Source organism: Carettochelys insculpta, chromosome 28, assembly GCF_033958435.1.
Source record: "Carettochelys insculpta isolate YL-2023 chromosome 28, ASM3395843v1, whole genome shotgun sequence".
Taxonomy (NCBI): Eukaryota; Metazoa; Chordata; order Testudines; family Carettochelyidae; genus Carettochelys; species Carettochelys insculpta.
In genome coordinates, this window is record NC_134164.1 from 14,823,977 (window position 1) to 14,962,475 (window position 138,499).

At 61.4% G+C, this 138,499-nt stretch overlaps 2 protein-coding genes across 7 annotated transcripts in view; one reads left to right on the forward strand and one right to left on the reverse strand.

Moving 5' to 3' along the window:
• ACBD4 (acyl-CoA binding domain containing 4) overlaps positions 1–2,307 on the reverse strand; it is a 14,686-nt gene extending 12,379 nt beyond the window's left edge. For both annotated transcript variants that reach the window (XM_074978948.1, XM_074978949.1), the window contains exons 1-4: positions 2,055–2,307; positions 1,418–1,538; positions 1,250–1,334; positions 754–871 (exon numbers count right to left, since the gene is read on the reverse strand). In XM_074978948.1, coding sequence (XP_074835049.1) covers positions 754–871; positions 1,250–1,334; positions 1,418–1,538; positions 2,055–2,121 — 391 coding nt within the window. In that variant the 5' untranslated portion in view covers positions 2,122–2,307. The remainder of the gene's footprint in view (positions 1–753; positions 872–1,249; positions 1,335–1,417; positions 1,539–2,054) is intronic.
• A 41,702-nt stretch (positions 2,308–44,009) lies between these two features.
• PLCD3 (phospholipase C delta 3) lies at positions 44,010–121,683 on the forward strand. 5 transcript variants are annotated; one of them, XM_074978984.1, is made up of 16 exons: positions 44,010–44,246; positions 80,062–80,223; positions 84,067–84,295; positions 84,928–85,057; positions 86,294–86,519; positions 88,619–88,820; positions 89,442–89,586; positions 89,786–89,938; positions 92,095–92,250; positions 109,259–109,294; positions 109,647–109,806; positions 113,369–113,485; positions 116,202–116,371; positions 118,975–119,107; positions 119,928–120,077; positions 120,939–121,683. In XM_074978984.1, exons 1-16 carry the CDS (start codon positions 44,165–44,167, stop codon positions 121,025–121,027), a joined length of 2,340 nt encoding a protein of 779 aa, XP_074835085.1. In that variant the 5' UTR covers positions 44,010–44,164; the 3' UTR covers positions 121,028–121,683. The 5 variants fall into 5 exon arrangements, with proteins under 5 accessions (XP_074835085.1, XP_074835083.1, XP_074835086.1 ...); XM_074978982.1 differs by having other exon boundaries at positions 44,011–44,246; positions 116,202–116,377; XM_074978985.1 differs by having other exon boundaries at positions 44,011–44,246; positions 109,259–109,279; positions 116,202–116,377.
• The last annotated feature ends 16,816 nt before the right edge of the window (positions 121,684–138,499 follow it).

Sequence of the window (138,499 nt, forward strand, 5' to 3'; positions counted from 1 at the left end):
CACCAAGGTGTATGCAAATGTGAACCACCCACAGAAACAAAAAATGCAACTGGGGACACTGGAATCTCTCCTGGGGGGCTGCCCAAGCGCCCAGTGTGCAGAGAACATGGCTGCCAGGCTCCCCCACACAACCAGCATGAAGGAAATAAACCAGGGTCACGTTCGAGTTCGGAGCAAGCCCAGGGCCAGCCCTCCAGGTGCCTGTAATCTCCTCCCCCATCTCCCGACCCCCTTCGCAGCACTTGGAGGGTGGGAAAGTGCTCAGCCGCTGCTGCACAAACCCGTGCCAGGCAATGCCAGCTTAGCAGGTGCTGCTGGGCCAACACTGCGCTGCCAATGAGGGCACATGACCCGGGAGCCGTGTAACTGGAAGAGGAAGGATGGGCCAGTGGTAAGAGCTGTAGCCTGCATCTGAGAACTGCTCTGTCACAGCCTCCCTATATAACCCTGTGTGGTGACGGAGCCAGTCAGTACCTGCACAGAGGGAACTGAGAGATGCTCCGATACTACACTGACGAGGCTGGATCAGTACCTGTTAAGGACAGCCAGGGAGCCGGAAGGGATGGCCCATTTCCATCATGGGCGGGGGCATGCAGGAACCAGCCCAAGGAAGAACTGCTTCTGGAGGGGGAAACTGAGGCACAGAGCAGCCAAACAGCTTGGTCAAGTCCTCACAATGAGATCATGGCAGAGCTTAGGCTCGAACCCAAGAATCCTGCATCCCTGACGGCAGCTCAGCCCAGCCCTACTTACCAGCCTTCTTGAAGAAGGACTCGGGAGGCCTGGGCATGTCGTGTATCACCTCGTAGAGAGGTTGGAAGAATGCAAACACATCCTCCGACGTCTCCCCTGCTGGTGTTGTGTCTATGACCTGCAAAGAACCCAGAGCTCCTATGTCCCCAGGCTGGAGGCTGAGGGCCCCGCGCTAAGGCAATGGTTTTAACCCCTGGGGTGGAGCCTGGAAGCAGGTGCGACCGAGAGAGCCACTTTGGGCAGGCGCACACATGCCCTGCAAGCTCTGCCAGGACACCTCTGCTCTTGAGCTGCCCTGGTTCTCCCAGCCTGGCACCTTCCCCAGCTCTGCCAGTCCCCTGCCCTCCCCACCCCCAATGACTCTGAATCCAGGCCCTCCTCGGTGAGCTGCCTGGGGCCATAGCGAGGGCACCAGGGCCGGGGCATACCCAGGTGTGGGGAGCGAGTGGCCCAGCCCCACAAGCCGTACGCAGCAGGGAAGCGAGGAGCTCTGTACCTCCTGGGCTATCTTCTTCAGCTCCGAGACATATGCAGCCATGGCCTCCTCCCTGGACATCTTCCCCAGCCTGTTCCACGCGTCCCTGCCAACCAGAAGGTCTCATCACTGAAGCCCCAGGAACCAGGCTACAGCTCTCTTGCCCAGTGGTCTCTTTCCCAGCCTTACCACTTATACCGGCCGATGGGGTCCCAGAACCCAGGCCGGGGGATCTCACAGCTGCCCACTGTCGCCTGCTTGTAGTAGCTGTAGAACCGGAGCATCACCTCGTAGGGGGGGCGGTAGGAGCCTAGAACACACACAAACCCATCAGAGCAGGAGCCACTTCCCCACCACCCCCACTCGGGGCCTGGCCCAGGCTCTGCCCACGGGGGCAGGACCACGCGCTGCTGGAGTTCTGCCCTTCGGCGGGGGCACGGCGCCCACGCGCCCACCTGGTCACGGAAGGACCCAGGAGCCAGGGAGCTCAGCACCGTCCGGCCTCAGCTCCCGCTCGGGTCCAGGCTGCCTCCCGAGCACACCGGCTGCGGCGCGTTGCTGTGCGCGGCGGCGGCGGCCCGCCCCAGAGCCAGCTGCACGTCGGCAGCCAGCGGAGCCGCCCGTGGCGGGGTAAGGACGTGGGAGCGGGAATCGGCGGCTGCATAAAGAGGGTCACGGCCACGGCCACGGCCACGGCGCTCCCCGCCTCTCTCCGCCCGGGCAGCACCGCCCGAGATCGGGCCCGCGGAGCCCCGGCTGCAGCGCACGTCCCCGCCTCTGCCCGCTCGCGCCCCGGGAGATCCCCGCGCGCCCGCCCGGCGCTCACCGCCCCGGGGCAGCGCCTGGATCACCCCGGCGGCCGCCCGGAACTGCCGCTGGCAGCCCGGCTCCATCCCCCGCCGGATCGGGCCCTTCCCGGGGCTGCGGAGCCGGGCTCGGGGCGCGCCTGGGACGGACGGGCAGCCGGGGGGGGCTGCAGCGCTGGCCCGGCCCGGCCCGGGACGGGACCCCCGTAACCCACGGCCCCCGCTCGAGCCACCGGCCCGGCCCCCAGCCCCGAACCGCTGATCCAGCGCCACCTCCCGGGGCGGGGCGCGGAGACCGATCTCACCAATAGCCACATGTCTTCCATTCACTCGCCACACTTCGACCAATCAGCACCGGACTTTCAAAACGATGCGAATAAGCGCCTCCACGCAGAGCCCAATCAGCGCTCGCGGTGAGATCAGGCGGGGCTGGAGCGGGGTCAAGCCGCCACCGCACCAGAACAGCGCCCCCTGCCGGGCCGGCGACTGGCTGCAGACAGCTCACCTGGGGCGGCAGCGCCCCCTGCCGGGCCATGGATGGGCAGCTCACAGCTCAGCTGGGGCAGCAGTGACCTCTGCAGGGCTGAGAATGGGCTGCTGTGATGGGGTTCAGGGGTCCCCAAGCTCTGCACCCCGTCCGCAGGCAGGAGCGACTCTCACGCAGCAGGAGAACAGCAGGTGTATTAGCCAACAGGGCACAGCATCGTACAGAGGAGTCAGTGCAGCGGGCAGACAGCCAGTCCAATCCATGTTAGGGGGAGGAGGCCCCAAGGGGCCCCCAGAGCCGGGGCCTGGCCCCCTCCTTTGTCTGTCTCTCTCGCAGCCCAGACTCACTGCTTCCAACTCCCAGTTCCAATTCAAACCCCTCAGGGTCCACCTCCCCCTTTGTCTGCAGCCCAGAGGTGTCACCTGCTCCCCTATGTTACCCTCAGCAGGAGTCCCCCACCCTCTCTGAGCTTCCCCCCCCCCCACACTCGTATCCCCCACTACATCACATCTCTCCCCCCTTCCAGAAGGAAATGAGCGGGGTCACTCAGCCGGTGACCTGGGGACAGTCGGGGCCTTCCCCACGTGACAGGGCATCGGCTGCACCCTCGGTGCTCCCCTCGATGTTACCACCTCCATGTCGTAATCCTGCAGGGGGAGGCGCCGTATCAAGAGCTTGACATTGGCCCCTTTTGTGTAACGCAGCCAAGCAAGTCCTGTTGGTTCCCTCAGCTTGGTTGGTCTCCCTGCTACAGCCTCTCATGCATCAGCCACGTTCTCAAGTCGGGCAGGCAGAGCTCATACAGCTGCTCTAACACCAGCAGATCAAACAGTTCCTCTCTGGTCTGGGCCCTGCCCCATCTACCCATCAGTCCATACAGCTGCTCCAGCAAATGTTTGGAATTCAGTCACTGTCCGGTAAATGAAGGTACAAATGCTTTCCACCCTTGGCCTTTAGCCAGACCACTAAAAGGGTTAGTAACAGAGAGGAAGCCGTGCTAGTCCATACACTATCAAAAGAAAAAGCAGTCAAGTAGCACTTTAAAGACTAGCAAAATAGTTTATTAGGTGAGCTTTCGTGGGACAGACCCACTTCTTCAGACCATAGCCAGACCAGAACAGACTCAATATTTAAGGCACAGAGAACCAAAAACAGGAAGCAAGGAGGACAAATCAGAAAAAGATAATCCAGGAGAGCAAATCAGAGAGTGGAGGGGTCCGGGGGGAAGGTCAAGAATTAGGTTGAGCCAAGTATGCAGACAAGCCCCTATAGTGACTCAGAAAGTTCCCATCACGATTTAAACCATGTGTTAATGTGCCGAATTTGAATATAAAAGTCAGCTCGTCCACTTCTCTCTCCAAATAGGAGCGATAATGTCTCTTCAGTAACACACATACCTTGAGGTCATTGACAGAATGCCCCATTCCATTAAAATGTTGACTAACTGGTTTGTGGATCTGGAGTGTTTTGATGTCTGTTTTGTGCCCATTGACCCTTTGTCTAAGGGAGTTAGAAGTCTGTCCAATATACAAAGCATCCGGGCATTGTTGGCACATGATGGCATATATGATGTTAGTAGAGGAGCATGAGAAAGTGCACTAAAAGGGTTGTGTGCCTCAGTTTCCCGTTCCATTTCCCACGATAGGTTTGGAATGTTCACATATCCATTCTGGAGATGCCATCACTGGACCTAACCCGGTTATTCACAGAATCACGGGCACTTTCTCATGTTCCTCTATTAACATCATATATGCCATCATGTGCCAACAATGCCCACATGCTTTGTATATCGGACAAACGGTAAACACACTTTGACAAAGAATGAATGGACACAAAACAGACATAAAAAGCTCTTAACGCACAAGCCTGTCAGCCAGCACTTGAATGGAGCGGGCCGTTCTGTTAGTGACCTGAAAGTCTGTGTTTTACTGAAAAGGAACTTTAAGAATCACCTGCAAAGAGAGAGTGCCAAGCTCTGTTTTATATTCAAATTCAACACATTAACACGTGGTTGGAACCAGGACGGCGGTTACCTCCCCCATCATAAGGACTCTTTTACACATTTTGTTTTATCTGACTCTTGACTTCCCTCCTCCTATCGCCCCTCTGCTCTTCTGATTTGCCCACCTTAATTACAATTTTTCTGATTTGTCAACCTTGGTAACTATTTTTGGTTCTCTGTGCCTTAAACATTGAGTCTGTTCTGGTGTGCCTATGGTTTGAAGAAGTGGGTCTGTCCCACAAAAACTCATCACCTAATAAATTATTTTGTTAGTCTTTAAAGTGCTACTGGACTGCTTTTTTGTTTTTATAGTATGTAGACTAACGTGGCTATCTCTCTGTTACTATTCTCATGTGAGAGGTTGCAAGACTAGTTACAGGGAACAACGGTGACATTTCAGAATTACAAACTCCTTCAACATACAGTTCATGTTTCTACATCAATGTCAACACACCACCTGGCTCTTTCCAAACATTCAGTACATGGTGTAAGTCTACAACTTCTGGTAGCACCACCCATTGCTTACAGCAGTCACAGAGAGGAAGCCGTGCTAGTCTATACACTATCAAAAGAAAAAGCAGTCAAGTAGTGCTTTAAAGACTAGCAAAATAGTTTATTAGGTGAGCTTTCGTGGGACAGACCCACTTCCTCAGACCATAGCCAGACCAGAACAGACTCAATATTTAAGACACAGAGAACCAAAAACAGTAAACAAGGAGGACAAATCAGAAAAAGATAATCAAGGTGAGCAAATCAGAGAGTGGAGGGGTGTGATGGGGTTCAGGGGTCCCCCTGCACTGCACCCCGTCCGCTGGCAGGAGAGACTCTCACTCAGCAGGCACAACAGCAGGTTTATTAGGCAACAGATGTCCAGTTTCTCACAGAAGCAACAGCATAGCCGCCAGAGACAGTCCTTCCAACCTGTCCTGGGGGGAAGACCCCGAGGGGTGTCCCTCTGGGGTGTAGCTTTCCCCCTCCTCAGGCTGGCTGCCTTCCAGCTCTCCCTTTTCCTCGCCTCTAACTGCCGCCCCCGATTCAAAACCCAGCTCAGCTCCTCCCTGCTCTTTGTTTAGGCAGAGGTGTTATCTGCCAGTTGTAGCCCTAGGGTCATCCTTAGCCACTGGGAGCTGCTGCTTGCCTTGGACATCCAGCCTGACTCACACATGCACCCCCCCACACTCCATCACAAGGGGTAGGGGGGAAGATCAAGAATTAGATTGAGCCAAGTATGCAGACGAGCCCCTATAGTGACTCAGAAAGTTCCCATCGGCACATTAACACATGGTTTAAATCGTGATGGGAACTTTCTGAGTCACTGTAGGGGCTCGTCTGCATACTTGGCTCAATCTAATTCTTGATCTTCCCCCCCACCCCTCCACTCTCTGATTTGCTCACCTGGATTATCTTTTTCTGATTTGTCCTCCTTGCTTCCTGTTTTTGGTTCTCTGTGCCTTAAATATTGAGTCTGTTCTGGTCTGGCTATGGTCTGAAGAAGTGGGTCTGTCCCACGAAAGCTCACCTAATAAATTATTTTGTTAGTCTTTAAAGTGCTACTTGACTGCTTTTTTTTTACAGCAGTCAGTGTGAGTAACAGAACAAACCTGCTGCCATCGTACATTTATGTTGCTCTTAGGTAGACCACAACCTTTGTGTAACATCTTTGAGAATCTGGCCTTTTGGGGCTAAATGGCTGAGGCCTTTCTTTGCACCACAAAGTTCTAATCTTCTCCCTTGCCCCGTGTGGTGGAAATCTGATCTCTCTGGCTGTGCCCTCCTAGCAATAGCTGGGCCATTGCTGGTCCTCAGGGAGACCTCCTCCTCCCAGCCAGTCTGGAAATTTGCAAACCAAACTGCTTTCTGAAAGTTGCTTTGTGAATCCCAGATGCAGAATCCACACGAAGGAGTCCCTGTTTATCGCTGGGACGGGATTCAGGGGTCCCCCTGCACTGCACCCCGTCCTCAGGCAGGAGTGACTCTCACTCAGCAGGTAGAACAGGAAGTTTATTAGGCAACAGATGCCCAGTTTCTCACAGAAGAGTCAGTGCAGCAGTCAGAGACAGTCCTTCCAACCCATCCTGGGGAGAGGAGCCCGAGGGGTGCCCCTCTGGGGTGTAGCTTCCCCCCTCGCCAGGCTGGCTGCCTTCCAACTCCCTCTCCCCCCAGCTTCTAACTGCCGCCTCTGATTCACACCCAGCTCGGCTCCTCCCTGCTCTGCATTCAGGGCAGAGGTGTTACCTGCCAGCCTAGGGTACAGCCCCAGGGCCCCAGGGGTCATCCTTAGCTGCTGGGACCTTCTCAGCCTGTCACACACATCCAGCCTGAGTCTCACACATGTACTCCCCCCACCTCCATCACATCTCTCCCCCCTTCCAGACAGAACCGAGCAGGGTCACTTAGCCAGTGACCTGGGGAAGTTCGGGGCCCTCCCTGCGTGACAGGGCATCGGCTATGGTGTTGTTGTTCCGCTTCACATGGACCACCTCCATGTCATAGTCCTGCGGGAGCAGACTCCACCGCAGGAGCTTGGCGTTGGCCCCTTTCATGTGATGCAGCCAGGTCAGGGGTGAGTGATCGGTGTACACGGTGAAACGCCGTCCAAACAGGTACGGCTGCAGCTTCCCCAGCGCCCACACCATGGCCAGACATTCCTTCTAAATGGCCGCGTAGTTCTGCTCCTGGGGCAGCAGCTTCTTGCTCAGGTACACGATGGGGTGTTTCTCCCCCTTGTCATTCACCTGCATTAGCACCGCCCCCAGCCCCACGTCGGAGGCATCGGTGAACACCATAAAGGGCTCGTCGAAGTCTGGATTTGCCAGCACTGAGGCCCTGACCAGAGCCTCCTTCGGCGCGCAGAGGGCCTCCTGGCACTGCTCTGTCCAGACCACCTTGTCAGGCTTTACCTTTTTACACAGCTCCGTGAGGGGGGCTGTGATGGAGCTAAAGTGGGGCACAAACCTCCGGTAGTACTCTGCCATCCCAATGAAGGCCTGGACCTGTTTCTTAGTCTGGGGTGTTGGCCAGTCTCCGACAGCCTCCACTTTAACTGGCTCTGGCTTTAAGCAGCCGCTGCCCACCTTGTGGCCCACGTAGGTCACCTCAGCCATTCCCACCTTGCACTTCCCTGCCTTGATAGTCAGACCAGCCTTCTGGAGTCGGTCCAGCACCTGCTTGACCTGGGACACATGGTCCTCCCACGTCTGGCTGAAGATGCAAATGTCGTCCACGTAAGCCAGGGCAAAGCTCTCCATCCCTTTCAGTAGCTGGTCCACCAGACGCTGGAAGGTAGCGGGTGCCCTCTTGAGGCCGAAGGGCAGGACCAGGAACTCGTAGAGCCCCACAGGGGTGATGAAAGACGACTTGAGCCGGGCATCTTGGTCTAATGGCACTTGCCAGTACCCCTTGGTGAGGTCTATGGCAGTGAGGTAACGGGCTCCCCCCAGCTTGTCTAAAAGGTCATCAGGCCTGGGCATGGGGTAGGCGTCCGATATGGTGATGGCGTTAAGCTTGCGATAGTCCACACAAAACCGAACAGACCCATCTTTTTTAGGGACTAACACCACGGGACAGGCCCAGGGGCTGGACGAGGGTTGGATCACCCCCAGAGCCAGCATGTCTTCAACTTCCCGCTCTATGTCCTGAGCCGTCTTCCCTGTGGCTCTGAATGGCACACACTTGATAGGGGCGTGGGTGCCTGTCTCTGTTCGCTAGACAGCCAAATCAGTGCGTCCGGGTCTGTCCGAGAACAGCTGTTGATGTGAATGCAGCACCTCCTTGATCTCCGTCTGCTGGGCAGGGGTCAGCTGGTCTGAGAGGGGAATAAACTCCAGCAAGGAGCTGGCTCCAGTCCCTTTGAGCAAATCCACCAAGGGATCATCCCCCTGCCCCTCCCAGTGTCTGCACACGGCCAGCACCAAGTTCTCTCTGTCCCAGTATGGTTTCATCATGTTCACATGATAGACCCGGTGGCTGTGGGCCCGGTTCGACAGTTCCACCACATAGTTCACCTCATTTAGCTGTTTCACGGCTTTGAAGGGCCCATCCCAGGCCGCTTGCAGCTTGTTCCGCCGCACAGGTACAAGGACCATCACTTGGTCCCCAGTGGCATAGGCTCGGGCCCTGGCGTTACGGTCATGCCAGACCTTTTGCTTCCTTTGGGCCATGGAGAGATTCTCCCTGGCCAGGCCCATGAGCTCGGTGAGTTTTTCCCGGAAGGTCAGTACATACTGTACCACTGACGCCCCTTCAGGAGAGGCCGTCCCCTCCCACTCTTCTCTGAGCAAGTCCAGGGGTTCCCGTACCCTCCTTCCGTACAGCAGCTCAAACGGGGAGAACCCCGTGGATTCCTGGGGCACCTCCCTGTATGCAAACAGCAGGTGGGGTAAGTACTTGTCCCAGTCTTGGGGGTGCTGATTCATGAAGGTTCTCAGCATCTGCTTCAGAGTCCCACTGAACCTCTCCACCAGCCCACTGGTCTGCAGGTGGTAGGCTGTGGCCCAGGTGTGCCGGACCCCACACTTGTCCCACAAGCTTTGCAGCAGGGCCAACATGAAGTTGGACCCCTGATCTGTGAACACCTCCTTGGGGAACCCCACTCTGCTGAAAATGGACAGCAGTGCATCTGCCACGGTGTCAGCGTCGATAGAGGTCAGGGCCACTGCTTCTGGGTATCATGTGGCAAAATCTACCACCACCAAGATGTATTTCTTCCCAGAATGCGTTGCCTTGCTGAAGGGTCCCACTATGTCCATAGCTACTTTCTGGAAAGGCTCCTCTGTGATGGGCAGTGGCCTCAGCAGCTTTCCCCTTGTCCTGGGTCTTCCCCACCCTCTGGCAGGGATCGCAGGACAGGCAATATTGATGGACAGCCGCAAAGATCCCTGGCCAGAAAAAGTTCTGTAACAACCTTCTCCTGGTGCAGTGGATCCCCTGGGCTAAGTCTACACGTGAAGCCTACATCGAAGTAGCCTATTTCGATGTGACGACATCGAAATAGGCTATTTCGATGAATAACGTCTACACGTCCTCCAGGGCTGGCAACGTCGATGTTCAACATCGACGTTGTGCAGCACCACATCGAAATAGGCGCTGCGAGGGAACGTCTACACGCCAAAGTAGCACACATCGAAATAAGGGTGCCAGGCACAGCTGCAGACAGGGTCACAGGGCGGACTCAACAGCAAACCGCACCCTTAAAGGGCCCCTCCCAGACACAGTTGCACTAAACAACACAAGATCCACAGAGCCGACAACTAGTTGCAGACCCTGTGCATGCAGCATGGATCCCCAGCTGCAGCAGCAGCAGCCAGAAGCCCTGGGCTAAGGGCTGCTGCACACGGTGACCATAGAGCCCCGCAGGGGCTGGAGAGAGACCATCTCTCAACCCCTCAGCTGATGGCCGCCATGGCGGACCCCACAATTTCGATGTTGTGGGACGCGCAACGACTACACGGTCCCTACTTCGACGTTCAACTTCGAAGTAGGGCACTGTTTCCATCCCCTCATGGGGTTAGCGGCTTCGACGTCTCGCCGCCTAACGTCGATGTTAACATCAAAATAGCGCCCAACACGTGTAGCCATGATGGGAGCTATTTCGAAGTTAGTGCCACTACTTTGAAGTAGCGTGCACGTGTAGACACGGCTCTGGCGTCCTGCAAGCGGGAGATCATGGGCTAGGTACAGCAACCTGCACCGGTACTTTTGGGGAACCACCAGTTGCCTCTGGACCTCCCATGGCTCCGCTTTGCGTCTGGGAGCCCATTCCCGGTACAGGAATCCCTTCTCCCACAGGAATCTCTCCCTGCAGCCCTCCCCCAGCTGTGGAGCTGGGCTGAGATTGGCCAGTTCCTTCAGCTTCTGCAAGGAGGGGTCTCTCTGCTGCTCTGCCTGGAACTCTTCGGCCGGGGCAGGGGCAGAAGCCACTTCCCCATCCCTGCCTGGCTCCAGCACCACCGGCCTGTGAGACCTGTTTTTTTGGGGCTCCCTTTCTCCCAAAGTCGGCCCCTGAGGCTTCTGTGGCTTTGGCTGGGTATCCACCCCCGAACCTGGGGAGTGCACCCCTCGTTTTCTTTGGCTGAGGGTCAAGACCAGGGCACGAGGGCGTTCACCTGGCCAGTTCTCCAGATCACCTCCCATCAGTACATCCGCCGGCAAATGGCTGTGCACACCCACCTCCCTGGGGCCTTCCTTATCCCCCATGTCAGGTGCACCCTCGCCATGGGCAGCTTGAAAGGGGTCCCGTCGATTCCCGTTCCAGTAAGGTGGGAATTGGGCATCATCTGGCTCGGTGCCCCCACCGCAGTGTTGTGTCCAGTTCTGGGCACCGCAGCTCAGGAAGGATGGGGAGAAATTGGAGAGGGTCCAGAGGAGAGCGACGAGAACGATCGAAGCTCTAGAGAACGTGACCTATGGAGAAAGGCTGAAAGAATTGGGCTTGTTTAGTTTGGAAAAGAGAAGATTGAGGGGAGACATGACAGCAGTTTTCAGGTATCTGAAAGGGTGTCATAAGGCAGAGGGAGGGAACTTGTTCTTCTTGGCCTCTGAGGATAGAACAAGAGGCAATGGGCTTAAATTGCAGCAGGGGAGGTTCAGGTTGGACATCAGGAAAAAGTTCCTAACTGTCAGGGTGGTCAAACACTGGAACGAATTGCCAAGGGAGGTGGTGGAATCTCCATCACTGGAGCTATTTAAGAAGAGGTTCGATAGATGGCTTTCAGGGGTGGTCTAGAAAGTGCTTGGTCCTGCCGTGGGGGCAGGGGGCTGGACTCGATGGCCTCTCCAGGTCCCTTCCAGTCCTACTCTTCTATGATTCTATGATCTCCCCGCTGCCTCCTGGGGTATCAACTCGCTGGCAGAAGCTGCAGCACCACAAGGCTCCCAAGAATCGCTTTGTTCCACCTCTGGCTCTTATGAACCTCCTTTATTCTACTGAGCTCAGTTGGTCACTTCTGGGAGCTCACCTGTGGGTGCAGTGCATCCCACTGCCGACACCAGTGTGGTACGGTTCAGGGGTCCCCAAGCTCTGCACCCCGTCTGCAGGCAGGAGTGACTCTCACTCAGCAGGTAGAACAGGAAATTTATTTGGTGACAGAGGCCCAGCTGCTTTCAGAAGAGTCAGTGCAGCAATCAGAGACAGTCATTGCAGCCCACCAGGGTGAGGCGCCCGAGGGGTGCCCTTTGGGCTGTAGCTTCCCCCTCGCCAGGCTGGCTGCCTTCCGGCTCTCTCTCCCCCCAGCTTCTAACTGCCACCGCCCATTCAAACTCTGCTCGGCTCCTCCCTGCTCTTTGTTCAGGGCAGAGGTGTTACCTGCCAGCTTAGGTTACAGCCCCAGGGTCATTCTTAGCCGCTGGGAGCTGCTCTGCTTGTCTCTCGCATCCAGCCTGAGTCTCACATGCACTCCCCACACTTCATCACAATCCCTTACGGGCCCACCAGGCCCACAGCTCCTTTGCCCTTCCACCTTCGACGTCTGCCTCCCCCATGGAATCAGAAGTGGAGTTCATTACCAGAATACAAGTGTTCCCAGCATCTGGAGATGGGGAATTGCTGGTGCTCTCCTGCAAGTGACCTGAAACAGGACCACACTCCCCATACACTGGTCACACCCAGTCACTTGGTTCTCACAAGGCTGCTCACATTCCCTGATAGTTTTCACTTTACTTGGACCAACTTCCTGGAAACCTTTACCCTGCCTGCTCTGGACCCTTGCAGAGCACAGCCAGTGACTTCACACTCAGGCAGGTCCTGGCCAACAGGAGCTGAAACAAACTTCTCCACAGGCAAAGGGCTGCTCTGGCTCTTACAGACAAGCACCTTTCCTGTTCACTCTTCTTCACCTCACTCCTATTTTCCACAGTCCCCACAGACGGGTCAGGAAAAGTTTCAGGGAAATTCTCTTCCTCAAGAGCTCCCTCAAACAGCAGCTCACCCCTGTCTGCCTCCCCAGGGGCACTGCTCCCTTGAGCCACAACCAACTCCTGGGGTTCACCTACAGCCAGGATCATTTCTGGCCCATCAGGCGGATTCCCACATTATCCCCCTCCAGGCAGACGGCTGGTACCACTGGACCAAAGGTTAGGATCATTTTCCTCCCTTCTGCTACCAGCTTCTTTATCTTCGTTAGGCAGCATAACTCCATTGCCAGTCTGCTCTTCCTGTGTGCTGACTAGAGGATGAGTCTGGTCAGACAGAGTCCTCACACCCCTCCCAGTAACACCTCAGCATCAGGCAAAGAACAAGTACCAGAATCGTCTGGTCTCTGGGATTCCCTGATGATACTAACTGGATCAGACCGAGTTAAAGCATCATCCTCCCTAGGAGACACAGAACTTGGACCACTTCCCATGTGGGCTTCAGCTGCACTTGGATCCTGCTGTGGGATCTTGGGCCCATTGTGAGCCCCGCCATGCTCAGACAAAGGATTCACTTCCCTGGAAGCAGAAGCACCTTTCTTGCACCAAGGACCAGCGTCCTTATCAGGGATACCACTGCCCATCCCAGAGCCATTCCCTCTGCTCCAGCCCCCACGGCTGGATTCAGGGTCACACCTGGGATGCTCTTTCATGGTTCCCTCTCCAGCCACCCCAGGCTGGGGAATCTTCCTCAGACAAAGGACTAGTTTCCTCGCTGGCGCCTTTTTCAAACGCAGGCTCTGCTCTCTCCCCAGGCTGCTGCTGCTGGGAGACAGACAATGGGAGACACTCTGTCCTTTGTCCCAGCCCCACTGGCTGGTCTCAGACACACGCCCCGAAGGTGAGGCAGCTTCTCTCACAGACTTGCCATTCCCAGTGGACAAGCTGCTTTCCTGCACAGACACACAGGCACCTTCCTCAGCCCAGGCCTGGAAAACTCTTTGCAGGTCTGTCTTGGCCTCTAGTAGACGCTGGGTTGGAATCGCTCCTTCCCTCCTTGAGCTGCGGCAGGCCGCTCGGTTCAGAGCTCCATGCAGTCCAGGGTTCCCTGCCCCGATCTGGGCTCAGCCCGGCAGGAGTTCCCTTAACCCTCAGCTCTGCCACTGCACATCCATGCTGCCTTGTCCAGCTTCTTTAATCTCAATTCAGTTTCCAGGTGCTGCCACTTCACAGCGGAGTTGCTCAGCGTGGTTGCAGGCTCACAGGCCGATGCCCTCTGCACCCCACGATTCCTGGAAGAATCCTTCAGTGTGCCGGGCTTCTTGCGGGTCACAAGCTCCCTGGGGTTGGGCCATAGGCCCCTCCCCCCTCTGGGACCGATTCCAACAGACTCCCAGCGGAACCCCTTCTTCAGTGTGACACCCGCTCCCAAGGACCACGACCACACTCGCTTGGAAAGAACCCATTCAGTGTCTCAGCTTTCTCGCAGGTCAATTGTTTCCAGAGGTTAGGCCCTCAGCCCCTCTACCTTCAGGGACCAACTCCAACAGACTCCCAGGAGTGAGCATGGGGGAGGGATAGCTCAGTGGTTTGAGCGTTGCCCTGGTAAACCCACGGTTCTGAGCTCAATCCTTGAGGAGGCCTTTTAGGGATTGGGGCAAAGAGATGGTGCTTCATCCTGCCAAGAGGGCAGGGGACTGGACCAGGTGACCTCCCTACATCTCTTCCAGTTCTAGGAGATGCATAGAACTTATTTAACCCCTCCTCAGGTGTGACACCCCCTCTCCAGGACCACAGCTGCACTCTCTTGGGTTCAGCCACAGGCCCCTCCACCTTCAGGAACCGCACCTCACTGTCCTTCAGCACAGCAGGGTCTTGCTGGCCCTCCTTCTGCACTCCAGTCACTTACTGCTGGATGCTCCATCTTTGGGGTGCAGCACATCCCACTCCTGACATCAGTGTGAAAACAATGGAGGGGATCCTCAAGGAATCCGTTTTGGTGCACTTGGAAGAGGGGAAAGTGATCAAAAGTAGCCAACATGGATTCACCAGGGGCAAGTCCTGCCTGACCAATCTGATTAGCTTCTATGATGAGGTAACAAGCTCTGTGGACATGGGGAAGTCAGTGGATGTGATATACCTTGACTTCAGCAAAGCTTTTGATACAGTCTCCCACAACATTCTTGTCCATAAGTTAAGGAAATATGGATTGGATCCTTGGGCTATAAGATGGATAGAAAGCTGGCTTGATGGTCGGGCCCAACGGGTAGTGGTCAATGGCTCAATATCTGGATGGCGGCTGGTTTCAAGCAGAGTGCCGCAAGGCTCGGTTCTGGGGCCAGTGTTATTTAACATCTTTATTAATGATGTGGATGAGGGACTGGATTGCACCCTCAGCAAGTTTGCAGATGACACAAAACTAGGTGGACAGGTAGATACGTTGGAGGGTAGAGAGAGAATCCAGAGTGACTGGATAACTTTGAGGACTGGGCCAAAAGAAATCTGATGCGGTTCAAGAAGGAGAAGTGTAGAGTCCTGCATCTGGGGTGGAAGAATCCCAAACATTATTACAGTCTGGGGACCAACTGGCTCAGCAGCAGTACGATGGAAAGGGACCTAGGGGTTATGGTGGATGAAAGGCTGGATACGAGCAAACAGTGTGCCCTGGTAGCCAAGCAGGCTAAGGGCATACTAGGGTGCATTAGGAGGAGCATTTCAAGCAGATCTAGAGAAGTAATTATTCCCCTCTATTGGGCACTGGTGAGGCCACATCTGGAATATTGTGTCCAGTTTTGGGCACCCAGTATAAAAAGGGATGTGGATTTGCTGGAGCAGGTTCAGCGAAGGGCAACAAAAATGATTAAGTGTCTGGAGCACATGACCTATGAGGAGAGGCTGAGGGATTTGGGCTTGTTTAGTTTACAGAAGAGAAGACTTGGAGGTGATTTAATAGCAGCCTTCAACTTCCTGAAGGGGAGCTCTAAAGAGGAGGGTGAGAAACTGTTCTCAGTGGTGTCAGATGGCAGAACAAGAAGTAAATGGTCTGAAGTTGAAGAGGGAGAGATGTAGGTTAGATATTAGGAAAAACTACTTCACCAGGCGGGTGGTGAAGCATTGGAATGTGTTGCCTAGAGAGGTGGTGGATTCTCCATCTCTCGAGGTTTTTAATTCCCGGCTGGGCAAGGTCCAGGCTGGGATGACTTAGTGGGGGTTGATCCTGCTTTAGGCAGGGGGCTGGACTAGATGACCTCCTGAGGTCCCTTCCACCCCTGTGATTGTGTGAGTTCAGGGATCCCCAAGCTCTGCACCCCATCCACAGGCAGGCATCACTCACTCAACGGGAGAACAGGAGGTTTATTAGCTAACAGAGCACCGTGTTGTACAGAGGAGTCAGTGCAGGCAGCACAGACAGCCAGTCTGATCCATGTTGGGGAGAGGAGGCCCCGAGGGGCCTCCAGAGCCAGGGCCTTGCCCCCTCCCTTGTCTCTCTCTCCCCCAGCCCAGACTAACTGCTTTCCAGCTCCCAGTTCCAATTCAAACCCCTCAGGCTCCACCTCCCCCTTTGTTTGCAGCCCAGAGGTGTCACCTGGTCACCTGGGTTACCCTCAGCAGAAGCCCCCCACCCTCTGTGAGCCCCACACATACAGAGGTATCCCCTGCATATCACAGCTGCTTACAGTTCACCTGGATGAGTAGCGCCCCTGCAGGGCGGGGGATGGGCAGCGGACAGCTCACCTGGGGCGGCAGCGCCCCCTGCAGCAGGGTTATAGGCTGGGTGAGCAGCTGACCTGAAATGCCCCAGCCAGGGAGTGCGCCCTTGGCCTTTGTTAGCTTGGGCGTGTGCTGGTGACACACACAGTCCAGCATTCACAGCCGAGCAGAACTGCCACGACACGTCCTGCTGCCCAGCTGGGTTTGCATGCGTGTACACGTCCTAGCACCGCATCCTAGTGCAGTAGCAGGTCCAAACACCTGCCCCTCGCAGGACGCCATCACCCGCCAGCGCCACCACATCGGCCCTCCAGACGCTCGTTCCCCTCCGAAAGTCGCAGTGGCCTCCAAGTATCAGAGTGGGTGGCAGGAGCCCTGCACTGGTCTCGTGGGCTGCTGCTGTCCAGGTCGCTGACTGCGCTATGCACATGGCATGCAGGTCCCAGGGCCAAGGGAAGAACCTTGGGGCCGGGGGGGGCGGGAGCGACCTGGACATCATGAGCACGTATGAAATGGTCTGGCAGTTAAAGCCCAGGGCGGGCCCCAGGCCAGACTCTCGACTGCTCGTGCACAGTGTGGGGAAAGCACGGCCATGCGTGCCAGGCGGGTTCAACACCCGCTTCGTACTGTCGAGACAAAGCAGAGTCATGGAGCGCTTCGAAGATGAACCAGCCCATTTATTAGGTGACGAGCGCTCGCGGGACAGACCCACTTCCCCGGACTCTGAAGGGTCTGGCCCACGAAAGCTCATCACCTGGCAAATTCTTCTGTTAGTCCTCAAAGTGCCACCTGCCTGCTGCGTTGTTCTGGTGGAATACAGACTGACCCGGCCCGGCCGCCTCTGTCACTGCATAGCGGTGTGAAAGGGACCTGCCTCCAGCCACATCCCTCAAGGCCGATTCCCTGGGGAGAGGTGCCAGGCAGAGGGATGCAGAGTTCGCTGCATCCTAGGAGACCACCGGCCGCCGTGCTGGGAAGGCAGACACAGCACTGGGCGGGAGGCGCTCTGGGAGGTACAGGGTGTGATGGCGGTGGAGAAGACAGCACAGAGAGGGCCCTGGGCGGGTGGCTGCAAGGCCAGGCTGGCTGCTCCCCTCTGAGTGTCCCTGCGCTCTGCTGGCACCGTCTGCACTAGGCTGGCTGGCCCAGCGGGCACAGCTCATGGACATGCCCCACCCAGTGCTGCTGTGCCCATCCAGCGAGCCCTTCCACTAGCTCCCCGGTGCTGGGGCTGGAGCTGGGCAGCACTGGGGCAGGCAGTGGTCTGAGTAATGCGGGGTGGGGGACCTACGGCCCACTGGCCAGATCCGGCCCATGGCTTGCCAGGCTCAGGGCTCCATCCCCCTTCTCCCGCCCCCGCCCCGAGGGACATGAGCCAGAGCCGCTGCTTCCGTCAAGCTCGGGGGCCTTGGCTGGAGTGCCCGTGCCGGCGGCAGCAGGAGCCCCAGGTCTCCAGGCCCGATCCAGGCAAGCTGGGGCGGCTCCTGCCTCCTGAGCTCTGCCTGGCAGACAGGAAGGGGCCGTGTGTGCTCCAGGGGCAGGCACCACCCCATTGGCCAACTCGCGGCCCCTCCCCAGGCTGCACCAGGTGGAGCCCCGACTCCCATCCCGTGCCCCCTGCTCTGCACTAGCCTGGCGGGAGCTTGTTCAGCATGGGGAAGCCTTGTGGGTTCTTGCACAACGGGGGCGACCAGGCCTGAGGCTCCTTGCTGTGCCCTGCGTTGGGCATTAACGCGTGTGGAGCTCAGACGAGCCACCAGGAAGAGGCTTTATTCTGTAAAACCCTTGGAACAGGATCCCAGCTCAGCAGCCTCTGCCTGCAGCCTGCACCCTGCGTCAGCTCAGTCCCTGCTGGGGCAGCCCAGGCATCCCAGCAGCAGCTAGGACGTTCTCCCCGCATGCTGCAGTTCGCAGTCCACAACTCGTAGTTCCCAGGTTCTAGCCCCTTGCCACACACCCCTTCCAGACCCACACTGCCGCCACGCTCCCGCACCCCCTGCCCGTCTCCACCCCCACCTCCAGGTCATTCCTGCAATGACCAGCTAGACCCCCCACCCTACTCCCTGGCAGCCCACTGCTGGGCACTGAACCCCTCATTACGGCCTCACTCCAAAGCCCAGGGGAGCCCCACAAAATCTGCTAGCCTGGGCCGTGGTGGAACCGGAGGAGAGTGACATGAAAGTAGCTGTAAGTGGCCCAGATTTGAGCAATTTTACCCAAGACTGATTTCCTCAGCTGTGCCTAGAAATCCCACCCTATTACAAAACCAGTCAAGCCAGGCTCATGGTGCAGGGAACAAGGCCTCCCAGCTGGCTCCCCCAAACGAGCCCACCCACACCTTCCCTCCCCGCTCCACTGGGTGCTGCTGAGGGGAGGTCCGCGTGAGCCACACCCTACACAGTGCTGGTGACTGTCCTGTAGCCCCAGGAGAACTTCAAGGATTGGAGAGATCCCACAATGCCTCCATTGGGTGACAACTTGTGACTCTGCAACACCAAGTTGTCTGCAGTAGGCAAACCCCCTGCTCCACGTGCTGCCCAGCAGGTCTCGCAAAGAGAACGATTTACGTGCATAGACGCAGCCTGAAGCTCTCTCCCCTTCCCTCCGGCTCCGGCTTCCACATCCCTTCCCTCCTCCCCCCGGCCAAGAACTGGTCGGCCCAGCAAATCACACTGCTGATTTCACCACCCGCATGAATTCCCCTTTATGGCCTGAGCAAACCCACTATGGCTCCACAAGCCTGTGTGCCAGGCATATCCCATCCTCCCCAGCCGCAGCAGCTGCTTCATAAATTAGCCTGTTTACTGGCCTTCTAACTCTATCCCGCCTATTGAGCGTGGGCATAGCAGGGGCGGCGGGAGCCTCTCCTGAGGACAGGAGCAAGGGGGGCTCTTCAAGATTCCCCTTCTGAGAGTACAGGCCCTTGTATCTCTTGCTCATGTAAGCTACGTCTACACGTGGACCCAACATCGAAATAGCTTATTTCGATGTTGCGACATCGAAATAGTCTATTTCGATGAATAACGTCTACACGTCCTCCAGGGCCGGCAACGTCGATGTTCAACTTCGACGTTGCTCAGCCCAACATCGAAATAGGCGCAGCGAGGGAATGTCTACACGTCAAAGTAGCACACATCGAAATAGGGATGCCAAGCACAGCTGCACACAGGGTCAATGGGCGGACTAGCGCTTCCGGGGCAACAGCTAGCCGCACTCTTAAAGGGCCCCTCCCAGACACACACAGCCTGCACAGCACGCGGTCTGACGAGCCATATAGGCACACAGACCCCGAGCGCCGCAGTCATGGACCCCCAGCAGCAGCAGCAGCAGCAGCAGCAGCTAGAGGTCCACCCAGCCCTCCCGGCAGGAGCAGGGCTTGCCCTGGCTCATGCCATGTTGGGGGCAGCTGAGCACCTTCTTGCCCCAGGGGAGGAGATGCCCCCAGGGCAGCGGGGCTCAGCCCCTACCCCTGCAGCACCCCGCCCCACCCCCGCCTCACACGCCGGCGGCTGTGGAGCTACCCCACCAGCACCGACTGGTGGGAGCGGCTGGTGCTTGGGGAGTGGGACGACGACCACTGGCTCCGGAACTTCAGGATGACCCGCCAGACATTCCTGGAGCTGTGCCAGTGGCTCAGCCCTGCACTCAGGCACCAGGACACTGCCATGCGGTGTGCCCTCCCTGTGGAGAAACGGGTCAGCATCGCTGTCTGGAAGCTGGCCACTCCGGACAGCTACCGATCCGTGGGGCAGCAGTTTGGTGTCGGAAAGGCCACCGTCGGGGCTGTCTTCATGGAGGTAAGAGAACCCACAGGGGGAGGCCAGGCCAGGGCAGGGGGGCCAGAGCAGGCCAGGGTAGGGCAGGGCAGGGCAGGGGGGGCAGGGCAGGGCAGGGGGGCCAGGGCAGGGCAGGGCAGGGCAGGGCAGGGCAGGGGGGCCAGGGCAGGGTAGGGCAGGGGGGGCAGGGCAGGGCAGGGGGGCCAGGGCAGGGCAGGGCCACGCACACCCTGCTCACCCCTCATTGGGGCTGTCCCATGTGCTTTCTCTGCAGGTCGTGCGTGCCATCAACTCCATGCTCCTGCACAGGCTCGTGAGGCTGGGGGACCCACATGCCACTGTCGCCGCCTTTGCCACCCTGGGCTTCCCCAACTGCTTCGGGGCTCTGGATGGGACTCACATCCCCATTCGCGCTTCGGACCACAGTGGAGGCCGATACATCAATCGGAAGGGCTACCATTCAGTCGTCCTGCAGGCCTTGGTGGACAGCCGGGGACGGTTCCAGGACATTTACGTGGGCTGGCCTGGCAGCACCCACGACGCCCGGGTTTTCCGGAACTCGGGCCTGTGCCGCCGGCTGGAGGCGAGGACCTACATCCCCCAGCGGGAGATCCCTCTGAGGGACACCACCATGCCCTTCTGCATCATCGAGGATGCGGCCTACCCCCTCCGGCCGTGGCTCATGCACCCCTACACGGGCCACCTCTCCGCCAGCCAGGAGCGCTTCAACGAGCGCCTGAACCGTGCGTGCCAGGTGGTGGAGCGCTCATTTGGCCGCCTCAAGGGATGCTGGCGATGTCTCCTGACCCGCCTGGATGCCAGCCCCAACAACAACCCCCAGATTGTGGGTGCCTGCTGCGCCCTGCACAACCTCGTGGAGAGCAAGGGGGAGAGCTTTCTTCAGGGCTGGGCCGCCGAGGCCGGCAGGGCACACGTGCAGCCACCTGCTGCCCCCAGTCGGCAGGTGGACCCCGAGGGGACCCGGGTCCGGGAGGCCCTGCGGGCCCACTTCGACGAACAGGCCGTGGGGTGAACTCTGCCCAGGCCCCCTACTGCCTGCCCCTTCCTCCCCCACACTCCTGCCCCAACGCCCACACCATGGAGCACCCCACCGCCCCCCCCCACTTGTCCAGGAGAAATGACAGCACGAACTTGTGGGTGAACGTAAATGGTTTTTTTTGTCTTAACGAATTTTTTTTTTTTTAAATAAATATATATGTGAAACAGAAACCAAAAAGGAGGGACAAACGTTCAACAAAAGCAAGATGTGCACAAATAAAACAATATACAACAACAAATCAAAGAACTGTGCGCCATCAACAAAAAAGAAAAGCAGGGAGGAGAATGGGGAGAACTATTTACAGGGGGGGGACGGGGCAAACAGGGGCAACACCAACATAAAGCAGTCCCCCAAAAACTATGTCCAACAAGGGGGGGGCCACGTCCCGGGCCCCTCGCCCCTACAGCCCAGCAGTGGGCGTGCCCGGCCGGGAGCTCCGCCGGGCCTGCAGTCTGGTCCGCGGCTGGGTGGGAGCGGGCTCCACCGGAAGGTAGAGGCGCCGGCGAGTCTCGGGTGGCTCCAGGGGTCCCTCGGCGCGGTGGCCCTCGCGGGGAGGTGATGGGGCGACGGCGGACGGCCCGGCGACGGCTGGAGCAGCTGGTGGTGGGGCTGCAGGAGCGGGCATGGCGGGCGGTGGCTCGGCCGGCGCGGCACGGGGGGCCAGGGAGTCAACCAGCCGGTTCATGGTCTCCATATAGGCCCCCCATGCCTCCCTGCGCCAGGCCAGCGCCTGCTCCTGCAGCCGGAGGTGCTGCTCCGACACCTCCAGCTGCCGGCGGAGGATGGCCAGCAGCTGGGGGTCCGTGGCCGTCGCCGGTAGCAGGCGCGGGGTCCGCCGTCTGGCCCTCCGCGGGGCCGGTTGTTCCTTGGCCGAGGGGCTGCCCTGGAGCGAGGGTCCCGGAGGGCTCTCCGGGACAACCGAGGCCTTGCCGGCGCTCTCTTCCGGTCCTTCGGATGGTGCAGGTGCATGTGCAGGACACAGGAGAGGAGGGGGGAAAGAAGAATGGAGACAGGCGTTAGTGTGGGCCCCGAGCCGTGGCCTTTGTCCCCCCCACCCTGTGCTGCAGGTTCCCCATCCCCGTCCCCGGGAGATGCTGCTGTGATGGATGGGGTTCAGGGGTCCCCCTGCCCTGCACCCCATCCCCTGGTGGGAGCGACTCTCACTTCACCCAGCAGGGTCTGACAGCAGGAGGGCTTTCTTAGGCCACAGATGGCCAGTTTCTGGCAGGAGTGACAGCACCAGCTGTCGGAAGAGACAGTCCTTCCAACCCGTCGTGGGGAGAAGACCCCAAGGGGGTCCCCTCTGGGATGCAGCTTTCCCCCTCCTCTGGCTGGCTGCCTAGCAGCTCTCCCTTCCCCTAGCCTCTACCTGTGGCCCCCGCCCTCGCCCCCCAATTCCAAGCCAGCTCGGCTTCTCCCTCCTGTTTGCTTGGGGCAGAGGTGTCACCTGCCAGCTGTAGCGCCAGGATCCTCCTTTGGCCCTGGGAGCTCCTCGGCTCTGGTGGCTCATATGTAGCCTGAGTCTCCCTTTGGCACTCCCCCCACTCCATCGCATGCTGCTGCTGCGGGGTGTCCCACCCCCTCCGCCCGGGGGCCCCTCGAGGTTCCGCTCCCCCCTGGCCCGGGGATGGGGCATGGCACTGTCATGCAGGGTGGCGGGGGGCAGGGGCTGATGGCTGCAGTGCTGTGAGGGCCATGGCCCTGGTGTCCTTGGGGCCATGGCCATGTGAGCGTGTGGGGGGCCCTGGACACATCTCTGTTCCCCCCGCCCCTCAAGCCCCGGGGTGTCCACCAGAGAGGGGTACCTACCTGTGGGTCCGCTCCCATGATCCAGAGATCCCCGGGGGTCGGAGGCCCTGCTGCTGCTCCGGGATGGCAGGAGGAGGATCTGCAGGCTGGATTCTGTGGAGGAGGAGCCCCCCTCCTCCTCCTCCTCCTCCTCCTGCTGCGATGGCCCGGGGGTGGCCTCCGGGGGGGGCCCCCGGGGTGCGGGGCTTGCCTCCGGGGCGGAGTCCGGCTGCAGGGCCTGCTCGGGCTCGTCAGCCGAGGTGTCAAGGGTGGCTGGAGGGGAGGAGGTGTGCCGGGAGCCCAGGATGTCCCTGAGCTCCCTGTAAAAGGGGCAAGTGACGGGGGCGGCCCCAGATCGGCTGGCCGCATCCCGGGCCCGGGCGTAACCCTGCCGCAGCTCCTTGACCTTACTCCGGACGTGGTCTGGAGTGCGGGCAGGGTGACCCCGGGCAGCCAGGCCGTCGGCCAGCCGAGCGAACGCATCTGCGTTCCGCCTCTTGCTCCCCATTACCTGGAGCACCTCCTCCTCGCTCCAGAGCCCCAGCAGGTCCCGCATCTCGGCCTCCGTCCAAGAGGGGCCCCGCTGCCGCTTCCCAGACTGCGTGGCCCTCTGGCTGGGCTGGCTGCCCTGGCTCCCCTTGGGGGGGGGTCCCCTGGGGGCGCTGGGGGGGCTGCCGGGCAGCCATGGCTGGTGTCAGGGGCTGAGGGCTGTGCAGGCTGGCTGCGTGTGCAGGCAGGAGCCTGCACGTTGCCTCAGCCTCCTGCAGTCAGGGTGGGGGAGAGGACCTTTAAGGGGCCGCTCCACGCGGCCACCAGTGAGCTGAGGGGCTGGAGAGAGCGTCTCTCAACCCCCCAGCTGATGGCCGCCATGGAGGACCCGGCAATTTCGACGTTGCGGGACGCGGATCGTCTACACTGTCCCTACTTCGACGTTGAACGTCGAAGTAGGGCGCTATTCCCATCCCCTCATGGGGTTAGCGACTTCGAAGTCTCGCCGCCTAACGTCGAAGTTAACTTCGAAATAGCGCCCGACGCGTGTAGACGTGACGGGCGCTATTTCGAAGTTGGCGCCGCTACTTCGAAGTAGCGTGCACGTGTAGACGCAGCTGTACAGCGATGTCTTGGGCAGCCGGGGCACCTTCCGCTTGTATCTCACGTCCACCTGCCTGGTTCCCCTCCAGACTGTCCAGTGAAGGGAGAAGGACAAATTCATCAACCCAGGCTAGTCTCGTTGCAGACGAAGGTTTCCAGCCTAAACAGCTCTGCCCTGGGATTTGGCGGCGAAGTTGTCGAACTTCCCCCATGTTCACGTGATAGGATCCGGATCTGGTTCCCGTTCTGCAGAGCTCTGCGGGAGCCTCATCCTCTTCAGAGTCACCCTCGAAGGTGCCGGGCACGGGCAGGTTAGCCCCACAGTGCCCACTGCCCGTGTTGGGTAGGTATGTGGCCTCGCACCCTTTTGTGCCCCAGTCCCATGTCATAGTCCATCTCGGAAGACACACCCACCAGTAGATTTCCATGCACTGACCCCCTCTCAGGTTTAATCTTGTAGACAGGCAGATCCCCAAGTCTTCCCACCACCAGGTAGGGGGCTGCCTTCCATTCGTCAGCACTCTTGTGCTCGCCAGCAACACCCACATTTCGCAGCAGAGCTCTGTCCCCAGGCTGGAGCTCCTGCAGGCGCACTTTGCATCGTACCGGTGTTTGTTAACAATCTGCGTTCCTGTGGGCAGCTGCTGCAGCCGAATGGTAGGCACCCTGCCGCTTGTCCCTTAGCCGGGAAACATGCTGCAGATGTCTCACAGCTTTCCCCGTCCTCTGACGCCCCAAAGCACAGGTCTGTGGGTAACCTGGGCTCTCGAGCAAACGTCAGAAAATACGGTGCTCAGTTAGCTGGAGACAGCACAACCTCCAGCCTAATGCCCCAAGGTTTGCACGTGTCTGCCCGGCCCCCTGCGAAATGAGTCACACACACACTTGCCATGATCTAAACCACATGGTGTGGGAGCTGCTCTCCGTGGACATCCTCCAGCCTGCGCTGCTTAATGGGGGAGGTCAGCACAGCTCAGGGATGCGCACCAGCCAGGGCTTTATTGCTGCTCGTATGTGAGGAAGAGCCAGTTTGAGGAAGGGCATGTGATGGAGTGGGGGATACCTGTGTGTGTGTGAGCGGCTCACATAGGGTGTGAGGCTCCTGCTGAGGATAACCTTAATAACCAGGTAACACCTTTGTACTGCAGACAAAGGAGGAGGTGGAGCCTGAGGGGTTTGAATTGGAACTGGGAGTTGAAAGCAGTTAGTCTGGGCTGAGGGAGAGAGAGACAAAGGAGGGGGCCTCCTCTCCCCAACATGGATGGGACTGGCTGTCTCGGCCTGCTGTACTGACTCCTCTGTACGATGCTGTGTCCTGCTGAGTGAGAGACTCTCCTGCCTGCGGACAGGGTGCAGAGCTTTGGGAACCCCAGAACCCCATCACACTGGTGTCAGGAGTGGGATGTTCTGCACCCCGAGGATGGAGCATCCAGCAGTAAGTGACCGGGGCCCTGGAAGAAGTGGGGCCTGCGAGACCCAGGTGTGCTGAAGGGCAGTGAGGTGCAGTTCCCCAAGGCAGAGGGGCCTGCGGCCAAACCCAAGCAACTGCGGTCGTGGTCCTCGAGAGGGGGTGTCACACCTGAGGAGGGGTTACTCCTGGGAATCTGTTGGAGTCGGTCCCAGAAGGTGGAGGGGCCGAGAGCCCAACCCCCAGGAACAAGTGACCCCTGAGGAGGCTGACGCTGAATGAGTCCTTCCCAAGACAGTGTGCTCATGGTCCCTGAGAGCGGGTGTGACACTGAAGAAGGGGTTCCGCTGGGAGTCTGTTGGAGTCGGTCCCAGAGGGCGGAGGGGCCTACGGCCTAACCCTGGGCAGCTTGTGACCCGCAAGAAGCCTGGCACACTGAAGGGATTCTTCCAGGAATTGTGGAGTGCAGAGGGCATCAGCCTGAGAGCCTGCAACCACGCTGAGCAACTCCACTGTGAAGTGGCAGCACCTGGAAACCGAATCAAGATTAAAGAAGCTGGACAAGGCAGCGTGGATGTGCAGTGGCGGAGCTGAGGGCTGGGGAGAATCCTGCAGAGGTGAGCCCGGATCGGGGCAGGGAACCCTGGACTGCATGGAGCTCTGAACCGAGTGGCCTGCCGCAGCTCAAGGAGGGAAGGAGCGATTCCAACCCATCATCTACTAGTGGCCAAGACAGACCTGCGAAGAGTTTTCTAGGCCTGGGCCGAGGAAGGTGCCTGTGTGTCTGTGCAGGAAAGCAGCTGATCCACTGGGAATGGCAAGTTGTCTGTGAGAGAAGCTGCTCCACCTTCTGTGTGTGTGTGGAGACCAGCCGGGAGGCTGGGACAAAGGAGAGAGTGTCTCCCATTGTCTGTCTGTGTTGAACAGCAGCAGCAGCCTGGGGAGAGAGCAGAGCCTGCGTTTGGAAAAGGTGCCAATGAGGAAACTAGCCCATTGTCTGTGGAAGATTCCCCAGCCTGGGGTGGCTGGAGAAGGAACCACCAGAAAAGAGCATTCCAGGTGTGCCTAAACCCAGCCATGGGGGCTGGAACAAAGGGAATGGCTCTGGGATGGGCAGTGGTATCCCTGCTAAGGACACTGGTCCTTGGTGCAAGAAAAGTGCTTCTGCTTCTGGGGAAGTGAATCCTTTGCCTAAGCCTGTGGGGGCTCAAGATGGAGCCAAGATCCCAGAGCTGGATCTGAGGGCAGCTGAAGCCCAGATGGGAAGTGGGCCTGCCTCTGTGTCTCTCAGGGAGGATGATGCTTTAACTTGGTCTAATCCAGTTAGTATCATCAGGGAATCCCAGAGACCAGACGATTCTGGTACTTGTTCTTTGCCTGATGCTGAGGTGTTACTGGGAGGGGGTGAGAGGACTCTGTCCTACCAGAGTCATCCTCTCGCCAGGACACAAGAACAGATGGGCAATGGAGTTACGCTGACTGATGAAGATAAAGGAGCTGGTAGCAGAAGGGAGGAAAGGGACCCTAACCTTCTGTCCGGTGGTACTGGCTGTCTGCCTGAAGGGGGATTACGTGGGAATCTGCCTGATGGGCCAGAAGTGATCCTGGGTGTAGGTGAAACCCAGGAGCTGGTTGTGGCTCAAGGGAGCAGTGCCCCTGTGGAACCAGACAGGGGTGTGTTGTTGTTTGGGGGAGCTCTTGAGGAAAAGAATTTCCCTGAAACTTTTCCTGACCCGTCTGTGGGGACTGCAGAAAATGGGAGTGAGGTGAAGGAGAGTGAACAGGAAAGGTGCTTGTCTGTAAGCACCAGAGCAGCCCTTTGCCTGGGGAGAAGTTTGTTTCAGCTCCTGATGGCCAGGACCTGCCTGAGTGTGAAACCACTGGCTGTGCTCTGGAAGGGTCCAAAGCAGGTAGTGTAAAAGTTTCTCAGGAATTGGAAGCTGGTGCAAGTAAAGTAAAAACTATCAGGGAATGTAAGCAGCCCTGTGAGAACCAAGTAAAACAGCTGCACAGCCAATCTCTGTAGGATGCAGGAGAGCGCCAGCAATTCCCCATCTCCAGATGGTGAAAACACTTATGTTCTCATACTGGATTCAACTTCTGATTCCATGGGGAGGCAGTAGTTGGAGGTGGAAGGACAAAGGAGCTGTGGGCCTGGTGGGCCAGTGTGGGATAAACAGGGATTCCTTCATGTGGATTCTGCGTCTGGGACTCACAAAACAACTCTCAGAAAGCAGTTTGGTTTGCAAATTTCCAGACTGGCAGGAAGGGGGCCGTCTCCCTGAGATCATCAATGGCCCAGCTCTTGTTAGAAGGGAGGGCACAGCCAGAGAGATCAAATTTCCACCCCAGGGAGCAAGGGAGAAGATTAGAACTTGATGGTGCTAAGAAAGGCCTCAGCCATTTATCCCCAAAATACCAGATTCTCAAGGAGGTTACACAAAAGTTGTGGTCTACCAAAGAGCAATGTAAATGTACAGTTGCAATGGGTTTGTTCTGTTACTCACGCTAACTGCTGTAACCAAGGGGTGCTGCTACCAAAAGCTGTAGAATTGTACCATGCACTAAACGTTTAAAAAGAGCCATGTGACATAATGACATTAATGTAGAAGCATAAATTGTATGTTGAAGGAGTCTGTAACTCTGAAATGTCACCATTGTTCCCTGTAACTAGTCTTGCAACCTCTAACATGAGAAGGAACATTCCAAACCTGTTGTGTGGCATGGAAGGGGAAACTGAGGCACGCAGCCATTGTGGTGGTCTGGCTAAATGCCAAGGATGGAAGCATTTGTACCTTCCGTCACTGAACTGTAACTAAATTCCAGACATTTGCTGGAGCAGCTGTGTGGGCTGGTGGTCAAATGGGGCAGGACCCAGACCACAAAAGACCTGTTTAATCTGTTGGTGCTGCAGCATCTGTATGGGCTCTGCCCGCCCAACTTGAGAACGTGGCTAACGGACCGGGGCCAAAGCAGCGAGACCAACCAACCCAAGGGAACTAAAGGGACTTGGCCGGCTGCATCACATGAAAAGGGCCAATACCAAGCTCCTAACTTGGAGCCTCCCCCAGCAGGACTATGACGTGGAGGTGGTGCACATCAAGGGTAGCACTAAGGGTACAGCCGATGCCCTGTCACAAGGGGAGAGCCCCGAACTTCCCCAGGTCACCAGTTGAGTGACCCCGCTCAGTTCGGTCTGGAAGGGGGGAGAGATGTGATGGAGTGGGGGATACCTGTGTGTGTGTGTGTGTGTGGCTCACATAGGGTGTGAGGCTCCTGCTGAGGGTAACCTTAATAACCAGGTAACACCTTTGTACTGCAGACAAAGGAGGAGGTGGAGCCTGAGGGGTTTAAATTGGAACTGGGAGTTGAAAGCAGTTAGTCTGGGCTGAGGAAGAGAGAGACAAAGGAGGGGGCAAGGCCCCAGCTCTGGGGGCCCCTCGGGGCCTCCTCTCCTCAACATGGGTGGGACTGGCTGTCTCTGCCTGCTGTACTGACTCCTCTGTATGATGCTGTGTCCTGTCGGCTTATAAACCTGCTGTTTTCCTGCTGAGTGAGAGACTCTCCTGCCTGCGGACAGGGTGCAGAGCTTTGGGAACCCCAGAACCCCATCACAGGGCATTTGCTCTCTGTCCTGGGGCTTTTCTCCTCAGCACAGACGTCTAGCGAGGAGCTTGTGGTAGTCCCCAGCGTTGTTCCCTTGGGCCACAAGCAAATCGGGGTCAGATTTCAGCCCCCCATCTCAATTCTTGTCAAAGGCTTCGTCTGCTGGGTGCTCGTGAGCATGGCAGAAAGGCTGGGGGTACCGCGCACCAGCGAGGAGCGCCTGGCATTTAAGAAGCTCAGTACCAGAGGTGTGCAAAATTGCAAGAAGAAAGCAAGACCGAGGGTGATGCAGCGCTCGATGGCCGGCTTGGGTAGCTGCGAAGAGTTCAACCCTTGAGTTAAATCTAGTAACGTTGTTTAGCCCACCTCCGCCCTAAGAGCCTCCCCGCATCCTCGGGTCTCCCCCGCCCTGCACTGTGGATCCATTCCCTTAATTCCAGTTCATGGGGAAAACGCATAGTGAAGTGTCACCCAGCTACTGGCAGGGGCTGGCCGGTGCCTGGGGAAGGCAGAGCCTTTGTGCTGGTAGCGCCGGGTCTTGGGATTCCTGGGTATTCCTAGACACAAGCCTCTCACTGGCTGCCTGGAGCTGCTCAGCCTGCGCCATTCCCTGCCCCTCTGGCACGGCTGGGGAAACAGTCAGGCCAGCACAGTCGCCGCCTGCCAGTGATTCGCTCAGCTGCCCAGAGCTGGGGGTCCTGCCCCCTCAGCCCCACACGGCGCTGCAGTGTCACGCAAATGGAGCAGCTGGAGAAGGGTGGGAAGGAGCCCACCAGTGTGTGTGTGTGGTGGGGGTCATAGCACATCCACTGTAGCCAGTCGGGCTCCTGCAGTAAGCCGCAGGGCAGCTCAGTCCTGGGGCTGTTCACCATTACACGGGAGGGGGGGGCCTGGCCTCTGGAGCAGCCCAGATCAGGAGGGTGCAAAGGTGCTTGGGCCCCCCCCCCCCCCCCCCGGCTCAGGAGGCACCAAACAAGGCTCCAGCCCAGAGTCTAGCAGCTTCCCCAAAGACTGTACAGTCTAAGCCGCCTCGCTGGCCCTTCCTGCACACCACTGCAGCCCTGGTCTCCTCCCCAGCAGTTCCTCTCGCTGCTGGGTGCCAACACCCCTCAGGAGTCCTTGGCCTGGCTAGCGCCACTAGGGCTGAACACCTCTGGCTGCCTGCTAGCGTCAGGCCAGTCGGGGCGCAGGCCCGGCGCTGGCAATGACCCTGCTCCTCAGGGTGCTAGTGGATTCCATTGCAAGAAACTGCTGCAGCCTTGTACGGAGAAGCTGCAATGCCTCCGGGGTGGCGATGGGCCCTTGGCGTAGGGCAGGGAGATGCCTGGAGAGCAAAATGCCTCCTGAGGGTTCATGGAAACCCACTCAGCCGGGCTGAGTTTGTGTGTTGAAAACTCCCCATTCCTCCTGCGCTGCTCAGCATGAATCCGCCAGCCCCCAGCGCCTCGCCCGGCATCTCATTGCACCGGACACAGCCCGGGCACAGTGCAGGGCAGGCTGCCCCAAGGGCTCACAGTGGACCTGGCTGAGGATGGCACAGCGTGGGAAGGGTCAGGAGGTGTGGTGACTCACCCAGGGTCGTGCAGGAGGACAGGGCGTCTCCTGCCATGCCCTGCGGTGGGACTTTAGTTCTCCGATACAGTCCTGGCTTGAGCATCTTTTACAGACACTTTCGGTAGCTTGTGAAGAGCAAACCACCTCAAAGCAGCCTCACAGCCCTCTTTGCCAGGCTAACAAGCCTTGGCGGGGGAGCGGTAGCTATGGCAGACTTAGACTTTAGCAAAGCATTTGATACAGTCTCGCAGGACCTTCTCATCAGTAAATTAGGAAAATGTGGCATAGGTGGATTACATTGAGGTGGGTGCATAACTGGCTGGATACCTGAGTGTGGGGTCCGCAGGCCCTGCCCCCCACCCACAGCCAGAGTGACTCTCGCTCAGCGGGGAGAACAGCCGGGTTCTGGGGCGACAGGGACAGAACATAGAACAGATGTGTCAGCACAGAACCAGGAGCCGTCGGCAGAATCCATCTTGGGGAGAGGGGCCCAGAGGGGGTCCCTGAGCCTGGGCCCAGGCCCTCCTTCCTTCCTTCCTTTCCCACCAGATGAGACTGGCCTGCCCAGCTGCCCGGCTCTAATTCAAACCAGCCCCCCTCCCGCCCACCTTCGTCCTGTTTCCTGGGGGAGAAAGGAGTCACCTTGTTGCCTAGGTTACTTATGGCCCGGGGCCATTGCCTGCATGTGAGAAGTCATCACACTGAAACTCCCATCACCAACTGCGCATTGATACTGTGCCTAGGGAAACCGAGGCGCCCACCTGGTGTTACTGCAGGACAGTAAGAAACTCCTGCAACCGAACCAGGAAATCAAATACTCAAACACCCCATTTTGTCACAAACCGTTCTTGGAGAGTAGTTATCAATGGGTCACACTCATGCTGGAAGGGCATAACAAGTGGGGTTCATCGGGGCTCAGGTTTGGGACTGATTTTGTTCAGTATCTCCATCGCAGATTTAAATAATGACATAGGAAATTAACTTGCAAAGTTTGTGGGTGATGCCAAGCTGGGAAGAGTTGCAAATGCTTTGAAGGGCAGGATTAAAATTCAAAACAACCTGGACAAACTGGACAAATAATCTCAGGTAAATAGAGCAGCGTTCAAGAAGGACAAATGCAAAGTACTGCAGCGGGGAAGGAAGGAACGCTCAGTTTCAGCACACAGAAGGGGCAGGGCCGCCTAGGAAGGAGTGCTGCAGAAAGGGCTCCAGGGGCCAGCTAAATACCAGCCAACAAAAGCTGTTGCAAGAGAAGCAAAACTCATCCTGGGGTGTATCAAAAGGAGTGTGAACAAGACACGAGAAGTCATTCTCTTCTCTGCACCAACCAGGCCTCAGGTGGAGCCACATGCCCCATTCTGGGCACCGCCCTTCAGGAAAGAGATGGAGAAATTGGAGAAGGTCCAGAGAAGAGCAGCAAAGCAGATTAAAAGTCAGAGCCCAGGACCTGTGAGGGACAACGGGGAGACCTGGGTGCGTTCAGCCTAGGAAAGGGGACATGAGAGCAGCTTTCGAGTATGTAAAAGGCTGTCTGAGCAGATGAGTTGTTCTCCTCACCCTCATTGGGAGCGTGGGTCAAGAAGTCAGAGGCCGAAATTGCAGCGTAGGAGGTTTCGGCTGGACGTGAGGAAAGGGCCCTTGCTGTCAGCGGGGCTAAGCCCTGCAGTAAATCGCCCAGGGAGCTTGGAGACTTTTAAGAACAGGTTAGACAAACACCCGTCAGGGAGGATCTATGGGGCTTGGTCCTGCTGTGAGGGCAGGGAGTGGGCTGGGTGACTCCTCAGGCGCCCTCCGGTTCCAGTGTTCCGTGAACTTCAGCACACGGGATGGACACGGCTCACGCAAACGTCACTGCCTGCAGGCAGACCCTCACCTGGGGCCTCAGGAGCTCGGTGCAGGAGCCCAGGGTGTGAGCTGGCAGCCAGCCAGCACACAGCTATGGCTGCAAAGGAATCAGTCTCTCTCTGTGCGAGTGGTCTAAGGGCCACACCATGGGCCAGCATTGCACACCTAGGTGTGTGTTACACAAACAACGCACACCATGGGCAAGGTGTGTGGTTACACAAACATCACACGCCATGGGCCAGCACCACACGCCTAGATGTGTGTTACACAAACATTGCACACCATGAGCCAGCACTGCACACCTAGGTGTGTGTTACACAAACATCGCATGTCATGAGCCAGCACCGCACACCTAGGTGTGTGTTACACAAACAATGCACACTATGGGCAAGGTGTATGGTCACACAAACATCGCATGCCATGGGCCAGCACCACACACCTAGGTGTGTGTTACACAAACATTGCACACCATGAGCCAGCACCGCACACCTAGGCGTGTGTTACACAAACATCACATGTTATGAGTCAGCACCGCACACCTAGGTGTGTGTTACACAAACATTGCATGCCATGGGCCAGCACCACACACCTAGGTGTGTGTTACACAAACAATGCACGCCATGGGCCAGGTGCCTGGTTACACAAACATCGCCCAAAGCTGCTGCTGGCCAGCTAGTTCGTAGCTCCGGGCAGAGGTCCCGTGCGATCCCACACAGGTGCGACATACCTGCCTGGGCATGTCTGGGTCACACCCTGCAGCAAGGCACACTGCATGGGCCTGCACTCAGCCCTGCCCTGTTACCTGGGCCTCTCCTTGCTGTGCTAGTGACTTGCTGTGCCAGACGACTGACAGATGCCCAAGCCTGGCCACCCGAGCCCTGCCGCTGCGGGCCCAGCCGGGTGCGGTGTGCAGATGAGCAGGGTCGGAGGCAGAGGGTCTGCACCACAGGCGGTCAGGATAAGGGCTTCTGTAGCAGCCAGCCCAGCACCCGATCCCTGCAGGAGTGAGACTGGCTCCGGATGTGGCTCCAGGGGGCCAGACTGTGCACTGAGCGGAGGTAATACCACAGCGTTAAATCTGTGGGTCGCTCAGCCTGGCAGCACGGTGCTGAGAGCAGGCCTGGGGCTCTCGACTCTCTGGGGAGCCCTGGTGGGAGGTTGTGAGCTGGACCCTGGGAAGGCTGTGGGCACCACGCCCAGGGCCTCGCTGTGCTCTGGTTGGCCTTTAGGAATGGCCAGTTTCTAGCTGTCACAGCTGGGCTGAGGATGCTTTGAAATCAGAGCCCAGTGTAAGAGGTGCAGGTGAGCACCTGGTGAGCTGCAGGCGATGGGTGGGCGAAGGGGCACCAGCTCCTTCCTCTGCCCCAGAGCCTGCTGCCACGTGGCCTTCTCCCGAGTTACCATCCAGTCCCGTGGCCTTGCTGCAGCCAAACGCAGCGTTTCATCTCTCGCCTCTTGTCCTCCTGCTTTCCCCACAAGGGGTGCTAACTGCCAGTGCTGAGCCGGGCTGCAGGCTGGGCTCAGGCCGCTACACTGTCTGCACTGGGGGCTAATGCAGCAGCTGAGGCCCTGGGAGCTAAGAGGTGCCCCAGGGCCAGAAGGGCCCATTGTGACCACTTCTCCTGCCAGCTCACCCAGCCCCTTGGGACACATTTGTGCCCCAGCTGGGAGCTCCCAGACTGTCACCAAGCCTCCCCCTCCTGGAGCTGTACAGACCAACTGGGTTGAGTCTATCACTAAACGGTGGGTTTCTAATCTTGCAGTCATTCCCGGGGACGCCCTGCTGGGTGGTGGGCAGCAGAGCTGGGCACAGGGTTCCAGCAGCCGCCCCCCAGAGGAAATCATTTTTCAGCTCCAAATCGGCATTCCCCTGTCTGCCGCCTGGGATCGCTTTTTGGCCACAGCCTTGCACTGGGAGCTTGTGTTCAGCGGAGTCCAGATCACACTGCAGCTCGCAGGCCCTACAGCCACAGCCACGGGCTTTGTTCCCAGAGGTACACATTTCCCATCAGCTGTGTTACTGTTTGCTTCCCAAGCGCTCCACCCTGCTCTGGACCCCTGAGGGGTCTGTCCTCTCCATTACACACCACTCCCATGCTTTGCCTGCCCTCTGCAGACTTCAGCAGAGTGAGTCTGTGTTTTCTCCTGAGCATTGTACTCACTGAGTACCACAATCTGTGCATCACAAACACATTCTTCCGAACGAAGCCACAGCACACAGTGTCGTGGAGACACCCACGCTCGAAGCACTGGCATCAACTAGACGTGGTCATCACTAGGCGTAATAACCTCAAAAACGTCCTTCTGACGCGCAGCTATCATAGTGCTGACTGTGATACAGATCTCTCGCTAGTTTGCTCCAAGCTCAAGCTGAGACCCAAGAAGCTGTACCGCTCTAAACCTGCTGGAAGGCCCCGCATTGACGCCAGAAAAACAGCAAACTCGGAGAAAGCTGAAAAGTTCAGAGAGACCCTCCAGGAAAATCTGCGCAGCGGCCCTGGGGGCGTCGATGCGACATCCAAATGGCAACATCTGAGGGATACAGTTTACAACACGGCCTTGTCGGTGTTTGGAAGAAGAGCTAGAAACACGAACGACTGGTTCGAAGCTAACTCCGATGAGATGATTCCAGTCATTGAAAAGAAGCGCGCTGCACTCCTGGAGTACAAACGCTCACCGAGCCAGAGTACCCAGCAAGCACTTAGAGAGGCCAGGAGAACAGTACAGCAGACAGCCAGGCGCTGGGCCAACAACCACTGGCTCCGGCTATGCAGCTGCATCCAGACCTGTGCCGACTTTGGTAATCTCAGAGGAATGTACGAGGGTATGAGGAAGGCATTAGGACCCACCCAGAACAAGATGGCACCTCTGAAATCCAAATCTGGTGAAGTCATCGCTGACAAAGCCAAACAGATGGAGCGCTGGGTTGAGCACTACTCTGAGCTGCACTCACGCGAGAACGTTGTGGTTGACGCAGCCCTCGATGCCGTCGAGCTCCTACCAGTAATGGACGAACTGGATCAGGAACCGACTGTGGATGAACTGAAGAGAGCCATCGACAGCATTGCAGCTGGAAAGGCCCCTGGTCAGGATGGTACCACCAGAGGTAATCAAATGTGCCGCGGACACACTCCTGGAACCCCTACATGAGCTGCTGCGCCTGTGCTGGAAAGAGGGTGAGGTTCCACAGGATATGCGCGACGCTAACATTGTAACGTTGTATAAGAACAAAGGAGACAGAAGCGACTGCAACAACTACCGTGGAATCTCCCTCCTAAGTGTCACTGGTAAACTGTTCGCTCGCGTCATCCTTGGCAGACTCCAGAAGATTGCTGAGAGGGTGTACCCCGAATCGCAGTGGGGATTCCGCGCAGAGAGGGCTACCGTTGATATGATCTTCTCTCTCAGGCAGCTGCAGGAGAAGTGCAGGGAGCAGAGAAAGCCACTCTACATAGCCTTCATCGACTTGACCAAGGCTTTTGACTTGGTCAGCAGGGATGGTCTGTTCAAACTGCTCCACAAGATAGGCTGTCCTCCACGGTTACTCAAGATGATCCAGTCGTTCCACAAAACCATGAGAGGAACCATCCAATATGACGGCGCATTATCGGATGCTTTCAGAATCAGGAGCGGTGTCAAACAAGGATGCGTGCTTGCTCCGACATTGTTCGGGATCTTCTTCGCACTCCTCCTGAAGCATGCCTTTGGATCTTCAACAGAGGGCATCTTGCTGCACACAAGGTCTGATGGGAAACTGTTTAACCTTGCAAGGCTGAGAGCTAAGACTAAGGTGCGAGAAGTCCTCATCAGAGACATGCTGTTCGCAGACGATGCTGCTGTAGTGTCTCACACAGAAGACCAGCTTCAAAAACTGTTGGATCAGTTCTCCAAAGCGTGCAAGGACTTTGGGCTTTCCATCAGCCTAAAGAAGACGAACGTACTCGGTCAGGATGTTGCTGAATCCCCATCAATCAGCATTGACAACTATACGTTAGAGGTTGTCCACGAGTTCGTTTACCTCGGGTCCACCATCACCGACACCCTGTCGTTGGACACTGAGCTAAATAGGAGGATCGGAAAAGTGGCCACAACTCTGTCCAGACTCAGCAAGAGAGTGTGGAATAACAACAAGCTGTACACTCACACCAAAATGCAAGTCTACAGAGCCTGCATCCTCAGCACCCTCCTTTATGGCAGCGAGACTTGGACCCTGTATGCCCGCCAGGAAAAGAGGCTGAATGTCTTCCACTTGCGCTGCCTCAGGCGCATCCTTGGAATATCATGGAAGGACAGAGTGACCAACACAGCCGTCCTCGAGCAAGCTGGAATCCCAACCATGCACACCCTCCTCAGGCAGCGTCGGCTCCGCTGGCTTGGCCACGTCCACAGGATAAACGATGGAAGGATTCCAAAAGACATCCTGTATGGTGAGCTAGCCTCTGGCAAAAGACCTCCCGGATGCCCCAGTTGCGTTACAAAGATGTCTGCAAGAGAGACCTCAGAGAGGTAGACATTGAGCTGGACAACTGGGAAGAACTAGCAGGCGACCGTGGCAGGTGGAGGCAGGGGTTACACAAGGGCCTTCAGAAGGGCGAGCTGAAGATCAGACAGCTAGCAGAGGAGAAGCGAGCGCGCAGAAAGCACAATAAGGACTTGCCAGACACCCACCACATCTGCAAGAGATGCAGCAAGGACTGTCACTCTCCTGTGGGTCTTTATAGTCACAATAGACGCTGTAAATGCAGTCCTCAATTGAAACTTTAAAGGGCGCGATCCATAGTCTGTGCAGACTGAAGGGTGCCTGCTACTACTATTGGTACAAAGGTTCAGCAGTGCAGGCCCAAGAACAGATCCCTGCGGGACCCCACCAGAAACAGACCTGTGTAAGGACTGCGGCAGCAGGAACTCAGTGCTGCTGAAGGCTGGGAGGAATGTGTCTCCCAGAGATCATTGCATGAGAATCCAAAGGTGCGCCAACAAAGCCTGATGGGTAGCAAGGAGGCAATGGAAGTTTGTCTCTTGTAAACACATTGTTGTCAAATCACAGTTTATGCTAACATGCAGTATGAGAATTGTGAAATCTCATACGTTGTTGTGGGGGACAGGGCACTCACCATAACCGTGTAAGACATGGATTGCGCAGAGCTCAGCTGGTTTTAACCTTTGTGAAAAAAGCACAGCCGCGTATGGGGTGAGCTGGCTAGCTGGGTGTTTTGGTGTTGTTTAAACTGTAGCCAGACAGCTATAAGCATAGTGTGATGAGTTCTTCTGTCCCTGTCACAAGCTAGAGCTGGATAGTTGCTTCTTTTATAAGACTCTGTGGGGGTAGATGCTGAGAGCTAAAATTGCTGTGGTAGTGAGACTACTAAGAGCTCGACTCACACGGGTTTGTCTCAGGCTGAATCCACAGCAGCCAGCGCCATGGCTGGTAGGAGAGGTGCAGTGGGTGGACAGACGGCAGCTGGCAGGGAGCCAGCAGAACTCCGGAGCACTGCAAAGGGGGCATTGCCTCAGGTTCAGTGAGGGAATGAGTCAGGGAGAGGTGTCAGGGGCTGCACGGACTGGACCGAGCTGTAAGTGGGGCATTTGAAGGAAGGCACGAAGACAATGTGGGTGCGTGGATTGGCTGGTTACAGTATTGGACTGGGAGCCTGAGAGGCAAAGGACACTGCTCAAGCCGTCTGAGCTGGGACAGTTACTTGAGGGTTGGTTTTGAACTCTGGGTGTGGGATTTTCCCAAGCTCGCGCCATGTGACTTTTCTGCCTCTTTCATTAAAAGTTTCTTTTCTACACTCAGCCTGTGTGCTAGCGAGTGGGGAAGCATTGCCGCTCCGAGGCGCCCAGGGGGTGTGTGAATTTCCCAGGCCGCTGGGTGGGGGCTCGAGCCAGTTCTGTGTGAGATGGATGAAAAGGAGCCCCTAGATGTTGAACCCGGCCCTGGTTGCTGCTGACTCCTTCTGGCAGAAGGGTTACACCTGTGTTACATAGGAAGGAGGCAGAACCTCCATCCCTTCAGGTTTTTAAATCCCAGCTTGACAACGTCCTGGCTGGGATGACTTAGTTGGGGTTGATCCTGCTTGGGGCAGGGGTCTGGACTCGATGACCCCCTGAGGTCCCCTCGAGCCCCAGGATTCTAATAGCTTCCTTTGATAGAATAACGAGCCCTGTGGATAAGGGAGAAGCGGTGGATATGGTATATCTAGACTTCAGTAAAGCATTTGACACGGTCTCACATAATATACTTATCAATAAACTACGCAAATACAACTTAGATGGGGCTACTATAAGGTGGGTGAACAACTGGCTGGATAACCGTACCCAGAGAGCAGTTATTAACGGCTTTCAATCCTGCTGGAAAAGTATAACTAGTGGGGTTCAGCAGGGGTCTGTTTTAGGACCGGTTCTGTTCAATATCTTCATTAACGATTTAGATATTGACATAGGAAGTACACTTATTAAGTTTGCAGATGATACCAAGCTGGGAGAGGTTGCAACTTCTTTGGAGGATAGGGTCATAATTCAAAAGGATCTGGATAAATTGGAGAAATGGGCTGAGGTAAACAGGATGAAGTTTAATAAGGACAAATGCAAAGTGCTCCACTTAGGAAGGAACAATCAGTGTCACACATACAGAATGGGAAAGGACTGCCTAGGAATGAGTACAGCAGAAAGGGATCTAGGGGTTATAGTGGACCACAAGCTACATATGAGTCAACAGTGTGATGCTGTTGCAAAAAAAGCAAACATGATTCTGGGATGCATTAACAGGTGTGTTGTGAACAAGACACGAGAAGTCATTCTCCTGCTCTACTCTGCGCTGGTTAGGCCTCAGCTGGAGTATTGTGTCCAGTTCTGGGCACCGCAGTTCAGGAAGGATGTGGAGAAATTGGAGAGGGTCCAGAGGAGAGCAACGAGAATGATCAAAGGTCTAGAGAACATGAGCTATGAAGAAAGGCTGAAAGAATTGGGCTTGTTTAGTTTGGAAAAGAGAAGATTGAGGGGGGACATGATAGCAGTTTTCAGGTATTTAAAAGGGTGTCATAAGGCAGAGGGAGGGAACTTGTTCTTCCTGGCCTCCGAGGATAGAACAAGAGGCAATGGGCTTAAATTGCAGCAGGGGAGGTTCAGGCAGGACATTAGGAAAAAGTTCCTAACTGTCAGGGTGATCAAACACTGGAACGAATTGCCAAGGGAGGTGGTGGAATCTCCATCACTGGAGATATTTAAGAAGAGGTTAGATAGATGGCTTTCAGGGATGGTCTAGAAAGTGCTTGGTCCTGCCGTGGGGGCAGGGGGCTGGACTCGATGGCCTCTCGAGGTCCCTTCCAGTCCTACTCTTCTATGATTCTATGATGAGTGTTAAGTTTATGCCAGCAGGCTGTAGCGTGGCTGAGTACAACGTTAGTATGTCACACCAGCGCTGTGACACGTAACTCAGAGCGAATTCGGCGTGAGTGCACACTCTTTTCCTCATCACACCGTCGAGGGCTCTGTAAAGGGGTGTCACCCCATGCCTCAGGCTGCTCGGGTGGTCTGCAGCAGACACCAACCCGCTCGTGCTAGATCACCGGGGTGGGAACCTTTGATCTGACAGGGCCACTGACCCACGGGAAAATCAGTTGGGGCCACACACAAGCCAAGAAAAAGGAGAGCAAAGAGCCAATGGGAGGTGCGGGGGTGGAGCCTGCAAGTTAGGGCAGTGGCAGGACAGAGCTCTGCCCTGGCTGTCCCTCTCCGTGGTGTTTGCAGTCATGCTGCTCCAGCCAGCCTGGTGTGGGGAATGGCAGGGCATGGAGCTGCCACCTCCTGGCCAGGGCCGGATGACACACAGTGGCTTTGGTGGCTGCAGCCCTGGGCTAACGGACCCTGCAAAAAGATGGGCACTTTTGGCTGACCAGAGGTCTTTCTGCAGGGCCCCGCTTAGCCCAGGGCCCCAGGCTGCAGCCCCTAAGACCCCAGCACTACACCAACCCTGGCTGTTGGGGGAATGGGCTTGGGGTGCATGTTCCAACCCCATGCGGGGATGTCAAGGTGTAATATATGGAGGTTTCCCAGGCACCTGTTCAGAGAGGCAAACCTGGGCAAATCACTTAAAACCGGGCCACTTACAGCCGCGACTGGGGTTTCCTGCACCTTAAGGCACCCGACCAGTCACACAGGCACCTCTGCCAGACCTGCCAGGGGTTACCCAATAAATCCCTAAAGCTCTCCAGCTTCCCTTGTGCTACAGCCAGCACCCTCCTTGCACAGGTGAGTGGTTATGAGAACCAATCTCACCAAATCCACACGGGTCTTTCCAGGCCCCAGAGGGACCAGCCCCTGTCCCAGGTCAGCGTGTGCTTAGATCTCACCCAAACCAGCACGCTGGGCCGATCCTTTAGAATCTAACATGTAAAGGTTTATTAATAAAAGAAAGAGAGACGAGGGGGAGAGAAATAACTGTTAAAGTGGTCGGATTCCACCCGGCAGTCGCAAATCCTCGGAGCGGCTGCAGCAGATGGAACAGGCGGCGGCTATCTTAACAGGCTGGAAATCCATCCTTTGTAGGATGGGCCACTGCCCAGGCAGGGGCAGTTCAGAGCAGAGATGTTCCTGCCAGCTGCAGCCTGGAGACTGGCAACAGGATGGTGACTGCCAGGGTCCCTTTTAGCCCTGTGGAGGGAAATCCATCATTACTCTGCCTGGGGTCACAGTTGCACCAGAGAATCACAGAATCAGGCCACCTGTCTGTGTATTCTGCTATTGGCCATGTGGTCAGACAACACATCCCGGCTAAGTTCCTGAGATGTGGATTGGAGTCTGATGAGGCCCTTTCTCCTTTAAGTCCATCTTCATCTGGCTTGGAGGTGGCCGCGCAGCCTATTGTGAAGTCCCAGGACTTAACATTTCTAATACAAGTACAGAGCCACTCTTGTAACTTGCATGCAGAAATGATATGGACATACAAGCGGCATAAGCAGATCTGGTGAATCACTAAAACAAGAAAGGAGTCATGTAGCACTTGGAAGACTAACACAATGATTTATTAGGTGATGGGCTTCCGTGGGGCAGACCCACTTCTTCAGATCTGGAAATTGTGCTGAAAGTGAACTGGTACAACGACCATCTAACAGAGAGCTAGAAAACAAAACAGAAACATGAAATGAAAGCTCACAAATCAGCAAGGGGTGTGTGTGAGTGAGTGAGTGAGTGAGTGTGTGTGTATGTGTGCGTGTGCGTGTGTGTGTGTGAAGGGTAGGGAGGAAAGTACTTACTGCAACTGTCTATTAAGTGTCTTGCCTGAGATCACTATGAATATCAAAGATGGAGAAGAACAAGAAGTCCTGTGGCACCTTTTACAGACTAGCAGGACTACCTCTCTGATACTTGTCAGAGGTGGGGAAGCTGTCGTCGTAATGCACAAGATCTCTGCCAGGCATTCATAACGCTTAATCACCCACTGGGAGACATCAGAAAATAGACTGACAGGGCCAGACGAATACCCAGAAACCACCTACTCCTGGATAGGCCCAAGAAGGCCAATAACAGAACACCACCTATAGCCCCCAGCTCAAACCCCTGCAGCACATTATCAGCAACCTACAACCTACAGTGGAACATGACACTACACTCTGAGAGGCTCTGGGTGAGAGGCCTGGGCTGTGCTACAGACAACCAGCTAACCCCAGGGCAATTCTCACGAGCGACCACACGCCACACCACAGTTAGAACAATTACACTCTGAGAGGCTCTGGGTGGGAGGCCTGGGCTGTGCTACAGACAACCAGCTAACCCCAGGGCAATTCTCACGAGCGACCACACGCCACACCACAGTTAGAACAATTATACTCTGAGAGGCTCTGGGTGAGAGGCCTGGGCTGTGCTACAGACAACCAGCTAACCCCAGGGCAATTCTCACGAGCGACCACACGCCACACCACAGTTAGAACAATCCCGCAACTTTTCCTTGCAACAAACCCTGTGGGCAGGTTTGCCCACATATTAATTCTGGAGCCACCGTTGTTGGACGGAACCACGGCACTTACACGATCGGGGCTCACGTTCCTGTGCCTCCGCTCATGTGCTACGTGCCAGCAAGTGCCAGCAACACCCTTCATCACGTGTATTGGACACACGACAATCACTTCGCCACAGAATGAATGGGCACAAATCCGGCATTAGGCCTCTGAATGCTGGACACACACAGTGAGCAGATTTGAGCCCAGTGAGCATTTCAGCGGAGCAGCCGTGTGTCCTGGAACAAAGAGGCTTTAAGAGCAGCTTACAAAGGGGGACAGCTGAACTGGAACGTATTCTCAAATTCGACGTTTGCGCCTTGGCCTCAAGAGAGAGCAACTCCCTTGTGCATTGCAGAGGCAGCTTGCCCGGCGCTGACCTTCGCCGTGGTCCCAGGCAAGTCACGGCACCTCACGTCACTTCACAGGCACTTGCAGTAAGGAGTTTCCTCCCTGCCTGCTGCGCCCCCGCAACTGATTTGTCAGGTTTCATTTCATTTTGGTTTTTTGGTTTGTTTTCTCTCTCTCTGCTGTACAGTGGTTGTGCCAGTTGATGTTCTAGGGGTTACCCAGGGCACGTCTCCACTGCAACCTCCCTCCTCCCCTGCCCCTGCCTTGCACATGGAGCCGCAAGGTCAGCTCAGCTGGCTTGGGCTCCTGGGCTAAAAATAGCCATGCAGGCATTCCTTGCTGGGGTTGGAGCCAGGGTGGGTCTCAGTGCCTGGCTCCTGTCCCAGCTGGAACACAGGGCTATTTTCGCCTGGCAGCTTGGCCCCGCCAGCCTGTCAGTGACCCAGGGCCCTGCAGCAGGCCTTGCTTTGCAGGGGGGCGGGTGACAGGGAGTGTTTCAAGGGGAGTCAATAAATGGACTTTGCTGCTGAATCTGATGCCACATCATATGGGGCCATGGTAACAAAGGGGTTAATCGGCTGCTGCCAGCTTGTGCTTGGCCTGGGGCTGGCTCACACATTGGTGGGTCTGTGCAGAGTGATGGGGGCTGCCATGGGGCAGCTATGGGGCAGGCAGGTGGTGGCCCTGGCCCCTGAAAGCCAATTTCTGGGTTGTGTTCAATTTTGTGGCTGGTTTTGCTCAGCGTTGACTGGGCTCTGACCCGGGCAGGGAACCACAGGGCCAGTCCTGGGCGTTGGGGTGCTGGTCCAGGACCCCGCCTGCTGCTGGGCTCCCCTGGGTGGTAGAAGTGTGGGCACCACTGTCAGAGGCCCCAGAATCAACAGGTGATTGGCCAGTGAGCCCTGAGCCCATTAGGCTCATCAGCCACGCTGAGAATAGGGCTGCTCGGGCCAGGCGCTGGCCAGCTGGGGCGGGGCACCCCAGTGCCACCCTCCTGGGGGACTGTGTCTGTCCTCTCCCACCCCGGCACTGCTCATCCTCTCCCCCCAGCACTGCCTGTCCCATGCCCCCCCCCGGCACTGCCCATCCCCTGCCCCAGCACTGCCAGTCCCCTGCTCCCCCTGGCACTGCCTATCCCCTGCCCCCACCGGCACTGCCCGTCCCCTGCCCCCACCGGCACTGCCAGTCCCCTGCCCCAGCACTGCCCATCCCCCCTCCCCGGCACTGCCAGTCCCCTGCCCCCACCGGCACTGCCAGTCCCCTGCTCCCCTGGCACTGCCCGTCCCCTGCCCCAGCACTGCCCATCCCCCCTCCCCGGCACTGCCCGTCCCATGCCCCCCCCGGCACTGCCCGTCCCCTGCCCCAGCACTGCCCATCCCCCCTCCCCGGCACTGCCCGTCCCCTGCCCCCTCTGGCACTGCCAGTCCCGTCCCCCCGGCTCCCGGGCTGTGGGAGGAGCTGCCGGGCCGGGCTGGGCCGGGCTGGGCTGCGCCCGCGGCTCCTCGGCGCGCTCCGTGCCTGAAATATGACTCCGGGGCGGCCCGGGCCGGGACACGGCGGCTCCGCGCACCGAGCTCCGGGCTGGCCCGGCCCGGCCCGGCACGACCATGATCTGCGGTCGCAGGCAAAAAACGCGCCCGGAGCAGGACAGCGGCGCCCGGCGCCCGGGCCGAGCCCTGAGGAAAATGGGTGAGTCCCGGGCGGCCTCTGCAGCGGGGCTCACGGGGGGGGAAGGACCCGGCGGGGAGCACCGGGGGGGGCAGGACTCGTCCGGGGAGCACCGGGGGGGCAGGACCCGGCGGGGGGCACGGGGGGGGCAGGACTCAACCGGGGCGCACGGCGGGGGGACAGGACCTGGCTGGAGAGCACGTGGGGGGGGGCAGGACCCGCCGAGGCGCATGGCGGGTACTGAGGGTCTCAGATACAGCTTGGGCCAGGCTGGCGCCCAGGGACCCAGAGTGGCACTTGCCCGAACTGCAGCAGTGGTCGGCTCGGGCCTGAGGCTACGGGGATGGGCCTTGCGGCTCGGCTCCGCTCAGCTCAGCTCGGGGATGGGCGCTCGGGCGGAGGAGGGAGGTACCGAGCCCGACCTGGCCCGGCGAGGGGGCTGGGGGTTAAGGATCTTGCCTTTGGACCTGTGCCGCTGCCTGGAGCCTTCCCTGGGCCGAGGCAGGGGCCTGGGTTTGGGTGGGGCTGCCCCAGGCCAAGGCCCAGGACGGGAGACCCCCAGGGAGGGAGGGGCGGCTCTGCGCCAGGTTCCCAGCTCCCCGGACAGGCGACTTGGCGGTCCGCTGTCCCCCCTCGGTCCCACCCCGAGCTGCGTCCCCTGCAGAGGGCCTGGCTGCGGCGCAGACAGAAGGGAGCCCGCTCCAGCAGGGGGGTCACCCCAGGACGGGGGCTCTGGCGGGGCTGGGCTGGCGCCCTGTGGCGAAGCATTGCTGGGCCCAGCCGCGGAGCTCCCCGTGCCTGGGACCCCGGCCCCTGGGGGGCTTTCAGTGCTGGCTGATGCACGAGGGATCCCCACTCCCAGCCGGCAGCTTCCTGTGCTGCTGCAGAGCTGCCCCAGGCTCCTGGCTCCCTTCTGCTCTCTGGGGCAGAGGTCCTCCGGCACCTCCCAGCTGACCCTGGGGGCTGCTGAAGGCAGGGCGGGGGCCAGGGCTCGGGGCACGGTTTGCGGGGGTGGGCGAAGGGGGTCCATGTCACTAGCGCGCACTCAGCTGGCATGGAAGCCATGCGGCGCCTTGGAGCGAGCCCTGCCGGCTCGCGGGGTGTCTCTGGAGCCTGGCTTGGGACTGTCACAGGGGCACCCGGCAGGCCTGCGGAGCCAGGCTGCTCTCGCCAGCATTGCATGCAGCCAGAGCTGCCCCAGGGTGACCCACACACCTGGGGGTGGGTCGCAGTCCCATGGAGTGGCACTTACAAAGAGAGAAGGGAGGAGCCTCCACTGCGGCCTTAGCCAAGCGCCCTCTGGCTCACCCTGCAGTGGCTCCTGCACTGGGGTCCTACAGGTCCCAGGTTTGAGCCTGCCTGTGAGCAGGTACAGGAGTGGGGCTGAGCTGACTCCCGGGTGCTCTGGAGGAAAGGCCAATCTTTCTCCAGGCCTGGCTGTGCAAGGGGCAAGTGACCTGGGCCACAGCCTCTGTGAGCACTTTGGTGCACCCTGGGCCAAACTGCCCTCAGCTGCTGCCCACCCCCTGGCACCAGGTCCTGCAGCTTGTGAGCTGCCCTGGCCCCGTAGCTCATGAGTCGCCCAGGTCAGGTGGTTCATTGGAAGGAATCGCTGGGCACCCCCAGATCTGTACAGTGAATGGGTCTGTGTCCAGGGCTGGTCCAGGGCAAATCCATCATTGGCTGTGCAGATTTTGCCTCTGCTTTGGGCGGGGCTCCGCCAGGGGGGATGTGGAGCTGCTCTCACATTGCCTGTGTGTGCGGGAGGATTCCAGCCCATGATCGGTGCCGCGTTTATGCCTGGGGCTGTTTGCACCTGGAGGTTTTGGAAAAAAGCTCCGTTTGGCCCCTGCGCATGTCCCTTGGCCGGGCTCTCAGCTCCTTGTCCTGCACTGGGTGTGGGAGGCTGGATGGGGCCCAGCTGGGTGGCGCAGGAAAGGGTGTGAAATGGGAAAGGCTGTGGAGCCAGCACGGAAGGGTTGGGGGTGGGGACAGAAGAGCCCACGATGATGGTAATAGCAGGGGAAGGGGGGTCGCTGCTCCTTAGCTCTCGGAGACACCTCAGGCCGTCATCCCACGAGCGCACAGGGTGCAAACGGCTCCTGTTCACGCTGAGCGGTGGTTCCCATGTCGTGCCCGGCAGCAGCAAAGCTGGCCCCAAATCTGCACACCCTGCAGGCCACGTAACTCTTCGGCTGGCGCCGGACGGGCTGAGCGCTGCGCTGCAAAGTGGAGATGTGTTTGTAGCTCCCATGGGTGGGCGGGAGAGACGCCAGCAGCTGCAGGTTGTGGAGTGCTGGCTTCCGAGGTGCCTGAACTGGTGTGACTTGGGGCTGCTGCCCTGGCTCCAGCCTTACTGCAGGGCCATTCCCATCTGAGTGCAACGCAAGCTGAATGTAAGTCCTGCCACGAGCTGCAGGCCCCTGCCCGGCCAGGCTGATGTCAGCGAGTGGGGCCGGCAGCCAGGGCTCTGGGGTGGGGTGTGTAGAGGGGCTGGGTTATCTGCCACGCAGACAGAGTGGCCTGGCAGGCCCAGAGAATGGCTGCACAGGCCCCTGGGGTCCCAGTTCTGCATTCTGCCCTGGCCGGTGTGTGGCGTGTGTCCAGCCCCACGAGCCACTGGCCATGCGGCGTCTCATCTCCACCTCCCTCCGGCTCGGCCGGCCTGCGGAGCAGCTCATCAAAACACTGCTCAGCAGATAGGGCTGCTGCGTAGTGACACGTGAGGCCCTCCCTGCCAACCGGCCCCGGCAGAGCACCCGGCGCTGCCTAGAGAGCCAGCCAGAGCCAAGCCTTGTAGTCTGCTGCCCGTGCCGCTGAGGCCTTGTTAGGGGCTCCCAGGCACTCAGCAGAGCTGGAGTTTGTCCAGGGTCCTGGATACAGGGTCCCCTTCTGCCATCTCCACTTGCCCGGGAAGCTGGGAGACGGGAGCTGGCAAGGGGCCATCGTACCTGCTGCTGTGTCACTGGGATGGCCGGCCTCTCTGCGCCCCTGCGAGGTGAGTGCCTGCTCTGCATGGGTGGAGGGGCTGGCCAGGGCTTTGTGAACCTCCCAGCCAGTTGCAGCCTGTACTGAGGTCACTGCAGGCAGGGCCAGCACTGAAGCAGCCTCACTCGAAGCAATGCCATGCTGGGAGCAGGGCTTGGGGCAGGGGGGAGGCCGTGCTTTCCGGGGCGGAGCAGGGTCAGGACAGTGGTTGGGCAGGGCAGTGCTGCAGGGCATGGAGGGGCCAGCACCGGGGCAGCCTGGCCCAGCTCGCACGGTGCCCCGGTCTGCGCTGCGCTGCGCTGCACGGCACAGCAGGGAGATTCTCTGTCACGTGGGCCGGAGCGCTGTGGCACTGCGAGACCCCCCGGGCAGGGCTCCTGCTGTGCGTGTGCCCGGTGTGCGTGAATCCCGCGGCGCTCGCAGCGCAGCCCGTGCGTGTGCCCGGTGTGCGTGAATCCCGCGGCGCTCGCAGCGCAGCCCGTGCGTGTGCCCGGTGTGCGTGAATCCCGCGGCGCTCGCAGCGCAGCCCGTGCGTGTGCCCGGTGTGCGTGAATCCCGCGGCGCTCGCAGCGCAGTCCGTGCGTGTGCCCGGTGTGCGTGAATCCCGCGGCGCTCGCAGCGTAGTCCGTGCGTGTGCCCGGTGTGCGTGAATCCCGCGGCGCTCGCAGCGCAGCCCGTGCGTGTGCCCGGTGTGCGTGAATCCTGCGGCGCTCGCAGCGCAGCCCGTGCGTGTGCCCGGTGTGCGTGAATCCTGCGGCGCTCGCAGCGCAGCCCGTGCGTGTGCCCGGTGTGCGTGAATCCTGCGGCGCTCGCAGCGCAGCCCGTGCGTGTGCCCGGTGTGTGTGAATCCCGCGGCGCTCGCAGCGCAGTCCGTGCGTGTGCCCGGTGTGCGTGAATCCCGCGGCGCTCGCAGCGCAGCCTGTGCGTGTGCCCGGTGTGTGTGAATCCCGCGGCGCTCGCAGCGCAGTCCGTGCGTGTGCCCGGTGTGCGTGAATCCCGCGGCGCTCGCAGCGCAGCCCGTGCGTGTCACTCCGGATGCCCGTCTCTGGGAAGCTAGCGGCCCAGCCTGGGCGACTGCCCTCCCTGCATTCCCGCCGCCTTCCGCTTCTCCTGTGCTGCCGCAACCCGCCGTGCTGCGCCATTCTCCCCACGGCTCTGAGGGTTGGAGCAGATGGAGGCCGGTGGCTCAGGCTGCAGCGTGCGGCTCTGAATGGGGAGGGCAGTGGGTGAGTGGCTCTCTGGTGCCCAGGTGGGCACGGTGCACTCGGGGCTGCCCTCCCCAGGTCTGTTTGTTTGTTGGAAAGGGCCAGCTGTGCAGCAAGGGGAGAGCAAGTGAGAGCCAGACCCTGCCCCAGAAGAGCTGCTTGCAGGCGGGCCCTTCCCCACCCACCAGGGCGAGCCGGCTGCAAGGCCGTGCCCTGGGCCAGGCAGAGCACAGCGCAGAGGTTTGGCTGGGCCGGGCAGGGCTGGGTCTCTGCAAGGCAGAATGAAAACAGCTGCACGAGCTGCACTGGGCTTTGTGCGCTGCAATTCCTGGGCCTCACCCAGCCCTGGAGACCCTCTTGGGAGGTGCTGAAAGCTCTGATGCCCATCAGAGGGGCAGGCGCAGGGGGCTCTGTGACCTTCCTCCCCCAGGCTAGAGCCTCGCTGCACGCTTGCCCCGGGTGACCCTGGGAGGCGTGTCTGGGAACGCGCAGAGCTGGGAGAAGTGCTGCTGCTGTGGGCAGGGCGCAGCCAGCGCCCAGCCAAGCTCGCTCCGAGGCCGAGTGCTGAGCACGGCAGCACAGGGCAGCCTGCGGGGGGCCTGCTCTGCCCTGCAGCTGAACTTGCACTACTGCTCACACGTGAGCCTGGGTGGGTGGACGTGCACATGCTTGTGTCCGGCCAGCGCAGGGGCTGGACCGAGGGGCTGCTGCACCCCTGGCTTGCCGCGGATCCCCTCGCATGCAGGGTTGGCAGCTTGTCAGTGGCTCTCGGCTGTCCCCCCCGCCCGGCCATTGCCCAGCACCAGCGTCCCGGGTAAGCCGAGCTCCTGGGTGGCGGCCCGGGAGAGGTTCAGGCCGTGTCCAGCTGATTAGCTGAGCGCCTGCAGCCGCCCGCAGATGTCAGCCTGTGTGTCTACTGGGGGTGCAGAGCCGCACACGATGAAATGTGCTGCACCCAGGGATGGGGAAAAGGAAGGGGCTGCCGCCCCCCAGCGCCCTGGCAGCTGTGCTTGCTTGCAGTGGTCAGTGAGTCGCAGCTGGCGGGAGACAGCGCTCTGGGCTGGGGGAGGGAGAGCTCTGCTTTGGGCGTGGGGCAAACGGGGGGGCACTTGGGGCTGATGCCAGGTCTGAGGGGCCCGGGGGAGTGCCTGGGGGCTGTGCTGGGAAGGGTCCAGCCCTGGCCTTGCACCAGGCTTGCACACTCCGCCATGCCCAGCCTACGCTCAGCCCAGCTGCGAGGACAGAAGTCCTCCCGGTGGGAGCACTCGGGGCAGCCCGGGAGGAATGTCTCAGCCCTGAGGTAAGCACAGCCCTGTCTGACCCGCCCAGCCCGCTCTGGCACCAAGCGTCTGGCAGGAGGGGCTCTGCCCTGGCCCTGCAGAGATGGGCCACTGGCGTGTGGTGCTGAGGAGGGACAGAGCACGTCAGGAGGTGTTACCAGAGACCGGCGGTGTGAGATCAGCCCCATGCCCTGCCCGGCGCCCTGTGGGGAGGAGTCGGCTTCACCCGGCTGCATGCCCACCCCGGCTCACCACAGGCCCCGTGTGCCAGGCCAGTTTGGGCACAGCCTGGCAGTGCCAGTCGCTGACAGGGGTCCTGCTGCCATCACCCCCTGGGGCCCGGATGTGATGTAAGAAGCTCAGCGCAGCCTCTTGCGTAATGCCCTGGCACGCGCCCTCCCTGTCACACGCACAGTCATTGAAAGAGGCGTCACAGGATGCAGCCAGGCTAATTAAAGCCTAACGAGGCCTATTTGAGAGATGAGCCTAATGACCGGGTTGTTATAATGGAGCTGCTGCTGCTGCTCATGCAGAGGCGAGTGTGTGGAGTCATGTCACTCCAGAGCCAACGGTGCCCCCGGGGCGTGGGGCAGTTCTCGGCAGGGCAGGACAGTGTTTCAGGGGCTGGGAGGTAGGAGCCATGGAGCTGGGCTGGAGCAGGTGCCTTGTGAGCATTGGCCACAGGGGCCAGTGGGGGGCACGAATCCTGGAGGTGCTGTGGGTTCCTTGGACAGCGTCCGTTCCCAGCACCCCCGGAGGGGTACCAGGCAGAGCCGCTGCCAAGGAGCACCACAGGAAGGGCCGCCTTTGGGTCATGACTGGCAGCTCTTGGCAGCCCTCTGATTGGCTCGTCATCATCATCATCAATAACCGTGGGCTCAGCGCCCGTTGGTGTCTGATGCCTCTCTCACTATTTCCTTCCATCTTTCCCTCTCCAGTGCAGAGGGGCTTAGTTTCTGTAGACTAGATCCTCACCAATCTACTACATCACCTGTCCATTCTCTGTGGGGTCTGCCTCTCCTATTCGAGCCGTCCATTATGCTGAATACCAGGGTCTTGATTTTTTGTTTGTCGTTTGTTCTGCAAATATGTCCAAATAGTTGTAGCTTCCGTTTTATAACCTTCTGCAGCAGGTTCTCTTTCGGCTGTATCGTCCTATATAATTCCTCACTGGTGACCTTCTGCATCCATCCTATTCTCAGAATCTTTCTATAACAACTCCTTTCGAATGCCAATATTCTTCTTTTTGAATCTTTCGTTATCACCCTTGTCTCACATCCGTACAACATGCTGCTGAATACACACGTTTTCAAGACACCCAGCTTCGTTCTTAAGCTAGTTGCTTTGCTTTTCCAGATCTTATCCATCGCCTTCAAACTTGCTCTTGCTTTCGCTATTCTAGTCGCTATTTCCTTCTTACAGTCTAGATCATACGTTATGTTGCTCCCCAGATATGTGAACTTCTCTACATTTTCTAGTTCAATAGCATCCACACTGATCTTCCTTCCTATTTCCTTATCTCCAAATACCATTGTTTTTGTTTTGTCGATGTTCATAATCAGTCCGTACTTCTTCCCTTCTTCGTTTAGCACCTGCACCGTTTTCGCTAGCGTCTCCTCATCTTCCTCAATGATAACTATATCATCCGCGAACCTCAAGTTGTTACTTCTTTTCCCGGGCACAGATATCTCCTCTACCTCTTCCTTGATCTTGTCCATCGCTCTCTCCAGATGGGCGATGAAGATACTTGGCGATATTGGATCTCCTTGTCTCGTACCTCCACTTGTTTTAAACCAACTTCCCGAGTCCCCGCATGTTTTCACTGCTGCCTCCACATTATCACTGGTAGCTTTCAACAACCGTGTTAGTCTGCTATCTACTCCGTATGACTCCAGCACCACCCCGGTCACTTTCTGATCTATACTATCAGTGCCTTTTGAAAATGGATGAAGCAAGCGTATAAGTTTTTGTTCTTTCGTTGAGCTTTCTCCGCTATCAGTCTTAGTGCCAATATCTGCAGTATGGTACTTCTATCTTTTCTGAATCCTGCTTGCTCATCTGCTATATGTTCTTCTATCTGCGATCTTAATGTCTCAGTCAGTATCATCATCAGCACCTCACCTAGATGACTCGTTAGGGCAATCATTCTGTAGTTCTTGCACTCCAATGTACTTCCTTCCTGGGGTATTGTCACTAGCACAGATCTTGTCCATTCCTTAGGTTCCTTCCCTTCTTTTCATGCTATATTACATAGTCGGTGTATTTCCTGAATCATGTTTTCTCCACCATATTTGATCATCTCTCCCTTGATCTTATCATTTCCAGGGCTCTTGTTCTTTAGTCGTTTCGCTGCTTTTTCTACTTCCTCCTTTGAAACAACAGTCTCGCTCTCAATGCTTGTGGGGGATCTCTCTTTCAATTCTTCAATCAGTCTCTCTGAGACACTCGGGTCCAACTGTGCTTTGTGTAGATCAGTGCACTATCTCGTCCATCGCTGCACAGTCTTCTCCCTGTTCATGAGCACTTCTTCGTTCTCATCTTTGATTGCCATCTGCTTCGGTTGCCATTTCCTATTAACATTCCTAATTGTCTTATTTACCTCCCTGGTCTTACATTCGCTGTCACACCTCTCGATATCTTCACATTGCTCCTCTAACCATTTCTCCTTATCCCTTCTGGCTGCTTTCCTTACCTCATTGCATTTCATCTTATTTTGCTGTTCTGCCATCTCAGAAACATCTCTTCTGATCTTCAACGCTCTCTTTTCATGAACCAACTTCATTGTCTTCTGAGTAATCCACTTCTTATTGATCTTTACTTCTTCTGGAACGGTCTGCTCAATTGCCTCTTCTATAGCGGTGGCTATCCCTGCAACTCTCTTATCTAGGTCTTTCTCTCTGGTGATATTCTTAATCTTCTCTTTGAGCGGTGCTCTGTACGCATTCCCTGTTTCTTCCTCACATGGCCTCGCCGCGTCTATTCTTTTCTTAAACTGTGTCTTACGTTTTCTTTTGAGTTTTATCTTGATGTTTGCGATCACTAGGCTGTGGTCTGAGTCTATATCCACTCCTTGGAAAGTTCGGCACTGCTGTACTGATGTTATCCACCTTCTTCTTATCAAAATCACATCTATCATGTTCTTGGACTTCCCGTCATTCGATCTCCGTGTCCACTTCCTACAGTCCTTTTGTTGGAATCTCATGTTGCAAATCACCATCTCATGCTCTGTAGCAAACTCTTAACAGTTTCTCACCTTGTTGGTTTCTTTTTCCATATCCAAACCTTCCCATGACTCTCTCCCAACCTTCATTATCTGTTCCAACCTTCGCATTCCAATCTCCTCCAATGATCAACGCATCTTTCTTCTGTATCTCCTCCACCGTCTTTGTCAAGTCTTTATAGAATAGCTCAATCTCCTCCTCTGGACGGTCCGACATGGGTGCATACACCTGAATGACTGAGATGTTGAATGGTTTTCCTTCGAATCGTGTGACCATGATTCTTGCACTCACCGGTTTGTATCCCAGTAATGCTCTGCTTGCTGTTTTGCTAAGAAGGAATCCAACTCCTGCTTCATGCTTCGTTTCGTTTCCTGACCAAACGACTTCACAACTGCATCTCTCTCCTGATCCCGTCCAACACATCTCTGCCAGTCCAAGTATATCACAGCCTGCGCTTGTTATTTAACCTGGGAGGGTGGGGCCAGTGGGCAGCCTGATCCCAGTTGGGAGCTCACTCTGGCACTTGCTCTGATCCCTGCTTGCTGGGTGTCCTGCCCTGAGGGTGGCAGCCCAGCTGTGACTGCTAGGGATGACTGCTGTGCCCAGCCCCGCTGGGGTACATACTTACGAGGCAATGCCACAACCAGGGTGTGGGTTGGGGTTAGGGTCTGAGGCCTGAGCCCAGCCCAGTGCTGGGGGCAGGAAAGGTGCTCAGGGGACATTGCTGAGTCTAGAAAAGAAACTTGGCATCAATTTGGGAACCACCCCCAGCCAGGGTCATAACTCAGCCATGAGTCAAGTCCCACTCTAGGTGGGCCAGGCAGAGTCCTTCTCTTCTCAGGGTCTGAAGTCCAGGAACCCAAACATCCCCTTCCTGCACCCAGCCCTTTGCTTCACCCCACTCACAACCACTGCCTTGGGCAGGGCAGACCCAGCTCACCTCCTGTCCTGAGTGGGGGAAGATAGACAAACAGCGTATTCATTGTCTGCCTGTGTAACTGCCCAGGGGCAGGCTGGAACCTGGGACCCTGGAGCTTAGTGCAGGAACCCCAGCTGGTGTGCAGCTAAGGCTGGAGAGAAGACTCTCTCTGTGTGCCCGGTGCCACTCTGCATCCCCCCCCAGGTGTGTGGGTTACACCTGCTCACTGCTCTCTGCTGCCAGAGGTGGGACGAGGTGCTGCCAGTCTCCACCTGTTGCCATCCACTCCCACTTCCTGGCTGTAACTTCTGCCCATCGGGCTCAAATGATTCAACTCCTTGCCAGCAGGGTAGCGGAAACCCAACTTCAGCACAATTAACCCAAGGGAGAGACTCCTCGGGGCACCTTTTAGCTCTGTTCTTTGAACTGGGGGGAAGAGACCAAGAAGGATGAGAGACCAGTCCAGGCAGGGGAGGATACAGGTAGACTCCAGCCCACAATGATTTTCTCCCATTGTCCCCTGAAGGTCGAAGCCCTTGTTAGCGAGGTTCTTTCTGCCAACCGTGAGGAACAGCTGTGGCCCACTCCAGCTGTTCTGTATCCCTATGAAATGACAAAGACAGGTAGCCAGATTTCAGCTCCCCCTGCATTTCATACAAGCAGGAACGGGGTTGAGTCACAAATTAAGGCGATTGCAATGAGCAAAATGACATTCCATCTGCTGAATGCTTAGCAAATCTCTAAGCAAAGTGTGTTCACATAGACACACCCAGGGTCTCTCCTCCTCTGAAGGAAGCATTCCTTCCGGTCCTGCAGAAGAGAAACTAAGGCACGTGATAGATGAAGTGACTCAGCCAGAGTGACACAGCATGACAGTGGCAGAGACAGAAACAGCTGGGTGGCCTGAGTCGCAGGACCATCCGTTTTGCACTAAAAGCAGCAAAGGACCATAACAAAGTGGAAAGGGACTTTGTGGATTTCTAGGGTCTCAGCTCAAGGCAGTGGGGGGTGGGGGCCCCAGGAGTGTCCAAACCAGCAGAAAGTTAACAGTTACGGGCCAATAAACCAGATGGATTTTGGAAAAGAGCCTCCTGGGGTGGGCTTGGCTGGTGCTCGCCAGCCAGCGGGGGGCTGTGAGTTCAGAGAACTGATCTGGCTTGGAGCAGCTCCCACGGCCTCAGGCCTGGGATCTCTCTCCGGTGCCCTGTGACCTCAGCCGGCCGTGGCTTCTCTACCCCCATCTGCCTGGCGTCCTTCCCCTTCCCCACCTGGGCTGCCCAGCCCTTTGGCTCTGCTCCGGCCTAATCTAAACTGCCATTTGGAGAGTTTGGAGCGCAGGCCCCTGACTCACCTCCATTTCCTGCGTGACTCAGAGGCTCCAGCCCACACAGGAGAAGGAAGGGCCGATCGGAACAGTTCCACCCCCTGGCAGCGCCTCGTGCAGCTGGCAACCTGGGAGATACTTCGTGGCTTGGGCTACAAGATCAGTAGCCACCTGCCTCAGCCCTGGCAGGGCCTCTTGTGCCAGGCAGCACCCAGGCACGTCTTGCAAGAGGGGCCTGCCCCATGGACGGGGCAGAGGGGCAGTGATACGGCACTCAGCAGCCGGGCTGGGACGAGAAGCTGGGTCCCACCCTGCAGGCCGGCTGCTGAATGGCACAGGGCCCGTGTGAGCCCTTTGACCGAGCACTCGCTGAGAACTCTCCACCTGGCCCTGGGGGCAGCAGCAGCAGCTCCCCTGCACGGTGCCAGGAGCTGCCACCTTGGAGGTGCAAACCCTGGGGCCTGCAGCAGACTCTGAACGCCCGTCTGGGTGTCCTGGGCCCGCAACCTCAAAGGGGGCGAACCTGGCCGGGCGGCCCCATGGGAGGGGACCAAGGTCCACATGTAAACTAGTGGGACACTGCAGGTCAGTGTGCGAGGGTGGATCAGTTTGTGAGGGCAGGTCAGTGTGTGACAGGGTCTGTGTGAGTGCAGGTCAGTGTCTGAGGGCAGGTCAGGGTGTGACGGGTCAGTGTGCGAGCGCAGGTCAGGGTGTGATGGGGTCAGTGTGCGAGTGCAGGTCAGTGTGTGAGGGCAGGTCAGTGTGTGACAGGGTCTGTGTGAGTGCAGGTCAGTGTCTGAGAGCAGGTCAGGGTGTGACGGGTCAGTGTGCAAGCGCAGGTCAGTGTGCAAGGGCAGGTCAGGGTGTGATGGGTCAGTGTGCGAGCTCAGGTCAGGGTGTGATGGGGTCAGTGTGCGAGTGCAGGTCAGTGTGTGAGGGAAGGTCAGGGTGTGATGGGGTCAGTGTGCAAGTGCAGGTCAGTGTGTGGAGGGCAGGTCAGGGTGTGACGGGGTCAGTGTGCGAGTGCAGGTCAGTGTGTGAGGGCAGGTCAGGGTGTGACGGGGTCAGTGTGCGAGCGCAGGTCAGGGTGTGATGGGGTCAGTGTGCGAGTGCAGGTCAGTGTGAGGGCAGGTCAGGGTGTGACGGGGTCAGTGTGCGAGCGCAGGTCAATGTGCGAGGGGAGGTCAGGGTGTGACGGGGTCAGTGTGCGAGTGCAGGTCAGTGTGTGTGGGCAGGTCAGGGTATGATGGGGTCAGTGTGTGAGTGCAGGTGAGGGTGTGGTGGGGTCAGTGTGTGAGTGCAGGTCAGTGTGCGAGGGCAGGTCAGTGTGTGGGGGCAGGTCAGGGTGTGATGGGGTCAGTGTGTGAGTGCAGGTAAGGGTCTGGTGGGGTCAGTGTGTGAGTGCAGGTCAGTGTGCGAGGGCAGGTCAGTGTGTGGGGGCAGGTCAGGGTGTGATGGGGTCAGTGTGCGAGCGCAGGTCAGTGTGCAAGGGTAGGTCAGGGTGTGACGGGGTCAGTGTGCGAGGGCAGGTCAGTGTGTGACAGGGTCTGTGTGAGTGCAGGTCAGTGTCTGAGGGCAGGTCAGGGTGTGACGGTCAGTGTGCAAGCACAGGTCAGTGTGTGAGTGCAGGTCAGTGTGCGAGGGGTCAGTGTGCGAGGGCAGGTCAGGGTGTGAGGGGTCAGTGTGCGAGGGCAGGTCAATGTGCGAGGGCAGGTCAGTGTGCGAGGGCAGGTCAGGGTGTGAGGGGTCAGTGTGCGAGGGCAGGTCAGGGTGTGAGGGGTCAGTGTGCGAGCGCAGGTCAGGGTGTGACAGGTCAGTGTGCGAGTGCAGGTCAATGTGTGAGGGCAGGTCAGTGTGCGAGGGCAGGTGAGGGTGTGACGGGTCAGTGTGCGAGGGCAGGTCAGGGTGTGAGGGGTCAGTGTGTGAGGGCAGGGCAGGGTGTGACGGGTCAGTGTGCGAGCACAGGTCAGGGTGTGACAGGTCAGTGTGCGAGGGCAGGTCAGGGTGTGAGGGGTCAGTGTGCGAGTGCAGGTCAATGTGCGAGGGCAGGTCAGTGTGCGAGGGGTCAGTGTGCGAGGGCAGGTCAGGGTGTGAGGGGTCAGTGTGCGAGTGCAGGTCAGTGTGCGAGGGCAGGTCAGTGTGCGAGGGCAGGTCAGGGTGTGAGGGGTCAGGGTGCGAGGGCAGGTCAGGGTGTGATGGGGCAGTGTGCAAGAGCAGGTCAGTGTGTGAGGGCAGGTCAGGGTGTGAGGGGTCAGTGTGCGAGGGCAGGTCAGGGCGTTACGGGGTCAGTGTGCGAGCGCAGGTCAGGGTGTGACGGTCAGTGTGCAAGCACAGGTCAGTGTGCGAGGGCAGGTCAGGGTGTGAGGGGTCAGTGTGCGAGCGCAGGTCAGGGTGTGACGGGTCAGTGTGCGAGTGCAGGTCAATGTGTGAGGGCAGGTCAGTGTGCGAGGGCAGGTGAGGGCGTTACGGGGTCAGTGTGCGAGCGCAGGTTAGGGTGTGATGGTCAGTGTGCAAGCACAGGTCAGTGTGCGAGGGCAGGTCAGGGTGTGAGGGGTCAGTGTGTGAGGGCAGGTCAGGGTGTGACGGGTCAGTGTGCGAGGGCAGGTCAGGGTGTTACGGGGTCAGTGTGCGAGCGCAGGTCAGGGTGTGAGGGCAGGTCAGGGTGTGACGGGGTCAGTGTGCAAGTGCCGGTTAGTGTGCGAGGGCAGGTCAGGGCGTGACGGGGTCAGTGTGCGAGTGCAGGTCAGGGTGTGACGGTCAGTGTGCAAGCACAGGTCAGTGTGCGAGGGCAGGTCAGGGTGTGAGGGGTCAGTGTGCGAGGGCAGGTCAGGGCGTGACGGGGTCAGTGTGCGAGCGCAGGTCAGGGTGTGACGGTCAGTGTGCAAGCACAGGTCAGTGTGTGAGGGCAGGTCAGGGTGTGAGGGGTCAGTGTGCGAGGGCAGGTCAGGGTGTGAGGGGTCAGTGTGCGAGCGCAGGTCAGGGTGTGACAGGTCAGTGTGTGAGTGCAGGTCAATGTGTGAGGGCAGGTCAGTGTGCGAGGGCAGGTCAGGGTGTGAGGGGTCAGTGTGTGAGTGCAGGTCAATGTGCGAGGGCAGGTCAGTGTGCGAGGGCAGGTCGGTGTGAGGGGTCAGTGTGCGAGCGCAGGTCAGGATGTGACAGGTCAGTGTGCGAGTGCAGGTCAATGTGTGAGGGCAGGTCAGTGTGCGAGGGCAGGTGAGGGTGTGACGGGTCAGTGTGCGAGGGCAGGTCAGGGTGTGAGGGGTCAGTGTGCGAGCGCAGGTCAGGGTGTGACAGGTCAGTGTGCGAGTGCAGGTCAATGTGTGAGGGCAGGTCAGTGTGTGAGGGCAGGTGAGGGTGTGACGGGTCAGTGTGCGAGCGCAGGTCAGGGTGTGACAGTCAGTGTGCAAGCACAGGTCAGTATGCGAGGGCAGGTCAGGGTGTGAGGGGTCAGTGTGCGAGGGCAGGTCAGGGTGTGAGGGGTCAGTGTGCGAGCGCAGGTCAGGTGTGACAGGTCAGTGTGCGAGGGCAGGTCAATGTGTGAGGGCAGGTCAGTGTGCGAGGGCAGGTGAGGGCGTGCGCTGGTGTAAAATGGGAGGAAGGGAGGGTGTGGAAATGCAGATGAAAGCGTCTCTCTGGGGGCTGGCTAGTGACCGGGCCGTCTGTGGCTCGGCCCCACGGCCCAGTGCACTGCAGAAATGCTTCCCCAGCCTGCCCCTGCGCCCCGGCAGAGACAGTCCGCCCTGCCCTGGTGTGGGGGCCACACGCCAGCCTTGTAAGCAGCGCAGTGCAGCTCAGCCAGACGCGGCCGGAGGGCCTCAGACACCGCACTGCTCCGCTCCGGAGAGGCTGCGAGTGGCCAGCCCGGCGGGCTGAGGTAACTGCCAAAGACAGGACCAGAGACATATCATCGAAGTCTTGAACTTGGTTAGACTGGGCAGGATCCCAGGGATGTGAAGAGTAACAAGAAGGGTTTCTACAGACGTGAACACTAAACGGGTTACCAGAGGAGGTGTGGGGCCGTTACTGGGTGAGGGAGGTAACCTAGTGACAGATGATGCCGGAAAAGCTGAAGTACTCAATGCTTTTTTTGCCTCAGTCTTCACGGACAAAGTCAACTTCCCCATGACGGTCCTAGACGATGCAGTATGGGAAGGTGGAGGGCAGCCATCAGTGGGGAAGGAACAAGTTCTGAGCTATCTAGAAGAACTAGATGTGCACAAGTCCATGGGTCTGGATTAAATGCACCCCAGGGTACTGAGGGAATTGGCAGAGGTCATTGCTGAGCCTTTGGCCATTGTTCTAGAAGACTCTTGGAGATCGGGGGAGATACCGGGTGACTGGAAGAAGGCAAACGTAGTGCCCATCTTTAAAAAAGGAAAGGACAATCCAGGGAACTATAGACCTGTCAGCCTTACCTCAATCCCTGGGAAAATAATGGAGGGAATCCTCAAGGAATCCATTTTGAAGCACTTGGAAGAGGGGAAAGTGATCAAAAGTAGCCAACATGGATTCACCAGGGGCAAGTCCTGCCTGACCAATCTGATTAGCTTCTATGACGAGGTAACGGGCTCTGTGGACACGGGGAAGTCGGTGGATGTGATGTACCTTGACTTCAGCAAGGCTTTTGATATGGTCTCCCACAACATTCTTGTCCATAAGTTAAGGAAATATGGGTTGGATCTTTGGACTATAAGATGGATAGAAAGCTGGCTTGATGGTCGGGCCCAACGGGTAGTGGATGGCGGTCTGTTTCAAGCGGAGTGCCGCAAGGCTCGGTTCTGGGGCCGGTGTTATTCAACATCTTTATTAATGACCTGAATGAGGGACTGGATTGCACCCTCAGCAAGTTTGCGGATGACACAAAACTTGGGGGAGCGGTAGATTCGTTGGAGGGTAGAGAGAGAATCCAGAGTGACCTGGATAAATTGGAGGACTGGGCCAAAAGATATCTGATACGGTTGAATAAGGAGAAGTGTAGAGTCCTGCACCTGGGGCGGAAGAATCTCAAGCATTGTTACAGGCTGAGGACCGACTGGCTCAGCAGCAGTACGATGGAAAGGGACCTAGGGGTTATGGTGGAGGAAAGGCTGGATATGAGTAAACAGCGTGTGCCCTTGCAGCCAAGAAGGCTAACGGCATACTAGGGTGCGTTAGGAGGAGCACTGTGAGCAGATCTAGAGAAGTGGTTATTCCTCTTTATTCGGCACTGGTGAGGCCACATCTGGAATATTGTATCCAGTTTTGGGCGCCCCCAGTACAAAAAGGATGTGGATTTGCTGGAGCAGGTTCAGCGAAGGGCAACAAAAATCATTAAGGGTTTGGAGCGCAGTAGTGGTAGTAGCATCCTTCAGTCTACGTAGACTATGGATCACACCCTTCGTAGTTCCGTTTGGCATCCTCGTTTGCAGCGTCGGCTGTGGCTGTGAAGACCCACACGAGAGTGACAGTCCTTGCTGCATCTGTTGCATGTGTAATGGGTGTCTGGCAGGTCCTTGCCGTGCTTTCTGTGGGCTCGCTTCTCCTTTGCTAGCTGTGTGATCCTCAACTCACCCTTCTGAAGGCCCTTGTATAGTTCCTGCCTCCATCTGCTGCGATCGTCTGCCAGCTCCTCCCAGCTGTCTGGCTTGATGTCTACTTCCCCGAGGTCTCTCTTGCAGACATCTTTGTAGTGCAGCTGGGGCGTCCGGGAGGTCTTTTGCCGGAGGCTAACTCGCCGTACAGGATGTCTTTTGGGATCCTTCCATCATTCATCCTGTGGACGTGGCCAAGCCAGCGGAGCTGCCGCTGCCTGAGGAGGGTGTGCTTGGTTGGGATGCCAGGGGGTGTTGGTCACTCTGTCCTTCCATGATATTCCAAGGATGCGCCTGAGGCAGCGCAAGTGGAAGACGTTCAGCCTCTTTTCCTGGCTTGGAGCACAAGACCTATGAGGAGAGGCTGAGGGATTTGGGCTTGTTTAGTTTACAGAAGAGAAGACTTAGAGATGATTTAATAGCAGCCTTCAGCTTCCTGAAGGGGAGCTCTGAAAAAGGAGGGTGAGAAACTGTTCTCAGTGGTGTCAGATGGCAGAACAAGGAGTAATGGTCTGAAGTTACAGAGGGGGAGGTGTAGGTTAGATATGAGGAAAAACTACTTCCCCAGGAGGGGGTGAAGCATTGGAATGTGTTGCCTAGAGGGGTGGTGGATTCTCCATCCCTAGAGGTTTTTAAGTCCCGGCTGGACAAGGTCCAGGCTGGGATGACTTTGTGGGGGTTGATCCTGCTTGAGGCAGGGGGCTGGACTCGATGACCTCCTGAGGTCCCTTCCAGCCCTGTGATTCTGTGATCCGGGTCGAGCAGTTTTTCTTGCCCACTGGCTCCTGCAGTCGGTTATATTCACAGGTGGTGGGTGAAGCTGAAGACATCAAGCCCCAGTCCTTCCCCTTCTGCACCCGCCGCCCCATGGCGCCAAGCCCCCGGGTGGTGCAGCATGGCCTGATCCTTCCCTGCTGGCCAGTCAGCCATTCCAGGGCCCCAGGCAGCTGGAGCAGGGGCGGTTTTGGGCCGGCAGTGCCTGTGCTATGCCGCACCCCATGGTTATCGTTCGCAATATGCCATCTGCCCCGTGAGCTGGGGCCGGTCCCCCCCGTCAGAGGCTTTGCCTTCCTCGCATTCTCCTTGCTGCCAGCGCAGGTGAGGGGAAACGGCAAACGCACGATGCCCCGGCCCCTGGCTTAGAGCCGCCCTCCGGCTGCCTGGAGACCACCAGCCCAGGCCTGTCTGGGGCGCAGGACTGAGCAATCCCCCTCCTGCGGCGCTTGCGCAGCTCCCTTGCAGCAGTGCATCCCCGGGGTACAGCCGGTACACACCCTCTGGGCGCAGCTCACCTCCTCTGGCCTCCCTGGGGAACCGGCCGTTGGAGGTGCTCAGACGTGTTACACTAGCAACCAAGCTGCACAAGCTCAGCTCCGTACGTGCTGGCCTGCCCGGGGGCGTGCAGCAGCTGGCAGCAGACTGCGGCCCTTCCCATGATGGCTGCGCGTCGTGCTTTGCCTGAAGGATGCCGGAGTCACATAACGGGGTGGACGTGGGGTGCAGGTGCTGCTCGAGGTAAAAGGTGCCATGGGGAAACTGAGGCACGGAGAGGTGAAATGACGTGCGCAGGACAAGCTGATGGCGGTCAGAATAAAAACTCAGGAGTGCTCGCTCCCGATCCCAGAGCTCCCGCCAGCCAGCTCTGCCCTCCGCCTGGTCACTGGGCTGCCGGTCGAGATTCCCTTTGCAGGGTTTTCCAGCTCAGTCCAGGCGTGAAAGGGGAGCGGTCACACACTGGGCTGCACAGGGCCCACCTTGGCAGCCGCTCTCGCATTGGCCAGAGGGCGCGGGAGCAGCTGGAGTCAGGCGGTGTGGGCAGCGGAGCTCGGGGACGGGGCGTTGAGGTGAACAGCCGCTGCTCCGCCCTCCCCCCATAGCAAGAGCGGAGGAGCTGCAGAGCGGGCAGCGCCGCAAGGGGGACGTGCTTGGCCCCACGGCACGAGAACGTGCGGCCACCCAGCGGCAGGAGAGCTGCCCAGACCCGGTGGGCCAGGGGAGGCTGTGAACAGCAGGACCTTGCCAGGCTCCAGACAGCTGGAGAAGCTGATCGGGCGCTGGCTGCCAGGCTGGGCGGGAACGGGGTCCCAGCATCGGGACAGGAGGGGTTGTCTGGGGATTCCCTGCTCTGTTTGCTGCCTCTGGGTCACCTGCAGCATGCCGGGCTGGATGGCCCTTTGCTCTGCCCCAGTGGGGCTTTGCCATTGCCCAGGCTGTAGGGGAGGAATCTGCCCCCGAGGGCCTGGGCTGGAGTCCGGTGCAGGGGCTTTGGGTCACCTGCAGTCCTGGGCCTGGCCTGGCGCTGCAGCCGCACCGATTTCGGCCTCGCGGTGTGTCTGTGTGTGTCCGCAAGGGGACTGTGCTGCCCAGGCCCGGCGGGGCCACAGGCGCCCGTACACAGGGCTGCCCCTGCTGCAAAGGGGTTGCTGGGGCAGCAGCAGGGCTGGAGGCTGGAGGCTGGAGGGAAGGGAGGTGCTGTGGAACTGGCTGCCTGAGCAATAGGTGGGGGTGCTGGGGGTAAGGGGAGCCTGGCCAGAGTCTGAGCTGGGGCCCGGGCCTGCTGCGTGTTGGGCCCCAGCTGGCCTCCCCCATTAACCCTTCAAAGACGCAGGCCTCAGCGTGAATCCTAGAACCCTGGGGCTGGACGGGACCTCAGGAGGTCATCCAGTCCAGCCCCTGCCCCAAGCAGGATCAACCCCCCACTAAACCATCCCAGCCAGGGCCTTGTCCAGTCGGGACTTGAAAACCTCTGGGGATGGAGATCCCACCACCTCTCTGGGTAACACATTCCAGAGCTTCCCCACCCTCCAGGGGAAACAGTTATTCCAACACGACCCTTTGCCCGCAGCTTGCCCCTTCCCTGGCAGTTTTAGGTGCTGCAAACGGGTGAGGGTGGCCCCAGCAGATGGGCAGGGGGCGAGGTGCAGGTGGGCAACAGGGCTGGCACAGGAACTTGAGGTGCTGGGAGTGGGGGTGGCATGTCTGGGCAGTTGGGGGGAGCCCGGTGCCCACGGCCGGGAGGGCGTCTGCAGTCGCTGTCAGGTTTAGCCCATAGATTGCAGTTTCCACCTCCTGCTGTGAGACGGCGCGTGAGTGTCCGTGAGGCCTGGTGCTTTCAGCAGTGCTGGTGCGAGTGTCCGTGAGGCCTGGTGCTTTTGGCAGTGCTGGTGCGAGTGTCCGTGAGGCCTGGTGCTTTCAGCAGTGCTGGTGCGAGTGTCCGTGAGGGCTGGTGCTTTCGGCAGTACTCGTGTGAGTGTCCGTGAGGGCTGGTGCTTTCGGCAGTACTGGTGCAAGTGTCCGTGAGGGCTGGTGCTTTCGGCAGTGCTGGTGTGAGTGTCCGTGAGGCCTGGTGCTTTCGGCAGTGCTGGTGTGAGTGGGTGTGAGGGCTGGTGCTTTCGGCAGTGCCGGTGCGAGTGTCTGTGAGTGGCGGTGGTTTTGCCAGTGCCGGTGCGAGTGTGCGTGAGGGCTGGTGCTTTTGGCAGTGTTGGTGCGAGTGTGCGTGAGGGCTGGTGCTTTTGGCAGTGTTGGTGCGAGCGTCTGTGAGGGCTGGTGCTTTCGCCGGTGCTGGTGCGAGTGTGCGTGAGGGCTGGTGCTTTCGCCGGTGCCGGTGAGAGTGTGCGTGAGGGCTGGTGCTTTCGCCAGTGCTGGTGCGAGTGTGCATGAGGGCTGGTGCTTTTGGCACTGTTGGTGCGAGTGTGCATGAGGGCTGGTGCTTTTGGCAGTGCCGGTGCGAGTGTGCGTGAGGGCTGGTGCTTTTGATAGTGTTGGTGCGAGTGTGCGTGAGGGCTGGTGCTTTCGGCAGTGCTGGTGTGAGTGTGCGTGAGGGCTGGTGCTTTTGGCAGTCCTGGTGCGAGTGTGCATGAGGGCTGGTGCTTTTGGTAGTGCTGGTGCAAGTGTGTGTGAGGGCTGGTGCTTTTGGCAGTCCTGGTGCGAGTGTGCGTGAGGGCTGGTGCTTTTGCCAGTGCCAGTGCGAGTGTGCGTGAGGGCTGGTGCTTTCGCCAGTGCTGGCACAATGAAGCACAGGCCAGAACATCACTCTAGGCCCCGGGTTCTCTTCCTGGCTGTGAGTGACCCCCGTGCTGCCCTGTGCCTCGGTTTCCCCCTCTACGGCCTGGGGATATTGCTGCCTCCCGGGAGAGGAGCGAGGGTTGGTTGACTGTCTGTAAGGCATCTTGGGCTCCCCAGGACGGGCGCTCTCTTGGTGCTGGGGAAGGGGTCAGGCCGGGCCTGACCGGTGAGTCTCTTGTCATGGTTCCTCCTGGGCTTTGCAGGCAGGGCCCGGGGACCCTGGGCGGACAGCGCGGTGCACGGCTCTGCGCGAGCAGGTAACAGTGATGCTCCGCGGATGCGGACGGGAGCTGGCTCAGCTGCCTCTGCCCGGGCTGTTGTGAGTCAGCGTGGAGCACGGGAGGCCGCCTCTGGGGCTGAGTTCCGCAGGACGTGGAGGGGCTGAGCTGATGGAGCAAACGCCAGCTGTGGCCGGAGGAGCGCTGCCTGCTTGGGGTTTGCGTGGGCGGAGGAGGCACAGGCTAGGGGACCCCGGAGCAGAGGGCAGGGTGTGCTGCCGATTGCGTATAGCCTGACCCAGTTGCTCTGCAATCAACAAGAGCCTTTCCGCTGCTTCCTAAGAACTGGGCCAGGCCCTTCCCGGCAGGCACGGCAGGACTGCACCTGCCCCGTTCACGCCACCTCCAGCGCGCGCCCCGCCGACTGCAGGGGCAAGGGCCAGGGGCGTTGGCTCCCCTTTCAGAATCCCTGAGCAAGGAGTTTTGGTGCCTGGCTGCTGCAGCGGCTGGCGACCTGGATGCTGACACATCTCCCAGCTGGGGGGGCCGATGGCCGAGATCCTGCTGGAGCGGCAGCTGGGTCAGAGCGGGCCAGCCTGAGTCTTGCTTCTGCTCCGGAGTCCAGCAGTGTGGGCCTTGCCCAGGCTTCTGGGCCATGCAGTGAGCCCAGAGCGGTGCCCGGGGCTGTCTGATCAGTGCACCCCCCCGTCCAGCCGCTTCTCAGCCAGAAGGACCTGCAGCCTGGCCGGGGCGGCCGTGCTCATGTCTCCATGCCGTGAGCGAGAGACCCTGGATGGGAGCCATGGGAACAGAGCTGACGCCCATTGCTGGCTGTCGCCCTGACGAGCAAGTGGATGGATTTTCCATGGCCCTTTCGTTTCCACGGCATCTGCTGAGTTCAAGTGACGCAGGGCTTGGTGCTCCGCTGCCTTCCCTCTGTTCCAGCACCGGGGAAGTCCCCGGGCTCCGAGCAGCGACGCCCCCTCCACGCTTGTCACCCGCCAGAGGAAAATCTTCTGTTCCCACCTACCTCCTGGCCCTGGGCCACTCGGCCCGGAGCAGAGCGCAGCGGGGAGAGCCGCAGAGCCGGGCCGGGAGTGTGTCTCCCTTTTCCCTCGGCAGGGCTGGGGGAACTAGGCTGCTCAGGCTGCCAAGTGCCCCTAGACAGTTTCACTTGGTGGCAGAGCCCTCTCTGCGGCCTCCAGCCCCATTCTGTGGGGAAGGGTCAAGCCTGGGACAGGGAGGGAGTTGGGTGCCTGAGGGCCAGTGAAATTCCCGGCCCACCTTGGGTGCTTTGCAGATCCCTCCCCCGAAATAACATCGGTAGCAACCTCTGTAATCCCGCAAGCCCGAATCCGGGGGTTCAGAGTGGGGCTTGGCACGTGCCTCGCCAGCGCCCGGCCTGCGGGGCTGCTTAGTAGGTCAGAATAAATCCCTTAAGACGGGCCATTGCGCAGTGCTGAGTTTCGGTGAGCTTAGAGCTGGGTGCCGCTGCATCTGCTGCCATGCTTGGGTCCGGCGCAGCTCCTGGTGACCACATGGCACTTGCCGTCTGCTGCCCCCGGTGGCTGCCTCGCCGGCCTGGGTGGAGTGCACAGGCAGCCGAGGGCGCCAGAGCAGCTCTCGGCTTTGGCCTCGTGCCAATGTCACGCGGCGGCTGCGCCCCTGCCCTTCCCGCTGGGCTTTGGGACAGAGCATGTTCTGCTGGTCCATGGCAGTGACTGAGCTGCAACTGGCCCCCCAGCACATTGAGCTCCACTAGCGTCCTGCGGCTGTGGTGTCCGAGGGCCTCCTCAGCGGCCTTCCTGCCCTGCGCGTGCACAGCAGCCCAGACACAGGCTGAGCATCTGCTGGCGGCTCACACTGAGGGCAGCCACCTGCGAAGTTCTGGCTGCTGTTCTCCCCAGAAATCTGGCCCTCAAGTGGGAGAGCGGAGCTCCGGGAAATGGCCCTGCGCTGCTTCCCACGCAGCTGCAGGGACCAGCACAGGACGAGAACCCAGGCGTCCGAGTGCCCACTGCGCCAGGCTGAATTCTCCGGTGGCTGCCCTCCTGGCCTGCCCCGACAGCGCTGGGAACATGGCACCGTTCACGGCGACCCCTCCCCGGAAGGTCGCAGGTCAGCGCTGCCCTGCCGTGTGGGAAAGGGCCCGGCAGAGCCGGCCCCCTCCCTGGGGTTGGCAGAGGCAGGCTATTGCACCAGGCCGGCTCTCTGCTGCTGAAGCCCAACCCACACTGGACGTGCCCTCGGCAGCTATCCAGCCGTCGGCTCGCTCCGTGCTTTGCTTGCACACTTGGTGTTTGCCTGAGCCTGGCTCTGGGATGTGACTAGTGCGATGCCAAGGAGGCCGAAGGGTGCGGCACGAGGCCCTTTGTGTCTGCGAGCGCACGGGGGCACGTCTGACGGGCAGGCTGGGCGGGGGGCGGCTACAGCAGTGGCTGCGGCTGCAGTTCCCAACCTCTCGGCTTCCCGGGGCCCCGCTGCAGAGATGTTTTCGTGGCTGGTTGGACACGTGGCCCAAGCGATGTGCCCGAGATCAGCCCAGCCCTGGCGCCCGCCTGGTGTGCTGCCCCGTGCTGCGCTGGGAATGGACAACGGGAGCTGTCAGTGTCTGGCACAGCCCCGGCAGCACCGCGCAGTAAGTCCCTGGGCTCGGCTGGGGCATTGCTACAGGACGTGCTCGAAGGGCTGGGGCAGGCAGGAGCCTGGGCTGGAGGGCTGTGGGGCACGCGCCTGCTCTGGCCATGCACCTCCTTGAATCTGTGCCTGCTGGGGAAGCTGGGCTGCAGGGGCTGCTGGTGATTTTCCTGGGAGTTTCGAGCACATTGGCTCTGCTCCCAGGGGCCTGGGAAGGCCAGCGCTGGGGGAAGTGAGCAGCCCTCTTTCGGGGCCTGGCTGGCCTGCCCCGAGACAGGCCAAACACAGACAGGGTGTCCCCCTCCGCTGCCCAGGCTGCCGTGGCCAGCTGTCCCTGGAGCGCCAGCAAAGGGGGTGCCGGGCAGGCTCGGCTCGGCATGGCGCGATGGCAGAGCCGGCAGTGCGGTGCGATGGCAGAGCCGGCAGTGTGGTGCGACGGCAGAGCCGGCAGTGCGGTGTGGCGCGACGGCAGAGCCGGCAGCACGGCGTGGTGCGACATGACGGCAGAGCCGGCAGTGCGGTGTGACGCGACGGCAGAGCCGGCAGTGTGGTGCGACTCGATGGCAGAGCCGGCAGTGTGGCGTGGTGCTACGGCAGAGCCGGAAGTGCGGCGTGGCGCGACGGCAGAGCCAGCAGTGCGGCGTGGTGCGACGGCAGAGCCGGCAGTGTGGTGCGATGGCAGAGCCGGCAGTGTGGTGCGACGCGATGGCAGAGCCGGCAGTGCGGCATGGCGCGACGGCAGAGCCGGCAGTGTGGTGCGATGGCAGAGCCGGCAGTGCGGCGCAATGGCAGAGCCGGCAGTGCGGTGCGACGCGATGGCAGAGCCGGCAGTGCGGTGTGGCGCGACGGCAGAGCCGGCAGTGTGGTGCGACGCGATGGCAGAGCCGGCAGTGTGGCGTGGTGCGACGGCAGAGCCGGCAGTGCGGTGTGGCGCGATGGCAGAGCCGGCAGCGCGGCGTGGTACGACATGACGGCAGAGCTGGCAGTGCGGTGTGACGCGACGGCAGAGCCGGCAGTGTGGTGCGACGCGATGGCAGAGCCGGCAGTGTGGCGTGGTGCTACGGCAGAGCCGGAAGTGCGGCGTGGCGCGACGGCAGAGCCAGCAGTGCGGCGTGGTGCGACGGCAGAGCCGGCAGTGTGGTGCGATGGCAGAGCCGGCAGTGTGGTGCGACGCGATGGCAGAGCCGGCAGTGCGGCATGGCGCGACGGCAGAGCCGGCAGTGCGGCGTGGTGCGACGGCAGAGCCGGCAGTGCGGCGTGGTGCGACGGCAGAGCCGGCAGTGTGGTGCGATGGCAGAGCCGGCAGTGTGGTGCGACGCGATGGCAGAGCCGGCAGTGCGGCATGGCGCGACGGCAGAGCCGGCAGTGTGGTGCGATGGCAGAGCCGGCAGTGCGGCGTGGCGTGACGGCAGAGCCGGCAGTGCGGCGTGGCGTGATGGCAGAGCCGGCAGTGTGGTGCGATGGCAGAGCCGGCAGTGCGGCGCAATGGCAGAGCCGGCAGTGCGGTGCGATGCGATGGCAGAGCCGGCAGTGCGGTGCGACGTGACGGCAGAGCCGGCAGTGTGGCGTGGCGCGACGGCAGAGCCTGCAGTGCGGTGCGATGGCAGAGCCGGCAGTGCGGCGCGACGGCAGAGCCGGCAGTGTGGCGTGGCGTGACGGCAGAGCCGGCAGTGTGGCGTGGCGCAACGGCAGAGCCGGCAGTGCGGCGTGGTGCGACGGCAGAGCCGGCTGTGTGGTGTGATGGCAGAGCCGGCAGTGCTGCGTGACGTGCTCCGTGCTGAGTGCCCCCTGCGCCTGGGGCGCCTGTTGCATTCACTGGGCTGGCGCCTGGGGCTGCTCACCGGCTGCCTTTGCACCAGGTCACCCTGCAGCTCCCCTGAATCCGTGCAGCTCCGGCAGGCGCTCGCTCCGGGATGCAGCGGGGACAGACCTCGCCCAAGCCTGAAGCTCCACAGCTGGCAGGGAGCACTACAGGGGAAGGGGCCCCTCGCCATCCCCTGCAGCGAAGCCCGAGCTCCAGCCCCTGCCCCCACTTGAGCCCTCCCAGCCCTGAGCACCCTCTCGCACCCAGAGCCCCCCTCCCTGGGCCCATCCCAAAGGCCACACCCCCAGGCCAGAGCCTGTACCCCCCGCCAAGCCTCTCGTCACCCTCCCAAAGCCCGAACGCCCCTGCAACCGCCCTCTCCCCAGCCCTGAGCCCCCTCCCGCACGCGGAACCCTCGGCCCCACCCCGCCACCGGCATTTGGTTGTGTGCACTAGTCAGGAGATGTGTCGCACGTCCTCCCCATGTCGCACGTCCCCTCTGCGTGGCACATCCCCTCCATGTCGCCCGTCCTCCCCGTGTCGCACGTCCCCTCTGCGTGGCACATCCCCTCCGTCGCCCGTCCTCCGCATGTCGCACGTCCCCTCTGCATGGCACATCCCCTCCATGTCGCCTGTCCTCCCCATGTCGCACGTCCCCTCTGCGTGGCACATCCCCTCCATGTCGCCCGTCCTCCCCGTGTCGCACGTCCCCTCTGCGTGGCACATCCCCTCCCTGTCGCCCGTCCTCCACATGTCGCATGTCCCCTCTGCATGGCACATCCCCTCCATGTCGCCCGTCCTCCCCGTGTCGCACGTCCCCTCTGCGTGGCACATCCCCTCCATGTCACACGTCCTCCCCGTGTCGCACGTCCCCTCTGCGTGGCACATCCCCTCCATGTCACCCGTCCTCCCCGTGTCGCACGTCCCCTCTGCGTGGCACATCCCCTCCATGTCGCCCGTCCTCCCCGTGTCGCACGTCCCCTCTGCGTGGCACATCCCCTCCATGTCACACGTCCTCCCCGTGTCGCACGTCCCCTCTGCGTGGCACATCCCCTCCATGTCACCCGTCCTCCCCGTGTCGCACGTCCCCTCTGCATGGCACATCCCCTCCATGTCGCCCGTCCTCCCCGTGTCGCACGTCCCCTCTGCGTGGCACATCCCCTCCCTGTCGCCCGTCCTCCACATGTCGCATGTCCCCTCTGCATGGCACATCCCCTCCATGTCGCCCGTCCTCCCCGTGTCGCACGTCCCCTCTGCGTGGCACATCCCCTCCATGTCACACGTCCTCCCCGTGTCGCACGTCCCCTCTGCGTGGCACATCCCCTCCATGTTGCCCATCCTCCCCGTGTCGCACGTCCCCTCTGCATGGTACATCCCCTCCATGTCACACGTCCTCCCCGTGTCGCACGTCCCCTCTGCGTGGCACATCCCCTCCATGTCGCCCATCCTCCCCGTGTCGCACGTCCCCTCTGCATGGCACATCCCCTCCATGTTGCATGTCCTCCCCGTGTCGCACGTCCCCTCTGCGTGGCACATCCCCTCCATGTCGCACGTCCTCCCCGTGTCGCACGTCCCCTCTGCGTGGCACATGCCCTTCATGTCGCACATCTGCCCTGTGTTGCACGTGTGATGGAGTGGGGGGAGGGCATGTGTGAGTCAGGCTGGATGTCTGAGGCAAGCAGAGCAGCTCCCAGTGGCGAAGGATGACCCTGGGGCTACAACTGGCAGGTAACACCTCTGCCCTGAACAAAGAGGAGGGAGGAGCCGTGCTGGGTTTTGAATTGGGGCAGCAGTTAGAGGCTAGGGGAAGAGAGAGCTGGAAGGCAGCCAGCCTGAGGAGGGGGAAAGCTACATCCCAGAGGGGCACCCCTCGGGGTCTTCTCCCCAGGAGAGGTTGGAAGGACTGTCTCTGGCTGCTGTACTGTCGCTTCTGCGAGAAACTGGGTCTCTGTTGCCTAATAAACCTCCTGTTGTACCTGCTGAGTGAGAGTCACTCCTGCCAGCGGATGGGGTGCAGTGCAGGGGGACCCCTGAACCTCATCACACTGGTGTCAGAAGTGGGATGCACTGCACCCACGGATGAGCTCCCAGCAGTGGCTGACTGAGCGCAAGAGAAGGAAAGAGCCTCACAAGAGCCAGAGGTGGAACAGAGCCATTCCTGCAGCTGCTGCTGGTGAGTGGATACCCCGGGAGATAGCGGGGAGATGGATTATACCTGACTCCTGAAGGCAGAGCTAGCGGGGCTGTGCAGAGAGAGGGGCCTGACCGTGGGGAAGGCGACCAAGGCCCAGCTGATTGCTCAGCTGGAAGAGAATGACCAATCCAGGGGGGCAGAGCCTGTCCCGGCAGAAAGTGGCCAGTCACCCCCGGGAGCGTTTTGGATTCTCCGACAGGAGCGGGGGCTCGACGCCGTCAGACAGACGCGGTGCCCGCCAGGTCGCGCTCAGCTAGCGGTGGTCCATCGCGGGCAGAGTCCCCCGCCGCAGAGCTGCGACGGCTGGAGCTCGAGGTGAGATTAAAGGAACTGGAAGCCCAGGAACGGCAGGGGGAACGTGAGCGCCAGGAATGGGAAAGAGAGTGTGAGCACGAGCGCCAGCTACAAGAGAGACAGCGGGAGGAGAAAGAACGAGAACGGAAGGAGAGAGAGCGAGAGCGGGAGTATGAGCGAACCATGGCGGAGGCGAGACGCCAAGAGGCCCCAGCTGCGGTAAGCGGGGAGAGGGCCAGACGGCTCGGGGTGGCCAGTCACTTGGAGACGCGTGTGCTGGCCCAGTGTCAGGACCCAGGGGACATGGACGAGTTCCTTGCCGCCTTTGAGCGAGCCTGTGAGTTGCATGAGGTTCCCCCAGATGAGTGGCTCCGGCACCTCACCCCCTTGCTGGGCCAGAAGGCCGCAGCGGTGCTCAGCCAGCTGGTGGGGCTGCAGCCTGGGGACTGTGAACGGTTCAAACAGGCCCTGCTGCATAAGTTCGGGCTGACTCCGGAGATGTACAAAAAGAAGTTCCAGGAGGCGCAGAAGAGGCCAGAGGAAACCCATGTAGATACAACTGCCCGCCTGAAGCAATACTACCGGAAGTGGGTGTTCGGGATGGGAGTCCAGTCCGTGGAGGACCTGATCGAGCTGGCGGTCGTGGAGCGATTCTACGAGATGTGCGCACCTGACCTGAGGGTGTGGCTCGTGGACCGGAGGCCAGGGGATTCACACAATGCAGGGAAACTGGCAGATGACTTCACAAAGAGCCGGGCCATGCTTGAAAGTGAACCCCACAAAGAGAGGGAGTCCCGGAGGGAGAGGGAGTCCCGGAGAGACCGAGAATCTCAGAGAGACCGGTTCCTGACCATACGACAGAGGGGACCACCTCTTGGGCGAGCCCAGGAAAGAGAGGCCAGCCACCCACCCCCCAGAGAGCCAAGCAGAGCCTGGACAGAGCAGCCGGCCCGAGGGACACAACAAGACCGGGGCTGTTACCGCTGTGGGCGAAAGGGGCATAGAGCAGCCCAGTGCCCCAGGCTCCCAGACAGGTTGAGCAGGCCGGGGGGTCATGGAGTCAACTGGGTGGAGTCCCAGAAGCCAGAGGGGCTGGCGGCCAAGGTGGGTGGTGCTGACTGTGGGCACTCGGATTGGGCCGAGTCCGCCCCACAGACCAGCTCCTCAGGGGGACCAAATGCTCAGAGGTCAGTTTACAGAGTGGGGGTGGCAATGCCTCTGCAGAGCGAGTGTCTCACACCCCTTGAGGCAGACGGGAGAAAGGTCACGGGGTTCTGGGACACAGGCGCTGACGTGACACTGGCCCGACCCAGGGTGGTGGCACCGGGCTGCATGATACCCGATTCCCACCTGACGATAACAGGAATTGATGGGACCCCTTTCAAGGTGCCCATGGCGAGGGTGCACCTGAAATGGGGGAAGAAGAAAGGCCCCAAGGAGGTGGGTGTGCACAGCCACTTGCCGGCAGATGTACTGATGCGGGGTGACCTGGAGAACTGGCAAGGTGAACGCCCTCGTGCCCTGGTCCTGACCCGTAGCCAAAGAAAACGAGGGGTGCGCTCCCCAGATTCAGGGGTACAGGCCCAGCCAAAGTCACAGGAGCCACAGGGGCCAACCCTGAGAGAAAGGGGGCCCCCAACAACCAGATCTCACAGGCCAGGGGCGCTGGAGCCAGGCAGGGATGGGGAAGTAGCATCCGCCCCTGCCCTAGCGGAAGAATTCCAGGCAGAGCAGCAGAGAGACCCCTCCTTGCAGAAGCTGAGGGAACTGGCCAGTCTCAGCCCAGCTCCCCAGCTGGGGGAGGGCTACAGGGAGAGATTCCTGTGGGAAAAGGGATTCCTGTACCGGGAATGGGCTCCCAGAAGCAAAGCGGAGCCATGGAAGGTCCAGAGGCAACTGGTGGTCCCCCAAAAGTACCGGCGCAGGCTGCTGTACCTAGCCCATGATATCCCACTCGCAGGACACCAGGGGATCCACCGCACCAGGAGAAGGTTGTTACAGAACTTTTTCTGGCCTGGGATCTTTGCAGCTGTCCGTCTGTATTGCCTGTCCTGCGATCCCTGCCAGAGGGTGGGGAAGAGCCGGGACAAGGGGAAAGCTGCCTTGAGGCCACTGCCCATCATAGAGGAGCCTTTCCAGAAAGTGGCTATGGACATAGTGGGACCCTTCAGCAAGGCAACGTGTTCGGGGAAGAAATATATCTTGGTGGTGGTAGATTTTGCCACGCGATACCCAGAAGCAGTGGCCTTGACCTCTATCGACGCTGACACCGTGGCGGATGCACTGCTGTCCATTTTCAGCAGAGTGGGGTTCCCCAAGGAGGTCCTCACAGATCAGGGGTCCAACTTCATGTCGGCCCTGCTGCAAAGCTTGTGGGACAAGTGTGGGGTCCGGCACACCTGGGCCACAGCCTACCACCCGCAGACCAATGGGCTGGTGGAGAGGTTCAATGGGACTCTGAAGCAGATGCTGAGAACCTTCGTGAATCAATACCCCCATGACTCGGACAAGTACTTACCCCACCTGCTGTTTGCCTACAGGGAGGTGCCCCAGGAATCCACGGGGTTCTCCCCGTTTGAGCTGCTGTACGGAAGGAGGGTACGGGGACCCTTGGACTTGCTCAGAGAAGAGTGGGAGGGGACGGCCTCTCCTGAAGGGGAGTCAGTGGTACAGTATGTACTGACCTTCCGGGAAAAACTCACCGAGCTCATGGGCCTGGCCAGGGAGAACCTCTCCATGGCCCAGAGGAAGCAAAAGGTCTGGTATGACCGTAACGCCCGGGCCCGAGCCTATGCCACCGGGGATCAAGTGATGGTCCTTGTACCTGTGTGGCGGAACAAGCTGCAAGCGGCCTGGGATGGGCCCTTCAAGGTCATCAAGCAGCTAAATGAGGTGAATTATGTGGTGGAACTGTCGAACCGGGCCCACAGCCACCGGGTCTATCATGTGAACGTGATGAAACCTTACTGGGACAGAGAGAACTTGGTGCTGGCTGGGTGCAGACACTGGGGCTACGTCTACACGTGCAGCCAACATCGAAATAGTCTATTTCGATGAATAACGTCTACACGTCCTCCAGGGCCGGCAACGTCGATGTTCAACTTCGACGTTGCTCAGCCCAACATCGAAATAGGCGCAGCGAGGGAACGTCTACACGCCAAAGTAGCACACATCGAAATAGGGATGCCAGGCACAGCTGCAGACAGGGTCACAGGGCGGACTCAACAGCAAGCCGCTCCCTTAAAGGGCCCCTCCCAGACACAGTTGCACTAAACAACACAAGATACACAGAGCTGACAACTGGTTGCAGACCCTGTGCCTGCAGCATAGATCCCCAGCTGCCGGAGAAGCAGCCAGAAGCCCTGGGCTAAGGGCTGCTCCCCACGGTGACCATAGAGCCCCGCAGGGGCTGGAGAGAGAGCATCTCTCAACCCCCCAGCTGATGGCCGCCATGGAGGACCCAGCAATTTCGACGTTGCGGGACGCGGATCGTCTACACGGTCCCTACTTCGACGTTGAACGTCGAAGTAGGGCGCTATTCCTATCTCCTCATGAGGTTAGCGACTTCGACGTCTCGCCGCCTAACGTCGAAGTTAACTTCGAAATAGCGCCCGACGCGTGTAGACGCGACGGGCGCTATTTCGAAGTTGGTGCCGCTACTTCGAAGTAGCGTGCACGTGTAGACGCAGCTTGGGAGGGGCAGGGGGATGATCCCTTGGTGGATTTGCTCACAGGGACTGGAGCCGGCTCCTTGCTGGAGTCTATTCCCCTCTCAGACCAGCTGACCCTGCCCAGCAGACGGAGATCAAGGAGGTGCTGCATTCGCACCAACAGCTGTTCATTGACAGACCTGGACGCACTGACCTGGCTGTCCACCGAATAGAGACAGGACCACGCCCCTATCAAGTGTGTGCCATTCAGAGCCACAGGGAAGATGGCTCAGGACGTAGAGCAGGAGGTTGAAGACATGCTGGCTCTGGGGGTGATCCAACACTCCTCCAGCCCCTGGGCCTCTCCCGTGGTGTTAGTCCCTAAAAAAGATGGGTCTGTTCAGTTTTGTGTGGACTATCGCAAGCTTAACGCCATCACTGTATCGGACGCCTACCTCATGCCCAGGCCTGATGACCTTTTAGACAAGCTGGGGGGAGCCCGTTACCTCACCACCATAGACCTCACGAAGGGGTACTGGCAAGTGCCATTAGACCAAGATGCCCGGCTCAAGTCAGCTTTCATCACCCCTGTGGGGCTCTATGAGTTCCTGGTCCTGCCCTTCGGCCTCAAGGGGGCACCCGCTACCTTCCAGCGTCTGGTGGACCAGCTACTGAAAGGGATGGAGAGCTTTGCCCTGGCTTACATGGACGACATTTGCATCTTCAGCCAGACGTGGGAGGACCATGTGTCCCAACTCAGGCAGGTGCTGGACCGACTCCAGAAGGCCAGTCTGACTATCAAGGCAGGGAAGTGCAAGGTGGGAATGGCTGAGGTGACCTACCTGGGCCACAAGGTGGGCAGCGGCTGCTTAAAGCCAGAGGCAGCTAAAGTGGAGGCTGTCAGAGATTGGCCAACACCCCAGACTAAGAAACAGGTCCAGGCCTTCATTGGGATGGCGGGGTACTACCGGAGGTTTGTGCCCCACTTTAGCTCCATCGCAGCCCCCCTCACGGAGCTGTGTAAAAAGGGAAAGCCTGACAAGGTGGTCTGGACAGAGCAGTGCCAAGAGGCCCTCTGCGCGCTGAAGGAGGCTCTGGTCAGGGCCCCAGTGCTGGCAAATCCAGACTTCAACAAGCCCTTCCTGGTGTTCACCGATGCCTCAGACGTGGGGCTGGGGGCGGTGCTAATGCAAGTGGATGACAAAGGGGAGAAACACCCCATCATGTACCTGAGTAAGAAGCTGCTGCCCCGGGAGCAGAACTACGCGGCCATAGAGAAGGAATGTCTGGCCATGGTGTGGGCACTGGGGAAGCTGCAGCCGTACCTGTTTGGACGGCGTTTCACCGTGTACACCGATCACTCACCCCTGACCTGGCTGCATCACATGAAAGGGGCCAACGCCAAGCTCCTGCGGTGGAGTCTGCTCCTGCAGGACTACGACATGGAGGTGGTCCATGTGAAGGGGAACAACAACACCATAGCCGATGCCCTGTCACGCAGGGAGGGCCCCGAACTTCCCCAGGTCACTGGCTAAGTGACCCCGCTCAGTTTGGTCTGGAAGGGGGGAGAGATGTGATGGAGTGGGGGGAGTGCATGTGTGAGTCAGGCTGGATGTCTGAGGCAAGCAGAGCAGCTCCCAGTGGCTAAGGATGACCCTGGGGCTACAACTGGCAGGTAACACCTCTGCCCTGAACAAAGAGGAGGGAGGAGCTGAGCTGCGTTTTGAATTGGGGCGGCAGTTAGAGGCTAGGAGAAGAGAGAGCTGGAAGACAGCCAGCCGTAGGAGGGGGAAAGCTACACCCCAGAGGGGAACCCCTTGGGTTCTTCTCCCCAGGACGGGTTGGAAGGACTGTCTCTGACTGCTGTGCTGTCGCTTCTGTGAGAAACTAGGTCTCTGTTGCCTAATAAACCTCCTGTTGTACCTGCTGAGTGAGAATCACTCCTACCAGCGGATGGGGTGCAGTGCAGGGGGACCCCTGAACCCCATCACAGCACGTCCCCTCTGCATGGCACATCCCGTCCATGTCGCACGTCCTCCCCGTGTTACACATCCCCTCTGCATGGCCCATCCCCTCCTTGTCACACGGGCCCTCCGTGTCGCACGCCCCCTTCGTGTTGCACGGCCCCTCCATGTCTCATGGCCCCTCCCCACTGGTGTGCATAAGTATGCCCCCTCTGCCCAGGGGCACCGCTCACCACACTGAGCACTGGAGCTAAGGCCCCTGCCTGGCCAGCTGCAGCCAGAGAGGAGCCGTGTTTCCTCGCGGCCTGGCAGGGCCCAGCACTCTCTGGGAAATGGATCTGGACACAGCCCAGGCCTTGGCATGGAGGAGGGAAACTCCCCCGCCCAGCAGTTTCTGGGCCTGGGGAACTCGCCGGCACCAGCCGCTGCCGCAGGAGTGGGGCAGGCTTCCGTGAAGGGCTGCCCGTTTCCGTGGGAAGCAGAGGCCCGCAAGAGCCCCCTGCTTGGTCAGAGCAGGGCTGGTGGGATCTGCTGAGGCTGGTGCTAAGCCAGGCTCCCTCAGGGACTGGAGTGAAGCCTTGTGCGGGGGCAGATGAGCCCACCTCTGCCACGTGGGGCTCCGGCCCTGCAGCACCTGCTGCGTGCTGGGTTGGCTTGTTCCAGGGAGATTCCCAGCCCAGCCCAGCCCGAAGCAGGTCAAAGCCAGGCCCAGGTCAAAGCGTGGGGCTGGAATCCAGCCAGCGCTCCCCAGCCCCTCGGTGCAGAACCACTAGGGCAGCCTGCTAAGCTCCCCCAACTCATGGGCTCCCCAGCCCAGTGGGGCAGGGCCCACAGTCCCCTCCCCAGGCCACCGGGTTCTCGCTAAGAGCCCTGTAGTTGGCTGGGAACTGCTGGGGTGGGGAGGGTGTGACACCCCAAGCAGAGCTGGGGGCTCCCTAGAGCCCCCCTGAGCGGCAGAGGGCAGAGCACAGCTGAGCGCTCCCAGGGGCATGACGTGGTCCCTCTGCCTGGCCCCTGTTCTCCAGGGCCAGCGGGGAGCGAGATGCTCCTGGAAGGAGCTGGGGCCCCCTGCGGGGAGAGGGAACATGCAGCGAAAGGGACTGGACTGGCCACAAGGGCCTTGACTGGAGCTGAGATGTGGACCCTCTGGCCTTGCCTGTGCCACCGACTGCCTGTGTAACCTTGGGCAAGTTCCATAGCCTCACCGCAGCTCCCCTCCCACGCAGGCAGGCGGCTGCTCTCCGTGCCCAGACGTGCTTATATCAGCGTAAGAGAAGCTTGTTTGGGTTTAACGTAACCTCTTCCCAGGTGACTCACGCGGCAGGAAGCCGCTCTTTCACACAGAAGCGAGCGTGCGCTGGTGTCAGTTCGTGCCCGAGGCCCTGCGGCTGTAACACACTCCTCTTCACAAGGCCTTAGCGGCCAGTCAGTTTGGCCCGAAGTATCCAAGGGGGGGCGGGGCTGGAGGTGAGAGCAGAGGCCCTGGGAGTCAGGACTCCTGGGTTCCCTTTCCCGCTGGGCTAGGGGAGGGAGGGGGCGCTGGGCTCCCTGGCTCCATTCTCGGTTCTGCGGGGTGGGGGAGCAGGGGCTGGAAGTCAGGATGTTTGGGCTCTGTTTCTGGCTCTTCCACTGACCTGCTGGGTGGCCCAGGGTAAGTCACAGCATGATGCTACGTCCAGGACTCGAATGCTCCCGCTGTGCGATGCGCTGCGAGGTCCTGGTTGGCCGAGTGCTGCCGTGGGGCCAAGTGCTGCTCACAGAGCCATTCTGCCCACCAGCTGCCCCCCAGGGCCCCGTCTCAGGGCCCCCCTTCTCCTGTGGGAGTGTCCCGGGGCCTGTACTGAGCCGCCCTGGAGCTCCTGGTCAGGGAGCAACACCAAGGGCTGCCCTGGGAAAACTCTGTTTGTTTGATGCCACTCGCCACTGTGAGATCCTCAGCCAGGTGTGCGAGATCAGCAGTGGACATGCTTGTGTGAGAGCACGAGCGAGTGCAGCTGTGGAGAGCATGTACATGCATGTGAGAGCACAAGTGAGCGCAACTGGACAGTGCGTGCACTTGTGTGAGCACGAGCGAGTGCAGCTGTGGAGAGCATGTACATGCGTGTGAGCACGAGTGAGTGCAACTGGACAGTGTGCACACGTGAGAGCACAAGGGAGTGCAGCAGCGCACAGCGTGTGGACGGGTGAGCATGGCTGCGGAGCGTGCAGGCCAGCTGTGCTGCGACGGGAAGAGAACGTCTGGGAGGTCGCGGGCTGAGCCTTGGGGTGGCTGGGACAGGAAATGCGGAAATCCCGCGCTCCAGAGCCATTGCAGCCGTGCTGGAGTTCGCTGTGTGCATGGGCGGGCGGGACGGGCCAGGTCAGCTGGGAAGCCGCGGGCGTGGGGCAGGGCAGGCCAGCCGGCTCCGTGCGGGGGAAGCTGCGCCGGCAGCCAAGTGCCGGTGCTGCTGCAGAAGGGGCGGCTCCGGCGGACTGGAGGGCTCTTCCCCTGTGCCCCCTGCAGGTCTGACGGAGGATGAGGACATCAAGGCGATGCTGAAGGGCTCCCTGCTCTGGAAGATCAAGTCTCGCAGATGGCAGAAGCAGCGGCTCTACCGCCTACAGGAGGACGGCCTGACCATCTGGTTTGAGAGCCGCTTCAAACGGCCTCGCTCCAAGCAGATCTGTGAGTCCCAGGGGCTCAGGTTCAGGGCCACAAACACTCCTGGAAACGAGAAGCCCCGGTCCCAGCCCAGAAGCTAGAACCCAACACAGAACCGAGAGACCCTCTCACCCACCAGCCTGGGGCCCAGTCCCCACCCACCCCAAATTCTACAGCCCACCACTGCCCAAGGCGTAACATACAGCACGTAATGGAACCCCACCTAATGGGATACAGCCGCTTCCAGCACCACCTAGAACCCCCCCCACAACTCAGGTACAACTGCCTCCAGCACCACCTAGAACCGCCCCCCCCACAACTCAGGTGTACAACTGCCTCCAGCACCACCTAGAACCCCCCACACCTCAGGTACAACGGCCTCCAGCACCACCTAGAACCCCCACACACAACTCAGGTACAACCGCCTCCAGCACCACCTAGAACCCCCCCACAACTCAGGTACAACTGCCTCCAGCACCACCTAGAACCCCCCCACAACTCAGGTGTACAACGGCCTCCAGCACCACCTAGAACCCCCACACACAACTCAGGTACAACCGCCTCCAGCACCACCTAGAGCTCCCCTCACAGAACTCAGGGGGTACAATAGCCTCCAGCACCACCTAGAACCCCCCCACAGAACTCAGGGGTACAACTGTACCCCTAGAACTCCCCCACAACTCAGGTACAACCGCCTCCAGCACCACCTAGAACCCCCCCACTACTCAGGTACAATCACCTCCAGCACCACCTAGAGCTCCCCTCACAGAACTCAGGGGGTACAATAGCCTCCAGCACCACCTAGAACCCCCCCACAGAACTCAGGGGTACAACTGTACCCCTAGAACTCCCCCACAACTCAGGTACAACCGCCTCCAGCACCACCTAGAACCCCCCCACAACTCAGGTACAATCACCTCCAGCACCACCTAGAGCTCCCCTCACAGAACTCAGGGGTACAACCGTACCCCTAGAACCCCCCACAACTCAGGTACAACTGCCTCCAGCACCACCTAGAACCCCCCCCACAGAACCCAGGGGTACAACCACCTCCAGCACCACCTAGAACCCCCCCACAACTCAGGGGTACAACTGCCTCCAGCACCACCTAGAACCCTCCCCCACAACTCAGGTACAATCACCTCTAGCACCACCTAGAGCTCTCCTCACAGAACTCAGGGGGTACAACTGCCTCCAGCACCACCTAGAACCCCCACACACAACTCAGGTGTACAACTGCCTCCAGCACCACCTAGAACCCCCCCACCTCAGGTACAACCGCCTCCAGCACCACCTAGAACCCCCCCACAGAACCCAGGGGTACAACCACCTCCAGCACCACCTAGAACCCCCCCACAACTCAGGTACAATCACCTCCAGCACCACCTAGAGCTCCCCTCACAGAACTCAGGGGGTACAATAGCCTCCAGCACCACCTAGAACCCCCCCACAGAACTCAGGGGTACAACCGTATCCCTAGAATCCCCCACAACTCAGGTACATCCGCCTCCAGCACCACCTAGAACCCCCCCACAGAACCCAGAGGTACAACCGCCTCCAGCACCACCTAGAACCCCCCCCACAACTCAGGGGTACAACTGCCTCCAGCACCACCTAGAACCCCCCCACAACTCAGGTACAATCACCTCCAGCACCACCTAGAGCTCCCCTCACAGAACTCAGGGGGTACAATAGCCTCCAGCACGACCTAGAACCCCCCCCACAACTCAGGTACAACTGCCTCCAGCACCGCCTAGAACCCCCACACAGAACTCGGGGTACAACTGCGCCCGGCACCACCTAGAACCTCCCCCCCAGAACTCAGGGGTACAACCGCACCCAGCACAGCCTAGAACCCCCACAGCACCTGCACTCCTAGCACTCAACTCCGGTGGTGCAAGCCGAGAGCCCCCTTCCTGGGGATGAGCAGAGCAGGGTCTCAGGCCTGGCAGAACCGACACAGCTCACAGGTTCGCCAAGGGGCACTTTCGTACTTCTCCTGCCAGCCATGAAGTCCCGCCTCCCTGCACAGAACCCCCCTGCCCCCCCAGAGGCATCGGGTTTGATGCCAGGGTGAACAGAGACCCCCTGATCCTGGGCGCAGTGACCCCGGCACTGCTCTGACACTTCATTCCTGCAGCTTCTCCCTGGAGACGGCCGGTGCTGTGCTCGCCGGGGCGCTGCCTGGCCTGGGCTTAGCGGGACAGCTGCTGGGCTCCCTGCTCCCCGGGCCGGGCCAGGCCCTCCCTGCAGAACGTCCCAGGCTGCTCTGGGTGCGGGGGGGCATGTTGGGCGCAGAGCCTTTACCACCCCAGCCTTCTGGCTCAGGGTCACCAGCACCCGGGCTCCCCCAGCCCTGGCGCCCAGAGCTGCAGGATGCCGTCGGGGGTGTGGACTGATTCTCTGCCACTCACTTGGGGCAGGTGAGAGCCACTCGTCTGCGCTTCCCAGGCCCATTCGACTCCTGCCCGCCAGCCGCTCCGTGCGCAGCCCTGCAGGCAGCTGCCTTGTGCTCCCCAGCGGGCAGAGGCGCACGGCCCTGGCTGTGTTCGCTGGCTCACACGGGGGTCTGTCAGGGGCTCTCGGACGCCCTGGCTGGCAGTTTAGTGCAGCCCCCCCCTCCATCCACGCCCGCCTGCAGTCCAGCCACCCGCACCGTCGGGCACACGCCAGCGCCCACGAGAGGCAGGGACGTGGCACAGAGCCTGACCCAGCCGCCCCCCCCTCCGCCTGCACCTGCTCCTCCCGGCCCTGCCGAGGGGCCCAGGCTGGAGTCAGAAACTGGAGCCCAGCAGCCACCTGCTGAGCGAGCGCCTGGGTCAGATTGCCCGGCTCAGCCCCCAGCAAGCCACGTCCTGGTGCCGGTCGGGCTGGCTCTTAGGGCCTGATCCTGCCAAGTGCTGCGGGGGAGTGGAGGGCGCACAGCTCCTCCCAGGCCGTGGAGAGCAGGCGGAGGCTTTGCTCACGACGCTCCTGCTCCTGCATCCCAGCAGCGTTTGACCCCTAGGTCCCTCGCTGCAGCGCTCCCAGACGGCCCCTTCCCGTTCCGTGGGCGTGACGCTGCCTGTCCCTGCCGTAGTGGAGCACTTGGCATTTGTCCTGACTGAGCCTCACCCCGTTCGCCTCAGACCATTTGTCCCGGTGGTGGTGATCACCGTCACTTGCCCCGTCCTCCAAAGCGGTCGCAACCCCTCCCCTGGGGACCACGTGCAAACTCCGAATGCGGCGCTTCTCTGGGGGAGGTGAGGAAGGGGGCCGGGCCGCCCGCCCGCCACGAGAACGTGGCAGGAGCCCAAGACATGAGCCCTCGGTGCCTGTGCTGGGGACACCCCTCCCCCCATGTGTATCGGTGAGGTGGGGCCGGGGCTTCCTGGATTCCATTTATCACCCGACAAGAGCCACTCGTGGGCCTTGACAGCGGCTGGCCCCTGCTGGCCCTGGGCTGGCTCTCGGCTGGCAGCAGGTGTCTTGCAGCATGGGTGTGAGGTGACGCTAGCACAGCCGGGTGCTGGGGCGACAGGGACCCAGCGCAGGACAGACCTGTCAGCACAGAACCATCCATCTGGGGCAGAGGCAGGGCCAGAGCCGGAGGGCACCAAGCCAGCCGAGACTGCCCCACTCCCAGCAGGCCGGCTCCAGCCCCAGCCCCCGCCCCAGCCAAGCTCTCCTGGCCTTTGTCCTGCTTCCCGGGCCAAAGGTGTCGCCTGGGGGCACCCCCTGCTGGGCTCGGCCCTTGGGTACGTGTGGCAGGCTCATCACCATCTGGCTATCCAGGGAAACTGAGGCACGTGTGTGGCGCTTGCAAGCGAGGGAGAGGCCCAAGCCGGCCGTGGCCGGACCTGACCTGGGCTTGTCTCTGTCTCGCAGTCTCCATCGCGCACCTGGAAGCCGTGCGGGAGGGCTACCAGTCCGAGGGGCTCCGCAAGTACGGGCGCGCCTTCCCCGAGAGGCAGTGCCTCACCCTCGTCTTCAGGGGTCGCCGGAAGAACCTGGACCTGGTGGCCCCGAGCGAGGAGGAGGCGCAGCGCTGGGTGCGGGGCCTGAGCAAGCTGATGGCCAAGGTGGAAGCCATGAGCCAGCAGGAGAAGCTGGACCAATATCCTTAGCAGTGCTGGCAGGTCTGGGGCTGGCACAGCCAGCGGGCACCAGGGGACTCCGGTTTGGGCTCTGTCTCCCCCGCGCGGCCCAGCAAGGCAGGGGCCCGCTGGTGTAAGCGCCCCCAGGCCGTGAGGCGCTGGGATCGGACCTGCCCAACGCGCGCCCAGCCCTGGTCACGCGGGGGGTGGGAACCGGGCCTGGGCTCCGCACTCGGGGGCGGGGGGCACTCCTGGCCCTGCCCTGCCCCAGCTGTCCCCCTGCTGCGCCTCTGGCTCATCTGCCCGGCGGAGCTGGGCCTGGGCGTGCCGCCCCGCGCCCTGGGCTGCTGCTCTCTCCCCATAGCCCGGCTCCCCCCAGCTCTCGGCCCTCGGCCGGCCGGGGCGCAGGGGCTGGAGGCTGGTCCTCGCTGCGCCCCTCGCCCTGAAGCCGGGGGCCCCGTGCAAGCCATGGAGCGCTGAGCCCTGCGGGCGCCCCGTGGGCACCGCTTCCCGGGGCTTCTTCCCAGCCAGGGGGGAGGTGCCGAGAGCCCTCGGGCGAGGGGCTGGTGCTGCAAACCGGTGCGAGCGGCGCGGCAGCTCCCACGCCAGGGCCAGCCACTGCGCCCCTGTTGTGTCCTTACATCGGGCGCACCTGGATCCACGCCATCCTGCGCCGGGCCGACAGGGACCAGGACAACACCATGTCCTTCGCCGAGGTCAAGGACGTGCTGCGCATGATCAACATCGGCATGAACGACATCTACGCTTACCAGCTCTTCAAGGTGCCCCCCACGGACCTCCGGCTGCCCCCCCCCGACCTCCGGCTGCTGCCCCCCCCCACGACCTCCAGCTGCCCCCCTCTCCTCCGGCTGCTGCCCCCCCCCCAACCTCCAGCTGCCCCCCTCTCCTCCGGCTGCTGCCCCCCCCAACCTCCAGCTGCCCCCCCCGACCTCCGGCTGCTGCCCCCTGCACAGACCTCCAGCTGCCTCCCTCTCCTCCGGCTGCTGCCCCCCCCAACCTCCAGCTGCCCCCCTCTCCTCCGGCTGCTGCCCCCCCCAACCTCCAGCTGCCCCCCCCGACCTCTGGCTGCTGCCCCCCGCACAGACCTCCAGCTGCCCCCCTCTCCTCCGGCTGCTGCCCCCCCCGACCTCCGGCTGCTGCCCCCCGCACAGACCTCCAGCTGCCCCCCTCTCCTCCGGCTGCTGCCCCCCCGACCTCTGGCTGCTGCTCCCCCAGGCCTCCAGCTGCCCCCGTGGGCCTCCTGCTAGGAGTGAGGGACAGGAACTGCTGGAGAAAAATGGTGTCCTGGGCAAACTCGGGTACTGGCCCCACTGCCACCCTGGGACCCACGGCCCCACCCCCCCCAGCTCCCACCACCTCCCTGGGACCCACGGCCCCACCCCCCCGGCTCCCACTGCCTCCCTGGGACCCACAGCCCCCCCAGCTCCCACTGCCTCCCTGGGACCCACAGCCTCATTCCTGGGGCGCCTGGCGAGTGGGGTTCTTTGTACACCCCCTGGCCCTGCGGCTCCCTGTGCTCGCTCCCACACAGGCCCTGCCTGCTCCGGCCTTCCGATCCCATGAGCTCGACGGCGCGGGCAGCAGGCTGCTGGGCGCCCTGCGGCTCTGTGCTCTGCCCGCTCTGGATTAGGCCCTGGCGAGGCGCTTGCACAGGCAGCCGGGTAGCTCTGAGCGGGCAGGGTGTGGGCAGCCCCTGCCCTGCCCCACTGCAGCCCCTGGCCCGGCGCCCATCTCTGCCCATGCCCCGTGCCCCACACCCCTGCTCCTCCGGTCGCGCTGCCAGCGCCCCTCGGGCCCGTCCCACTGCCCCAGGTGACGCCCGCCTGGCTCCCAGCAGGGCCTGCCGTGCTGATGCCCTGGGCGCATCACCGTCGGGGCGTGGGGACACCTGCTCGGTGCCTCAGCTCCCCTGTGCCTCGGCGAGGGGCGCTGCCGGCTTGGCGGGGCTGTGGGGGCCTGGCCGTGCAGGGCTGCAGCTCAGCCTGGCCCCTCCGCAGGAGTGCGACAAGTCCAGCAACGACCGGCTGGAGGAGCAGGAGGTGGAGGAGTTCTGCACCCGGCTCATGCAGCGGCCGGAGCTGGAGGAGATCTTCCACCGCTACTCGGGGCAGGACCGCGTGCTGTGCGCGCAGGAGCTGGCCCACTTCCTGCGCGACCAGGGCGAGGAGGCCAGCCTGGCGCGCGCCCGCCGCATCGTCCGGACCTACGAGCTCAGCGAGAGAGGTGGGGCGGGGGCGGGGGCGGGGCCCTGGCCCTCCCCCAACACCCCTCCCCCAACACCCCTCCCCCCTAGCCGGAGCCCCCTGCCCTAACCCCCTCCCCTCCCCAACCCCTCACCCCCAGCCAGACCCCCCCACCCTAAACCCCTTCCCCCAGCCAGAGCCCCCCCCGCCTTAAACCCCCTCCCCTGCCCCAACACTTCACCCCCAGCCAACCCCCCCTCTGCTCCAAACCCGCTGCCCCACCCCCGGCCAAGCCCTGTCACAGCCCCAGCCCTGAGCCCCCTCTCATGCCCCAAGGCCGGGGGAAGTGGGGCGGGGCAGGGCGCTGGGGAAGGGGGCCGTCTGCCTGCGGCTCCTGGCTCACAAGTGTCGGTTGGTGCCCGGTGCCTCGGGGTGGTCCCCGGCCCACGTCGCAGGGAAGGAGCACGTGTCCTCCCCAGGCTGCGCCGAGCGCCAGCCGGCCTTCAGCGCCCGCACGGCCGGAGGGCCCAGGTGCAGCCTGCCGGGGGCACGTACAGCTGGGGCCGCGGTTCCTCTGCCTCCGAGCGCTGCCCCCTCGCTCCTTTCCCCAGCCCCGACAGACGGCGCGGCCTAGCGGTTAGGGCCGCGGGTGGGCGCCAGGCCCGGGGCTCCTGGGGGAGAAGCTCTGGGGGTTACAGTGGGAGCAGGCAGGTGGATGTCTCACTGTGAGCGCTTGCTCCGTGCCTCAGTTTCCCCCAGGGGAGGGGAGGGTTAGTGAGCTGGAGACGTGCTGGCCAAGGTGCTGGACAGGCTGGCTGGGCCATGGCTGCAGGAATTGGACCTGGGAGCAGGCAGGGGGGAGTGAATCCCCCGAGCGCCGGAGCTGCCCTGGATGGCAGCGGGGTGAGGGGAGGGGAGGTGCTGGCTGGAGCTGGCCGGCGGCAGCTGGGGGGCGCATGGGGGGTGCCCTTTCCGGGCCGCAGGCTGCAGCGCTGGCAGTACCAACCCCCTCGTCCCTGCGGCAGGCTCCGGAGGGAGTCCCCTCGCTCTGTGGCACCAAGTGGCCCAATGCACAGGGCACCCTGGACCTGTGGGCTGGCTCAGCTGGGCAGCGCCGCGCTCCGACCTGAGTACCCCGGCGCCCGCTGGGGGGAAATGGGGTCCTGGGGGGTCCCTGGCTAGACGTAGCCCGGTGTGTCTCACTTTACCTTCCCCTGCCCTGCGGGGTGCAGGCCCCTGGGGCCCGTCAGCTCCCGCCCCGGTGCGGGCCTGGCCACACAGCCCCATGTCTGTGCAGGGCTGGGAGGGGGTGACAGCCCCTCTGGCTTAACTCCGTGCCTCTGGAAGGCTCCGGGAGGCAGTCGGCAGCCGGCCCCGCAGGGTCTGGGGCACGCGCTGGACCAGGCTGGGACCCCCAGGCTGGCTCTGGCCTGCTCCTGGCTGTGTAAACCGGCTCCAGGGAAGCCTGGCTGCAAGCGTCCGTGGGGCGCGTGGGGCTGCGAGCCGGCACCGGGCTGCGCAGGGGCCCTGCTGCAGTGCTTCAAAGCACCAGAGCGGGAGGAGAGCTCGGTGGCCCCTCCACGTCCCCCTGTGCCCACCAGCGCTCAGGGCATCACGGGCCTGAGCCCTGAGTGCCCCTGACTCCACCGGCCTCGCTGGCTGGGCTGGCTCAGCCGCCTCTGACTGCTCCAGCGGCTGGGCTGGGTTCTGAGGCAGGGAGGAGACGGGCCCCTTCCCCGGACAGGATTTCCCCCTCCAGGCGAGGACACGGCCCCAGAGCACGGGTGGGAGGAGAATGTCACGCGGTGGGGGAAACTGAGGCACAGGGTGGTGGGGGTGCACAGTGAGACTGCAGCAGTGCCAGAGAGAACCTGAATCTTTGGGGTCCTAGTGCCAGGCTGGATCTCGTACAGAGACCTCCCATGGGGCCAGCCAGGCCCCTGTGCTAGCAAGGGCCGAATCAGGACCTCCAGGCTCTAACCGCTAGGGCTGCTGCCCCCCCCGAGGGCTGCACGGGGAGGGAGGGAAGGGCCACGGCAGCTTGACGTTCCCAACACGGCTGCATTGCCCTGTGCCCAGGGCCCAGCCCCAAGGCCGGGGAGGCGCCTCTCACTGGCGCCCACTGTGTGCTCCCTGCAGCCAAGCAGCACGACCTCATGATGCTGGACGGGTTCATGATGTACCTGCTGTCCCCGCACGGCGACATCCTGAGCCAGGAGCACGCCCAGGTGTGCCAGGACATGACCCAGCCCCTGTGCCACTACTTCGTCTCCACCTCCCACAACACCTACCTGACCCACAACCAGATCGGGGGCGCCAGCAGCTCGGAGGCCTACGTCCGGTGAGGGCTGCCAGGGGCTCGCCAGCCGCCGGGGGGAGGGAGCCAGGAGACAGCCCCGGGGCCGGGGCAGAGGTGGGAGAGTGTGGCCTGTCCCTGAGCTCCTGCCTGGCCCCGCCAGGGACCTGCCCATGCCCTGCCGCATGCGGGCTGAGGAGCCTTGGCACCTTCATCCCAGCAAGTGCTGCTGGCTGCAGCCGCTGGGCTCATTGCTCTGCTCTCGGTGCCTGCGGGGCCTGCGTGCAGGAGGCTTGTCAGAGCAGAGCTCGGGGGCACGTCCCGCCACAGGGAGCCGGGCAGCACGGCCGGCCTGAGGAACAGGAGAGCTGCTGGCAGGTCTGGGCTTGGCGCGGGTGGCTTGCTCGGCGGTGGAGTGGGGCCGACGTACCGGGCAGCGACGTTACGAGCCTGCTCCACTGCCATCCTGCTGCAGGGAGTTCCCCAGGGAACCCTGCCCCGGCGTGACCCCCAGCACCCTCTGGCTGGGGCGAGCCCTCGCCGAGCTGCAAGCCCTGGCCTCGCCCTCCCAGGGAGCCCTGCGGCAGCCGCCCTGCCCGGGGCCCTTGTGTGCATGTCCGCAGGCCCGGGCTGTCTCGCTCTGGTCCTGAGAGGCCTCCCCTGCAGGGCGCTGGCGGAGGGCTGCCGCTGCGTGGAGCTGGACTGCTGGGAGGGCCCCAACGGGGAGCCTGTCATCTACCACGGCCACACCCTCACCTCCAAGATCCTCTTCAGGGACGTCATCGAGAGCATCCGGGACTTCGCCTTCAAGGTGAGCAGGGCCGGGCCGGGCTTTGCACCCGCGGCTCCTGCTGGCAGCCGACCGCGGAGCTGCCTCCTGTGCCCGCCGCCTCCCCGGGAGCTTGGCGCTGGCCTCCGCAGGGTGGGCCCTGGGCATCCTGGGCGGCTCCTGGGGCTGCCTCCTGCCCGGGCTGGGCTGGGCGCTGTTCCTCACCCCTGGCTCTCCCCAGCACTCCCCCTACCCGGTGATCCTGTCCCTGGAGAACCACTGCGGGCTGGAGCAGCAGGCCACCATGGCACGGCACATGAAGGCCATCCTGGGGGACATGCTGCTGAGCCAGCCGCTGGAGGGGCAGGACCCCAAGGAGCTCCCGTCACCGGAGGTAACGCCTAGGAGCGCCCGACGGGGGAAGGGACCCAGGCGCCTGGGCCGGGGGGGCGGCAGTCAGAGAAGGACCCAAAGCCCCGAGCTCCATGGATTCATCATACCGATATCCCTGGCGGCTGCCTCTCCATCCCCTGCCCGCTAGGATGCAGCCCAGGGTGGGGGTCGGACAGCCCCATGGCCAGAGCGTGAGCATGGGGTCAGACTGGTGCATGTCAGGTTGAAGGGGACAGAGACTCAACTACCCTGTGGAACTCACTGCAGCAGGATGTGGACTGGTGGGGGGTCCCCAGCAGGACGGTGAGGCAGGTCGGTCAGGGTGGGGTCCCCGATGGAGTGGTGAGGCAGGTGGGGGCAGGATGGGGTCCCCGATGGAGCGGTGAGGCAGGTCGGGCAGGGTGAGGTGGGTTGGGGGAGGGGTGGGGTTCCCCAGCAGGGTGGTGAGGCGGGTGGGGCAAGGGGGTTCCTGGCAGAGAGGTGAGGTGGGTAGGGGCAGGGTGGGTTTCCCTCCAGGGTGGTGAGGAGGGGTGGGGGTGGGGGTTCCCCAGCAGAATGGTGAGGCGAGTCGAGGCAGGTGGGGTTCCCCGGCAGAGCGGTGAGGCGGGGGGAGACAGGGTGGGGGTCCCCGGCAGAGCAGGGAGGCAGGTGGGGTTCCCCGGCAGAGCGGTGAGGTGGGGGGAGACAGGGTGGGGGTCCCCGGCAGAGCGGTGAGGTGAGGGGGGATTCCCCGGCAGGGTGGTGAGGCGAGGGGGACAGGGTGGGGGTCCCCGGCAGAGCAGGGAGGCGAGGGGGGTATTCCCTGGCAGGGCGGTGAGGTGGGGGGAGACAGGGTGGGGGTCCCCGGCAGAGCGGTGAGGTGAGGGGGGGGGTTCCCTGGCAGGGTGGTGAGGCGGGGGGAGATGATTGGGGTCCCCGGCAGAGCAGGGAGGCGGGTGGGGTTCCCCGGCAGAGCGGTGAGGCGAGGGGGGGATTCCCTGGCAGGGCGGTGAGGCAGGGGGGGATTCCCTGGCAGAGCAGTGAGGTGGGGGGAGACAGGGTGGGGGTCCCCGGCAGAGCGGTGAGGTGAGGGGGGGTTCCCTGGCAGGGTGGTGAGGCGGGGGGGGACAGGGTGGGGGTCCCCAGCAGAGCAGGGAGGCGGGTGGGGTTCCCCGGCAGAGCGGTGAAGCGAGGGGGGGATTCCCCAGCAGGGCAGTGAGGCAAGGGGGGGGATTCCCTGGCAGAGTGGTGAGGTGAGGGGGGGATTCCCTGGCAGAGCAGTGAGGCGGGGGAAGACAGGGTGGGGGTCCCCGGCAGAGCGGTGAGGCAAGGGGGGGATTCCCTGGCAGAGTGGTGAGGTGAGGGGGGGATTCCCTGGCAGAGCAGTGAGGCGGGGGAAGACAGGGTGGGGGTCCCCGGCAGAGCGTTGAGGCAAGGGGGGGATTCTCTGGCAGAGCGGTGAGGCGAGTGGGGGATTCCCTGGCAGAGTGGTGAGGCGGGGGGAGACAGGGTGGGGGTCCCCGGCAGAGCGGTGAGGCGAGGGGGGGATTCCCTGGCAGAGCAGTGAGGCGGGGGAAGACAGGGTGGGGGTCCCCGGCAGAGCGTTGAGGCAAGGGGGGGATTCTCTGGCAGAGCGGTGAGGCGAGGGGGGGATTCCCTGGCAGAGTGGTGAGGCGGGGGGAGACAGGGTGGGGGTCCCCGGCAGAGCGGTCAGGCGAGGAGGGGATTCCCCGGCAGAGCGTTGAGGCAAGGGGGGGATTCTCTGGCAGAGCGGTGAGGCGAGGGGGGGATTCCCTGGCAGAGTGGTGAGGCGGGGGGAGACAGGGTGGGGGTCCCCGGCAGAGCGGTCAGGCGAGGAGGGGATTCCCCGGCAGAGCGTTGAGGCAAGGGGGGGATTCTCTGGCAGAGCGGTCAGGCGAGGAGGGGATTCCCCGGCAGAGCGTTGAGGCAAGGTGGGGATTCTCTGGCAGAGCGGTGAGGCGAGGGGGGGATTCCCTGGCAGAGCAGTGAGGCGGGGGAAGACAGGGTGGGGGTCCCCGGCAGAGCGTTGAGGCAAGGGGGGGATTCTCTGGCAGAGCGGTGAGGCGAGGGGGGGATTCCCTGGCAGAGTGGTGAGGCGGGGGGAGACAGGATGGGGTTCCCCAGCAGAGCGGTGACTGGGACTTTGCTCTCATGCAGCAGCTGAAAGGGAAGGTCCTGGTGAAAGGGAAGAGGCTGCCAGAGCGGGCGTGTGATGCTGGAGAGACAAGCTCCCTGCCTGAGCCCAGCGACGAGGAAGAGGAGGAAGAGGAGGAGGAGGAGGAGGAGGGCGTGCCGCGGAGAGATGGCAGGAGGGTAGGGGGTGATGCAGAGCAGCCCCTCGGGGGACTGTGGGGCAGGGCAGCCTCCCGTGCCATGGCTGTGGTGGTTGGTGGGAGCAGGCCAGCGCAGTGAGGTGTGACAGCAGGGAAACCAAAGTGTCGGCTGCAGCCCTGGTGCATGAGCGCAGCTCAGCTGGAGGCTGGTGGGGGATGTCTCATGGGACGGGCTGGCAGCGCCCCGAGGTAGCGCAGGTCCTGGGGAAAGGGCACTGAGGGTTTGCAGCCCGGTGGCGGCAGGGCCTGGCAGTGCTGTGATGAGCCTGGTTCTCAGAGCTTCTCATGCCAGCGTGGGGAAGTCAAGTACTCGCAGCAGAGCTGCCCTGAGCACAGCCACCCCACTCCACAAGCTGCATTTCCAGAAAGGTCCCTGCAGGAGAAGCTGGGGGCAGAAACCGAAGTGTCTTTCCTGTGCTGCTGCGTGGTGCCCCTGGTGGGGGGGGCAGCAAAGGGATTGGGATGCCACAGCACCGATCAGAAACGTCAGTGGGGCTGCAGGAGTCAGAGCAGGAGGCTGTGCTGGGGGCTCTGGGGGGGCTGTGGGTGTAGGAGTGAGTGGAAGGGGCAAGGTGCCACATGGGGAGGGTGGGGGCTGCACTGCCCTTCTTCCCCTTCCCCGATGATCAGGGAGTGAGGGGAAAGTGCCCATCTTGTGCCGACTACGCCTCTGCCCTTCTCCTCCGCAGCCGTCCGCGAGAGGAAGGCACACAAGCTGTGCAGTTTGCCCTCACTCCCTGACGCTCGGGGCCGGGGAGGAGCAGCAGAATTCTGGGACATGCGGCTGCACCCCCCACTGCCGTGCGCCCTCCCTATAGGCTGGGGGACATGCGCACCCTCAGCCAGCCCCAGTCATTTGCTCAGCTTCTTAGCAAGGCAGCCTGTAGAAAAAGCCCGAGAGCCCAGCTGGGAACAGCTGCAACTTGGAGCTGGAGCAGCAGCTTCCTTTCACCAGCGGGGCCCCACAGCCGCCATGGCCTGGCCACTGCTGCTCAGCCAGCTGTGCCGGTGGGACGTGAAACTGGCAGGAGCTGTCCAGCATCTGCCCCGATCCCCACGCACATGGCAGAGCCTGTGCTGGCCTTGCTCTGCAGGCTTGGCTGGGCCCTGGCGCACACCCACCGTGTGCCAATAGGAAGAGCTCTGCTGGCGCAGCACCACCACCTCCGCAATGTGCCCATGCGGCTGGTCTGCTGACATCGCTGGCTCAGACATGGTGGGTTCCTTCATGCCCCCAGCGGACAGCTGTGGCCTCTGCCTCCCGCGTGGCTGCCAGAGAGGCGGAGAACTGGGCACAGCCGCTGGCAGCTTGACCTGATGGCTCTTGTCATTGTCACGTTCCTCAAGGGGAACGTGGCACGGACGCGCCGTCTGGCGGGGACCGCACAGCCGCTCTCCGTGGTGCTGACTGGGGCTCATGGCTCTTATCCGCAAGGGGAACATGGCACGGACCCGCCGTCTGGCGGGGACCGCGGAGCCACTCTCTGTGTGCTGACTGGGGGTGGAAATATTTTGTTTGTGAAAAGAAAAGTTTTTCTTGCAGGAAATTTCAATTTTGTGGCATTTTCTGTGGGAATTTTCCTCTGGAGGAAACTTTCCAACAGGTTCCTGTTGTGGCTGTTGGCTCTTAGAAGCCCCAGTGGCTGCGTGGCTCTTGGGTGCCCCATCAGCCCCTTTCAGCCAGTGCTGTGCATGAACAGCTGGTCTGGAATCGCCCCCTTTGCCTGTCCCACCCAGCTGTGCTCCCTGACCTGTCTGCCAGGCTGGGGTAGGAGCCAGACTCAGCCAGGGTCCTCTGAGAGCCTGATAGGTGCAGAGGAATAACCTCACACTCCAGCTGCTCCACCTGCTCAGAGAGGAGGCTGCTGTCCCCAACCCTGCCTGTGGCTGCAGAACAGGGCCAGTGATTCGTGTTTGCTCCCTTGGCTTTGAGCTGAACTCACACCCCAGGCGGTGGGGGTCATGGGCCCTGCCAGCACCATGCCGTGGGCAGGCCAGGTTGTCCTCAGTTGCTGGTTTGTCTGGAGGCTGCACGTCCCACTGCAGTGCCGTGTTGCTGAGCAGGTGTACACAGCCAGGATGGGCCCCGTGGCTGCTCTGTCGGCAGGGGCTGTAAAAGTGGTGGCTGCAGGGGAGGCTGGCTGGGGAGAAGGAAGCTCGTGGAGCTGGTCAGCTGTTGGTCATGGGGCCTGTGGACTCAGCTGGTGGGGCTTCCAGCTGGGCCACAGGCTGGTGGGGCAAGCCCCAAGGGCCCCAGGGCTGGGGAGCAGTGGCTGTTCAGGCAGCAGCAAAGCATTGGAAGGGACCTCCAGGGACCATCAAGTCCAGTCCCCTGAGCTCACAGCAGGATCAGGCACCTTTACATCATCCCTGATGGGTGTTGGTCTGTGTGATGGGGTTTTGGGGTCCCCCAAGCTCTGCACCCTGTTCGCAGGCAGGAGAGTCTCTCACTCAGCAGGAAAACAGCAGGTTTATTAGCCGACAGGACACAGCATCGTACAGAGGAGTCCGTACAGCAGGCAGAGACAACCAGTCCCATCCATGTTGGGGAGAGGAGGCCCCGAGGGGCCCCCAGAGCTGGGGCCTTGCCCCCTCCTTTGTCTCTCTCTCTCTCCCAGCCCAGACTAACTTCCAACTCCCAGTTCCAATTCAAACCCCTCAGGCTCCACCTCCTCCTTTGTCTACAGTACAAAGGTGTTACCTGGTCATCAAGGTTACCCTCAGCAGGAGCCCCACACCCTCTGTGAGCCACTCACACACACAGGTATCCCCCACTCCATCACAGTCTGACCTGCTCTTGAGTGTCTCCAATGATGGAGATTCCACAACCTCCCTCAGCAATTTATTCCAGCGTTTGACCAGCCTGACAGGGAGTTTTTCCTAATGCCCAACCTAAACCTCCCACACAGCAGTTTAAGCCCGTTGCCGCTTGTCCTGTCCTCAGAGGTTAAGGAGAACAATTATTCTCTCTCCTCCTTGAAACACCCTTTTAGGTCCTTGAAAGCTGCCATCATGTCCCCTCTCCATCTTCTCTGTTCTAAACCAAACAATACCAGTTATTTTAATCTTCTCGCACAGGTCATGCTTTTTACACCTTTAATCATTTGTGCTCTTCTGCAGACCCTCTCCAATTTCTCCACATCCTTCCTTGAAACGTGGTGCCCAGAACTGGACACAGTACTTCACTTGAGACCTAACCAGCACAGAGTAGAGCAGAAGAATGACTTCTTGTGTCTTGCTCACAACATGCCTGTTAATACATCCCAGATTTTGCAACAGCATCACACTGTTGACTCATATTTAGCTTGTGGTCCACTACGACCCCTAGATCCCTTTCCACAGTGGTCCTTGCTAGACCGTCGCTTCCCATTCTGTATGTGTGAAGCTGATTGTTTCTTTTTAAGTGCAGTACTTTGCATTTGTCCTTATTAAACTTCAGCCTATTTGCCTCAGCCCTTTTCTCCAGTTTGTCCACGGCATTTTCAATTCTGACCATAGCCTCAAAAGCACTTGCAAATTCTTCCATCTTGGTATTGTCTGCGAATTTAATAAGCATGTTCTCTATGCCAGTATCTAAGTTGTCAATGAAGAGATTGAACAGAACCGGTCTCAAAACTGGCCTCGGTGGAACCCCACTTGTTATGCCCTTGCCGTGTTACTGCGAACCGTACATAATGACTCTCTGGGAATGGCTGTCCAGCCAGTTAAGCACCCACCCTATTGTAGCCCTGTCTAGGCTGTGTTTCCCTAGTTTGTTAATGAGAAGGCCTAAGTCTAGAAGGACTACATCTGCTAATTTCCCCTTACCCAAGAGGGTTGTTACCTTGTCAAAGACAGCTGTCGGGTCAATCTGACACAGTTTGTCCTTGACAAAGCCATGCTGACTCTTACTTCTCACCTTGTTATCTTCCAGAGGTTTGCAGATTGATTTCTTAACTCTTTGCTCCATTACCCTCCCTGGCACTGATGTTAAGCTGACCGGTCAGTAGCTTCCTTGAATTGTCTTGTTACAGACAGTGCCTGGAGTGTTCAAGTCACAAGGCTTGAAGAAATGTTCCCTGGAAGACATCTGATGTGTCTAAGTAATTTTTTCTTCTTTCCCTATTTTAGCTTCTGATCTTACCCCATTTTCACCATCCAGTCGCCACTAACGGATACAAGAGAATCCTAGAGAGTGATGTCAGGACCTCTGTGATTTTCATCGACTTTGAGCAGATGTTCCACACGGTCAACAGAAATGAGCTCTGGAAAATACTCAGGCAAAGTGGCAGTCCTGAAAAATTTATCAACATTGTTCAGTCTTTTCATGGTGGCAGGTTTGGTCACGGCCATGGCCCAGGTTTGGTCACGTCCTAGACAATGGAGAGACATCAGCACCTTTTGAAATACCAAAGGGTACAAGGCCAGAACGTGTCCTTGCTCCTCTCCTGTTCAACATCTACTTTGCAATCATGCTGTTAGTTGCTTTTAAGGACAGCCCATTGGGCACAGCTATTCAGTTCCCAACAGTCATCAGTATTTCCAATCTCCAGAGACATCAGGCTTGCACTAAACTGGTTACTACAACTGTCCGTGACCTTGTTTGCCGATGACTGTCCATTGTTGGCTCATTCAGTGAAGGACGCCTGGGAGCTTTTTGGTCACTTTTTTACTTCTGCTCACTGGTTTGGACTCACAGTGAGCCTCAGGAAGATGGAAGTTATGCCTCTGCCTGTTTGGAAAGAGCCCAGCCCTCCAGTGATCTCCGCTGCTGGTACCGTCCTCAAGGCTGTTGACAAGTTCTGCTACCTCGGAAGTGTACCGTCCTCTGGTATAAAGGTGGATCATGACGTATCTGCTCAATTTGCCAAAGCCAGTGCTGCCTTCGGAAAACTGACCAAACGCTGAAGGAATGACCGTAGTGTTAAACTCTGTACCAAGGTAGCAGTTTGTCCGGCCGTTGTTCTGAATATCCTGCTGGATGGCTCAGAGACATGGACAATATGTCGCCGCCATGTTTTGAAACTCGATCAGTCTCATACGTGCTGTCTGAGGAATATTGCCCACATGAATTAGTGGGACAAAATTCCTGACACAGAGGTCCTTACGCTGTGTGGTGTCATGAGTCAGGAAGCAGTGCTCAGGAACAACCAGTTTCCCTGGACTGGTCATGTTATGAGGATGCATGTTACGTGCTCTTCTATAGCCAGTTTGCTCATGGAAGGCACCCTATTGGGGGTCAGTATAAGTGCTACAAAGACACCTTAAAGGGCAACGTGAAGTCATGCAGCATTATCTCCCAGTGATCTGGAAATTCTAGTTCAGGACAGACTTCCCTGGCATCAAACCACTCTACAGGCTCTTAATTACTTTGAGAGTCATAGAATCATAGAACACCAGAACTGGAAGGGACCTCACGGTGTCATCAAGTCCAGTCCCCTGCCCACTTGGCAGGACCAAACACTGTCGAGACTATTCCCAGTAGGTGTCTGTCTAACCTGCTCCTAAATATCTCCAGCAATATGCTGCGTATCCTGGCATTACAGGAAAAGCATAGGATCCAAAAAGAACATACAATGCCCACAGATCAGTGCAGATGGGATTGAACTAGAGAACATAGAGAAGTTCATGTATCCGGGGAGCAAGATGACGTATGATCTAGAGTGGAAGAAGGAAACAGCGACTAGAATAGCTGTGATGGAGTGGGGGGGGTGCATGTGTGAGTCAGGCTGGATGTCCGAGGCAAGCAGCAGCTCCCAGTGGCTAAGGATGACCCTGGGGCTACAACTGGCAGATAACACCTCTGCCTGAACAAAGAGCAGGGAGGAGCTGAGCTGGGTTTTGAATCGGGGGCGGCAGTTAGAGGTGAGGAGAAGGGAGAGCTGGAAGGCAGCCAGCCTGAGGAGGGGAAAGCTACACCCCAGAGGGGCACCCCTCGGGGTCTTCCCCCCAGGACAGGTTGGAAGGACTGTCTCTGGCTGCTATGCTGTTGCTTCTGTGAGAAACTGGACATCTGTTGCCTAATAAACCTGCTGTTGTACCTGCTGAGTGAGAGTCACTCCTGCCAGCGGACGGGGTGCAGTGCAGGGGGACCCCTGAACCCCATCACACTGGTGTCAGAAGTGGGATGCACTGCACCCACGGATGAGCTCCCAGCAGTGGCTGACTGAGCACCAGAGAAGGAAGGAGTCTCACAAGAGTCAGAGGGGGAACAGAGCCATTCCTGCAGCTGCTGCTGGTGAGTGGATACCCCGGGAAATAGCGGGGAGATGGATTATACCCGACTCCTGAAGGCAGAGCTAGCAGGGCTGTGCAGAGAGAGGGGCCTGACCGTGGGGAAGGCGACCAAGGCCCAGCTGATTGCACAGCTGGAAGAGAATGACCGATCCGGGGGGGCAGAGCCTGTCCCGGCAGAAAGTGGCCGGTCAGCCTCGGGAAGCATTTCGGATTCTCCGACAGGAGCAGGGGCTCGACGCCGTCCGACAGACGCGGTGCCCACCAGGTCGCGCTCAGCTAGCGGTGGTCCATCGCGGGCAGAGTCCCCCGCCGCAGAGCTGAGACGGCTGGAACTCGAGGTGAAATTAAAGGAACTGGAGCACCAGGAACGGGAAAGAGAGCGTGAGCATGAGCGACAGGAACGAGAAAGAGAGCGTGAGCGCCAGGAATGGGAAAGAGAGCGTGAGCGTGAGCTCCAGGAACGGGAAAGAGAGCGTGAGCACGAGCGCCAGGAACGAGAAAGAGAGCGTGAGCACGAGCACCAGCTACAAGAGAGACAGCGGGAGGAGAGAGAGCGAGAGCGGGAGCATGAGCGAACCATGGCAGAGGCGAGACGCCAAGAGGCCCCAGCTGCGGTAAGCGGGGAGAGGGCCAGACGGCTCGGGGTGGCCAGTCACTTGGAGACGCGTGTGCTGGCCCAGTGTCAGGACACAGGGGACATGGACGAGTTCCTTACCGCCTTCGAGCGAGCCTGTGAGTTGCATGAGGTTCCCCCAGATGAGTGGCTCCGGCACCTCACCCCCTTGCTGGGCCGGAAGGGTGCAGCGGTGCTCAGCCAGCTGGTGGGGCTGCAGCCTGGGGACTATGAACGGTTCAAACAGGCCCTGCTGCATAAGTTCGGGCTGACTCCGGAGATGTACAAGAAGAAGTTCCAGGAGGCGCAGAAGAGGCCAGAGGAAACCCACGTAGATACAACCGCCCGCCTGAAGCAATACTACCAGAAGTGGGCATTCGGAATGGGAGTCCAGTCCGTAGAGGACCTGATCGAGCTGGCGGTTGTGGAGCGATTCTACGAGATGTGCGCACCTGACCTGAGGGTGTGGCTCGTGGACCGGAAGCCGGGGGACTCACATGATGCAGGGAAACTGGCAGATGACTTCACAAACAGCCGGGCCAGGTTTGAAAGTGAGCCCCACAAGGAGAGGGAGTCTCGGAGAGAGAGGGAGTCCCGGAGGGAGAGGGAGTCCCGGAGAAACCGAGAATCTCAGAGAGACTGGTCCCTAACTGTACGACAGAGGGGACCACCTCTTGGGCGAGCCCAGGAAAGAGGGGCCAGCCACCCACCCCCCAGAGAGCCAAACAGAGCCCGGACAGAGCAGCCGGCCCGAGGGACACAACCAGACCCAGGCTGTTACCGCTGTGGGCGAAAGGGGCATAGAGCAGCCCAGTGCCCCAGGCTCCCAGACAGGTTGAGCAGGCCGGGGGGTCATGGAGTCAACTGGGTGGGGTCCCAGAAGCCAGAGGGGCTGGCGGCCAAGGCGGGTGGTGCTGACAATGGGCACTCGGATTGGGCCGAATCCGCCCCACAGACCAGCTCCTCAGGGGGACCAAATGCTCAGAGGCCAGTTTACAGAGTGGGGGCAGCGCTACCTCTGTGGAGCAAGTGTCTCAAACACCTCGAGGTAGACGGGAAAAAGGTCACGGGGTTCTGGGACACAGGCGCTGACGTGACACTGGCCCGACCGGGGTGGTGGCACCGGGCTGCATGATACCCGATTCCCACCTGACGATAACAGGAATTGATGGGACCCCTTTCAAGGTGCCCATGGCGAGGGTGCACCTGAAATGGGGGAAGAAGGAAGGCCCCAAGGAAGTGGGCGTGCACAGCCATTTGCAGGCAGATGTACTGATGGGGGCTGACCTGGAGAACTGGCAAGGTGAACGCCCTCGTGCCCTGGTCCTGACCCGTAGCCAAAGAAAACGAGGGGTGCGCTCCCCAGATTCAGGGGTACAGGCCCAGCCAAAGCCACAGGGGCCAACCCTGAGAGAAAGGGGGCCCCCAAAAACCAGATCTCACAGGCCAGGGATGCTGGAGCCAGGCAGGGATGGGGAAGTAGCCTCCGCTCCTGCCCGAGCGGAAGAATTCCAGGCAGAGCAGCAGAGAGACCCCTCCTTGCAGAAGCTGAGGGAACTGGCCAGTCTCAGCCCAGCTCCCCAGCTGGGGGAGGGCTGCAGGGAGAGATTCCTGTGGGAAAAGGGATTCCTGTACCGGGAATGGGCTCCCAGACGCAAAGCGGAGCCATGGAAGGTCCAGAGGCAACTGGTGGTTCCCCAAAAGTACCGGCGCAGGCTGCTGTACCTCGCTCATGATGTCCCGCTCACAGGACACCAGGGGATCCACCGCACCAGGAGAAGGTTGTTACAGAACTTTTTCTGGCCAGGGATCTTTGCAGCTGTCCGTCTGTATTGCCTGTCCTGCGATCCCTGCCAGAGGATGGGGAAGAGCCGGGACAAGGGGAAAGCTGCCTTGAGGCCACTGCCCATCATCGAGGAGCCTTTCCAGAAAGTGGCTATAGACATAGTGGGCCCCTTCAGCAAGGCAACGCGTTCGGGGAAGAAATATATTTTGGTAGTGGTAGATTTTGCCACGCGATACCCAGAAGCAGTGGCCTTGACCTCTATCGACGCTGACACCGTGGCAGATGCACTGCTGTCCATTTTCAGCAGAGTGGGGTTCCCCAAGGAGGTCCTCACAGATCAGGGGTCCAACTTCATGTCGGCCCTACTGCAAAGCTTGTGGGACAAGTGTGGGGTCCGGCACACCTGGGCCACAGCCTACCACCCGCAGACCAATGGGCTGGTGGAGAGGTTCAATGGGACTCTGAAGCAGATGCTGAAAACCTTCATGAATCAATACCCCCATGACTGGGACAAGTACTTACCCCACCTGCTGTTTGCATACAGGGAGGTGCCCCAGGAATCCACGGGGTTCTCCCCGTTTGAGCTGCTGTATGGAAGGAGGGTACGGGGACCCTTGGACTTGCTCAGAGAAGAGTGGGAGGGGACGGCCTCCCCTGAAGGGGAGTCAGTGGTACAGTATGTACTGACCTTCCGGGAAAAACTCACCGAGCTCATGGGCCTGGCCAGGGAGAACCTCTCCATGGCCCAAAGGAAGCAAAAGGTCTGGTATAACCGTAACGCCAGGGCCCGAGCCTATGCCACCGGGGATCAAGTGATGGTCCTTATACCTGTGCGGCGGAACAAGCTGCAAGCGGCCTGGGATGGGCCCTTCAAGGTCGTCAAACAGCTAAATGACGTGAATTATGTGGTGGAACTGTCGAACCGGGCCCACAGCCACCGGGTCTATCATGTGAACATGATGAAACCTTACTGGGACAGGCAGAACTTGGTGCTGGCCGTGTGCAGACACTGGGAGGGGCAGGGGGAAGATCCCTTGGTGGATTTACTCACAAGGACTGGAGCCGGCTCCTTGCTGGAGTCTATTCCCCTCTCAGACCAGCTGACCCCTGCCCAGCAGACGCAGATCAAGGAGGTGCTGCATTCTCATCAACAGCTGTTCTCGGACAGACCCGGACGCACTGACCTGGCTGTCCACCGAATAGAGACAGGCACCCACGCCCCTATCAAGTGTGTGCCATTCAGAGCCACAGGGAGGACGGCTCAGGACATAGAGCGGGAGGTTGAAGACATGCTGGCTCTGGGGGTGATCCAACCCTCGTCCAGCCCCTGGGCCTCTCCCGTGGTGTTAGTCCCTAAAAAAGATGGGTCTGTTCGGTTTTGTGTGGACTATCGCAAGCTTAACGCCATCACTGTCTCGGACGCCTACCCCATGCCCAGGCCTGATGACCTTTTAGACAAGCTGGGGGGAGCCCGTTACCTCACCACCATAGACCTCACCAAGGGGTACTGGCAAGTGCCATTAGACCAAGATGCCCGGCTGAAGTCGGCTTTCATCACTCCTGTGGGGCTCTACGAGTTCTTGGTCCTGCCCTTCGGCCTCAAGGGGGCACCCGCTACCTTCCAGCGTCTGGTGGACCAGCTACTGAAGGGGATGGAGAGCTTTGCCCTGGCTTACATGGACGACATTTGCATCGTCAGCCAGACGTGGGAGGACCATGTGTCCCAGGTCAAGCAGGTGCTGGACCGACTCCAGAAGGCTGGTCTGACTATCAAGGCAGGGAAGTGCAAGGTGGGAATGGCTGAGGTGACCTACCTGGGCCACAAGGTGGGCAGCGGCTGCTTAAAGGCAGAGCCAGCTAAAGTGGAGGCTGTCAGAGATTGGCCAACACCCCAGACTAAGAAGCAGGTCCAGGCCTTCATTGGGATGGCGGGGTACTACCGGAGGTTTGTGCCCCACTTTAGCTCCATCGCAGCCCCCCTCACGGAGCTGTGTAAAAAGGGAAAGCCTGACAAGGTGGTTTGGACCGAGCAGTGCCAAGAGGCCCTCTGCGCGCTGAAGGAGGCTCTGGTCAGGGCCCCAGTGCTGGCAAATCCAGACTTCAACAAGCCCTTCCTGGTGTTCACCGATGCCTCGGACGTGGGGCTGGGGGCGGTGCTAATGCAGGTGACTGACAAAGGGGAGAAATACCCCATTGTGTACCTGAGTAAGAAGCTGCTGCCCTGGGAGCAGAACTACGCGGCCATAGAGAAGGAATGTCTGGCCATGGTGTGGGCGCTGGGGAAGCTGCAGCCGTACCTGTTTGGATGGCGTTTCACCGTGTACACCGATCACTCACCCCTGACCTGGCTGCATCACATGAAAGGGGCCAACGCCAAGCTCCTGCGGTGGAGTCTGCTCCTGCAGGACTACGACATGGAAGTGGTCCATGTGAAGGGGAACAACAACACCATAGCCGATGCCCTGTCACGCAGGGAGGGCCCCGAACTTCCCCAGGTCACTGGCTAAGTGACCCCGCTCAGTGCGGTCTGGAAGGGGGGAGAGATGTGATGGAGTGGGGGGGGTGCATGTGTGAGTCAGGCTGGATGTCCGAGGCAAGCAGCAGCTCCCAGTGGCTAAGGATGACCCTGGGGCTACAACTGGCAGATAACACCTCTGCCTGAACAAAGAGCAGGGAGGAGCTGAGCTGGGTTTTGAATCGGGGGCGGCAGTTAGAGGCGAGGAGAAGGGAGAGCTGGAAGGCAGCCAGCCTGAGGAGGGGAAAGCTACACCCCAGAGGGGCCCCCCTCGGGGTCTTCCCCCCAGGACAGGTTGGAAGGACTGTCTCTGGCTGCTATGCTGTTGCTTCTGTGAGAAACTGGACATCTGTTGCCTAATAAACCTGCTGTTGTACCTGCTGAGTGAGAGTCACTCCTGCCAGCGGACGGGGTGCAGTGCAGGGGGACCCCTGAACCCCATCACAATAGCGAAAGCCAGAGCGAGTTTCAAGGTGCTGGACAAGACCTGGAAAAGCAAAGCAATGTGCTTAGGAACGAAGCCGAGTGGCTTGAAAATGTGTGTTCAGCATGTTGTACGGATGTGTTAGAATGAAAGGTTCAGAGAGGATGCTGATGCTCGAGAGAAGTTGTTACAGAAACATCCCGAGAATCGCATGGATGCAGAAGGTCACCAGTGAGGAATTATATGGGAAGATACAGCCGAAAGAGAAGCTGCTGCAGAAGGTTACACAACAGAAGCTACAGCTATTTGGGCCTATCTGCAGAATGAACAACTGTGATGGGGTTTGGGGTCCCCCAAGCTCTGCACCCCATCCGCAGGCAGGAGTGACTCTCACTCAGCAGGAGAACAGCAGGTTTATGAGCCGACAGGATGCAGCATCGTACAGAGGAGTCAGTACAGCCGGCAGAGACAGCCAGTCCCATCCATGCTGGGGGGAGGAGGCCCTGAGGGGCCCCCAGAGCCGGGGCCTTGCCCCCTCCTTGGTCTCGCTCTCTCTCTCTCAGCCCAGACTCACTGCTTCCAACTCCCAGTTCCAATTCAAACCCCTCAGGCTCCACCTCCTCCTTCGTCTCCAGTACAAAGGTGTTACCTGGTCATCAGGGTTACCCTCAGCAGGAGCCCCACACCCTCTGTGAGCCCCTCACACACACACAGGTATCCCCCACTCCATCACATCTCTCCCCCCTTCCAGATCGAACTGAGTGGGGTTGCTCAGCTGGTGACCTGGGGAAGTTCAGGGTCTTCCCCGCGGGTTAGGGCATCAGCCGTACCCTCAGTGCTCCCCTTGATGTGCACCACCTCCATGTCATAATCCTGCTGGGGGAGGCTCCAAGTCAGGAGCTTGGTCTTGGCCCTTTTCATGTGATACAGCCGGGCAAGTCCCTTTAGTTCCTTTGGGTTGGTTGGTCTCCCTGCTACGGCCTCCAGTCCATCAGCCCTGCTCTCAAGTCGGGCAGGCAGAGCCCATACAGATGCTGCAGCACCAGCAGATCAAACAGTTCCTCTCTGGTTTGGGCCCTGCCCCGTCTGCCCACCAGTCCATACAGCTGCTCCAGCACATGTTTGGGATTCAGTTACAGTCCAGTAAATGGAGGTACAAATGCTTCCACCCTTGGCATTTAGCCAGACCCCCACAATGGTTGTGTGCCTCAGTTTCTCCTTCTGTGCCACACAATAGGTTTGGAATGTTCCTCCTCATGTGAGAGGTTGCCAGACTAGTTACAGGGAACACTGGTGACATTTCAGAATCACAAACTCCTTCAACACACAATTCATGCTTATACATCAATGTCATGGTACAATTCTACAGCTTTTGGTAGCAGCACCCACTGGTTACGGCAGTCAGAGTGAGTAACAAGAACAAACCCACTGCAACTGTACATTTACGTTGCTCTTTGGTAGACCACAACCTTTGTGTAATGTCCTTGAGAATCTGGTATTTTGGGGATAAATGGCTGAAGCCTTTCTTTGCACCATCAAGTTCTAATCTTCAATCTTGTCTCCTGGGGTGGAAATCTGATCTCTCTGGCTGTGCCCTCCCTTCTAACAAGAGCTGGGCCATTGAAGGTCTCAGGGAGACGGCCCCATCCCAGCCAGTCTGGAAATTTGCAAACCAAACTGGTTTCTAAAAGTTGTTTTGTGAGTCCCAGATGCAGAATCCACATGAAGGGATCCCTGTTTATCCCTTACTGGCCCACCAGGCCCAGAGCTCCTTTGTCCTTCCACCTCCAACTTCTGCCTCCCCCATGGAATCAGAAGTGGAGTCCTTTATGAAAATATAAGTGTTTCCACCATCTGGAGATGGGGAGTTGCTGGCTGTCTCCTGCATCCTGCAGAGACTGACTGTGCAGCTGTTTCACTTGGTTTTCACAGGGCTGCTCACACTCCCTGATAGTTTTCACTTTACTTGGACCAACTTCCAACTCCTGAGAAACCTTTACCCTGCCTGCTCTGGACCCTTGCAGAGCACAGCCAGCGGTTTCACACTCAGGCAGGTCCTGGCCATCAGGAACTGAAACAAACTTCTCCCCAGGCAAAGGGCTGCTCTGGCTCCTACAGACATGCACCTTTCCTGTTCACTCTCCTACACCTTGCTCCCATTTTCTGCAGTCCCCCCAGATGGGTCAGGAAAAGGTTCAGGGAAATTTTCTTCCTCAAGAGCTCCCCCAGACAACAGCTCACCCCGTCTGCCTCCACAGGGGCACTGCTCCCTGGAGCCACAACCAGCTCCTGGGTTTCACCTCTGCCCAGGATCACTTCTGGTCCATCAGGCAGACAGCTGGTACCACCAGACAGAAGGTTAGGATCCCTTTCTTCCCTTCTGCTACCAGCTTCTTTGGCTTCATAAGTTAGTGTAACTCCATTGCCAGTCTGCTCTTCCTGTGTCCTGGCTGGAGGATGACTCTGGTAGGACAGAGTCCTCTCACCCCTCCCAGTAACACCTCAGCATCAGGCAAAGAACAATTACCAGAATCGTCTGGTCTCTGGGATTCCCTGATGATACTAACTGGATCAGAATGAATTAAGCATCATCCTCCCTGAGAGACACAGAGGCAGGCCCACTTCCCATCTGGACTTCAGCTGCACTCAGATCCAGCTCTGGGATCTTGGCCCCATCTCAAGCCCCCACAGGCTCAGACAAAGGATTCACTTCCCTGGAAGCAGAAGCAACTTTCTTGCACCAAGGACCAGCGTCCTTATCAGGGATACCACTGCCCATCCCAGAGCCATTCCCTCTGTTCCAGCCCCCATGGCTGGATTCAGGGTCACACCTGGGATGCTCTTTCATGGTTCCCTCTCCAGCCACCCCAGGCTGGGGAATCTTCCTCAGACAATGGACTAGTTTCCTCGCTGGCGCCTTTTTCAAACGCAGGCTCTGCTCTCTCCCCAGGCTGCTGCTGCTGTTCAACACAGACAGACAATGGGAGACACTCTCTCCTTTGTCCCAGCTCCCTGGCTGGTCTCAGACACACGCCCAGAAGGCGAGGCAGCTTCTCTCACAGACAACTTGCCATTCCCAGTGGACAAGCTGCTTTCCTGCACAGACACACAGGCACCTTCCTCAGCCCAGGCCTGGAAAACTCTTTGTAGGTCTGTCTTGGCCACTAGTAGACGCTGGGTTGGAATCGCTCCTTCTCTCCTTGAGCTGTGGCAGGCCACTCGGTTCAGAGCTCCATGCAGTCCAGGGTTCCCTGCCCCGATCTGGGCTCAGCCCTGCAGGAGTTTCCTTAACCCTCAGCTGTGCCACTGCACATCCATGCTACCTTGTCCAGCTCCTTTAATCTCAATTCGGTTTCCAGGTGCTGCCACTTCACAGCGGAGTTGCTGAGCGTGGTTGCAGGCTCACAGGCCGATGCCCTCTGCACCCCACTATTCCTGGAAGAATCCTTCAGTGTGCCGGGCTTCTTGCAGGTCACAAGCTCCCCAGGGTCAGGCCACAGGCCCCTCCGCTCTCTGGGACCAATTCCAACAGACTCCCAGCGGAACCCCTTCTTCAGCATGACACCCGCTCTCAAGGACCACAACCACACTGTCTTGGGACGAACTCATTCAGTGTGTCAGCCTCCTCATGGGTCACTTGTTCCTGGGGGTTGGGCCCTCGGCCCCTCCACCTTCTGGGACCGACTCCAACTGACTCCCAGGAGTAACCCCTCCTCGGGTGTGACACCCCCTCTCGAGGACCACGACCGCAGTTGCTTGGGTTCAGCCGCAGGCCCCTCCGCCTTGGGGAACTGCACCGTCAGCACACCTGGGTCTCGCAGGCCCCCCCTTCTTCTTCTGGGGCCCCCATCACTTACTACTGGATGCTCCATCCTTGTGGTTCAGAACATCCCACTCCCATAATATGAGAACTAGAGGACACCAAATGAAATTAATGGGTAGTAGGTTCAAAACCAATAAAAGAAAATTTTTCTTCACACAGCGCACAGTCAACCTGTGGAACTCCTTGCCAGAGGAGGCTGTGAAGGCCAGGACTCTATTAGGGTTTAAAAAAGAGCTCGATAAATTTTTGCAGGTTAGGTCCATAAATGGCTATTAGCCAGGGGTAAGGTATGGTGCCCTAGCCTTCAGTCAAAGGCTGGAGACAAATCGCTTGATCGTTGTCTTCGGTTCACCTCCTCTGGGGCACCTGGCACTGGCCACTGTCGGCAGACAGGATACTGGGCTGGATGGACCTTTTGTCTGACCCGGTATGGCCGTTCTTATGTTCTTATGACACCAGCGTGATGGGGTTTGGGGTCCCCCAAGCTCTGCACCCCGTCTGCCGGCAGGAGTGACTCTCACTCAGCAGGAGAACAGCGGGTTTATTAGCCGACAGGACACAGCGTCGTACAGAGGAGTCAGTACAGCCGGCAGAGACAGCCAGTCCCATCCATGCTGGGGAGGGGAGAATCTGAGGGGCCCCCAGAGCCAGGGCCTTGCCCCCTCCATGGTCTCGCTCTCTCCCAGCCCGGACTCACTGCTTCCAACTCCCAGTTCCAATTCGAACCCCTCAGGCTCCACCCCTCCTTTGTCTCCAATACAAAGGTGTTACCTGGTCATCAAGGCTGCCCTCAGCAGGAGCCCCACACCCTCTGTGAGCCCCTCACACACATACAGGTATCCCCCACTCCGTCACAGTGACAAAGCGAAAAGTCGAGAGCCTGGTACTCGGCTAGGAGAGGCAGCCCCTACTGAGCAGGGGTACATGACCTCGTGGATTGGCGTGGAGCTCGTCTACACAAACTGAGCCGCTGTGCACTGGGCAGGGAAGATGGAAGAAATAGTGAGGGCGGCATCGGACCCCAACGGGTGCTGGGCCCACGGTTCTTGCTGCTGAACTGTACAGCATCTTCCTGGGTGGCTTTCTCCATCTTGTGGCACGAAACCGTCTGTCTCCCAGACAGCCCCAGGACCTGCTGGCTAATCTGTGCTCTCCCCCAGCCGATGTCTGGGTAGTTGAAGGTCCCCATCAGCACCCAGGCCTGTGCGGGGGATGATTTTATTAGTGTTGAAAACAAGCTGCTGGCAGCTTTTCTCCCTGGCTGGGACATCACTCCTGCGCGTTCCCCTTTTCAACCCTTACTCAGCCACTCCTACCAAGTCCGTGCCGTGTCCATCTCCACCGCAGGCCCGGTGGGCACAGGTTTCATCGCTAAGGCCGTGCCGCCTCCTCCCTCTGGGCCCTGCCTGCCCATCCTCAGCAAGCTGGGCCTCCTGGACCAGTAGGCAGCCACGTGTGTTAGCCCCGGGGCTGCCAGCTGTTCCGAGCGGCACACTGCCAGCTAAGGTGCCGCTTCCCCCCTCCTGCCCCAGCTGCTCCCCCAGGGTGACTTCCCTGCTGGTCACCGGTCCCCATCCCGCACGCCTGACGCCGCTGTCTCTTCTCTTGCAGTCTCCCCGCTTGCTGCAGGAGGTGAGGCCGCTACAGGTGAGGGGGTCTGGCTGGGGCTGGGGGGAGCGGGGTCCCCAGGAGTGACTGTAGGGCAGCCCCGGGCCCAGTGGGGGAGCCAGGGCTCTGCTGCTGCGGGCCAGGGGCTGGACCCTATGACCAGGCTGCGTTAGCGCCAGCCCCCCTTAGGGCTAACGGCTGCTGACTTCCCTCCCCCCCACAGCCCAGGGGTCTCACTCCTGCACGCGGTGCTGGCCCCATGCGGGGAGCTCAGCGCCGCTCTGGGGTGGGCCCTGGCCAGGCAGTCGCTCAGCACCCTGCCTGCCTGCGGCTGCCGGGGGAGCCAGCTCTGGGTGCCGGCCACCACGCCCCTGCCCTGTCTGCTCCCCAGGCCAAGGACGCGGCGCAGCCCAGCCGGGAGCTGTCCGACCTGGTGCTGTACTGCCAGGCCGTGCGCTTCTGCAGCCTGGAGCAGGCCCTCTGCGGCCAGCAGCCCTGCCTCATGTACTCCTTCAGCGAGAGGAAAGCCAGGAAGCTCATTAGGGAGTCAGGTAATGAAGGGCCGGGGGACAGACGGGGCCCTGAGTGCCTCCCAGCAGGCGGTGGATGCTGAGCCTCAGTAAGGATGGCAGGGCCGGGCTGCAGGGCTCTGGGTCACACTGGCTGGGCTGGATCCTCCTGGTGCCTGTTGGGGCCGGCTGGGCTCCATGGGGCAGGGCTGGGCTGGGGCCGGCTGGGCTCTGTGGGGCAGGGCTGGGCTGGGGCCGGCTGGGCTCCGTGGGGCAGGGCTGGGCTGGGGCCGGCTGGGCTCTGTGGGGCAGGGCTGGGCTGGGCTGGGGCTAGCCGGGCTCCGTGGGGCAGGGCTGGGCTGGGCTGGGGCTGGCTGGGCTCCGTGGGGCAGGGCTGGGCTGGGCTCCGTGGGGCAGGGCTGGGCTCCGTGGGGCGGGGCTGGGCTGGGCTGGGCTGGGGCCGGCTGGGCTCCGTGGGGCGGGGCTGGGCTGGGCTGGGGTGGGGCCGGCTGGGCTCCATGGGGCAGGGCTGGGCTGGGGCCAGCTGGGCTCCGTGGGGCAGGGCTGGGCTGGGCTGGGGCCAGCTGGGCTCCGTGGGGCAGGGCAGGGCTGGGCTGGGGCTGGCCGGGCTCCGTGGGGGCAGGGCTGGGGTGGGCTGGGGCCGGCCGGGCTCCGTGGGGCAGGGCTGGGGTGGGCTGGGGCCGGCCGGGCTCCGTGGGGCAGGGCTGGGGTGGGCTGGGGCCGGCTGGGCTCCGTGGGGCAGGGCAGGGCTGGGCTGGGGTCGGCCGGGCTCCGTGGGGCAGGGCTGGGGTGGACTGGGGCCGGCTGGGCTCTGTGGGGCAGGGCTGGGCTGGGCTGGGGCCGGCCGGGGTCCGTGGGGCAGGGCTGGGCTCGGCTGGGGCCGGCTGGGCTCCGTGGGGCGGGGCTGGGCTGGGCTGGGCTGGGGCTGGCTGGGCTCCGTGGGGCAGGGCTGGGGTGGGCTGGGGCCGGCCGGGCTCCGTGGGGCAGGGCAGGGCTGGGCTGGGGCCGGCCGGGGTCCGTGGGGCAGGGCTGGGCTGGGGCCAGCTGGGCTCCGTGGGGCAGGGATGGGCTGGGGTGGGGCCGGCTGGGCTCCATGGGGCAGGGATGGGCTGGGGTGGGGCCGGCTGGGCTCCGTGGGGCAGGGCTGGGGTGGGCTGGGGCCAGCCGGGCTCCGTGGGGCAGGGCTGGGGTGGGCTGGGGCCGGCTGGGCTCCGTGGGGCAGGGCTGGGCTGGGCTGGGGCCGGCTGGGCTCCGTGGGGCAGGGCTGGGCTGGGGCCGGCTGGGCTCCGTAGGGCAGGGCTGGGCTGGGCTGGGGCCGGCCAGGGTCCGTGGGGCAGGGCTGGGCTGGGGCCGGCTGGGCTCCGTGGGGCAGGGCTGGGCTGGGCTGGGGCCGGCTGGGCTCCGTGGGGCAGGGCTGGGGTGGGCTGGGGCCGGCAGGGCTCCGTGGGGCAGGGCTGGGCTGGGCTGGGGCCGGCCGGGGTCCGTGGGGCGGGGCGGGGCTGGGCTGGGCTGGGCTGGGGCCGGCTGGGCTCCATGGGGCAGGGATGGGCTGGGGTGGGGCCGGCTGGGCTCCGTGGGGCAGGGCTGGGCTGGGCTGGGCTGGGGCCAGCCGGGGTCCGTGGGGCAGGGCTGGGCTGGGCTGGGGCCGGCTGGGCTCCGTGGGGCGGGGCTGGGCTGGGCTGGGGCCGGCTGGGCTCCGTGGGGCAGGGATGGGCTGGGCTGGGGCCGGCCGGGCTCCGTGGGGCAGGGCTGGGCTGGGCTGGGGCCGGCCGGGCTCCGTGGGGCAGGGCTGGGGTGGGCTGGGGCCGGCTGGGCTCCGTGGGGCAGGCCTGGGCTGGGGCCGGCTGGGCTCCGTAGGGCAGGGCTGGGCTGGGCTGGGGCCGGCCCGGGTCCGTAGGGCAGGGCTGGGCTGGGCTGGGGCCGGCCCGGGTCCGTGGGGCAGGGCTGGGCTGGGCTGGGGCCGGCCGGGGTCCGTGGGGCAGGGCTGGGCTGGGCTGGGGCCGGCCGGGCTCCGTGGGGCAGGGATGGGCTGGGCTGGGGCCGGCCGGGCTCCGTGGGGCAGGGCAGGGCTGGGCTGGGGCCGGCCGGGCTCCGTGGGGCGGGGCTGGGCTGGGCTGGGGCCGGCCGGGCTCCGTGGGGCGGGGCAGGGCTGGGCTGGGGCCGGCCGGGCTCCGTGGGGCGGGGCTGGGCTGGGCTGGGGCCGGCCGGGCTCCGTGGGGCGGGGCTGGGCTGGGCTGGGGCCGGCCGGGCTCCGTGGGGCAGGGCTGGGCTGGGCTGGGGCCGGCCGGGCTCCGTGGGGCAGGCCTGGGCTGGGGCCGGCCGGGCTCCGTGGGGCAGGCCTGGGCTGGGGCCGGCTGGGCTCCGTGGGGCAGGGCTGGGCTGGGCTGGGGCCGGCCAGGGTCCGTGGGGCAGGGCTGGGCTGGGCTGGGGCCGGCCGGGCTCCGTGGGGCAGGGCTGGGGTGGGCTGGGGCCGGCTGGGCTCCGTGGGGCAGGCCTGGGCTGGGGCCGGCTGGGCTCCGTAGGGCAGGGCTGGGCTGGGCTGGGGCCGGCCCGGGTCCGTGGGGCAGGGCTGGGCTGGGCTGGGGCCGGCCGGGGTCCGTGGGGCAGGGCTGGGCTGGGCTGGGGCCGGCCGGGCTCCGTGGGGCAGGGATGGGCTGGGCTGGGGCCGGCCGGGCTCCGTGGGGCAGGGCAGGGCTGGGCTGGGGCCGGCCGGGCTCCGTGGGGCGGGGCTGGGCTGGGCTGGGGCCGGCCGGGCTCCGTGGGGCGGGGCAGGGCTGGGCTGGGGCCGGCCGGGCTCCGTGGGGCGGGGCAGGGCTGGGCTGGGGCCGGCCGGGGTCCGTGGGGCGGGGCTGGGCTGGGCTGGGGCCGGCCGGGCTCCGTGGGGCAGGGCTGGGCTGGGCTGGGGCCGGCCGGGCTCCGTGGGGCAGGCCTGGGCTGGGGCCGGCCGGGCTCCGTGGGGCAGGGCTGGGCTGGGCTGGGGCCGGCCGGGCTCCGTGGGGCAGGGCTGGGCTGGGCTGGGGCCGGCCGGGCTCCGTGGGGCAGGCCTGGGCTGGGCTGGGGCCGGCTGGGCTCCGTGGGGCAGGGCTGGGCTGGGCTGGGGCCGGCCAGGGTCCGTGGGGCAGGGCTGGGCTGGGCTGGGGCCGGCCGGGCTCCGTGGGGCAGGGCTGGGCTGGGCTGGGGCCGGCCAGGGTCCGTGGGGCAGGGCTGGGCTGGGCTGGGGCCGGCCGGGCTCCGTGGGGCAGGGCTGGGGCCGGCCAGATGCGGTGCCGAGCTAGTCATAGATCAGGGACTGGAGGCGGTGGCGTGGGTCAGACCCACTCTGGCTGGGCCCACAGGATGTTGCCGGCTTCCTGCCATCTGAGCACGGCGCCCGCCTGCCGCAGGGCTCAGCCCCACTCCCCTGTGCAGCCCCTGCTCTGGGCCGAGCCCGCGTGGCAGCCGGCGCCGCGGTGACCCTGCCAGGCTCCCGGCCCCGTGCTGGGGCGGCAGGCGCAGCCGACGGCGGGGCCCTGACTCGCACTGGCCCTGCCCGGGAGTGCGGGTGCCGCGGCCGGGGGCTGACGCGGGCTCTGCCCTGCTGCAGGGAACGGCCTGGTCCGCTACAACGCCCGGCAGCTGAGCCGCATCTACCCCCTGGGGCTGAAGATGAACTCGGCCAACTACAACCCCCAGGAGATGTGGAACGCCGGCTGCCAGCTGGGTGAGGGCTGCCCGCGCCCCCCGCCGGAGCCGGGCTCGGGCAGGGAGAGGGCGGGGCTAGGGCAGGGAGAGGGCGGGGCTAGGGCAGGGAGAGGGCGGGATGAGGGCGGGGCTAGGGCAGGGAGAGGGCGGGGCTAGGGCGGGATGAGGGCGGGGCTAGGGTAGGGAGAGGGCAGGGCTAGGGTAGGGAGAGGGCGGGATGAGGGCGGGGCTAGGGTGGGATGAGGGCGGGGCTAGGGCAGGGAGAGGGCGGGGCTAGGGTGGGATGAGAGCAGGGCTACATCTGGTTCCTGCCCGGCTCCGCCTGGCTCCTGGAGGCAGTGACAGGTGCCCTGGCACACGCCATGTGCTGCCCCTGCCCTGAGTGCCGGAGGCGGCCCAGCGCCCCTGGCACCACTACCTGGGCGCCGAAGGCCCAGCCAGCCACTTCAGGGAGCCCCCAGAGCCTGTGCCCCTGCCCCTCCCCCAGCCGAACCCCTGGGCACCAACTGAGCCCCCCACACATCCAAACTCCCTCCTGCAACCCACCACCCCTCCCCCTATACAGCCTAAACCTTCCTCCGCTGGGAACCCCCCTGCACCCCCAGTCCCTCCACCCAGCCCCACCCTGGAGCCTGCACCCCAGCTCCTGTCTCAGCCCCTCCTGGATGCCAAACTCCTCACCCCTCTGCTCCAGAGCCCACACCTCGGCTCCTCTCCCAGCCACTCCTGCACCCCAAATACCTCACCCCCCTGCCCCACAGCCAGCAACCCCAGCCAGAGCCCCCCTGCCCCAGCTCCTCCTGCACCCCAAATACCTCACCCCCCCGCCCCACAGCCAGCAACCCCAGCCAGAGCCCCCCTGCCCCAGCTCCTCCTGCACCCCAAATACCTCAGCCCCCACCCCAGAGCCCACAGCCCCAGCCGGAGCCCCCCCACCCCAGCTCCTCTCCCCGCCCCTCCTGCACCCTAAACCCCTCAAACCCCACCCCATAGCCCACAGCCCCAGCCAGAGCCCCCCCGCCCCAGCTCCTCTCCCCGCCCCTCCTGCACCCTAAACCCCTCAAACCCCACCCCATAGCCCACAGCCCCAGCCAGAGCCCCCCCGCCCCAGCTCCTCTCCCCGCCCCTCCTGCACCCTAAACCCCTCAAACCCCACCCCAGAGCCCACAACCCCAGCCAGAGCCCCCCTGCCCCAGCTCCTCCTGCACCCCAAACCCCTCACCCCCCACCCCAGAGCCCACAACCCCAGCCAGAGCCCCCCTGCCCCAGCTCCTCCTGCACCCCAAACCCCTCACCCTCCACCCCAGAGCCCACAACCCCAGCCAGAGCCCCCCCGCCCCAGCTCCTCTCCCCGCCCCTCCTGCACCCCAAACCCCTCAAACCCCACCCCATAGCCCACAGCCCCAGCCAGAGACCCCCCACCCCAGCTCCTCTCCCTGCCCCTCCTGCACCCCAAACCCCTCACCCCCCCACCCCAGAGCCCACAACCCCAGCCAGAGCCCCCCTGCCCCAGCTCCTCCTGCACCCCAAACCCCTCACCCCCCCACCCCAGAGCCCACAACCCCAGCCAGAGCCCCCCTGCCCCAGCCCCTCCTGCACCCCAAACCCCTCACCCCCCACCCCAGAGCCCACAATCCAGCCAGAGCCCCCCCGCCCCAGCTCCTCTCCCAGCCCCTGCTGCACCCCAAACCCCTAACCCCCCACCCCAGAGCCCACAACCCCAGCCAGAGCCCCCCGCCTCAGCTCCTCCTGCACCCCAAACCCCTCACCCCCCACCCCAGAGCCCCCTCCCAGCCAGAGCCCCCCCACCCCAGCTCCTCTCCCAGCCCCTCCTGCACCCCAAACCCCTCACCCCCCACCCCAGAGCCCACAACCCCAGTCAGAGCCCCCCCGCCCCAGCTCCTCCTGTGCCCCAAACCCCTCACCCCCCCACCCCAGAGCCCACAACCCCAGTCAGAGCCCCCCCCACCCCAGCTCCTCCTGCACCCCAAACCCCTCACCCCCCACCCCAGAGCCCCCTCCCAGCCAGAGCCCCCCCGCCCCAGCTCCTCTCCCAGCCCCTCCTGCACCCCAAACCCCTCACCCCCCACCCCAGAGCCCACAACCTCAGTCAGAGCCCCCCCGCCCCAGCTCCTCCTGTGCCCCAAACCCCTCACCCCCCGACCCGAGCCCACAACCCCAGTCAGAGCCCCCCCGTCCCAGCTCCTCCTGCACCCCAAACCCCTCACCCCCCACTCCAGAACCCGCAACCCCAGCCATAGCCCCCCCACCCCAGCTCCTCTCCCAGCCCCTCCTGCACCCCAAACCCCTCACCCCCCTATCCCAGAGCCCACAACCCCAGCCAGAGGCCCCCAGCCCCAGCTCCTCCTGCACCCCAAACCCCTCACCTCCCCACCCCAGAGCCCCCTCCCAGCCAGAGCCCCCTGCCCTGGCTCCTCTCCCAGTCCCCCTGCACCCCAAACCCCTGACTCCCCCACCCCAACATCCCCATCCCCAGCTAGAGCCCCCCCAGCTCCTCTCCCAGCCCCTCCTAAACCCCTCACCCCCCTGCCCAAGAGCCCACACCCCCCCAGCCAGAGCCCCTCCCCTGACTCCTGTCCCAGCCCCTCCTGCACCCCAAACCCCTCAGCCCCAGCCCTCAACCCCCTGCACAGCTGCCCTGTGCCCCAACCACCCCCCGGGTGTGCTGGCCCCTCGCAGCGATAACTCAGCTGCTCTCTCGGCTTTGCTCCCAGTGGCGCTCAACTTCCAGACGCCCGGCTGGGAGATGGACCTAAACCGCGGGCGGTTCCTGGCCAATGGGCGCTGTGGCTACGTGCTGAAGCCCAGCTTTCTGCGGAGCCGCCAGAGCACGTTCCATCCTGAGCATGGGCACGGGCCCGGCCACAGGGCCACCCTGCTGCAGGTCAAGGTGCCCGGGGGCTGGGGGCACATGCTGGCTGGGAGGGTGCAGCAGGGCCCACGTTGCATGGCTGGAGTGCGTGCAAGGGGAGGGGCCATGCAGGTGCTCGTGCTGCACGGCTGGAGTGCGTGAGGAGTGCGTGCAAGGGGAGGGGTCGTGCAGGTGCTCGTGTTGCATGGCTGGAGCGTGCGAGGAGTGCGTGCAAGGGGAGGGGTCGTGCAGGTGCTCGTGCTGCACGGCTGGTGTGTGTGAGGAGTCCGTGTAAGGGGAGGGGCTGTGCAGGTGCTCGTGCTGCACGGCTGGTGTGTGTGAGGAGTCCGTGTAAGGGGAGGGGTCCTGCAGGTGCTCGTGTTGCATGGCTGGAGCGTGCGAGGAGTGCGTGCAAGGGGAGGCATCGTGCAGGTGCTTGTGTTGCACAGCTGGAGCATGTGAGGAGTGCGTGCAAGGGGAGGCGTCGTGCAGGTGCTTGTGTTGCACAGCTGGAGCGTGCGAGGAATGCGTGCAAGGGGAGGGGTCGTGCAGGTGCTTGTGTTGCACAGCTGGAGCGTGTGAGGAATGCGTGCAAGGGGAGGGGTCGTGCAGGTGCTCCTGCTGCACGGCTGGTGTGTGTGAGGAGTGCGTGCAAGGGGAGGGGCCGTGCAGGTGCTCGTGTTGCACGGCTGGAGCGTGCGAGGAGTCCGTGTAAGGGGAGGGGTCCTGCAGGTGCTCGTGCCGCACTGCTGGAGCGTGCGAGGAGTGCGTGCAAGGGGAGGCATCGTGCAGGTGCTCATGCTGCACGGCTGGAGCGTGTGAGGAGTGCGTGCAAGGGAAGGGGCCGTGCAGGTGCTCGTGCCGCATGGCTGGAGCGTGCGAGGAATGCGTGCAAGGGGAGGGGCCGTGCAGGTGCTCATGCCACATGACTGGGGCGTGTGAATTGTGTGTGCAAGGAGAGGGGCCATGCAGGTGCTCATGTTGCATGGCTGGAGCGTGCGAGGAGTCCGTGTAAGGGGAGGGGTCATGCAGGTGCTCGTGTTGCACGGCTGGAGCGTGCGAGGAGTGCGTGCAAGGGGAGGGGTCGTGCAGGTGCTCCTGCTGCACGGCTGGAGCGTGCGAGGAGTGCGTGCAAGGGGAGGCATCGTGCAGGTGCTCATGCTGCACGGCTGGAGCGTGTGAGGAGTGCGTGCAAGGGAAGGGGCCGTGCAGGTGCTCGTGCCGCATGGCTGGAGCGTGCGAGGAATGCGTGCAAGGGGAGGGGCCGTGCAGGTGCTCGTGCCGCAGGACTGGGGCGTGTGAATTGTGTGTTCAAGGAGAGGGGCTGTGCAGGTGCTCGTGCTGCACGGCTGGAGCGTGCGAGGAGTGCGTGCAAGGGGAGGGGTCGTGCAGGTGCTCGTGCTGCACAGCTGGAGCGTGCGAGGAGAGCGTGCAAGGAGAGGGGCTGTGCAGGTGCTCGTGCTGCACGGCTGGAGCGTGTGAGGAGTGCGTGCAAGGGAAGGGGCCGTGCAGGTGCTCGTGCCGCATGACTGGGGCGTGTGAATTGTGTGTGCAAGGAGAGGGGCCGTGCAGGTGCTCGTGCCACATGACTGGAGCGTGTGTGTAGGTGGAAGGGGAGGGGCTGTGCAGGTGCTCGTGCTGCACGGCTGGAGCGTGCGAGGAATGCGTGCAAGGGGAGTGGCCGTGCAGGTGCTCGTGCTGCACGGCTGGAGCGTGTGAGGAGTGCGTGCAAGGGAAGGGGCCGTGCAGGTGCTTGTGCCACATGACTGGGGCGTGTGAATTGTGTGTGCAAGGAGAGGGGCCATGCAGGTGCTCGTGCCACATGACTGGAGCGTGTGTGTAGGTGCAAGGGGAGGGGCCGTGCAGGTGCTCGTGCCGCACGGCTGGAGCGTGCGAGGAGTGCGTGCAAGGGGAGGGGCCGTGCAGGTGCTCGTGCCGCACGGCTGGAGCGTGCGAGGAGTGCGTGCAAGGGGAGGGGTCGTGCAGGTGCTCGTGCTGCACGGCTGGAGCGTGCGAGGAGTGCGTGCAAGGAGAGGGGCTGTGCAGGTGCTCGTGCCGCACGGCTGGAGCGTGTGAGGAGTGCGTGCAAGGGAAGGGGCCGTGCAGGTGGTCGTGCCGCATGACTGGGGCGTGTGAATTGTGTGTGCAAGGAGAGGGGCCATGCAGGTGCTCGTGCCACATGTCTGGAGCGTGTGTGTAGGTGCAAGGGGAGGGGCTGTGCAGGTGCTCGTGCCGCACGGCTGGAGCGTGCGAGGAGTGCGTGCAAGGGGAGGGGCCGTGCAGGTGCTCGTGCCGCACGGCTGGAGCGTGCGAGGAGTGCGTGCAAGGGGAGGGGTCGTGCAGGTGCTCGTGCCACATGACTGGAGCGTGTGTGTAGGTGCAAGGGGAGGGGCTGTGCAGGTGCTCGTGCCGCACGGCTGGAGCATGCGAGGAGTGTGTGCAAGGGGAGGGGTCGTGCAGGTGCTCGTGCTGCACGGCTGGAGCGTGTGAGGTGTGCGTGCAAGGAGAGCGGCTGTGCAGATGCTCGTGCCACACAAGTAGCACGTGCGAGGGGAGGGACTGTGGCCCCAGCAGGCCCCACCTCTGCCCGCGCCCCACGCCGAGGCCGGCCCCCGCACTCACCCCGCCTCCCGCAGGTGATCACGGCCCAGCAGCTGCCCAAGCTGAGCGGGAAGAAGAGCTCCATCGTGGACCCCCTGGTGCGCGTGGAGATCCACGGGGTGCCTGGCGACTGCAGCAAGCAGCAGACCGACTACAAGCTCAACAACGGTGTGACCCCCCACCACCCCCACCCCGTCCCGCCAGGGCGGCCGTCAGCCTCTGCACCCCCTGATGGCCCTGGGCACCCGAGGGGGCAGGGCAGTGTTTCGGCTGCGCTCGGGGACGTGGCTCGGGCAGGGGCTGGAGCCTGACCTGCAGCCACAGCAGCCCCCCCCCAGAGCGCAGGCCGGGCCCACTGCTGAATGGGCCGGGTGCAGGTGTCTGCAGCCCGAGAGGGTGCAGGCAAGTGACATGGGGGGGATGCGGGGGGCAGCTGGCCCTCATGCGTGTGGGGGGGATGTGGGGGGCAGCTGGCCCTCGTGCGTGGGGGGGGGATGCAGGGGGCAGCCAGCCCTTTTGTGGGGGGAGGGGGATGCGGGGGGCAGCCGGCCCTCATGCGTGGAGGGAGGGATGCAGGGGGCAGCCGGCCCTTGTGCGCGGGGGGGGGATGCGGGGGGCAGCCGGCCCTCGTGCACAGGGGGGGATGCGGGGGGCAGCCGCCCCTTGTGCGCGGGGGGGGGATGCGGGGGGCAGCCGGCCCTTGTGAGGGTGGGGGATGCAGGGGGCAGCCGGCCCTTGTGCGCAGGGGGGGATGCGGGGGGCAGCCGGCCCTTGTGCGCAGGGGTTGGGATGCGGGGGGCAGCCGGCCCTCGTGCACGGGGGGGGATGCGGGGGGCATCCGGCCCTTGTGCGCGGGGGGGGATGCGGGGGGCAGCCGGCCCTCGTGCGCAGGGGGGGATGCGGGGGGCAGCCGGCCCTTGTGAGGGGGGAGGGGGGGATGCGGGGGGCATCCAGCCCTCCTGTGACCCCCTCCCTTCTCCGCCCGCAGGGTTCAACCCGCGCTGGGAGGAGACGCTGAGCTTCCAGCTGCGGGTGCCGGAGCTGGCCCTGGTGCGCTTTGTGGTGGAAGATTACGACACCACCTCCTGCAACGACTTCGTGGGGCAGTTCACGCTGCCCTTCACCAGCCTGCGGGAAGGTGGGGGCGGGCGTGCCTGGCCCACGGGCGGCTGCAGCCGGGGCCGTGCCAGAGGGCTGGGGGCTGCTTAGGACCCCGGGACGTTAGGGGACCCCCTGCCTCAGCTGGGCCCTCCTGGGGGCCTCTGTGCCAGTGGCCCCTGGCTCTGCCCGGGTCTGTGTTTCACTGCCCCGCCGCTGCAGGCAGTCCCGTGGCCCCCAAGCAGAGCCCAGGCTGCTAACTGGCTTCCCGGGAGGCTGGCGAGCCCCCCCAGCCGTGGGGCACCTGACCCCCAGGCCCGCTAATGTATTCTGAGGCGACCGTATCGCCCTGGCCCAAAGATGGGAGGGGCGGCTCCTCCGGCTGCACCCAGCCCCAGGAGCCGGGAGGGAGGCGGCAGCCCTGGGGCCGTGGCAGGGCCCTCACGTTTCCAGCCAGCAGCTGCCGGTGGAGAAGGTCAGTGGGGGAGGGCCCAAATACGGGACCGGTCGGCCCTTTTCAAACCTAAGTAGTGGCACCTTTTCGGCCTCCCTAACGCAGCCGGCCGGCCGGCAGCCCTCTTCCCCCCGGGCGCGTGCACCTGGGCCCCACCCTCGGAGCCGCCCTCGCTGCAGGCGCACAGCAGGCCAGCCAGGCCGCGTGGGACTCTCCTGTGCGGGCGGGTGGGTGCAGTCAGCTGACCTGGCTTTCCCCCCTCCAGCTTCCTTCCCATGCGCTGTGGGTCGTGGGGCTGCCCATGGTCCACCCCAGAGGTGGCTGCATTTCCAGAGCCTCTGAGACTCCTTAGCAGGCCGCATAGCATGGGGGGTGTGCTGCCCGTGGGGCCCACGGGCTGGGGCTGGTTGCGGCCCTGTCTCACCTGCTCCCTCCCTCCATGCCCAGGGTACCGCCACATCCACCTGCTCTCCAAGGACGGGGCCTCCCTGGCGCCTGCCACGCTCTTCGTGCACGTCCGCGCCAAGCAGCTGTGAGAGGATGTGGCTCAGCACCTGGTGACTCTGGCAGGACCCGGGAGGAGCTGGTCAGCTTTAGGCTTGGCTGGGAGCGCGGAGCCTGGCAGCCCTGCGCTGGGGGGCGCCGGTTCAGCTCAGTCGTGCACAGGGCCGTAGCTCAGGCCACTGCTGCCACCAGTGCGTGCGGATCCCCCAGCAGTAACCAGGGGGGGCCCACGTACCAGCAGGCTGCCCCGGCAGCACCCACCTCCTCCCCAGGGCTGGCTCTGCACCTACCCCCAGCCTGAGCAGGGACTGGCCAGGCCGCTGGGAGCGCAGCCCCAATGGCGGGCAGCTTTACGCACTAGCGACGGCATTTCTCCCCCCGTGGCGGGTTACACGCTGCATGCATGGTGCACGCACACACGCAAAGGGGGCACGTGCTTGTGCGTGGGGGACTCACTGCTGGGCGGGCGCGCACGCGTGCACACACACACACACGCGCGCCCTCCAGTGGCCACTGCTCAAGCTGCGTGCATGGGACAGAGTCGCTTGCTTGGTGCCAGCCCTCCGGGGCTGAGACCCGGGCCCCGGCGCCTCAGGGGTGCGGCGAGCTGTGTCTGAGCCCAGGGCCCATCCAAGCCGGGATAACATAATCTATTGTGAAGCCATAATAAAGTGTTTATTTTACCAGACCCACCGCCCACTGCTGACACCTCCCTGGCCGCAGCCACCCCCAGCAAAGGGCTGGCTGCTCGGGGACCGGCCCAGGGCCTGTCGCTGGCCCAGGTGCTGGGGGCAGCAGCGCAGGGTTCATGGATACAGTCACAGCAGGGCTGCCTGGGAGGCAGGAGCCCAGGACACAGCAAATAACATGCATGGCTGTAAGAGCCAGTTGCTGGGCAGGGCCAGAGCCCATGGGCCAGGCCCTCTTGTGGGACGCATTACCCCTCTGCCAATGGGGCGGTGACAGCTGTCTGGGGGGGGGGGGGGGGTTGGTCGCTGGGAGTGGGGGGGGGCTATGGGGTGGGCAGGGCTGGGAGTGGGGTGGGGTCAGTCGCTGGGCGGGGGGGGGGCATTTCAGTCACTTTCACAGGCCCAGGATTTTACAAATAGTAAATTCCATGAGTTCAGCGGTTCCCGTCGCAGCTCACAGAGCCTGACTCCAAAGAGGTGGGGTGGGCAGGCGGGGGGGTGCTGGGCTGCTGCTGCCTCACCAGCTCCGCCGAGCAGTAAGAGCGAGCTGTGCTCTGGGGGGGGCTCCGGTCTGGTGAAGTGGGTCTGGCCCACGCGAGCTCGTCCCTGAGACATCGTTAGTCTCTGAAGGGCTACAGGGCTGCTGCCTTGTGGGACATTTTTATGGCTGACTCACAGCAGCTTCTCCTCAGCGCCTGCGCCCATGACCCTCCTTTCCCTACGCTCCAGCGATGACGGCGCCACGACTGGGCCCATGGGCAGGAGCCCCCCGAGGAATTCCACAGGGATCTCAACAACCTGCGCCCCCATCAGCCGCAGCCTGGCCCCTGCCACGCACGGGCGCCGTTTCCTGGCCACCACAGTACAAATCAGTGCTGGCCAGGGCAATGCCGCTCTACGGGACCCCACCGACCGCTGCTCTTACCCGCACGTGGGTGTTTGTGAGCGTTACCCACAGGGAGCAGTGACGAACCAGACTGACCTGGCTGCTTCTGGCCAGGCCCAAGCGGCTTAACAAGAGCCCCCCACTGCTAGCCCCAGCTCAAACCCCGCCAGCCTGCCCCGGCACGTGGCAATACGCTCACAGGCCCTGGGGCCAGGCCTGGGCTCACCCACCCCAGCAAAACGCTCAGTAGCTGCACCACAGTGCTGGCCCCTTGCTTGCCACAAAACCCCAGGGCCAACGTTGTCCACCTATTCCCACCAGCGACGCCACCACCGGCCCGAAGCCCGTCGGTCACACGGGCAGGGGCTCGTAGTCCTGCCCTTGCACCCCGGTGAGCCGCTCCCTCGTGTGCCAGCCACGCCCGCGCCGTGTGTGTTGGGCAAAGCGGCCGCGCACAGCTCAGCCCTTGGGATGCGCCGCCGCCGAGCGTTTCTGCCAGGCGGTAATGGAGTCAGCCTGCCCCACGGGGCCGTCACCCGCTGCGGGCGTGCCAGTCGCAGGCTTCACGCCGCAGCTCGGGCTCAACGCTGGCACTGCGGCCGCGTGCCCGGGCAGCACCACCGTTGCCTTGGCCGGGACCCCGGCCGCCCACTTGCTGAACAGCCCCTTGCAGGAACGCTCGGCTCTACCCCGGCTGACCTAGCGGAGCCGCCAGCTTTCAGCTCCCTTCCTCCCCCCGTCTTCCACGGGCTCTGCTCTGCCGCGGCTCTCAGGCAGCTCCAGCCCGGAGGACGTGGGGCTCCCCACGAAAGCGCCTCACCCCATAAAGGAACTGCCTTCGGCTTGGGGGTGCTACAGAAGCCCTGGTTTGCTTTGCCAGCCACGTGCCAAGCTCCCCACCGCCACAGCCAGCATCACCCCCCCCAGCAGCGCCTCGGCAGGGAGGGGCAGGGCCCTTCTTAAAGCGGAGGCCTGAAGTGCGCACAGCCAGATTGGACCCGACACCTCTTGATGCTGGCAGGTCAGGGGCTGGGGCAGTCCCCTAGACCGGTGCCCCCCCCAAGACTCGGGTCCCAGCAGGGGAGGTTGGCGCTCCTGCCCGGCTCAGGGTCCCCAGCAGAGCGCACCACCAGAGGGGTCAGGGTGGGGAGGCTGTGATGGAGTGGGGGGGGTGCATGTGTGAGTCAGGCTGGATGTCCGAGGCAAGCAGCAGCTCCCAGTGGCTAAGGATGACCCTGGGGCTACAACTGGCAGATAACACCTCTGCCTGAACAAAGAGCAGGGAGGAGCTGAGCTGGGTTTTGAATCGGGGGCGGCAGTTAGAGGCGAGGAGAAGGGAGAGCTGGAAGGCAGCCAGCCTGAGGAGGGGGAAGCTACACCCCAGAGGGGCACCCCTCAGGGTCTTCCCGCCAGGACAGGTTGGAAGGACTGTCTCTGGCTGCTATGCTGTTGCTTCTGTGAGAAACTGGACATCTGTTGCCTAATAAACCTGCTGTTGTACCTGCTGAGTGAGAGTCACTCCTGCCAGCGGATGGGGTGCAGTGCAGGGGGACCCCTGAACCCCATCACACTGGTGTCAGAAGTGGGATGCACTGCACCCACGGATGAGCTCCCAGCAGTGGCTGACTGAGCACCAGAGAAGGAAGGAGTCTCACAAGAGTCAGAGGGGGAACAGAGCCATTCCTGCAGCTGCTGCTGGTGAGTGGATACCCCGGGAAATAGCGGGGAGATGGATTATACCCGACTCCTGAAGGCAGAGCTAGCGGGGCTGTGCAGAGAGAGGGGCCTGACCGTGGGGAAGGCGACCAAGGCCCAGCTGATTGCACAGCTGGAAGAGAATGACCGATCCGGGGGGGCAGAGCCTGTCCCGGCAGAAAGTGGCCGGTCAGCCTCGGGAAGCATTTCGGATTCTCCGACAGGAGCAGGGGCTCGACGCCGTCCGACAGACGCGGTGCCCACCAGGTCGCGCTCAGCTAGCGGTGGTCCATCGCGGGCAGAGTCCCCCGCCGCAGAGCTGAGACGGCTGGAACTCGAGGTGAAATTAAAGGAACTGGAGCACCAGGAACGGGAAAGAGAGCGTGAGCATGAGCGACAGGAACGAGAAAGAGAGCGTGAGCGCCAGGAATGGGAAAGAGAGCGTGAGCGTGAGCTCCAGGAACGGGAAAGAGAGCGTGAGCACGAGCGCCAGGAACGAGAAAGAGAGCGTGAGCACGAGTGCCAGCTACAAGAGAGACAGTGGGAGGAGAGAGAGCGAGAGCGGGAGCATGAGCGACCCATGGCAGAGGCGAGACGCCAAGAGGCCCCAGCTGCGGTAAGCGGGGAGAGGGCCAGACGGCTCGGGGTGGCCAGTCACTTGGAGACGCGTGTGCTGGCCCAGTGTCAGGACACAGGGGACATGGACGAGTTCCTTACCGCCTTCGAGCGAGCCTGTGAGTTGCATGAGGTTCCCCCAGATGAGTGGCTCCAGCACCTCACCCCCTTGCTGGGCCGGAAGGGTGCAGCGGTGCTCAGCCAGCTGGTGGGGCTGCAGCCTGGGGACTACGAACGGTTCAAACAGGCCCTGCTGCATAAGTTCGGGCTGACTCCGGAGATGTACAAGAAGAAGTTCCAGGAGGCGCAGAAGAGGCCAGAGGAAACCCACGTAGATACAACCGCCCGCCTGAAGCAATACTACCAGAAGTGGGCATTCGGAATGGGAGTCCAGTCCGTAGAGGACCTGATCAAGCTGGCGGTTGTGGAGCGATTCTACGAGATGTGCGCACCTGACCTGAGGGTGTGGCTCGTGGACCGGAAGCCGGGGGACTCACATGATGCAGGGAAACTGGCAGATGACTTCACAAACAGCCGGGCCAGGTTTGAAAGTGAGCCCCACAAGGAGAGGGAGTCTCGGAGAGAGAGGGAGTCCCGGAGGGAGAGGAAGTCCTGGAGAAACCGAGAATCTCAGAGAGACCGGTCCCTAACTGTACGACAGAGGGGACCACCTCTTGGGCAAGCCCAGGAAAGAGGGGCCAGCCACCCACCCCCCAGAGAGCCAAACAGAGCCCGGACAGAGCAGCCGGCCCGAGGGACACAACAAGACCCAGGCTGTTATCGCTGTGGGCGAAAGGGGCATAGAGCAGCCCAGTGCCCCAGGCGCCCAGACAGGTTGAGCAGGCCGGGGGGTCATGGAGTCAACTGGGTGGGGTCCCAGAAGCCAGAGGGGCTGGCGGCCAAGGTGGGTGGTGCTGACAGTGGGCACTCGGATTGGGCCGAGTCCGCCCCACAGACCAGCTCCTCAGGGGGACCAAATGCTCAGAGGTCAGTTTACAGAGTGGGGGCGGCAATGCCTCTGTGGAGCAAGTGTCTCAAACCCCTCGAGGTAGACGGGAAAAAGGTCACGGGGTTCTGGGACACAGGCGCTGACGTGACACTGGCCCGACCCGGGGTGGTGGCACCGGGCGGCATGATACCCGATTCCCACCTGACGATAACAGGAATTGATGGGACCCCTTTCAAGGTGCCCATGGCGAGGGTGCACCTGAAATGGGGGAAGAAGGAAGGCCCCAAGGAAGTGGGCGTGCACAGCCATTTGCCGGCAGATGTACTGATGGGGGCTGACCTGGAGAACTGGCAAGGTGAATGCCCTCGTGCCCTGGTCCTGACCCGTAGCCAAAGAAAACGAGGGGTGCGCTCCCCAGATTCAGGGGTACAGGCCCAGCCAAAGCCACAGGGGCCAACCCTGAGAGAAAGGGGGCCCCCAAAAACCAGATCTCACAGGCCAGGGATGCTGGAGCCAGGCAGGGATGGGGAAGTAGCATCCGCTCCTGCCCGAGCGGAAGAATTCCAGGCAGAGCAGCAGAGAGACCCCTCCTTGCAGAAGCTGAGGGAACTGGCCAGTCTCAGCCCAGCTCCGCAGCTGGGGGAGGGCTGCAGGGAGAGATTCCTGTGGGAAAAGGGATTCCTGTACCGGGAATGGGCTCCCAGACGCAAAGCGGAGCCATGGAAGGTCCAGAGGCAACTGGTGGTTCCCCAAAAGTACCGGCGCAGGCTGCTGTACCTAGCCCATGATGTCCCGCTCGCAGGACACCAGGGGATCCACCGCACCAGGAGAAGGTTGTTACAGAACTTTTTCTGGCCAGGGATCTTTGCAGCTGTCCGTCTGTATTGCCTGTCCTGCGATCCCTGCCAGAGGATGGGGAAGAGCCGGGACAAGGGGAAAGCTGCCTTGAGGCCACTGCCCATCATAGAGGAGCCTTTCCAGAAAGTGGCTATAGACATAGTGGGCCCCTTCAGCAAGGCAACGCGTTCGGGGAAGAAATATATTTTGGTAGTGGTAGATTTTGCCACGCGATACCCAGAAGCAGTGGCCTTGACCTCTATCGACGCTGACACCGTGGCAGATGCACTGCTGTCCATTTTCAGCAGAGTGGGGTTCCCCAAGGAGGTCCTCACAGATCAGGGGTCCAACTTCATGTCGGCCCTACTGCAAAGCTTGTGGGACAAGTGTGGGGTCCGGCACACCTGGGCCACAGCCTACCACCCGCAGACCAATGGGCTGGTGGAGAGGTTCAATGGGACTCTGAAGCAGATGCTGAGAACCTTCCTGAATCAATACCCCCATGACTGGGACAAGTACTTACCCCACCTGCTGTTTGCATACAGGGAGGTGCCCCAGGAATCCACGGGGTTCTCCCCGTTTGAGCTGCTGTATGGAAGGAGGGTACGGGGACCCTTGGACTTGCTCAGAGAAGAGTGGGAGGGGACGGCCTCCCCTGAAGGGGAGTCAGTGGTACAGTATGTACTGACCTTCCGGGAAAAACTCACCGAGCTCATGGGCCTGGCCAGGGAGAACCTCTCCATGGCCCAAAGGAAGCAAAAGGTCTGGTATGACCGTAACGCCAGGGCCTGAGCCTATGCCGCCGGGGACCAAGTGATGGTCCTTATACCTGTGCGGCGGAACAAGCTGCAAGCGGCCTGGGATGGGCCCTTCAAGGTCGTCAAACAGCTAAATGACGTGAATTATGTGGTGGAACTGTCGAACCGGGCCCACAGCCACCGGGTCTATCATGTGAACATGATGAAACCTTACTGGGACAGGCAGAACTTGGTGCTGGCCGTGTGCAGACACTGGGAGGGGCAGGGGGAAGATCCCTTGGTGGATTTACTCACAAGGACTGGAGCCGGCTCCTTGCTGGAGTCTATTCCCCTCTCTGACCAGCTGACCCCTGCCCAGCAGACGGAGATCAAGAAGGTGCTGCATTCGCATCAACAGCTGTTCTCGGACAGACCCGGACGCACTGACCTGGCTGTCCACCGAATAGAGACAGGCACCCACGCCCCTATCAAGTGTGTGCCATTCAGAGCCACAGGGAGGACGGCTCAGGACATAGAGCGGGAGGTTGAAGACATGCTGGCTCTGGGGGTGATCCAACCCTCGTCCAGCCCCTGGGCCTCTCCCGTGGTGTTAGTCCCTAAAAAAGATGGGTCTGTTCGGTTTTGTGTGGACTATCGCAAGCTTAACGCCATCACTGTCTCGGACGCCTACCCCATGCCCAGGCCTGATGACCTTTTAGACAAGCTGGGGGGAGCCCGTTACCTCACCACCATAGACCTCACCAAGGGGTACTGGCAAGTGCCATTAGACCAAGATGCCCGGCTGAAGTCGGCTTTCATCACTCCTGTGGGGCTCTACGAGTTCCTGGTCCTGCCCTTCGGCCTCAAGGGGGCACCCGCTACCTTCCAGCGTCTGGTGGACCAGCTACTGAAGGGGATGGAGAGCTTTGCCCTGGCTTACATGGACGACATCTGCATCTTCAGCCAGACGTGGGAGGACCATGTGTCCCAGGTCAAGCAGGTGCTGGACCGACTCCAGAAGGCCAGTCTGACTATCAAGGCAGGGAAGTGCAAGGTGGGAATGGCTGAGGTGACCTACCTGGGCCACAAGGTGGGCAGCGGCTGCTTAAAGCCAGAGCCAGCTAAAGTGGAGGCTGTCAGAGATTGGCCAACACCCCAGACTAAGAAGCAGGTCCAGGCCTTCATTGGGATGGCGGGGTACTACCGGAGGTTTGTGCCCCACTTTAGCTCCATCGCAGCCCCCCTCACGGAGCTGTGTAAAAAGGGAAAGCCTGACAAGGTGGTCTGGACCGAGCAGTGCCAAGAGGCCCTCTGCGCGCTGAAGGAGGCTCTGGTCAGGGCCCCAGTGCTGGCAAATCCAGACTTCAACAAACCCTTCCTGGTGTTCACCGATGCCTCAGACGTGGGGCTGGGGGCGGTGCTAATGCAGGTGACTGACAAAGGGGAGAAACACCCCATTGTGTACCTGAGTAAGAAGCTGCTGCCCCGGGAGCAGAACTACGCAGCCATAGAGAAGGAATGTCTGGCCATGGTGTGGGCGCTGGGGAAGCTGCAGCCGTACCTGTTTGGACGGCGTTTCACCGTGTACACCCATCACTCACCCCTGACCTGGCTGCATCACATGAAAGGGGCCAACGCCAAGCTCCTGCGGTGGAGTCTGCTCCTGCAGGACTACGACATGGAGGTGGTCCACGTCAAGGGGAGCAACAACACCATAGCCGATGCCCTGTCACGCAGGGAGGGCCCTGAACTTCCCCAGGTCACTGGCTAAGTGACCCCGCTCAGTGCGGTCTGGAAGGGGGGAGAGATGTGATGGAGTGGGGGGGGTGCATGTGTGAGTCAGGCTGGATGTCCGAGGCAAGCAGCAGCTCCCAGTGGCTAAGGATGACCCTGGGGCTACAACTGGCAGATAACACCTCTGCCTGAACAAAGAGCAGGGAGGAGCTGAGCTGGGTTTTGAATCGGGGGCGGCAGTTAGAGGCGAGGAGAAGGGAGAGCTGGAAGGCAGCCAGCCTGAGGAGGGGGAAAGCTACACCCCAGAGGGACACCCCTCGGGGTCTTCCCCCCAGGACAGGTTGCAATGAGTGTCTCTGGCTGCTATGCTGTTGCTTCTGTGAGAAACTGGACATCTGTTGCCTAATAAACCTGCTGTTGTACCTGCTGAGTGAGAGTCACTCCTGCCAGCGGATGGGGTGCAGTGCAGGGGGACCCCTGAACCCCATCACAGAGGCCCCAGCCCCTGCCCCAGGCTCTGCGCCCCGGGAGGAGCCGCCCCACCCCTGCAGCGTGCAGCTCCTGCACCGGGGTTGGAAGAGCCGCTGGAGCGAAGGGCAGAGGGTTAAAAACGAGGCTCTGACTGGGGCAAACTCTGCCAGGGGGGCTGCGGGCGTTAGCTCCACAGGCAGGCAGACTGGGGGAGCACCTGGAATCGGCTCCCAGCTCCCATCGGAGCGCCACTGCCCCAGGCTGGTGTGAGATCGGCCTCGGGCTCTGCTTGCACCTGGGTACCTCTCCAGCGCTCCTCAGGCCAAGCCTCTGGCCTGGGGCTCGAGCTGTCCCGAGCTCCGACACGACGCCCGCAGCAGGGCAGAGCTGGCAGGACACAGGGCTTGAAGCCGGGAACCTGGGCTAGGCTGTAGGCGGGGGGGCCAGGGGCTCTGGGCCTTGCTAGAGCAAGGCCCAGGAGAGGCTGGGGGTTCCCGGCTCCACCCGCAGGGACTAGGGCTCCAGCCGCACCCCAGAGCTGCAGCTGCACCGCTGCTGGGGTGGCCGCTCTCAGCCCCGGACAGAGCTCTCCGGTCCTGCCCCAGGAGCTGCACCGTGGGGGTGGGGTGTGACCTGCATCCTTCGGGGGGGGCGGGGGGGCTTATGCACACCCTCACCCAGAGCACACCAGGCGAAGCTGGGCCTGGACACAGCCAGAGCCCCACTGGCCCAGGGACTCGCGACCTGAGCTCAGGCACCCCCGAGGTCTGGCGGAGAGCGCGGTGCGGCCAGGGGGACAGCATCAAACCCCCTCCCGCTGCAGACCCCGGCCGGTGCCCCGCACTCCCCTGCCTGGGGCTCCCCAGAGCCAGCCGCACCGGGGCTTTGGGCAGCTCACTGGGCCGACGGGCAACTCCTGCTGGCCACGGCCGAGGCGCGAACCACCCTGCAGGGCCTGTGCTCCTGCTCCAGGGCCACCCCCCTGGGCCCAAGCAGGGCCTGGCTCCCTCCCTGCTCCCACGGCAGAGCCAGGTCCCGCCCGCCCGCCCCACGCACACAAAGGGGTCTCTGGCTCCAGGGGCTGGTCCAGCCCTAGAGTCCCCTGGCCACCAGCCGCAGCTCCAGGAGGTTCCAGTGGACTGGAGGAGGGGCAGACACAGCGAGCAGAGGCTGAGCCCGAAGGGTCCTTGGCACGTGCTGGTCCTACACTGAAGTGATCCCCTCGTGAAATCCCCCACCGGCCAGCACCCCCCTGTCCGCCACGTGAGATCCCCCCGTGAAGTCCCCCCCGGCCAGCACCCCCCTGTCGGCCACGTGAGATCCCCCCGTGAAGTCCCCCCCCGGCCAGCACCCCCCTGTCGGCCACGTGAGATCCCCCCGTGAAGTCCCCCCCCGGCCAGCACCCCCCTGTCGGCCACGTGAGATCCCCCCGTGAAGTCCCCCCCCGGCCAGCACCCCCCTGTCCGCCACGTGAGATCCCCCCGTGAAGTCCCCCCCCGGCCAGCACCCCCCTGTCGGCCACGTGAGATCCCCCCGTGAAGTCCCCCCCCCGGCCAGCACCCCCCTGTCGGCAACGCACGATCCCCTTGTGAAATCCCCCCCGGCCAGCACCCCCCTGTCAGCCACGTGAGATCCCCTTGTGAAGTCCCCCCCCTCCCCCAGCCAGCACCCCCATCGGCCACGTGCAATCCCCTCGTGAAGTTCCCCCCCCTCCCCCAGCCAGCACCCCCCTGTCGGCCACGTGAGATCCCCCCATGAAGTCCCCCCCCCCGGCCAGCACCCCCCTGTCGGCAACGCACGATCCCCTTGTGAAATCCCCCCCGGCCAGCACCCCCCTGTCAGCCACGTGAGATCCCCTTGTGAAGTCCCCCCCCTCCCCCAGCCAGCACCCCCATCGGCCACGTGCAATCCCCTCGTGAAGTTCCCCCCCCTCCCCCAGCCAGCACCCCCCTGTCAGCCACGTGAGATCCCCTCGTGAAGTCCCCCCCCCCCTCCCCCGGCCAGCACCCCCTGTCGGCCATGCGCGATCCCCTCGTGAAATCCCCCACCGGCCAGCACCCCCCTGTCGGCCACGTGCGATCCCCTCGTGAAATCCGCCCCCCCTCCCCCGGCCAGCACCCCCCTGTCAGCCACATGCAATCCCCTCGTGAAGTCCCCCCCTCTCCCCCGGCCAGCACCCCCCTGTCCGCCACGTGAGATCCCCCCGTGAAGTCCCCCCCCCTCCCCTGACCAGCACCCCCGTTGGCCACGTGAGATCCCCCCGTGAAGTCCCCCCCGCCAGCCAGCACCCCCGTCAGCCACATGAGATCCCCCCATGAAGTCCCCCCGCCCCCGGCCAGCACCCCCCGTCGGCCACATGCGATCCCCTCGTGAAATCCCCCTGGCCAGCATCCCCCCTGTTGGCCACATGCGATCCCCTCGTGAAATCACCCTGGGCAGCACCCCCCATCAGCCACGTGAGATACCCCCGTGAAGCCCCCCCCCCCAGCCAGCACCCCCACCCTCGGCCACGTGCGATCCCCCTGTGAAATGCCCCCCAGCCAGCCCTCGCCATCAGCCACATGCAATCCCCTTGGCCAGCACCCCGCCCCCATCGGCCACGTATGATTCCCCTGGGGAAATCCCCCTGGCCAGTCCCCCCATTGGCCATGTGCGATCCCCCTGGGGAAATCCCCCCGGCCAGTCCCCCCATTGGCCACGTGCGATCCCCCTGGGGAAATCCCCCCGGCCAGCCCTCCCCGTTGGCCATGCACGATCCCCCCCTGGGGAAATCCCCCTCGGCCAGCCCCCCCCCCATCGGCCACGTGCGCTTCCCCCGGGGAAATCTCCCCCAGCCAGCCCCCCCATCGGCCATGTGCAATCCCCCCATTAAATCCCCCCCCAGCCAGCCCCCGCCATCGGCCACGTGCAATTCCCCCCGGGGAAATCCCCCTCGGCCAGCCCCCCCGCCCCGTCGGCCACGTGTGATCCCCCCCCATGAAATCCCCCCCAGCCAGCCCCACCCCCATCGGCCATGTGCGATTCCCCCCATGAAATCCCCCCCCGGCCAGCCCCCCGCCATCAGCCACGTGCAATCCCCTGGGGAAATCCACCTGGCCAGTCCCCCACCCCCATCGGCCATGTGCGATCCCCACCCCACCCTTGGCCAGCCTCCCTGCCATCTGCCACAGGAGCAGCAAGGCTGGGGTGCAACACCCCATTTATTCAGTGCTGTGGTTACGACTTTGCACCACAGTGTGATGGGGTTCAGGGATCCCCAAGCTCTGCACCCCGTCTGCAGGCAGGAGTGACTCTCACTCAGCAGGTAGAACAGGAAGTTTATTAGGAGACAGAGGCCCAGCTCTGCACAGAGATGTCAGTACAGCCGGCAGAGACAGTCATTCCAGCCCATCAGGGAGAGGAGCCCGAGGGGGGCCCCTCTGGGGTGTAGCCTCCCCCCAGCCTGGGCTGGCTGCCTTCCAGCTCCCTCTCCCCTCCAGCTTCTCTCTGTCGCCTCTGATTCAAACCCAGCTCGGCTCCTCCCTCCTCTTTGTTCAGGGCTGAGGTGTTACCTGCCAGCCCAGGTTATAGCCCCAGGGTCATCCTTAGCCCTGGGAGCTGCTCTGCCTGTCTCACACATCCAGCCTGAGTCTCACACATGCACCTCCCCCCACTCCATCACATCTCTCCCCCCTTCCAGACCGAACTGAGCAGGGTCACTCAGCCAGTGACCTGGGGAAGTTCAGGGGCCCTCCCTGCGTGACAGGGCATCAGCTATGGTGTTGTTGTTCCCCTTCACATGGACCACCTCCATGTCGTAGTCCTGCAGGAGCAGACTCCACCGCAGGAGCTTGGCGTTGGCCCCTTTCATGTGATGCAGCCAGGTCAGGGGTGAGTGATCGGTGTACACGGTGAAACGCCGTCCAAACAGGTACGGCTGCAGCTTCCCCAGCGCCCACACCATGGCCAGACATTCCTTCTCTATGGCTGCGTAGTTCTGCTCCCGGGGCAGCAGCTTCTTACTCAGGTACACGATGGGGTGTTTCTCCCCCTTGTCGTTCACTTGCATTAGCACCGCCCCCAGCCCCACGTCTGAGGCATCGGTGAACACCAGGAAGGGTTTGAAGTCTGGATTTGCCAGCACTGGGGCCCTGACCAGAGCCTCCTTCAGCGCGCAGAGGGCCTCTTGGCACTGCTCGGTCCAGACCACCTTGTCAGGCTTTCCCTTTTTACACAGCTCCGTGAGGGGGGCTGCAATGGTGTGATGGACTGGGGGATACATGTGTGTGTCTCACATTGGGGGGGGTCCTGCTGAGGGTAACCTGGCGACCAGTAACAGCAACGAAGGGCCCTGTGGCACCTTATAGACTAACAGAAAAGTTTTGAGCATGAGCTTTCGTGAGCACAGACTCACTTCATCAGATGCTGGTCTTGGAAATCTGCAGGGCCAGGTATAAATAAGCCAGAGCAAGGGTGGGGACCAGGTGACACCTCTGGGCTGCAGATGGGGAGGTGGAGCCTGACGGGTTTGAATTGGAACTGGGAGTTGGGAAGCAGTGAGGCTGGGCTGGGGGCCAGACAAAGGAGGGGGCAATGCCCTGGCTCTGGGGGGGCCCCTTAGGGCCTCCTCTCCCCAGCATGGATGGGACTGGCTGTCTCTGCCGGCTGCACTGACTCCTCTGTATGACGCTGTGTCCTGTCGGCTAATAAACCTGCTGTTCTCCTGCCCAGTGAGAGTCACTCCTGCCTGGGGACCCCGGAACCCCATCACACTGGTGTGTGAAGTGAGCTGTGCTGTACTGCGAGGATGGAGCATCCAGCAGTAAGTGACGGGGGCCCAGGAGGAAGAAGGGGGGCCAGTGAGACCCAGGTGTGCTGAGGGGCAGGGAGGTGCAGTACCCCCAGGTGGAGGGGCCTCTGGCCAAACCCAAGCAACAGCAGTCGTGGTCCTCGAGAGGGGGCGTCACGCCCGAGGAGGGGTTACTCGTTGGAGTCGGTCCCAGAAGGTGGAGGGGCTGTGGGTCCGACCCCCTGAAACAAGTGACCCGGGAGGAGGCTGACGCTGAATGAGTTCGTCCCAAGACAGGGTGCTCATGGTCCTTGAGAGCGGGTGTCACACCCAAGAAGGGGCTTTCCTGGGAGACTGTTGGAGTCGGTTCCAGAGGGTGGAGGGGCCTGCGGCCCAACCCCAGGGAGCTTGTGACCTGCAAGGAGCCCGGCACACTGAAGGATTCTTCCAGGAATCGTGGGGTGCAGAGGGCATCGGCCTGTGAGCCTGCAACCACGCTGAGCAACTCCGCTGTGAAGCAGCAGCACCTGGAAACTGAATCGAGGTTAAAGGAGCTGGACAAGACAGCGTGGATGTGCAGTGGCAGAGCTGAGGGTTAAGGGAACTCCTGCAGGGCTAAGCCCAGATTGGGGCAGGAACCCTGGACTGCCTGGAGCTCTGAACCGAGCGGCCTGCCACAGCTCAAGGAGGGAAGGAGCGATTCCAACCCAGCGTCTACTAGAGGCTAAGACAGATTTGCAAAGAGTTTTCCAGGCCTGGGCAGAGGAAGGTGCCTGTGCAGGAAAGCAGCTTGTCCACTGGGAGTGGCAAGTTGTCTGTGAGAGAAGCTGCCTCGCCTTCTGGGCGTGTGTCTGAGACCAGCCGGGGGGAGCTGGGACAAAGGAGAGAGTGTCTCCGATTGTCTGTCTGTGTTGAACAGCAGCAGCAGCCTGGGGAGAGAGCAGAGCCTGCGTTTGGAAAAGGTGCAAATGAGGAAACTAGTCCATTGTCTGAGGAAGATTCCCCAGCCTAGGGTGGCTGGAGAAGGATCCACCAGGAAAGAGCATTCCAGGTGTGTCTCTGAATCCAGCCATGGGGGCTGGAGCAGAGGGAATGGCTCTGGGATGGGCAGTGGTATCCCTGATAAGGACACTGGTCCTTGGTGCAAGAAAGGTGCTTCTGCTCCTAAGGAAGTGAATCCTTCGTCTGAGCCTCTGGGGGCTCGAGATGGGGCCAAGATCCCAGAGGTGGATCTGAGTGCAGCTGAAGCCCAGATGGGAAGTGGGCCTACCTCTGTGTCTCCTAGGGACAATGATGCTGTCACTCAGTCTGATCCACTTACCATCATCAGGGAATCCCAGAGACCAGACGATTCTGGTGCTTGTTCTTTGCCTGATGCTGGTGTTACTGGGAGGGGTGAGAGGACTCTGTCCGACCAGAGTCATCCTCCAGCCAGGACACAGGAAGAGCAGACTGGCAATGGAGTTATGCTGCTGATGAAGACAAAGGAGCTGGTCGCAGAAGGGAGGAAAGTGACCCTAATCTTCTGTCTGGTGGTACTAGCTGTCTGCCTGGCGGGGGATTATGTGGGAATCCGCCTGATGGGCCAGAAATGATCCTGGCTGTTGGTGAAACCCAGGAGTTGGTTGTGGCTCAAGGGAGCAGTGCCCCTGGGGAGCCAGAGGAGGGTGAGTTGTTGTTTGGGGAAGCTCTTGAGGAAGAGAATTTCCCTGAAACTTTTCCTGACCCGTCTGTGGCGACTGTGGAAAATGGGAGTGAGGTGAAGGAGAGTGAACAGGAAAGGTGCTTGTCTGTAAGAGCCAGAGCAGCCCTTTGCCTGGGGAGAAGTTTGTTTCAGCTCCTGATGGCCAGGACCTGCCTGAGTGTGAAACCGCTGGCTGTGCTCTGCAAGGGTCCAAAGCAGGCAGGGTAAAGGCTTCTCAGGAATTGGAAGTTGGTCCAAGTAAAGTGAAAATTACCAGAGAATGTGAGTAGCCCTGTGATAACCAAGTGAAACAGCCGCACAGTCAGTCTCTGTAGGATGCAGGAGAGGGCCAGCAATTCCCCATCTCCAGATGCTGCAAACAGTTATATTATCATATGGACTCCACTTCTGAGTCCATGGGCAGGCAGAAGTTGGAGGTGGAAGGACAAAGGAGCTGTGGGCCTGGTGGACCAGTCAGGGATAAACAGAGATTCCTTCATGTGGATTCTGAGTGTGGGACTCACAAAGCAACTTTCAGAAAGCAAAACAAAAAGCAGTCAAGTAGCACTTTAAAGACTAGCAAAATAGTTTATTAGGTGAGCTTTCGTGGGACAGACCCACTTCTTCAGACCCTGAAGGTCTGAAGAAGTGGGTCTGTCCCACGAAAGCTCACCTAATAAACTATTTTGCTAGTCTTTAAAGTGCTACTTGACTGCTTTTTGTTTTGATAGTGTATAGACTAGCACGGCTTCCTCTCTGTTACTTTTCAAAAAGCAGTTTGGTTTGCCAATTTTCAGACTGGCTGGGAGGAGGAGGTCTTCACGAGGATCAGCAATGGCCCAGCTATTGCTAGAAGGAGGCCACACCCAGAGAGATCAGATTTCCACCCCACGGGGCAAGGGAGATTAGAACTTGGTGGTGCAAAGAAAGGCCTCAGGCGTTTAGCCCCAGAAGACCAGATTCTCAAGGATGTTACACAAAGGTTGTGGTCTACCTAAGAGCAACGTAAATGTACGATGGCAGCGGGTTTGTTCTTGTTACTCACGCTGACTGCTGTAAGCAATGGGTGCTGCTACCAGAAGCTGTGGAATTGGGCCATGTACTGAATGTTTGGAAAGAGCCATGTGATGAGTTGACGTTGATGTAGAAGCATGAACTGTGTGTTGAAGGAGTTTGTAATTCTGAAATGTCACCGCTGTTCCCTGTAACTAGTCTGGCAACCTCTCACATGAGCAGGAACATTCCAAACCTATTGTGTGGCATGGGTGGGGAAACTGAGGCACACAACCATTTTGGTGGTCTGGCTAAATGCCAAGGGCGGAAAGCATTTGTACCGTCATTTACTGGACAGTGACTGAATTCCAAACATGTGCTGGAGCAGCTGTATGGACTGATGGGCAGATGGGGCAGGGCCCAGACCAGAGAAGAACTGTCTGATCAGCTGGTGCTGCAGCAGCTGTATAGGCTCTGCCTGCCCGACTTGAGAACGTGGCTGATGCACCTGAGGCCGTAGCAGGGAGACCAGCCAACCCAAGGGAACTAAAGGGACATGCCCGGCTGCATCACATGAAAGGGGCCAATGCCAAGCTCCTGTTGTAGAGCCTCCCCTGCAGGATTACGACGTGGAGGTGGTGCACATCAATGGGAGCACTGAGGGTACAGCCGATGCGCGATCATGTGGGGAGGGCCCCGAGCTTCCCCAGGTCACCGGCTGAGTGACCCCGCTCAGTTCAGTCTGGAAGGGGGGAGAGATGTGATGAAGTGGGGGATACGAGTGTATACGTGAGTGTCTCACAGAGGGTGGGGGGCTCCTGCTGAGGGTAACCTGGTGACCAGGGGACACCTCTGGGCTGCAGACAAAGGGGAAGGTGGAGCCTGAGGGGTTTGAACTGGAACTGGGAGTTGGAAGCAGTGAGTCTGGGCTGAGAGAGAGAGCGAGACCAAGGAGGGGGCAAGGCCCCAGCTCCGGGGGCCTCTCAGGGCCTCCTACCCCCAGCATGGATTGGACTGGCTGTCTCCGCCAGCTGTACTGACTCCTCTGTATGAAGCTGTGCCCTGTCAGTTAATAAACCTGCTGTTCTCCTGCTGAGTGAGAGTCATTCCTGCCTGTGAACGGGTGCTGAGCTTGGGGACCCCTGAGCCCCATCACAGATGGGACACAAACCTCCAGTAGTACCCCACCATCCCAGTGAAGGCCTGGACCTGCTTCTTAGTCTGGGGTGTGGCCAATCTCTGACAGCCTCCACTTTAGCTGGCTCTGGCTTTAAGCAGCCGCTGCCCACCTTGTGGCCCGGGTAGGTCACCTCAGCCATCTCCACCTTGCACTTCCCTGTCTTGATAGTCAGACCAGCCTTCTGGAGTCGGTCCAGCACCCACTTGACCTGGGACACATGGTCCTCCCACGTCTGGCTGAAGATGCAAATGTCGTCCATGTAAGCC

Coding starts and splice junctions, on each gene's coding strand:
- PLCD3 (XM_074978982.1), top strand. CDS start 44,165: ATGATCTGCGGTCGCAGGCAAAAAACGCGCCCGGAGCAGGACAGCGGC. Junction 44,247..80,061: donor CCGAGCCCTGAGGAAAATGG/GTGAGTCCCGGG, acceptor TGCCCCCTGCAG/GTCTGACGGAGGATGAGGAC. Junction 84,296..84,927: donor CAGCAGGAGAAGCTGGACCA/ATATCCTTAGCA, acceptor CATCGGGCGCAC/CTGGATCCACGCCATCCTGC.